Raw genomic sequence first — 144,179 nt, 5'->3', positions numbered from 1 at the left:
TCTCAACTCATTAGATCGATACGAAGCAACCACAACAAAAAAAGAAAAAAGAAAACAATAGTCACAAGGTACAGATCAAAGGAACTCGCAAAAACAGAAAGCGAGATCAAAGCAAATATCGACTTAATGAAAGAAAATCTAGTATCTTAACTTTCATTTAAAACATTATTCAGTACACATTCAACATCCAATGGATATTGCGTAAAGACTGTTTTAAAAGTCAGCGAATAGTATGCCCTTGTGCAATGCCAAAATATATTTATCGAGATATTGTAGTTCTGTGAATGTATATATTTAAATAACAATGCTATCTAATAAAGTTCTAATTAATTGAATACTAAATCATTATTTATACCGACAAAAACAATATTCAAAGATACAATTATAGTGTTGATTTGCTAAACTTTTAAAATATCTTTATATGAAGGATGAAGTTTACCTAGATCGTATCTAAAATTCATGTGCTTAATTAAGATAATGTTTTCATGAGCCGATTTCAAATCTCTCTAAAAATACTCAGACCAAGTGCTAACATTTAAATCAACAATTTAGAAAGAAGTATAGCAAAAGAAAAAACAAGATGGACAAGTTTGTAATAAAGAGCTAATGCCTGTGTTGAAATATGTCATCGCTAGAAAGTATTCATTGTAAAAATGTGTTTTCATGGCAATCAAGACTTAGAATGATTATATACTCAAGTTGCGGTTGACATATATACCATTTCAAATATGCACGCACGGGTGTCTCATTAAAATAAATGAAGTTAAGAATAGAGACAATTCTTCCTATCCAAGCATTCTTTCATGGTACAAATCATAAACAGATGACACGATTTGCACTTATGAATAAGTACAAGTACACCAGAACTCATGTGTCAAAGTCAATGAAGCAGGAAAACTAAAGAAAGGGCTAGAATACCAAAACCATATTACGAACAAACTGCATAGAGGAATACAGTAGATGTGACAGCTTAATTTATTCAACAAAATAATTAACAGAAATGGGGGAACATACAACAACCAAAGACAAATCTGCTACACCCACGCACTGCTCAAACTTGTCATCGGAGTTCAGCATTTTTGTGTTTTTTTTTAGAATTTTCTCGTCAAGAGGTATTCTGACATTTTGAATTCAATAATTAAAAACAAACATATTATAAAGAAGAAGTATTTGAATCGATATTAAAAAACTTGCATAATTGCATAGTTAAAACGGCAAGTAGGAAATGCATGATAACCAATTTACATGTATATAGCTGTCAGCTGACGTTACGACTGTATTTGAGATCTTTTATTATAGTAGACATCAGTTTGATGTACACATTATATATGCACATGTACTTGTGTTATCCATTTTTATATTTGCATGCGTATTTATACATGTAATGTAATATCAACTTCCAATTATCAGTTTTTAATTTTGCTAATCTGAATTAATTTGAAAGCCAATGAATAAATATATTCACCTTTTGTTCCATCAGATAAAAACAATCGTATACTTCTTCATAACTTTAACATACATGCATGTATGCATGTATTTGGTAACTATCATGTTTGACTTATAAACATGTATTTCAGACATGGTTTATGGCCAATATCCTAATTTATTATAATTTATTAAGACTCTTCATATGCTTATTTAATTATTTATCAAAAAAAGGTATTTTAAAGTCTGACCATGTATTAGGCACATATCATATATGTATATTCATATAAAAGAACATTTGAACCATGCATAGATAATTTTAGACAATGTACATGATGACTTTATGTATTTAGTAAATAGTGTTTACATTTGAAATATTTCATGTAATTAGTAAAGGATAAGGTACAAATTGAGAAGTTATTTGTTCAATAGATGTTGGTAGCATACCATTGCATTTTTGGTCAATAGATGTCGATAATAGATATAAGAAGATTTAGTATGGGTGCCAATGAGACAACTCTTCATCCAAGTCACAATTTATAAAAGGAAACCATTATAGGTCAAAGAATGGCCTTCAACACGGAGCCTTGGCATCAAGCTATGAAGGCCCCCAAAATGACTAGTGTAAAAGCATTCCTTGGAAAAGCAACAGTCTAATTTATATAAGAACCGAGAAAGGAGAAACACTTATGAACCACATCAACAAACAACAACTACTGAACATCAGATTTCTGACTTAGGACAGGTGCAAACAAATGCAGCGGATTAATATTTACCAACATTCACCCTTATCTGAAACAATAGTGTAACATCACAACATAGAAAGACATGCTATAAAATATCAATTAAATAGGATTAACTCAATCAAAAGATATATTATTAGTAATAATAGTGAACATACACTGAACGAATAAATTTGGTCTATGATACAATGTAAATACAAAATCAGGGTTGATTAAATAAAAGCAACCGTAGTATACCGCTTTACAATTTAAATGGAGAATGGAAATATTTTTTATACAAAATTAATAATTTTGTCGTTCATAGTACGAAGAAGAGAAAGTTTATAGTACTATCAAACGGTTATCAAAGCTGACATAAAGACGGATATCTAACCCAGAACAAGTAAATTTTAGATGACAAAAAGCATTTGAAATAGTATCAACAAGCCAAATGAACAAGAAAGTACAATTTCAGAGTACTCGCAGTTACTGTCAGCTAGTTAAAAGCCAAAAACAATTAAGGTAGATACATGGTATACCGCCATATTGGATTGTACAATCACAGTTAAAATCGGTCTAGTTATTTGCCTAAATCTGCCAATTTTGAGACAGATTTGCAATTTAAAGGTTAGACTGTTAAATAATATAAAAAAAAGTTGGTAATTTATTGTATAATTCAAAATATTTAAACAAATATCATTTTTTGGTATTTTTAGAATCATTTTTTTCAAATGAGCCATTTAAGGATGTACTTAGGTGAGGTGCACAGTTAGTCCCCATTGGAATTCCGATAACCTGACGATATACGGAATCTCCAAAGCGAACAAAAATGTTATCTAGTAAAAATTCAAGAGTAGATATAGTATCAAAGCATTCCAATTGGCATAGTTTTTTTGTTTATTGCTACTAAAAAATGACCTAAAAGAGTCTGCTATATGTCATTGCTCTTCAACTTCGTACTTTATTTGGCCCTTTTAAACTTTTTTGGATTCGAGCGTCACTGATTATTCTTTTGTAGACGAAACGCGCGTCTGGCGTATATACAAAATTTAGCCCTGGTATCTATGATGAGTTTATCTACATACTACACGAAACAGTTCTTTCGCATTTATATATATATATAACGGAATGGTGTTAAAAAATTAGCAATAATTAATATACACGACAAAAACTGTTTATGTTAATAAAAACAAATTTATATATGTTTTTCGGATTTGGTTTCCGGATTTTTTTTTCTCTCAATCGAGATTTAGGACTTTCGAACACCGGTATACTACTGTTTCCTTTATTTACACTAGCTGTATTTGGCAAAATTTTGTATTTTGCAGTCCTCAATATTCTTTACATTCGTACTATATTGAGTATTCAACTTTTTAGATTCAGTTATCACTAATGATACACAAAAGGCACGTCTGGCTTTACAATTTTTAATCCTGATATCTATGATGCATTTATTCATACTTTGGTGTCAGTACAACAAGAAATGTTGTGATACAAATCTTTAGCAAGGTTTGGTTGTCTGTAAGCAGGATTAATGATCTCGTCCATTGATTTATTATCGGTTAGTAGAATGTATACTAGTAGTATTCACCAAAAATCTCAATTTTCTATTTGTAAAAGCTTGGAAAATTACAATATTTAATTGATAGATAATGATAGATTACGCTATGTGTAATAAAAAGTGATTTCATTAAAGAAAATTTATTAGACATTGAGTTGGCACAATGCCTGTCGACCTGACGTATCTTAAGTTTGCATATGCATGTATGATATCAACACTCAACTATCGATGTAGATTGTGTGTTCATCTTCAGATATATTCTACATAACTTAATATTACTGTATTACATATTAAGAGTTCTGTCACTAAATAATACAAAATTTGGTAACTAGGTTAAACGAATCTATCCAATCGAACTAGAGATAAAGGATATTACAGATACAGTTAAGACTGTGTCATATCTTGACTTACATCTAGAAATTGGTCAGTTGACACAAAAATTTACGACAAAAGAGGTGATTTCAGCTTCCAAATTGTAAACTTTCCATTTCTATGTAGCAGCATTCCAACCGCAGCTGAATACAAAGGAAATATCTCCCAATTGAAACGATATTCCTGGGCTGGTAATTATTATCATTATTTCCTTGATAGATGATTGTTGCTTACAAAGAAGCTATGAATCAAAGAATTCCGAATGGTGAAGTTGAAATCTTCCCTTCGTAAATTTTACGGACGCCATCATGAGTTGGTTGACCGTAATGGAATAACTGTTTCGCAGATGATATCGGATATGTTCCTTATGTCGTAACTACAATACCCTTCCCTTTTCACGAATGTGACCTACCGAATAAGACTATTTACCGGTTTTGTATTATCATAATCAACACGACAGGTGCCACATGTGGAACAAGATCTGCTTACACTTCTGGAGCACCTGAGATCACCCACAGTTTAGTCTTTAGTTTTCTATGAGGTGTCTTTTGTACTATCTTTGTTTGTTTGTCTTTCTATTTTTAGCTATGGCGTTGTCACTTTATTTTCAATCAATGAGTGTGACTGTTCCTATATATGGTATCTTTCGATCCTCTTCTAGTGTCCATTAGTATACCTAATGTCAGATTTATTTGTATCTACTTTCGGGTTTCGATCTACTTTTAGTCTCATTTATTTTTTCTCCTTTTTATGTTTTGGTCTTTCAAATAGGTACATTTAGTAGTAAGTATGTTAAATAAAGGCAACAGTAGTATACCGCTGTTCAAAACTCATAAATCTATGGACAAAAAACAAAATCGGGGTAACAAACCAAAACTGAGGGAAACGCTCAAACACCAGAGGAGAACAACGACACAACACTAAAACGCAACACACACAGCAACGGACCAAGCATCAGACAACATGTTTTTTTTAGCTGTATTTGTGGAATGCTTCTGATCGGCAGCGATTGGGAGGCATCTGGTAGGCAAACGACAGTACTTATTTTCCGTGTGCACTCTACATATTCCGTTTGCGATGATGTTTGATGCATGAAACACTTATGTATAAAATGGTTTACATATCTTTGCATGAATGAAGTATATGTCGTGTGTTTTATCCCTATTGGTGACTCTAATGTTTTTAATATTTATATTTGTTAAAATTTAAATCAGAACACCTGCAGTAAGGAAACAATTTCATCAATTAAAACCACAGTTGCCATTTAAAAGAGTGATACACATACATGCTTGGCTTATGTAGTATATCGTCAGGAAATTATATGAAAACAAACTTGAACATAGATGTACGGCAATTAACCAACATCTCAAACGTCGCAAAAACCCAAAAGACGTCTAGGGAGAATAAGTTTACAATAGAAAGGTGATTATGTAACTTTTGTTAAGTTTAATACATTAGTTAACAAGTAGATATAAGAAGATGTGGTATGAGTGCCAATGAGACAACTCTCCATTCAAGTCACAATTTATTAAAGTAAACCATTATAGGTCAAAGTATAGTCTTCAACAGGAAGCATTGACTCACACCGAACAGCAAGCTATAAAGGGCTCCGAAAATAGACAAATATATTTTCAAAAATAATTCATTGATTCTTTATGGCCTTTCTCTCGTCTGTATCTAATGTATCGACTATTTAAAAAATGTAAAACCTCGTGGACTTGAACAATGTTTATGAATCCTGTGATAACGTGGCCTCACGGATAACATATACTGCTTCGGTGGTTTCGTGGAAGCGTGTTAGCTTCGAGTGCGGGAGGTTGTGGGGTCAAACCCAAGCCAAGTCAAACAAAAAATGCTCTTCAGCTAAAAAAGTGACATTAACGAGTGAGACCAAAGATTATGTTGCAGGTAGTCATAATCATCTGTTCAGTCTTCTTGTAGACTGTTCACTTGTGAACCATCTCATCATCATCATCAACATCCATGCATGTAGTATTCTTATATCCATTAAGACACTCTGCGTACAAATACTTAGGTTTCTGTTTTACTTTATCTAAAAGTTGATACAAAGTATACGAAGTTGACAGGAAAGTCTTCTTACCAAACTAAATGACAAATGAGACGATTTATAAACTTTGCTATTATTTCATTTCCTCCATTGTATTGATCCTTTGATTTCCTCTAGTTGCGGTTAAATGTGTCCGCTGTTCACTTTGTTTATGTTTGCAGTCATATATTAAAAATTATGTGAATAATAAATCTGACTAAACTGTTCATGTGTAGAGATATCGTATTATACTTAGTCTTTTCTAACTAGTTTATATTAGATCCTTGCATTATAATCAGTAGTTAAGGTTTGTTTATGATTATCAACCGTTAATAGATGTGTTTTTGAAATTGCCTCTCTAGCGAAGACACTGGATGGTGTAAAAACTTTTTTTTTAAAAGAGCCGATGATGTAACAGAAATGTAACAGTAACATGAATACCTAACAGATTATGCCAGGGAGAGCTGATAATAATATGACAGCTTATCATATGCTGCCGCAAAGAGCAAACAATAATATCACTACTGAGTAGATGATGCCACAAGGAGGTGATAATAACATGACCACTGAGTCATTTAAGCCATTTACCACACTGAACTAACAATATCATAGCTACGGAGCCGATTATGTCTCTGAGGGCAAACAATAGCATCACTACGAGGCAGAGGATACCACAAATAAATAACATCAGGTGATTTGACCTTATTGTAAAAAATCCAATAAATTGTCCCACTTTATGTTGCTAACTTTGGTGTAAGTTGAAGCTACAATTACCGGAATAAGGAGTTAAAACAATGCTCTTCGGCATATTCAAACAAACTACTGCGCATAAAAACCAATGAACATGAAAACAAGTGTCAAACACATCATCTACTTTTATAATCCTCCAGCTTGGTATCATAATCGAAAATTCAATACCAAATGAAAAATGACGCTTAACATATCATATTATCAAACAAATGGAATATGTGTCCCTATGACAGAATGAAGAACATTTTACGTTTTAGTCATAATTTTTTTTTAAATTTTAATAGATGAGACCTCATATGTCTATCACATGTCACCTTCATATATCAAATTAACTATCTTCACTGTTAAGAACAAGAAATATATTTTCATCCTATAAATCAGCACTGTTTAATAGTCAAAAATTGATAGATTATTCATCATTAATTAAAAAAAATAGTGAAAATTTTAATGATATGCAAAATGAGGTTTCATTTCGTGGTAAATAACCGATCTCAACACACCTAGGTATACGTCAGCCGTTTTTATACATTTAGGAAATGACCTGAAAGATTATAATTTAAAAAGATTGTTTGTTTATTTTCAATTGACATTTGTTGGACTAGATATAAGTTTGAACTTAAGTAAGTTAAAGTTTCTATTAGCTCTAGTGTTATAGCTTAACATTTTTATTTCAAAGAACTTGCATAGTATTACTGTTATAATAGATAGATTTGCATACAAACAATATGCTTATATGATTGTTTTGATTAATTTTTTTTGCACCATATTTTAATTATTTGTATGTTATTTATGTGGTAAATTGGGTTTTGCTTCTATGCACATGTATGTAAATATATTCATCATACCTCATTGAGTTTGGTTAGAAGTAAAATCCTCGGAATAAAACAACATATATCAACGTGTTGTACTTGATTTCATGAATATCTCGGTTGTGAGCTAGTAAGCTTTCGTTAAGTCGAAGCTGACGAATAAAGTCATCAAACGTATTTGCAATAAATCATAGATATATATATATATAATGCGCGTGTGGTCTCTAATTACTCCTAGAAAAACATATTGTTTACATCTTTGATTAAGTATATGTTTTGGATTTAAATTAATATAAACATTTATGATTAAATAATTTGAACATGTATTACCTATGTTAATATGCATGTTGTATTTAACCACCACATCACTTGTTGGATAGAATGTCAAGTAACTATGACTGGTCTATACTAAGTTGACTATCAGGAAGTCCGGAATTTCGTCACACTTGTCTTTATTCGACTCATTCCGTTACAAAACGTGCAATTTCGAATGTTTATGCTCCAAAAGTTACTGTGTTTCATGCCGAGATAAGATTAAAAATTGAAATATCCAGTTATTGATCTGATTGGAGAGAGCTACTTTGTAAGAAATTACGTATATAAGGAATAATATTAATATAATAGTAGTGATAATTCTTTAATGTTGATAAATATCAAGGACTGGAAATTTGGAAACGCAAGGATATAATCAAGGTAACAGTCCATTTTTATAATTTGTACTACATACAGCATGTCTATAGTCATACTTTGTTTTGTAATCGCTAAGTGTATCCAGTAAGTTAAACAACAAGACGTTTTAAATTCATAGCAAGAAATTTGATGTGTCTGCATTTCAGTTGACAAAATCATTATATAGTTAGGTCAAAAGATCAAACTTAAAATAGATATGTACACACACTCATACAGAGACTAAACGTTTTGCATTTTTTATTTGTTTCATTCCGCTCTAATGTCTATTTGGGTTTTTTTTCAGCTAAGAGACAGAAATGTTACATCCATGTCTTGCCATCTTTGTGATACTTGTGAGCTTTGATATCCGAAATGAGTGCGTTACGTTTGGAAAATTAAGTGGTAAGTTAATCTAAATTCATTTGTTATCGTGTAGCTAATAATTGATAAGGGTTTACTGACAAGGAAATTAATCATCTCCTTGTAATCATTTTTATGTGTTTTATTGTGTAAACTGATTCTGCCGTATATGCATTACCATATTACATTTGCTATAATTATTTCTACTGTGTTTTTTTTTATAGAAAAAGGTCATTTGATCTCACTGTATGCAAAATTTCGTGCAAAAAAATTGTAAAAATTTGTCCTTCGCCAAGCTTACACAATTTCGGCATAACTAGAAATATATTTCTCCAATGGTTAGGTTTTCATTGATTTTCAAATTTTTGTAACCCGGATTTGTTTTTTTCTCTATCGATTTATGAATTTTGAACAGTGGTATACTACTGTTGCCTTTATTTATCATGCATTCGGATACAAATTAATTACAAAAATATGCATTTCCTTAAATGAACTAATTACTTTACACGAATTTATTTATTTTGAGAGAGGGGACTTTATCAGTTAAAGTAGACTACAAAAAGGTAGTTAACAATATTCTTGGGGGAAAAAAAGGGGGGGGTGAGTGGGTTCATTGCGTGGTTTTATGTTTTTTCATTTTTTTGGCATCTTTTTTTGATTTAACGTTTTGGTTTTTAGTTTTAGGTTTGTTGTTTTGTCTTTTTGTATTGTTTTTGTCTATGTTTTTGTTTACTTTGTGGTAAATGATTTTAAAAACCCAGTCCAGTCATATAAATGTATAGCGTAGGTAAATTTCTAAACAGTTAACACACATATACATTTTCGTTTACTGAATAACTATGTTATACAAAAATTACGAGTTGTAGCATTATTGCCAATGAGACAACTATCCACCAAAGTTTTAAAATGGATGTAAGCAATTATAGCCAACCGTACGTCTTCAATGATAGGGACAACCTAAACCGTAAAAGGCCCTTGCATGAAATATATGAAAGCAATAAATTGAAAATTGGGAAACCTAACGGCTTGTTTATACGATATAAACCTATTCGATTGTTTGTTTAATGGACCGATTTTTCATGGTTAACCATGAAGTGCATTTATTTTGTAAAGTATTGTAAGGATAGAGGGACAGTATACTTTTTTTTTAAATGGAAACAGTCAGTTCGGTAAATATGCACACACTTTAAATCTTCAATATTCTTTCAGGACCGGGTCAGTACTTAAGTTTCAAATACGTGCGCAGAATCAATGACGAAGTTCATAAAGGATTATCTCATTCAAGGTTACAAAAATCTACTCCACGAAATTTACAAAACTCTAATCCACGAAATTTTCAAATCTCTACAACTCCTTCTACTCCACGAAATTTACAAAGTTCTACTACAATGAATCCACGAAGAAACTTTCCTGCTCGAAATCATGGAAATACACGAAATCATGGACATGCTCGAAATTATGGAAATGCACGGAATAATCATGGCAATGCACGAAATCATGGAAATGCACGAAATCATGGAAATGCTCGAAATCATGGAAATGCTCGAAATCATGGAAATGCACGAAAAATGTTTGTGTTTCCAGCGAATCCGACATACACAAAAGAAGTAAAATCATATTACAAAGACCTGATTTACCCGCAGCAAACACATCAGTCAAAACTGCTTGGTATTTTTATACGTCAGAAGAGTGCGTCATTGCCTGGTAAACAAAATGGAAGTTCATCTACAGCAGAATTATTTGGAAGAAGATTTTCGTCTCCTATGTTATTTGTAGGAAAAGACCCCTTTACGGCTATATCAAATGGAGTACCTATTTCAAATCTTCCAGTAGACGAACCTCCGCAAAAGTCGAATGAAACTGCTCCAACTAGGGAAGAAATTGAACAAATACTAGAATCGTTTGGGCAGTTAGATTTATTACATCAATTTCCAAAGGTTACAAAACATATGTTTAACATCACAACCAAAGGCCAGTTAGATATGATTGGTAGTCTTGCAAGTCATAATAACTTGAAAATTTTAATTGAGCAACCTGCCAGTTTTGTCATCGTTCTAAGAGCTGAAGGTACACCAAGTCAAATATTGACACTAGAGACCTTAATGACAACCAGTTGGATTTCGGAGGTTGCTGAATCACCGGAGGTAATGGAACAAGCACTCAACGCAAGTAGAAATCCTGTAATTGCGGAATTTATACAGAAACTATCCACAACAGATTTATTGGAAGAATTCGTTGATTATCCTGTTGCTTTCAAAATGATTACAGATACAGTGCTGACTGAATTTCAAAAAGACGCTATTGTTACTTTAGGATTAGGTGATATGCTTCAAGATCTTATTGAATCACCACCAATATTTAATCAAGTTTTAGAGTACGTTACAAATGGAAATCGGATACAACTTATCGTTGCTCTATCACATTCGGGCGATATTAATCATTTAATAGCTAGTCCGCACTTAATGACTCTCATTCTAACTAATGCTGTACTGCAACCACAAATAGACGTTCTCGTAACTTTATCGAGAGTAGACTTAATACAGGACCTTCTTCTTGTACCTAAAGTTTTAGAGCAAATTTTACAATATAGTAATACTACTGCAAATGGGAAATTTATTGAAACTTTAGCTCAAACTGGGCAACTAGACCGAGTGTTAACTGACCCAACACTTTTGTCAGTTGTACTGAAACCATAACAAGCGTTTTCAGTGGAAAAGAAAAAATTCAAACTATTACTTTGCATTATCATTGTTAAGTGGTGTGATTTCGATATACATAACAAGGGTTTCACAGTATTACAGTCAAATAAACACACCATTTTGCCTGCGTATTCTATTTATTAATACACAATTTTGTCTGTGTTTTTTTCATTATTACATTTGACTGATTACAATTCGCCTTTTCAGAATTAAATAAAAGGACTATTGGTAATCTTATTGTTACGTCATTGGTTGAGTTTCCAATGTTTAGATTTGTTTTACCAATAACAACATGTTGGTGTACACTGTTGAAAATATTACCGAGAATGCATTAGATTCTGAAACTGCGAATTGTTTTCTACAGTTTTTTCTTTCTTCGTTTCTCATATTGGTTTCTTTAATTTACACAAAAAAATGTTTGAACAAGAAATTGTTTTGACGATTAATGAACAAACTCTGTACATAGAAGTGGAAAGCCAGTTGAAGGAAATAAACAAATAAACAGACAAAGCATAAAAATATGTTTTTTTCTCCAAATACTTAAACAGCGAAATGGAGAAATATAATTTCACTATAATAATAGTTAAATAAAAACTTTGTTTCGTTTTTTTATTGTGTTTTTGTTTCATTTTGTTTCTTGTATCTTTTTTCAAATTATTTTGTTTTTATTTTTACTTTTTTCTACAGTGAGGGAAATGATTTTTTTAAATAAGCAAATTCCCATTCAATCTACATTTCTTAACAATCAACAATCATATACCTTTTTGTATACTGACTTAATTTAAAATGTTAATATTCTTGATTCCTTTTAAACTGGGCCGATATTTTGTTTTCGATATGGCGTACAGTTCTTTTGTAAACTTGTGTATGGCATGATATAAATTATCATGTTTTACAATAGGAAAGGATAGTTTCGTCAAAATTCTCACAATTTAAATCTTCAATATTCTTTCAGGAGAGGGTCAGTTCTTAAGTTTCAAATATGTTCGCAGCATCAATGAAGAGGTTCCTAAAGGATTATCTCATTCAGAGTTACAATTTGCTACTCCACGAAATTTACAAAACTTTCATCCGCGAAATTTACAAAGTTCTACTACACAGAATTTACAAAACTTTCATCCAAGAAATTTACAAAGTTCTACTACACGGAATTTACAAAACTTTCATCCACGAAATTTACAACGTTCTTCTACTCGGAATTTACAAAATTTTCCTGCACGAAATTTACAAAGTTCTTCTACTCGGAATTTACAAAACTTTCCTGCACGAAATTTACAAAGTTCTTCTACACGGAATTTACAAAAATTTCATGCACGAAATTCACAAAGTTTGATTTCACGGAATTTACGAAACTTTCATCCACGAAATATACAAAGTTCTACTTCACGGAATATACAAAACTTTCCTGTACGAAAAACAGTTGTGATTCCAGCACCTCTGACATTGACACAAGAAGTTATATCGTATTACTATGACATGATACATTTAAGGCAAACGAGTCTGTCAAAACTGCGTGGTATTTTTATTCGTCGGAAGAGTACGTCATCGCGTTGTAATCATGGATATTCATCTACAGCAGAATTATTCGGAAGAAGCTTTTCATCTCCTTTATTTGTTGGAAATGGCGATTGTTTTTAAACTAAGTACATAGCAGTGTGAATCAAGCATTCGCTACGAATTAGACACAACATGTAAATATGTTTTTTTTTATACTAACCATTTGAAAAACGCGGAATATAGACATACTATTTCGCTATTAATATAAGTCCTTTGTTTCAATTTTGTCGAATAAGGCTTTTAAAAAAATGCTTGTTTATTTTTTACTGGCATGTCAATAATGAAACCTCACTTAAATCCGTATTCATCCTACTTTTGATATGAGCTTCAATGGAGATAGCTTTGCTGTTGTTCAGCATGTGGTTCGTTTATTTAAAGAAAAGACAATACTGAAAACAAAACAAGACAAAAAACATCAGGATAACCGTTTTGTTTACTGATCAGGCTGAATGAAAAATATTCTCATTCAAAATGCAAGCAAAGCTTATTAAATTTTGCACATTTATTGAAAATCATAGATAAAGCTGAGTGTACTTCTGGATTAATATAGTATGAATCAATCCTTATTTCTGTTGATAAAAAGTCTTGCACTTATTGTATTTTATTGCTTATTGTATATATTGTGCATATGTATTTCTTTATACCTTGTCAAAATGCATAAGACAAATACATACACAGATAAAACGATGATATACATTTATTTTAATCTATAACATGAAGTCAAACAGACCTAGAAAATAATCATTATGCCATTACATGTGCTTTTTGTCTACTTGTATTTGTATCTATTTTTATATTGAGATATACGTCCGATACCAGTCTTCGGAGGTCATCTCGATTGATAATTAGATAGTGTCTAGTCTAAAAATAAACACACAAAATGCTTACACATTATCATTATAACTAGTCCATACATTGTTATTTGTTTCTTTTGGACTTTTTGTAATTTGAATATGCGTTTTAGTATAATATAAATCAAATATGAAAATTTTGATCAAAACGGTGAACATTTATTTGACAGCTTTTTCCCCATTAAAAGATCATTTTCGCACGAGTTTAGTGGTGTACAACTGAAACGTGTTCATTATAATAATGCATGTGCTGTTCTGATATACTCTTCTATTTTTGTTCATAAAAATTATAGTATTGACATAATTAAATTCATTGTGTTACAATAACATTTGTTATTTAATGTATTTCCTATTATTATGTATATGTATCTACATAACATGCAATTGTACTTTTTTGTAATTACATGTATGTGGTTTCTGTAAAATATATTTTCTGAATAGCATCGTTTGATACTGTAAAGACTTTAGTCGTCAGCATAAGATTTATATTAACGTTTAATAATAAACTGTGAATTCGAAACATCATGAAAATAAGACATAAAAGAAAAAATATATTACTGGTCTGTACACCTTATATATGTTGGAGTATTTGCCCTTTCAAAAAAATGGGCTTAACACTTTATCCAGAAACATGTAGCACCGAAATTGAAATTATTTCATCAAGTCAAATACATTCCGGTTTTATCAGATATTAAAACTGATCTATTACACTATGAACATCCTTATGGTAGTAAATGTTCAGTCATGATGGGGAGAAGGATCTTTATGATCCTATTAATTGTCAAAAGTCAATACCTTGTAACACGAAGTGACATTCAAATTAAAACATTAATAACCTGTAATAATTGTCATTGTATTCTAAACGAATATTAAAATTTGATATTTATTGTTATTAAAATAACCTTTGTAACTGTTGAAGAACGTGATATATTGCAGCAGAGTTGAAGTTCAAATAGGTTTATGCTGAGTTGAAGTACGACGTCAATTTCTCGTCTTTGCTGGACCAACTCTCAAAAAATAAATAAATATGTACATGTCATTGAAATTAGATTCTTCCATAATATGTTGCGTCTTGTCAGCAAAGGAGAAAAGAACGTTATTGAGAAAGCTAACAATTACACGTGCAAGACAGCCAAACTTGTTCTTAAAAGGTTAGTTCAAAACAAGTGTTATATATCATAGTTTTTTACGCTTAATGGGATGTAGTCAAATCTTTAGACAGCATTTTATTTCCAAAATTACAAGTAAAACCTGTCATTTATCTTAAAGTACTGAATACTGATAGTGTATAGTACTGTCAAATAAAGAATCAATCTTTTAGTGGTTAAAGGAGGAAGGAACTAAATATAGAAACAAAGGGAACATACCGTTAGCTAATTATCCAATGATTCGATATGATTTAAATGATTTATTTCAGTTGTATTAATGTCATTTAATTTTACTAAAACAAATTATAATTACAAGTACTGACATTAAGTTGAGTTTCTTATTACATTTTTTATGTCATCAGTCACATTCATGATATAACCATACAATTTAGGGGATTTGGAATTGAATACTCTACCTTGGTAAAGGAATAAAAATGCAAATCCGTTAAACTGTCGTTTCATCGCTATAATTTTTTCTTTGCCTCAACCACATGTTATGAAACTAATACACAATGCATATTTTCCCCAAACACAACTAAAGCTCTAATTTTACTGGTGATATATTTACTGTTCTTGAGTTTTGTTCCATAATAAATAATACAAATGTTATAATTTATCGCTTCCTCACTATATTTTTACACATGTTCTAATTCGTTTCACTTAAAAGAACATAAAATATTTATCAAATAAATAACTGGAACTCTCACATGGACCATACACTATGTTTATGTCATAAACAAGAAGCAACGCTTATCGATTACATTTTGCCTCAATCACCTGGTATGAAACGAATACATAATGCTTATTACGACCAAAAGCATATCAAATTCGAATTTGCGTGGTGTCACTTATACCGTTTTTGTGAATCAAGATCGGATTATATTATTTTTCATACAAGGTGAATTGGTTCTTATATATGTATATATAATATATTTTAGGAAGGATTTTTCTTTAAATATTGTAAATATTCAACAGATCCACTTGTCAACAGTTATATGATTGACAGGTCGCGATCGGCAGGTCGATTGTTGGAGCCCAACTATTTAAATTGTCGACCCACTGACTAAATAAGTGGATGCGGCTTTGAAATTGAGATATTTTATCGACCTACTGACCTGTCGATATAAAGACCTGTTGACTCACTTATCCAATCATTGGAGACCAATTATGTATATGCTGACCTGTCGGCCTTGTGGCGTGTCGACCAGTCGCTGTAATGTAAGGTTCGGGTCTATATTTCTAAGTAAGGATACTTTACCCACCTGCTGATTTCTGGACGTTTCGAGCTAAACCATTAAAAAAAGTTGGATCCTGAACATAGCTGATATCATACCAGAATCATCATTTAATGGCTAAGGATATAATAGGGCTCTATTTGTTTTGTTAAATGGGATATAAGAAAATGTGGTATGAGTGCCAATGAGACAACTCTTCATCAAAGTAAAAATTTATAAAAGTAAACCATTATAGGTCAAGGTACGGCCTTCAACACGGAGCATTGGCTCACACCGAACAGCAAGCTATTAAGGGCCCCATTGTTTATAAGATCGAAAGAAAGAAAAAAAATTATAGTGAGAAAATCTATAAAATATAAAAAAAAAACATATATATTAGTGAATAAAAGTCGTTAATTTTTTTCACTTCGTTTGTATTATCCTGTTAATAGTTCTGCCTTATTGAAACGCATACGATCTCCCCGAAAAGTTCGTATGTCTGATTTGAAATAATTTATAGAATCAAACTTTATTTGGACTTCGTTCTCTCTCACAAGTAACAGCTACCTATATGTCAGAAATTTCTGCTTAGTCACCGAAACAACACATTCTTATTTTGCCAAATTATTATATAATTACCTGTTTCTTTTACATATTCTGTCTTATTTGTGGTGTAATGAAATTTTTTTTAGCGATTCCAAATGAAATGATGGATTTCAATATGGTATCTTACTTTGTACTTGTTTTGGCTCTCGAACATTTTTGACCTGAGCCTTACTGATGAGTCTTATGTAGACAATACGCGCGTCTGGTGCATTAAATTGTATGCCTGGTACCTTTTGATAGCTATTATTTGTGTGTTCTTCTGTCCTGTATGATCTCCCATTTTTTGTATGTAATCCTGTCGTGCAATGTTGTCATTTAAAGTTATAGTAAACATTGCCATAAGAGCGGGAGATTTGGCTAGCCACAAAACCAGGTTCAACCCAACATTTTTTCTTAAAATGTTCTGTACCAAGTCAGGAAAATAGCAATTATTATATAATAGTTTGTTTCTGTGTGTGTTGCATTTTAGTGTTTCTGCTGTGTCGTGGTTCTCCTTTTATATTTGATGTGTTTCACTCAGTTGTAGTTGTAACCCGGATTTGTTTTTTGTTTTTTTCCTCAATCAATTGATGAATTTCGAGCAGCGGTATACTGTTGCCTTTATTTGTGGTCATGATTGGTTTATGCAATGTCCAATTTCCAACGCTGATACGCAACAATAATGCCATTTCCAGGTAAAAGTTACGGTAGATAAACTACTTGAAATACTTAAGGAATAAGGAGATAAGTAAATGTAGCTGAGGAAAAAATAAATTTGGGGTAAAATCCATTTAGATTATCTATCATCTATAAACATGCGTGAATAAAGCTTAATTAAATATAAGATTTGAAACTAAAATTTATACAAATGATATATTCTAAGAACGGATAAATTATACTTTGAAACACCATCATTTGTGACTTTCAACAAGTGGCATTCCCTGAAGATACTAAACGAATTTAAATAGTAATAAACTGTGTGTATTGATCTTCTTTTACAGTTTTTACACACACCGCCGGGCATCTTGGGAATTACGGTTTACCTTTTTCAATCTGTACGCACGTCTGAAGTTCCAAAATTAGTTTCCATTGTTTAACGTAAGTTTGCCTCAACCAATTGTCATTAGTCTTATACAAAATGCTTATTACCACCAAACACAAATTAAGCTCGAATTTGATAGACGTCACATTAACTGTTCTTGAGTTTTGTCCCTTACTAAATGAATAAATGCAATTTCGTCGTTTCCTCATTGTAACTTTACTTTGCACCAATTTCATAGGCTTAAGAATGAACATTAACGGAATTAAATAAAAACAAACAAAAACAGGCAAAATGGCATCTTCGCTAGCCAAGGGTTACGATCCACTCCCGCTCTCTCCACCCTTGGCGGATTGAGATAAATTTTCGGAGACACAGGATAAGGATTTTCACTGGTTGCAGTCGAAACTCGTTGCATCCAATCAAAAAGCGTCTATAACATGAGAATGTGTAAATGTAGAAGGTGTTTGAAAACAATTACCACGGGTTTATTGTGCAACAAGTCTTTACATCCCTAAACATACGACTATATTTAGTGACAACTTGAATGTTTTTAATCAACTAATAGAAGTTCCTGTGTTTGTTTCATGTACAAATGCATGAATGTTGATGCATATTTTCGCTTCAAGCTTTACCAAGTGTATAGAATCTAGACGCTACCGTGTGTTTTCCTCGAAATTGAAGAGTTCAAGTGCTACCATTGGTCAAGAATAATGTATTCGGAATGGGCGTGACATTGATTTTTCACAAATGTTGGCTTAATCTGCCAAGGGTGAAGAGAGCGGGAGTGGATCGTAACTCTTGGCTAGCGAAGATGGTAAAATGGATAACATTTCATTTTTTTCCAGGTTTAATATAATCTATATTCTAAATAAAATCTAAAAGTTGTGGTTTACTTTTGTAGACGAAACGCGCATCTCAATTCTGGCATCTATGATCGGTTTATTTACAACAACTGGGTCGATACCACTGCTGGTAGAGTTTTAATTCCCATGGGGTATCACCAGCCCAGTTCTCAGCACTACTGTGAATACATGAATTATCATGGATATGGTCATAATTATAAATGTAATAACTGTTTACAATTTTTTTAATTTTTTAAATAATCAGGCTTTTTACCTCAGGAATAGATTACCTTAGCAAATCGTTAGGAATTTAGGCCCGCATTGCTCTTCAACTTCGTACTTTATTTGGCCTTTTTAACTTTAATATTTTGATTCGTGCGTCACTGGTGAGTCTATTGTAGACGAATCGTGCGTCTCAATTCTGGTATTTATGATGATAAAATTGAGAATGGAAATGGGGAATGTGTCAAAGAGACAACAACCCGACCAAATAAAAAAACAACAGCAGAGGGTCACCAACAGGTCTTCAATGTAGCGAGAAATTCCCGCACCCGGAGGCGTCCTTCAGCTGGCCCCTAAACAAATATATACTAGTCCAGTGATAATGAACGCCATACTAATTTCCAAATTGTACACAAGAAACTAAAATTAAAATAATACAAGATTAACAAAGGCCAGAGGCTCCTGACTTGGGACAGGCGCAAAAATGCGGCGGGGTTAAACATGTTTGTGAGATCTCAACCCTCCCCCTATACCTCTAACCAATGTAGTAAAGTAAACGCATAACAATACGCACATTAAAATTCAGTTCAAGAGAAATCCGAGTCTGATGTCAGAAGATGTAACCAAAGAAAATAAACAAAATGACAATAATACATAAATAACAACAGACTACTAGCAGTTAACTGACATGCCAGCTCCAGACTTCAATTAAACTGACTGAAAGATTATGATTTCATCATATGAACATCAGGCACAATCCTTCCCGTTAGGGATTTAGTATCATACCATCATAACATATATGAGAAGAACATAACCCGTGTCATGCCAACAACTGTTTTTAAAATAATGTGTTTAGTTCCGATGCAAAGACCTTATCAGTGACTCAATATTAACGCCAAAATATGCAATCTTTAATGACTTGACAACAGTATCGTAATTATATCCCTTCTTAATAAGTCTATTCAAAGGTTTTGTAAGTTTCTGAGGTGAATACTGACACCTTTGTGCTTTATAAAGAATATTACCATAAAAAATTGGATGTGAAATACCTGAACGTATTAGAAGTCTGCATGTTAAGCTATATTTACGAATGATGTCTTTATACCGAAGATAAAATTTAGTAAATGTTTACCTAAGACTTATGATAAAGTTACAGTGTATAATTGTGTTAATTCATTGTTGTATTTCGAAAGCGTAGAAACATTTTAGTTTCAGTATGTTAAAATACAAAGTTTTCAAAATCCAAAACTTCAAATATAACTTTAACTATTGACGTTAGAAGGGATATCATTTAAAATGAATTGACCAAAAATGGGTTTCAAATGAAGAACATCAATAAAACAGTGTTCCTTTACTTTTTTAGTTATTGCCATTTAAATGAGAGAGAGAAAAGTTATTCTAAGCCGTGAATCAATACATCATTTTTCTCTTTTTCCAATCTGTATTTATTCAGATTTAAGGAAATAAGACATGTAAATCGAAGTTTGCTCTCTTCGTTTCATAGCGTATAATTCATGTGCTATTAAAGCATTTAGTACCGTATATAGTGTAGTTTAACCTATCCAGTGACACATACATAGTTTATTTCTATTCAAAGGAGAATGGACAGGCGGCCTGTTTTTTATTATGTTGTTTTTGTTCTAATCAAAACTGTCTTCATAAACAAAAATAAGGTTTCGCTAGCTCACACTTTATACCACAATTTCCGTCGGAGAATGCCTGTTCCAAGGCAGAAATATGGCAATTTGTTTTCACTTTTCCGTTGATTGGTAGCATTTGATTTTATCAGATTTTATGACCTTCTTCTTTTTGAATCCTCAGAACTCAGAATTATTTTTTATCTTTTCTTTTTGTCAACCATAGAACAAAAACATTTGAAGTGATAAAATTTTAAGATTTGAACAATCTTATAACACCGAGCATAACAGAAAATTCGAAGAAAAGAAAGAAAAATATCCAAGATGAAAACAAACCCGCTATGACTGGTTTTTATACCGTGCTAACTATTTTGTAGGTTCGGTAATTTTTCTCTTCATTGTTTGATATTCAACAATTGAGAATTTAAGGTTAAAGCATTGAGTTTTTCTGTTCATTGATAATGATTTTAAAGAAAGTTTGATTGCATGTAAAATGAGAATTGTATAGTTAATTAACAGAACTAGTCTTTTTTTTTTATTTTAGCTTTATTTATATTGTTGATCTACTGTCTCATTTATATATATATCATAACTATCTTGATCACTTATAGAGAAAGAGAATTGCTTCCAAGATCGCATTTTGTAATGGACTAATTTTATCAATTCTTACCCTTATTTATCGGTGGACATTCCGCTCCCATTTGAAAATACTAAACCAAAAATAAAACAGGCACGCATATTTCAAGGCTTCATTTACACATTCACGCACACAAACTACAGACTCTTCATCATATTTTTACGAAATCATTTGACAATTCGTTTTTCGAAGATGGATTTATATTAAAATATATTACCCTTACTTAAACAGTTAAAGCATATTTAAAGAGGATTGTAATATGTCGACATGCCCTGCATTTATGTTATTCATCATTTTATGAAGGCGTGTCAAATTGTCACTTTTTTTAGTTTACTTTTCTATCGGCGTACAGTGATGCTTGAAACAATGTAAAATGTCATTGTATCAACATTAAAAAAGTAAAAATATACCTTATGGTCGAAGCTGTGGAATATTAATTCAAACTAATGTTGATTTCGATCAATGAGCTTTATACCCTCGGAGAAAAAAATGATATTATTACTACACGAAATTTAGTGAAACTAACTGTACAATTACATTTAAAAAGTGGTTATGGTTTTTGTTTTCATCAGAAAATTAATTGATTTCAACATCGAAAATATTAATCAACAGCTTAACTAAAATATATTATAAACTCATATAAAAAAATATTATTATTTTGATTATGATAAAAATTCAAAATTCTGATTTTTTTTTTAAAGACAACAACGTTGTGCCAGTGTGTTTGCAATCGAGTCTTTCCTAAAATAAGAGAGGCAGGGAAGACAAACAACAATCGAATTAAAATTAAAAGACGGAAATCATGTTTCCAATTATAAATACAAGGTAGTTGAAATTTATGTAAGGTATGAAAAATCGTTTTTGTCAAATAATAATTGATCGAGACCGCAAAAATGTAATTTTTTATGATATTAAATGTAAAGTTAATTTATTTCTATCCTGCATACGAATAGAACTGGAATATCGATATATACAAGTTATTGTCGTCTTATTAAATAATGTCTCCCCTCAGACAAAAGCCAATGCCCCAAAAAGGGTTGCCTGTGGCGTTCGTTTTGTGTTGCTGGGTGTAACGGTTCGTACTCTTTGCCAGACCCTTCACAACTTTAAAATCTAATCTCAAAAGGGATTCCGGATGAAAACAATCTGAAAGGGGTCCATAGGGAACCTGATGCGAAACTATATTTCTGACAATTTCTAACTTGCTTTCATTTGCCTGTTCCAACTGCAGTCGAAATTTGTCCGATCATCTACTTACCCTTTAGTACCTATCTATTGGACAATATTTTTAAAACAAAATTGAGAAAGGAAATGGTGAATATGTCAAAGCGACAACCACCCGACCATAGAGCAAACAACAGCCGAAGGCAACCAATGGGTCTTCAATGTAGCGAGAATTCCCGCACCCGTAGGTGTCCTTCAGCTGGCCCCTAAAATATGCATAATAGTACAGTGATAATGGACGTCATACTAAACTCCGAATTATACACAAGAAACTAAAATTTAAAATCATACAAGACTAACAAAGGCCAGAGGCTCCTGACTTGGGACAGGCGCAAAATTGCGGCGGGGTTAAACATGTTTATGAGATCTCAACCCTCCCCCTATACCTCTAGCCAATGTAGAAAAGTAAAAGAATAACAATACGCACATTAAAAGTTTCTTGTCCTGAATTTGTATGAAATATAAGTCACTTAATAAGAGCCAAACAACAATCTGTCAATCAGACCTATATCAATTCGACTTTTTACATTGATATATGTCAAAAACTTTTGTTCGACGCCGGTTTGTCATTAATCTTCCAGTACATATCAGAATGATCACCTTATGTCTTTCTCTAACTGTTAATGTAGTCTTTACACTAAATCCATTGGATGTTAAATGTGTGAAGATTGATGTTTTTGCATTCCACAAAATACTGAAAACACCGTTCGTATTGTGTACGTCACTTATTAATTTATGGAGGCGAAGTATACGTCTGGTGTACCAAACTATAAGCCTTGTATCTTTGACGATTAGTTTTTATCTAATGAAAACATGTACATATGAGAAGAAAAAAAAGAACATATCTATTAAATTGTGTTTTTTGTTCTCAGACACTGAACAGTTATATCAGAAAAATCTACTTTGTAAATAACTTCTTTATTTTGCATATGAAAATAAAACAAACACAATGCTAAATCATACTCACATTTAACATTTAGTAGAATACCATCTGATGTAAGTATCATCGACTGTCTTCTTGATATACTCATTTGAAAAAGTGCGTTTAATAGTTTTCATATTGTTTCGGTCCTATAGTCAACTCAGGCAGATTAACATCCAACGCCATGTCGTCTGCTTTCCATTCAAATGTTAATTCTGGATTACCTACTGTAGATGTACACTGCAATTATGTTGTGTTTCTGATGAACCAATGCATTTCAGGTTTCGTACTCAAGTTCCGTTTACCCGTTTGATGGTGTTAATGTGCTTTGTATCACTCTGATGAGTTTGGTCCTTTTCAACTGATTGTTCTCATATCATACTGTTAAACCAATGTTCAGGGTTTTGCGGAAGGATTGGTGCTAACAAACATGTTAAATCCACCACATTATATATTTGTCTTTCCCATACCAGGAGCCTTGTGGTTGTAGTTGGTTGGTATTTATCATATTTGTTTTTCGTTCATTGCATTTTACATAAATCTAGGCCGTTAGTTTTCTTGTTTGAGTTGTTTAACATTTGTCCTTTCGGGACCATGTCTAGATTACTATGCGGTATTGGTTTGGCCGTATGGCGACCTATGACTTTTATGTCATAGTTTCATTTTACATTTGAACCATGTTAAGGGTTCGACTGACTTGAATGTATGAAATCGAATACCTCACTAGACGTGCTAGAAATAAAGGCCAAGATAGGCCAATGAACAGATGGTTCCTAAAACTTGTTAAAAGAAATTTGAAAACGTTTTTGAAAATTAACTTAGAATAGAAAAACTAATAGAGTAATTTATTTGCAATACAATAAGCAAAAAACATGACATAAGCAACGACAAATGTAAAGCTTCCGATGAGATATGTACATACAGTAAAAGGCGGGGTTAATGCCCGCGTCACACTGTGTCGATTTTTATATACGATGGACACCCGAATGCGAAAATTGTAAGTTCGTACGAAGTTGGTCCCGATCTCGTTAAAATACCAAAAAGTGACCGAAGCAAGTACGATGAATAACGAAGTCTATACGATGGTGCCGAAATTATATACGATAGCAAAAGATGGACATACGAAGGTTAACCGAAGACGGGTATTTAAGCTTCATATCTCAGCCGAAGCCTACACGTTGGACCACGAAGGCTACACGATGGATTACGAAGGCGACACGATGGATTACGATGATGGCGCGATGGCCATACGATGTCTAAAAGATACGAACAGAATTTCGACAACATATCGTTTCTGTACAAGTATGCCATGCATGGCGGGAAATCGATCTTTTTGTCTAATTCTTATAAAACTTAGTTTATTATCCCCTCGCCTACTACATGTAAGTTGCGTGTAGATAAAATTGTTATGGACACTCTAGAACCAAAATGCTCAAAACTTGGTATGGTGTTACTCGTTAAGAATATATTAAGCGCTATTGACTTTAAAGTTCAAAGGTCAAGGTCATAGTGGCAGTTGTAATACAAGGCAATATCACCCTTGTGGACACTCTAAAACCAATATGCTTCAAAAGATTTTAACCACATTTGGTATATTGTTCCTCCTTGTAATGATCTGACATTTTTAACGTTCAAGGCCAAAGGGCAAGGTCATACAGATAGAAATTGAAAATTGAAATAGCATAATACACAGGAAATTGGTTGCTCATTTTTTTACCTGCTGGTTCTAAAGACAATATTAAAGGTTTTTCCAGTTACTGAATGCTTTGGTTGATTTCTAAAAAGAGTTTATGTATCAAATATGCATATTCAATTTACCATTTTCTGCATGTGTCATATACACATATAGTGTCCATATATGTCCCCAATATGTTACATACGAGGGGATGCCACGCTCGACATTGCCTTGTTTGAACTGTAAAATGTGTGCACTAGTCTGAATAATCACCCATAATTATGCCCATGTTTACTGATCTATCTTAAAGGTAAGGTAATGGGTTCGTTGATCCCTTTTATTCAAAAAGAGCTCTTTCCAGGAGAATATCATAATAATATAGACAAAAGGAAGGATGTGGGGAAAGCAACAAATGCGGCAAAATATGACATATAAAAAACAAAATGGTTATGGAGTAAACATTCATGCGACAACAAATCAGACGATACATAAAAAATCAGAATAATGAAGAAAAAGTTGGTTTCCCTATATACGTATACCTGCAGTGTTGGTGTACGAGGCGCGTTTATGATTTTCATTATGTTACTTGATATGAAAAATTGACAAAAAATAATATTTTGCTTGTAAAAGTAAATCCTGAGCCTGTAATAGCTGCTCTTCTTGTTCTTTGAATTAATAGAACAACGCTTTCGCCTTTCTTGTTCTCATAGAATTATATGATATGAGCTCCATGTTTTGTGAAAGTCTTTTTAACTGTAGTATTAGACTGACCAGTGCATATCGCGCATGGCACTTCAAATGTGTTTTAGCGCGAAAATTAACTTACATTTAGCTGGATTTATTGCCGTCGTAGTTCCATCTTGTCGCCTTCGTACTTTTATTCGATGGCAACACGACGGGATTACAAGGACTTCACGAAGTCGTGTTGCCATCGTAAGACCTTCGGGTATCTTCGTGATTCATTCGTGTAGACATCGTAATGTCAAAACTGCCCGATGGAAACGATGGAAACACGAATGCAATACGATGTGCAAAGATGCATTCCCGGTGACATTACGATTGTAAGGATGGTGATACGAACTCAATACGAACCCTCAACATCGGACGCACCTTCGGGGATTTTTTAACATGTTAAAAAATTTAGAACCCTTCCCGAAGTTGTCCCCGAAGGTTAGAAAAAGTGGCCGATGGTTCTACGATGGTTAAAGATGGCACTACGAATAGCCCGATCTGGATACGATCAGTCCCGATTATGACAATTTCCATTATCGTGTTGCCATCGGTGTAAAAATCGGGACAGTGTGACGCGGGCATAAACATGTGTGTGAGCGCTCTATCATACCCATAACTCGAAACAGTGGTGAAACGGATCAAAATAAGAACACACTGCAAACGTCAGTTGCAATTACTTAAATATCAATAGATCGATATGAAGCAGTAAAATATAAACTAACATAAAACCATCTGCACGAGTCATCGATATAAGAGTACTCGCAATTAATGATGACTGTATTACAGAAAATTGCAACTATAAAAAACTATGTTTTCCCAGACTATAAGGTTATAGTCAGTACACACTTAACTGATCTAGTCGCAAACAGTCTGTGAAACGCATGACATTGTGCAATGCCAAAATATAAATTAACAATATGTAAGATCGTGAGTATTCAGTTATATATGATGTATAGCAATATATTTCAAGTAAACTTTGAAATAACGTAACCAACATTAATGCTATGACGTCCATAATCACTGAACTTTTCTTGCTGTATTGAAGCCCATTGATGTCCTTCGGCTGTTTTGTAGTCTTTAGTCGGGTTGTTGTTTCTTTGAATTATTCCCAACTTCCATTCTCAATTTTACTAGTCTGGCAATACAATATTTAAAGCATTAACTACAGTGTTAAACTGACAACCTTTAGGAAAAAGTTTATCCAAATGATCAGTTAGTTTACATGGATCGTATTCAATTTAACAGGCGCCATAAACATCATCACTGCAAAAATGAGGGATATCCCGTTTAAAAAGAGATTTATACCGGTAGAGCAAATATTCTAACCATATCTTTATGTATAAAAAAAACTGAACGTTTTGATTTATGTGTGGTAACGAAATCTTTGACTTAATGACTTTTAACATTAAATTAATTCAATGTTATTTAGGCTAACCTTTACAGAGTTGACCATACAATGTGATTCCTTACAAGGAAAAATACTGTTAATAAAGGGGTACAATTGGTGCCCACATGAATGCTTACATCTTGCCGGTACACTTTAATGCTAGTTTAGAATATCTCATTACCGTTAAATATACCTATACTACTTCAGTTTTTCATTACAGAAGAAGACTTTTATATGAAACTGCAGTATTGTAGAAATTCTACAATTGACATTTAGTTAATGTAAACCTATTTCTTGAAGTGAGATGGCGGCATTCTGACGCTATCTTGTTGATCGCTACGCCAAAATGCGTTGATGGTAACGCTTTTCAAGTGCGATGGATTATATCAACTACATTTTCAATGTGTTTGATGTTCCAAGTCAATTAGCGTGTTTGAAACAGTTTTCAGGTTTTTTAGATAAATACTATTAGTAAGAGTATGTAAAACAATCTGAATATGGAATATTCAATATTTGAAAAATTCTTTTGATGTTTAAGATAAATTGCTTGCTTCTGATGTTCCTTTTAATTCGGTTGACAGTTTTTTTATTTCCTCTTCATACTACGCAGACATTTTGTCTTGCAACAGGCTACCTACAGACCTCTCAAGGAGTTGGTGCAATGGTTCTTAACGTGCAAAGAGCGTGGCACTCACTTTACACGAGGCATCGGATTTAACGTCCCCTTTCTGACCGGACGTGGCTGCAAACTTGATACATCCCGCACAGCCAAACTGACGACCCATTTTGTCAAGCGTTTTACTGTCGGTCTGAAGAAGACCAAGTGACCATATTTATATTCCCCAGTCACTCTTTGGGATAGTGTCTTAAAATATTAACTGTATTTGTAGGAGGCTAAGAAACAAGTGAAATGCGAGCTTCAGCGATCTATTACTCCTATTTCGAGCCGAGTACAAATACAGCTGATATTTAAAGACGCTAAACAGTAATTGTCTGTAACCTGCAATTAATTTTGTACATTTTCTCCATCCTAATCGTTGGAATTGTTCTTTGAAAGAAATCGCCATCCCTTTAGCGCGGACCGCAATGAGGACCGCGAATTCAGCTGTGACGTCAACAGTAATTTGACATAACCGTTCTCCCGCAACAGAAGCAGGATAACGGGAGACTATAAAATTCTAGTATACGTATATCGATCGCTTCATGTTGTCTGTATACCTTTATCAGTATAGTATTAAGGTCAATGGCAGAAAAAATATTTGTAATTACATGAAAAATGCAACAATGAGATATTTGCGTTGTAACTTTCGTTTAACCACGATCATGTTTACCTCTAGTACTCTCTGTGAGTTCTCACAGATCTGACCTTTGTGCTTTTTGTGTTTATTTTAGTTTTATTTACTTTTTTCATATCGATATATAGTTTGTTTTTAATTTGAACTGTTACACCACTGTCCAACATGTTTAATCCCACCACATGCTATTATATATTTCCGAAGGCAGGAGCCTGTAATTCAGTGGATGGCGTATGATGCTGTGTATCATATTTGTTTTTCGTAAATTATTTTGTATAATAAATCAGGACGTTATTATTTTATTTTTTTTATAATTTGCTGTATGGTTTGAGTATTGATGATTGTTGAATGTCTTACGGTGGCCTATTGTCGCTTTCTTTTATGTCAATTTGTCTCTGGAAGAGAGCTGTTGTCTTATTGGCAATCACACTATATCTTTTTATTTTTAACATCGTCTCTGCGGCTGGTTTTAACAGAAATCTGATTCTGGAATGCATCAATGAGTATCGAAGACACAGCCTTGTTCAAAGTATATGGTAAACGGTAAATGAGATGTAAAAGATACCAAAGGGACAATCAAACTCATATGTCGAAAATAAACTGCCAAAGCCGTGGCAAAAAGAGAAAGAGACCAAAAGACAAACAATTTATTCAAATTACAACATAGAATACTAAGTACAGGGCAACACGAACCCCACCAAAAACCAAGGGTGATCTGATGTGCATCGGAAAGGTAAGCAGATCCTGAAAAACATGTGACACTGTGGGTTGATCATAAGAGCTATGAGTAATTCTTTAATATATATTAAATGTATTTCAAATTGTTAACATATAACCTACCATAGGAGATTAGATGGTTCCCTTGCATATAGAACTGAGAATTATTACATTCGTAATAGATATTAACATATCCTATACAAAATAAGTTAAAGTTACTAATAGGAAAACTTTTTTTTCTTATTTTTGCTCATTTCTATGCTTGGATGCCGTGATACAAGAAGTCTGAATGCAATAGCCCAGACTATGAATTATACTTTTTAGACACCATATAATTTTAATTTTTTTAAATGAATGCGAAAATAAAAAAAAGGAACAAATATATCTACATGTAGGGAGGCATTAATTTTTTTTTAATTTACATGTATTTTGCTCAGTTTTTTATATCTTGTATGAATACAATAATAGACCTGCAATTTATTCACCAAATACGTAAAACGACATTAACTAAAAGTTGAAACATACAATATCGGAGAGACAGGGGAAACCCTTGAAATTATTATTGTGCACTTTGGCCTTATTTATACAATTATTTGCCTATTGTAGGATATAATTTCATAGAGACCTATACCACGATTTAGACCACTCATCCTCAACACCTTAATTTCTGTTACATTAATAAATATTCATAATCAGTGTTCCAGCTAGGTCGTTTTCAGAGGGCGCGGCGCCCGCCCTTTTCCGAGTGGCGCCCTGTGCCCTTTTTACAGTTTCCAGGGCGCCCTGCCTTTTTTGAAGATCGATTGCATATTAATTTGCGTATTGATATGATACGCTAATTACTAAATTTTACCTGGGGAAAAGATTATGACTTTGTTTACCACCCCAAGCTAATCAATGGTTACAACTGGTGTCATAATCTGTTGTTATAGGTAATCCGTTTATCGGATGGGTCATTAATGATCATCAACATTAATTCGTTCAAATAGAATCGGTCAGTCGGCAATTATCTTTGAAGAAATGTGAAACAACTTGGGCACAATTTGCGATGTTTACCGTAGTATTATGGAAGAAACGTAATGACAGAAAGTTGGAAAACCATTATAAACTCGTTGAAGACATTGTTTTACTTGTTTTCTGTAAAATAAACAGAAAATTCAGACGTATTTGTCATTGACTGCCTTCATTTTTGATACGAAAATAACAAAATCGGACGCCATATTGTGATCATATTTACATCATATTTACGTACTGTTTATAATCCTCCAAAGAAGGAGCACACCCGAATAAAGAAAGATAACTCAATCTGATTTTTTCCCTAGCATTGAGTAACCCATTTACATATTCTAAAATGTGTCTCCATACTTCTTGCTTAAGAATATATATGTTTAGGTATTTATTTTGAGTTATGGGAAAAGTTAAAGAGGGTCTTAGTAGCAGTGTTGGTAGGGTGCCTTGGTCATCTTTTTCTGTATTCTTTATTTTTGATACTATTTTTCACTGTTGCTTTATATCCTAAAATTGTGAATTTACTGAGCACAGCTGTTTTGTGCTGAATTGCCATCAAGCACAGCAGGGGTAGAAAGGTGAAACTGGTAAAATGTGGTAGACCATAGAAACAGTATGAAACAGATCTCCTTTCAAAACATACTGCATATAAAGTTCAACTGTGCCAAGCAATGATAAAAAAACTTGACAAGTTTTTCAGCCTTAAAAGTAGAAAGATAGAGTTCTATATGGGCTAAAGATGTTGTTCTTGTATAACCTGTGATTCAACGAATAAACACAAATGTTTGATTAACATCTTTTATTAAAATATGCCCTTTTCATATTATCATATCGCGCGTTAAATGCCCTTTTTCAGGATTGGCACCCTGCCCTTTTGAAAACCTAGCTGGAACACTGATAATTATTCTCGTGGAGCGTAAATAACTTGAAAATACCTATAAACAGTGTTTTGTATTTGGAGGATATACTAAAGCAGTTTGGAACTTTTTGTGAAAAAATAGATATAAAGACCGGCATTGTAGATCAGAAGCTCCTGACTATATTACTTATAACAGACCTTGAAAACATTTTATGGGATAAACATTTGTTCACCTGTTTTCTATTGAAAGTCAGGTCGTGTGTCAAAAGGTACAGTAAGTACGTGGCATATAAATAATTATGCATGTAGTATAACTACTACTTGCATTGTACTGAATATTTTTACCGCTATTAAGGCTGTGTTTGGACCTCAAAAACTACTCCAGTTACAGACTAACCTGTGCAGTTGGAAAAGTTTTAAGACCTGGCATCCACTAGATATTATATGAGTTAAATGCATTTTGATTTTAGAAAGATGAAATCTTTTTTGGATTTTGATGGGCAATCGTTTTTCCTTTCTGCAGAAGATGTAAAAAAATACCACCTGAATTGCATTTGATACTGTCCACTCAGTTAAACCCTTTAACTCACCTATAGTTGTGTAAATATATATTGTCTGTATATTGTCTATGCCTATCAAGGATGATCAATACAATACAATATAATACCGTTGTTACCTGACAGGGGACATCTCAAAGTTGTATCCCAACTTTGTTTATTTGTACATCTTCTGCAAGAACGGGTAAAAAAATGTTCATGAAAATCCAAAAACAAGATATTATCTTTCTGAAACACAAAATACATTTAACTTGTATATATCTAGTGGATTCTAGGCCTTAACACATTTCCAACTGTATAGGATAGTTTGCACTCAGGGCAGTTTTTATGTTCCACCTACGATAGTAGAGGGGCATTTTGTTTTCTGGTCTGTGCCTCCGTGTGTCCGTCGTACCGTCTACATGCGTTCGTCCGTTCAGGTTAAAGTTTTTGGTCAAGGTAGTTTTTGATGAAGCTGAAGTCCAATCAACTTGAAACTTGAAACTTAATACACTTGTTGCTTATGAAATGATATTTCTAATTTTTAAGTCAAATTAGACTTTTGACCCCAATTCCACGGTCAACTGAACATAGAAATGAAAGTGGGAGTTTCAGGTCCAATCAACCTGAAACTTAGTACATATGTTCCCTATAGTATAATCTTTCTAATTTTAATGCCAAATTGAAAGGTCTTAGTTATTGAAATTAGATTTTTACCCAATTTCACGGTCCATGGAACTTGGAAAAGGATAGCGCGAGTGGGGAATCCGTGTACTTTGGACACATTCTTGTTAGTGTCTAAATACGGACGTTTGCATGCCCTGTTCATGGGCATTATGTTTTCTGGTATGTTCGTCCGTTTGTGTGTTCGTCCGTTCGTTCGTCTGTCCCGCTTCAGGTTAAAGTTTTTGGTGAAGTTGAATTTCAATCAACTTTAAACTTAGTATACATGTTCCTTATGATATGATCTTTTTAATTTTAATGCCATAATAGAGATTTATCCCATTTTCACGGTCCACTGAACATAGAAAATGATAATGCGGATGGGGCATCCTTGTACTAGGGACACATTTTTGTTTACCATTTTAATGATGAACCTTAACTAAAGGTTTAACATCTAGAAAAAAAAATAGTAATGGAAACGTTTTTTTACAGAATCTCAAAAGAAAATTGAAATTATGACAAGTGTGATAAAATTACTACTAGATTGAAAGCTCTGTCTGTATGGTATCATATGTCTTGAATTGAGCTCAGTTCATTGTTATGCAAAAGTTGCAGAAGCATTCTGTATAAATTAAGATTTGAAGAAAACTTAATACATGTATCTACATATGAACTGAAAGGTAGGATGGTTGAAACATATTGCACTTTCTCATTAGTTATTGTTAGTAGCTGTCAGTACACTGTTATTGCTGTAAAGTGCATGCAAAAAATGGTGACCAGATGCTAAATCAAATTACTACACATGGTATGGTAATATTATTATGATATATGGTCATATATAATGACAGGAATATCTATTTTGGTTTTTGATGTCACGTTATAGAAGGAGTGTCAAAGCTGCTAATTTGATAACGGGAAATTGTTGCCGAAAAGTGGTTTCCTGAATTGAATACAATTTTAATCTTGCAACCCTACTTGGACGCATGTTCACATATCAGACGAAGAAGATCCCTATTTTATTTTTAGTCTTTAAGTAAATTGAAAGGTCATAGTTATTGAAAATAGATTTGTACGAAAGCATATTAGCGCCACACACCTTTTTATGCCCCACGTACGATAGTAGAGGGGCATTATGTTTTCTGGTCTGTGCGTCCGTTCGTCCGTTTGTTCGTCCGTCCGTTCGTTCGTCTGTCCGTCTGATCCGCTTCAAGTTAAAGTTTTTGATGAAGTTGAAGTCTAATCAACTTGAAAAGAGGGACAAAAGATACCAAAGGGACGGTCAAACTCATAAATCTAAAACAAACTAACAACGCCATGGCTAAAAATGAAAAAGACAAACAAACAACAGCACACATGACCAACATAGAAAACTAAAGAATAAACAACACGAACCCCACCAAAAAACTATTGGTGATCTCAGGTGCTCCGGAAGGGTAAGCAGATCCTGCTAGACATGTGGCTTATGTGATAAACAAATTCGGTAAATAGTCTAATTCGGTAGGTCACATTCATGAAAGGGAAGGGTTACGACGTAAGGAACATATTCGATATCATTTGTGAAACGGTTATTCCATAACGGTCAACTTACTCGTGATGGCGTCCGTAAACTTAGTACACATGTTCCATATAATATGATCTTTATAATTTTAATGCCAATTTGAATTTCTTCTCCCAATTTCACGGTCCACTGAACATAGAAAATGATAGTGCGAGTGGGGCATCCATGTACTGGGGACACATTCTTGTTTTAATATTTTTTCCTATGTTTGCGTTATAACTTAAACATTTGTTTTATCTTATTTCTTTTTTAAGATTCAAATGAAGCAGCAGTTATAAATGGAGGAGGCTGCGTAAATGTATATATATTTAAATCCCCCCTGTTTGTACTCATCGCAAAGTAAAATGCTTGAATATTTAGAACATATCATTGACTAATAATGAGTAGGATAATAGATATAAGAAGATGTGGTATGAATGTCAATGAGACAACTCCCCATCAAAGTCACAATTCCTAAACGTAAACTATTATAGGTTGACGTACGGTCTTCAACACGGAGCCTTGGCTTACACCGAACAGCAAGCTATAAAAGGCCCCAAAAATTATATACATGATAAAACATGTATACATATTACAAAGAAAATTGAGTAAATTGAAGTTATATTGAAGAATATAAAAAATCAACTCTGCTAATACAGTTATAGCCAAACAAAATATACTTCCAAAGTAAGCTGTCGTTTGAGGATTGTATAAGTTTGGTTAGATCCAAGCAAGCTACCTTTTTGCAATAAAATGAAGATGTTTTATTATTAAAATTATGTTCTCTCCATTCAAATTCTCTTAAAGTTACTTCACTAGATTGCAATTAAAATTCCGTTACTTTCTATCAGAAAACCTTTATTATATTCTGAGATTTAAAAAAAAACGTTTCTTAATTAATATAGATAATTCATTTTAAAGCAGAAAGATTATTTTGTCTATTTAGCTTGAAAGTTTCATAATTGTATGACATTATTTTTGCTCTTTCAATTAAAATATGCCTATACCATATCTATTTTCTTGTTAAATACTTTTCTGATGGACAAATCATTCTTAATTTATGTATAATTGCATTTCAATTGTTCCCTTATTTCGATGCATATACATTATATTGATTTGGTCTTGTATTTATATTTCGCAAAGGTTTGCGTTACAACGCAAACATAGGAAGAAATATATATAAAAAAAAAAAAAGGAAATGTGTAGCGCTAATACGCTTCCGTAGATTTGTGTGCATTTTATTACTGAAAATAATATTCAAATGATTCATATCTTAAAGTAAACAGAACAACTATGTCATCGTCACATTATTAGATATTGCCCTGTATATGAGAGGCCTTGGGTATGTGTGCTTCCTAACTAACGGTTATGTTATTCATCTGCAAAGGAGCCAAATAAAAGTACATGTAAGCATACTACAACTACAACAAATACTACAAGCCATTACTGTTTTAAAACACATTTTAACCACCTGTACAGGGTTCTGAAGTACTTACTTAATTTATGCATGTATCTAAGTCACAAGGCCTATAAAAGTCTTCCAAAATGATCTCAAATTGTTTTACAAATATTGTCCGACTTTTGTCATTATTTGTTAAATCGGTTTTAATCTTTTTTATTGTTATTACAGCACTGTTATTTTTTTATACCACCATTTAAATACTGGATGCTCCTATATTCCATATTTGTTTAAAAAGTTCATTATATGCATGGTATATACCTTTCTCATGGCATCCCAAAAAATGGACGCAAAATTTTACAATACTTTTTCATTTCATATTCAGTAAAATTCTATAAATCATGTTTAAAATTCTGAAAGTATACACAATCAATCATAAAGCTATTATAGTTGTCTTCTACAAAATTATCGATTATGAAAAAACATGTTGTGATCAAAATCTCGTTCATAATCGAGAAAAAAACACGTTTATACCGCTTTAATCAGGCATTGGGAGTATAGACAGAAAACTTTCAAAAAGAAGAATAAATCGTTTGCTACTTGGAAGTTTCTGTTTTCTGACTGAAATAAGAAATGACTACGTGGGAACACTTGATCCATAAAAGTTGTAAATACATACAGCTTCTGAGAAACCCATCTCATTCATTAAAACTAAGTTATGCACACATGCACGTAGAATATTCCTCTAACTACATGTATGAGGTTTTTTTTTAATCTGAAAAAAATATGACCGCTACTTTGTTGAATAGCTTTCAATAGGATTTGATAGAATCATGTTTGAAATCGACACAAATAGATACCTTCTCCTAAAAAAACTGTCCTGAACAGTGTGCTAGTTATCAAATATTGAATAATTGAAACTATACTTTTGATCTTTTGCAACTAATCTGAAAGCTAAGTTTACGCTCACTTCAGCTATTGAACACAGTTTAATATAGAATCTTATGAGAAAGACTTCGAAAAGGCTGAGATAACATCTGTCGGGGGCACTAACATAGATGGAGTTTTATATATAAATATAATACCGATGTATTCAATGGTGACCACTTATTAAACAAATACTATCCACACTGATAAGTGTCCACACTTGAAGAATGAAACAGTCCCATTATTTATTTTCTGTTTTCTGTGTATGGTTTGACACATTCCTCTGCATTGCACTACTTCACTGCCACTTTTCTAAAATGAAAAATTACAAAGATTCATTTAAACTACTTGCACGAATTCAAAACACATAAAAATTTATTCCATTCACAAACGAATATAATTTCACTTGTTATATTGTGAATCTTAATACAGTATAACTGTTGGTAACACTATTTATGTATGCATTTTGCACTTCAAAGACTTTCAATAAATCCAATAATAACTGTTTATAACTGATTTATGTTGTGACACTACTTCTTTCAATGTTTGTTTTGTAGATTCTCTACTCTCTTTTGAATGCTGACTTTATAAGAAGTTGTGATACCTAAAATTAATTAATAATAAATTAAGAATGCTAATGTTAAACATTCCCAAATAATATACATTGTACATGTATTGACATGTTCACTAATAGATAAGTCGGTCGTGAATTAATGGTGAAACTGCAATAGAGTTCATACAACGATCATACAAGAGGCCCCAAGAAGCCTGTATCGCTCACCTGGATTTTTTTTGTTATTCTATATTAAGTTTCTGTATATATTAGATCAAATTTGAGAATCTGAATCAATTCGCTGGGCACACACCTGACAGCTTATGCAAATTATTTCCCTTTAAACATGGAGTCAGGCTATCTGGACTGTGAAATGGTCATTGATTTTTTGTATGTTTTAAAATCGCAGGAGTTGGTTGTTCGTTATCGATATAGTCTGTCAAAGGAGTTGGTTGTTCGTAATCGATATAGTCTGTCAAAGGAGTTGGTTGTTCGTAATCGATATAGTCTGGCAAAGGAGTTGGTTGTTCGTAATCAATATAGTCTGTCAAAGGAGTTGGTTGTTCGTAATCGATGTAGTCTGTCAAAGGAGTTGGTTGTTCGTAATCGATATAGTCTGTCAAAGGAGTTGGTTGTTCGTAATCGATATAGTCTGTCAAAGGAGTTGGTTGTTCGTAATCGATATAGTCTGTTTTGCTGTGTGGCATTTTTATTTTTTGTGTTTCTTGTCTCTATAGTGATGTTCAAAATAATAGCAAAATAAAAGCTAAAAAAAATAATGTTTGATGCTAAACTTTCATTTTCTCTTTACTTCTTTATAAAATTATAACCAATTTTATTTGTAAATGTTAAAATCGTACTTTTAGATCGATGCCACTTACATTTTTAGATCAAAATGACAAAATTTTTAAAAATGCTTGCCTTGTCAGATTTTCTCTTCTGATAAAGTTGTCAAGATATCAGCCGATTATTTTAACGGTAGCATCGGACACATGGAGAAAATAAAATTCTTTATGGATGATTATGAATAATTTTTGTTCAATTTGGCTAAGTAGTTTCAGTTGACCATTTTAGTACAAGTTATAGAATGAAAGACGTCAATTTGTGGCATAAGTTCTCCCCGACCCTTTTTGCCAGGTGAGCTGAACATTTGATCTGTTCATGTCCTCTAAATAAAATCCTCATGTATCAGACCTGCACCTTAATTTGAAAAATGATGTCGTTTTTCTTGTTAACTGAATTAATTAAGTATTCCAGAATAATGAATTTATCTCATTCAATTAAAAGTATGATTTTAATTACCTTATTTTGCTCTTTTGTGGATGAAAATAATATTAAGCAGAGAAATCTGACTCATGACTTGCATAATTTATTAATAAATTTATAAAAAATGCTAATTTAAATATAAACAAAATTAATTGTCAAATCTTATGTTGTTGGCATTTAAATGTGTTATTGATCATAATTTATAAAAATAAAGAGATGTGGTATGATTATCAATTAGTAAGCAATTACCCAGTTAAATATAAATGCCTAACAAATATAACCCCAGACTGATGTGTTTGTAGAAGAAGAATACATTATTGTTTCCTGAACTGTAAGTATACTTTTGTTTATTATTGATATTATACAGAACAAATAGTTTACCTCATTAAGCTTGACATTATCAGTCTTAAATATGACCCTAAAATTTTTATTTTTATTTGGCCTCGTTTTTTTAACAAAAATGTGCTGATTATATCCCTTACTACAGGTAAGAGATGTATTGCTTTTCATTAGACCATCTACAACTTGAATAGAAACTGAAATAAACAGAACAACATAATGGCATGTATTGTTAGTAAACTATTATTGTACTTTGCGAAGATTAATTTGTGGTTTATTTGTTGTAAATTCCTCCTTTTTGGGAGACATTGGAACAACTTGAAGTATAAACGACATTGTTTTAGTAATGCTGTCCTTTGAAGCCAAAAGGAATCATTGTTCCAAAATTAATTTATTTACCTCTTGTTTTCTATTTTGTTTACAGATATATGTATCCTATTTCTTAAGTTATCATGTCTTAGTTATCGAAATGACAAACTTTTATGGATAGTTGTCACATTGACAATGGTACCACATCTTCTTTTTTTATGATTTATGATACAAGGATAAGTAATTTTGCTTTATGATTTTATCAACATCTTATAATCTTACATTCCTCTATAATTGGTAACTTGGTATTATGCTAGTTACAATCTTATGGTGCCATAACATATACCCTAAATAGTTATGCAATCTTCTGTCCCTTACATTCAAGGTCAATAACAATATTTCTTGCAAAATTAACAAGATATCATTTTACCATTTTGAAGTCTGAATCTAACTTCCCAATTTATTTCCTCAACAGTTAAACTTCGGGATAATCTGAACATGACAGTTCGAAATATAGACTTATGTGATATCAAAGTTCATGAAAGAATTTAGAAGACCACAACATTCGAAATTAAAATACATCTCGATATAATTTTTAATGGTCATAGAAAACAAAATATAATAGGTGTTTTCCTTGATTGTCCTTTCAATTCAAACGAAAGAGCTATTCTGTTTAATGGCATCGGCGGCCTTCCAGAAAGATGCAATATGGCATAACATTGGTTACATTCATATCTTACAGCGAATTCTACAGGGTTTAGGTTACTAAAGTAGTTCCAGCAACTTGGTCCATTGATTTGAAAGTAACAAATTCTTATAAAACTAATCACATTTAAGCATTTGTAAATTTTAAGGAAATCATATAAGAATTATATGTGTATCCATAAATCGTTTGGGAAGCACTTAATAGAACAAGAAAATCTTAAAGTTACTAAGCACGCAATAGAACAAGAATAAATTAAAGTTATATTGAGCAAACTTGAAATTATCATTGTTAACACTACTTCTACTACTACTACTTCTACTGCAAATACCACAACTGTTTGTACTAGTTTTATGAAAATTAGAATAATAAATATAAATAACATTAGTTCAATGTTTTCTTCTTTAGATCATGGTAAAGTGAAAACCTCTGAACACCATGTTTAAACAGACGTACCAATTGTGCCTCGTGTTTCTGTTGTTCGTATGTTTCTATCAGAGTGTAAAAGGCGACAGCTATGATAAACAATCGAAAAATCATAAACGCAAAGGTAGGTTATCTTTGTAGAACTAACAAAATGTTAAATAATCTTTTTCCATACCAAATAAAGAATCATTATGCACCAGTTGTGCAAAAAGGAAACTCTCTATATGACCTATGTGAAACACATATTAAAAATGTAGACATCCTAATGTAGGGGGTTACCAACTCAGCATGTAGATTAGAAAGTCTATGTAAAGCTTTTTATCAATAAAGACTTTGATCTTCACACCTTAATCATTTCTATGTCATAGTTTTGATAGAACATATTTCCAGAAACAGATATGTTTTAGGTTAAAATACCTTTGCACAAGCAAATAAACTCATCAAAGATACCAGGATTAAAATTTGTATTAACGCAAGACGCGCGTTTCGTCTAAAAAAGACTCATCAATGACGCTCGAATCCCAAAAGGTTACAATGAAAGGCCAAATAAAGTACGAAGTTGAAGAGCATTGAGAACCAAAATTCCTAAAAGTTTTGCCAAATACAGCTAAGGTAATCTATTCCTGAGGTAGAAAAGCCTTAGTATTTCAAAAACTCACATGTCATAAGCACCAGTTTTTGGTGAAGTGATTTGAGTGTTAGCCATAGTCTTTTTGATCATCAATGTAAGTGATAATTACGCAAATTCAAAAAACTATTTTATAAAATTGCGCCCAAAAAGTAGGAAGTTTTAGAGGACTCTTCTGCCTTAAACCTTGAAGTTAAAATCAAGGTCTGGATAAATTTGAAAACAAATAGAATTAGTTACAGATTTCATTATTTGTTATACATTTTTTTTAGGATCAAATCCAAACTATAGCAATCGATATCATCTTGGTAGGAGACAAAATGGTCGAGTTCGCCCCTTTAAGCGGGATTCTTCGACATTTCAGAAAATTGTCCAAACTATTAATAATGGACCCGGTTCACAAATAGATGGCAGAGATAAACAATCAGGCACTTTCAAAATACTTCATAGTCTATTGTCACAACGTGGTGGCGCAGATAATGATCGTACCAGAAAGAGCAAAAACGCATTAAATATTCTTCAGGGTCTTCTTGAAAATGTTGGAAAATTTAAACGAAATATTGACAAATTGTATAGGTCTAACATTATTCCAAGAAGAACGGCAGGATCAAATGATGGATCAAATGATGGATCAAAAGATACATCAAATAATCGGTCGAATAATCGATCAAATAATCGATCAAATAATCGATCAAATAATCGATCAAATAATCGATCAAATGATCGATCGAATGATGGACCCAATGATCGAGCAACGACAAGACTAAACAGTCAGGCAACTGTAAGAGTAAATAGTCAGGCAAGAGCAAATAGTCGAGCAAGAGCAAATAGTCGGGCAAGAGCAAACAGTCGGGCAACGACAAGGGCAAATGTCCAGGCTACAGCAGGATCAAATGATGGACCCATTGATCGAGCAGTGACAAGACTAAATAATCTGGCAACTATAAGAGTAAATAGTCGGGCAAGAGCAATTAGTCGGGCAAGAGCAAGAGTAAATGTCCAGGCTGCTACGGCAGCAGCAAATGCTCAGGCAACGGCAGCAGCAAATAGACTAGCAAGGATTGCCAGTGTTAATCGTGGTAACGCAGTTAATTTCGCAAATACAAACAGTCAGAGAAGAACATTCAACACACTGAGGGAAACGGGGTGGTTTCAGCAAGTTTCCGAAAATCCATTGATCATGCAACAAATACTACGAGCAAGTCTAAATGACAGAATTGCTCGATGGATTGAAAGATTAGCCAGATTAAATCTTTTGGAAGAATTTATAGACTATCCAGTACCCTTTGCAATTATTACAAATAACGTTTTATCTTCAGCTCAAATGGAACTCATTCTTGCTCTAGGAGGAAACGATCAAATCCAAGAACTTTTGGAAAATACTCGAGCATTTACTCTGGTATTAAACTATTGTCAAACTCGGGACCGAGTACAAATGATCGTTACTATAAGTGAAACTGGAAACATGGAGAACTTAATTTCTAATATAGGTGTGTTGAACCGGTTTCTGTTTAATGCTAGTACTCCAGGCCAAACTGCTGCCATACGGAATCTAGCAGAGAATGGAAATCTGCAACAATTCATTGACAACCAACGAGGGTGAACACGTGTACGTGTTTATCATATCAAGTATAATAAAATGTATATAAAATGGGTCATAAGTCTTCATCCTTTCATCAAACATCATTGATTTTCAGGATTAGACATTTACTATGATAAATTATAAGAAAACTCTGGTAAGTGTTGTTGTTGCAATGACCATAATTATGGTTATTCTTTAAGATATACGTTGAACTTTAAGTTAATGGGAATAAAACTATTAGATTGTTCTGGTAAAGAGCGGTAGGGTGCTTTGGGACTAGGTTAACTAATGTTTTCTAAGCTGGACAGAAATTTCAAATATAACTAAACAGAAGGCAACGATAAAAATTGAAAACCTTAACCTACATATTTTGTTGGTACAATCTTATAACAGTCATTTTGAGTAAATTCACTCTTTGAAAAACATAAAATATTTGCTGATGTTGTTTTTAAAGTCCAGTTTCCAATCAGAGACTGAGAACGGTATTTATCAAGATTATAGAATGCCTTTTGTAACTCTGCTACCGACACTTAAAAAGTACGACATCGGCGTTCCAACGAAAAAAACAGCTTTTGAATACAAATAACGAAAAGCAAGTAATGTATTAGTCGGAACATTTCTTTTACGTCAATAATTTAACCGCAAGGTTGCAATTATATTCAAAATATCAACAAAAGTCGTGAATACATGAAAACGTATTACACAAATCTTCAAATTTAAGTTTCAGAAAGTCGAAATTAATGTCGGCTAGTGTTAGCATAAAAACTAAATCATATAGGGTGAGCATAACCACTAAATCATCTAGGGCGTGCATAACAACTAATTTTTTTGGTGTGAGCATAACACATAAATCATCTAGGGTGCGCAAAATAACTAAATCGTCTAGGGTGAGAATAACAACTAAATCGTCTAGGGTGGGCATAACACCAAAATCATCATGGTTGACCATAATAACTAAATCATCTAGGATGAGCATAACAACTAAATCGTCTAGGGTGAGCATAACAGTTAAGTCCTCTATGGTGAGCATTACAACTTAATCGTCTAGAGTGAACATACAACTTAATCGTCAAGGCTGTACATAACAACTAAATTGTCTAGGGGGAGCATTACAACTTAATCCTCTAGGGTGAGCATAACAATTAAATCGTCCAGGGTGAGCATAACAATTAAATCGAGCATAAAAACTATCGTCTAGGATGAGCATTACAACAAAATCATTTAGGGTTGACATACCAACTGAATCGTCTAGGGTGAGAATAACAACTAAATCCTCTAGGATGGGCATAGCACTTAAACCATCTAGAGTGAGCATAGAAACTTAATCCTCTAGGGTTAAATTCACAACTAAATCATCTAGTGTGAGCACAAAAACTAATTTGTCTAGAGTAAGCATAACAACTAAATCTTTGAGGGTGAGCATTACAACTAAATCGAAAAGGGTGAGCACAACAACTAAATTCTCTGGGGTGATAATAACAAAAACAATTAACTAGCGTGAGCAAAAAAACAAAATTCTCTGGGGTGATAATAACAAAAACAATTAACTAGCGTGAGCAAAAAAGCAAAATCCTCTAAGGTGAGCATAGCAACTGAATTGTGAAGGGTGAGCATTACAACTAAATCGTCAAGGGTGAGTATAACAGTTTAATCATCAAGGATGAGCATAAAAAATAAATTGTGTAGGATAAGCATAACAACTTAATCGTCTAGGGTAAGCATAACAGCTATATCGTCCAGGGTAGGTATAACAACAAAATTGTCTAGGGTTAGCATGGCAAATTTATCCTTTAGGGTGAGCATAAATACTTAAACCTTTAGGGTCAGCATACAAATTAAATCCTCTAGGGTGATCATAACAATTAAATCCTCTAGGGTGAGCATAACAACTTAATCCTCTAGGATGAGCATAAAAACCTAAACATCTAGGGTGAACATAACAATTAAATCCTCAAGGATGAGCATAAAAACTAAATCGTCTAGAGTGAGCATAACAACTTCGTTGCCAAGGTAAGCATAACAACGATGGGTAAGCATAACAACTAAATGTCTAAGGTAAGCATAAAAACTTAACCCACTAGGAAAAGCATAAGCATAACAACTAAATTTACTAGGGTGAGCACAACTTTATTATTAGGAGTTACAATTTATGACTAAAATTAGCAAAGACCCATCGAAACAACATCTGATAAAAACATTTAATAGTACTTTTAGATATTTGGATGACATATTGGCTCTCAATAATGACGACGTTGCAATCATTCACTTTTAGATGGTAATGTTTTCTTGTAACCATCTTATGGTGTTTATATATCTCGACTTGAAAGATTGGCTCGTGTTTGTAACAACGTATTAGATTTAAGCGGAATAAATCTATTTATTACTAAAAAATTATTACACCAGTGTTTTCGATATCACAAACTGGTCAAAACATTTATTAAATTTTGTCATCGGTACAAGGACATCATTCGTAAATATAAATCAATATGCAGACATCTTATACGTTCAGATATTTCGCATCTAATTTTTTATGGTAATATTCTATACAAAGCATATTAACATTATCCTCTAAGTGAATCAATATTAAAGCAAAAATGTGCCATCTTTAATCATATATTCCTTTTTGATAAATCTGTTTTTTGTTGGCTTTTGAGGTGAATTCCCAATTTTATTTGTAGACACATCTATTCTGGCTATCCTCTTATGTCTTTTAGTGTCAACTAGAATGAAAGTATTTTACTATTGCCTTCAAAGTGGACACTCACAATTATAATTCATCAAATAAAGATATGTCCATAGATAGTCATAAGAGGATCATAAGACATGTCCTAAGATATATCTTATGACAGGTCTTAGGAATGCTTCGTAATACCGACCCCTGGACATTAACTGTATCAAAAAAGGACAAAACACACTAACATGAAGGAATAATAAAAAAAGTTATGAAAATGTTGTTGAGGTCAATATCATCTGTTGCGATAATAGAAACATATCCTTATTTTTCGATTTTGTAAAAGTTAAAACCATTTTTAAGCAATATTTTGTACAGGTTATAACATGTATGAGGTACTTTTGTACATGTTATAACTTGTATTTTTGCATTATACAAGTTATAACATGTACAAAATATTTGTACATGTTATAACCTGTACAAAATCGCAACTTGTACACGACATATATAAACTAATGTGATCTAATGAATCAAGGTAAATCCAGGTAATTCTAGCAGAAAATACAGAAAAAAGAATAATTTATATCACAATCTTTTATTTCATTTAATAATTTCATAGCACAGTTTATGAACTAACATTCAAAAGTACAATATGAATTTATAGCTATAATGGCATGCACAAGTAATTCCAATTATTTACAATAATATATGAAACCTAATATATACAAGTAAATAATATCATTTGAAATATCAATGTTAAATCAATTGAAATATCACTGTTAAATCATTTGAAATATCATTGTTAAATCATTTGAAATATCAATGTTAAATCATTCTTTAAATCAAAGCACTAAATTTTGAGTTACACTAAACAAAGCACCAAAAGTATGCTAAATTGACATTATTCATAGCACTCACATAGTAATACATTCCACATGATTGAACATATAAAAGAATATAAAGTCTTAATCAATGTGCAGGAAATGAGAAGCAGCATCTCCATACTCGACTAGAGTAAGTTCAGCATTCTGTAACCTTATTTTCAGTGTTTGGAGTCTTTCCATGTACTTCCTCTTTCTTGGGATACGTTTCCCGCAAGCTCTGTACTGGATCAATGTGAGAGCATGGAAAGCTTCTTCTTGTCTCAACAAACTAATCATACTGAAAATGTTTGAGTGAGCTGCCTCTACCAACTTCTTTAGCTTACTATGCCAACCTTCTAAACTGTTTTTTGTTCTAGGACCTTCTATTGCATAGTGATTCCACAGAATTTGGCTGTTCTCTACCCTGTACTTTTGATATTATATTCATTTTTTAAAATCGTAATTTGTTAAAAAAATTAAATTAATAAATTCTTCGAGGCTGAAGTGTGGGTAACTATTAATTTTCTTTTTTCAGACTTTTCAGACTTTTAAATGCTTTTACTACTTTTTCTTTCATTTTGTTTTTATTTTCCCAATGCTTTCACTTCCTTTTCTTTTAATTAGTTTTATTTTTTAGAAATTCCATGGTATTAAAATACTTAAAATTATTACTTTATCCATGTTGTCAGACAAAAAAGTCTCATTTTTTACATATAAATAATAATTTTTATTTAATTTCGACAGGTAAATTTACCTTTGACCAAATTAGACACTAATGACTAGATCAACATATTTTGCAATAACAACATGTATTGTTCTTCCACTAATCCCCCAGGAATAGCCAGAATATATATATATATATGTTACAGGCATTTTGCTAAATTTAGGCATTTTGTAAAATGACTGAAGTTTCAGGCAGTTTACAAAATGCCTAATCTTGACAGGCATTATACAAAATGACTAAAATTACCTAGTCATTTTGTAAAATGACTGAAATTTTTAAACAAATTTCAACAAATTTCCTGTCCAGTTTTAGGCAATTTGTAGAAAAAAGATTTCATTGAGATGCAATAAAAAAAAGGACAAAAACACAACATCTCGGAAATAAAATAACCATGATAACTAATGATTCGAGAATTAATTCATTTTGCAAAAAACAGATTGGAAGGTTTGTATGTCATATAATATGTCCTTTTAGTGAAATGTGTTTCTTTTTACTGACATCTCTGTGCACATCATAGTGGCACCCATAACAACTATGTTGTCAATTACTTGGTTTATATCAGGTTAATTAGTGTAAATGTGTATTCATGTGGGTTTTTTTTTGTTTTTTTTTTGTTTAAATGTACTTTAATCATTCTAATCATTTTCTGTGCTTTATTTTGTAATTCATTTGATTGTATAGCTCAAATTTTGGGCACCATGATTGGTAAATAAAATTATCTTATCTTATCATAATATAATGATACTCATCTCCAAGATCTTTAGAGTTACATAATTTACAGTTTTGTCTATCTCTCTGAATATTTGTCCATCTCCCTATCTCAATGGGTAATTTGTGGTTGATGGTTCTAAATTTGGATAAAGTATAAATATCACGAAATTCTAAAATATAAAAATAGTTCTCAAAGCTAAAAGTATCCTTAAAAATTCGATAATTTAATGTCTTCGAACATGCTTGCACATTTGAAAACCATGTTTGTTGATTCTGATCTTGGAGTGATGTTCTGATTGTATTTTTTAACCAAATGTCACTAATACATGTTTGAGACAACCACACAAAACATAATCCCGTTTCATTAAAAATGGATTCAACATGGTTTAACCAACTAAACTTTACATCATTTTTTATTTGACAGCTTAAACAGTAGTTTATAAATGGTTGCTGATAATTTAGTCGGTTTACCACATACTAATTTCAACCAAAATGATACCATACGGACTTTAATATCTAAATTGATGGGATATCGTCCAAGTTCACCATATATTACACAATTTGGGGTAAAAGACATTAGGTGCAGAAGAAGCTTACAGAATTTTAATTGAACTCTCTCCAAAATGTCGTTATTCACAAACCCCCAAATTTCACAACCGTACAATAAGACCGGTTTCACTAATTTGTCAAATAAATCTAATTGACAACTAATAGATAACCCATGTTTTCTCCCCTTTTTGATCACCTCATAAATTGCCTTTGTAGCTTTTTCTGCTATGTGTTTTCTACAATATTTAAATGTGCCATTTCGTGAAAAATAGACCCCAAGATAGTTGAATTCTTGAACGATATCTATGACAGAGTTATCATAAGTAAAACTGAGATTTTTGGGTTGCCTTCCTTTACTAAAAATTACGATTTTTATTTTTTCTACATTAACTTTCATTTTCCAGACATAACAGTACGAGTGGAATTTATCTAGCAACAATTCGAGATTTTTTGCCGATTCCGCCATTAGCACAGTATCATTTGCATAAAGAATTGCAAACAGTTTTACATAAATATCTAAGTCTTCTCGTTGATAAAAAAGTTTTCCAAATCATGAAAGAAAAGTGAGAACAGAAAAGGAGATAAGTGTTCCCCTTGACGTAGGCCAATGTTGCCAGAAAAATAATCTGATATACATGTATTGCCATTATAAGATAAATATGACTTAATATTATCATACATCTTATGAATTATGTTATACATATGACCATTAATGTTATTCAATAACATCTTATACCATAAAGCGTCTCTTCTGACTGTGTCAAACGCTTTTTTCAAAATCTACAAATGCACAAAACATTTTTTTCTTTTTTAATTTCAAAATTTCAAAGAAAGAGTGCAGTATAAATATGCAATCGACTGATGAATATCCATTTCTAAATCCAAACTGATTTTCATTAATTAATAAAAATTCTTCGGAAAAATTTAATAATCTATGACATAAAATCGAAGTGAATAATTTCCCAACACAACTGACAATTGTGATAGGTCTACAGTTTTTTGGATCAAATTTGTTCCCATTATTCTTATAAAATGGCTTGATCGTGTCAATTACCCACGATTCTGGTATAATCCCAGTTCTAAAAACTAAGTTAAACAATTCAACATATACATCAATTAAAAAATCACTAGAAGATTTAATATATTCATTTATAATCATATCGTTGCCACAGGCTTTGTTACTTTTTAGTTTCTTAATACAATTCATAATCTCGTCCTTTGTAATTGGACCATTAAGTGTACCATTTAAATCATTTAAAGCATCTTGGTCTACATTTGAGTAACTCAATAGGATCGGGGGTGCCTGAATTTATATCTCTGAAATTAAGCAAATTATCAAAATTGATGTCCGGTTGTTTCGTGTGTTCCCGCTTATTTAAAATATTCCAATACTCTTTTGAATTTTGAGATCTGAGGTTTTTAATTTTTTAGCCATATCACGTCTATGAGATTTTATGGCTTTGTCCATAACTTTTTTATATTTCCTCTCAGAATCTTTAACTTCGTTATATAATGAAAGCGAAGGTGAAAATTTGAGCCTGCGCTAAAGCTTTCTAAAGTTTTGCCTCGCAAATTTGCAGTCATAATTAAACCATGGCTTGTCTCCCTTCTTTTTAGGGGCTCGCTTTTTGGGTTTTTCAGTTCGTGTTCCAAACGTTGTCTTAGCAGACTCTAAAACAACCTGTCTAATCTATCAACATTGATATTAGCTCTAAATTCAGGTACCATTTTATGATCCCATTTATTAATCTTTTGTCTTGACTGATCATTATGACTGTCCTGTTCATAACAATCTATGATCAATGAGTTGCTTTCTAAGCGTAAATACAATGGACAATGAACATCTGAATGCATAGAGGTTAACATTGCACCTTAATCTTCAACGGTTAAAATAGCACCTTCATCCATTACAACTAAATTGTCTAGGGTAAACATTAGAACTAAATCGTTTAGGGAAAACATTTTCCACAAAATCGTCTATGGAAAACATTACAACTAATTCAAGTGTGAACATTACAACTAAAATTGTTTAGGGTGGACATTGCACCTTAATCTTCAACGGTTAAAATATCACCTACAACCATTCGTCTAGGGTAAAAATTAGAACTAAATCGTCTAGGGAAAACAATTTTCCACAAAATCGTCTATGGAAAACATTACAACTAAATCTAATGTGAACATTACAACTAAAATTGTTTAGGGTGACCATTGGAACTAAATCTTCTAGGGTGTACATTACAAATTGATCGTCTATGGGGAAATTTACCATTAAATCATTTAAGGTGAACATTACTATTGACTCGTCTATAGGATGAACATTACTATTAACTCGTCTATAGGATGAACATTACTATTGGCTCGTCTATAGGATGAACATTACAACTAAATCTTCTAGGGTGAACATTACAACAAAAATCGTCTAGGGTTGACATTACAACAAAACATTTCTACGTTAACATTACAAAGATTATCTCGGGTGAACTTAAAACTAAATCTTCTAGGGTGAACATTGCAACTTAAATATGAGTTATTTCTGAATAAAAAATGTATAAATTTTTAGAATACTTACAAAATACACAAAAAACAAATTATTTAACAAAAAACAATTTGTGTTTATCTTTTAAAACAAAAATATTATGTCTTTCTTTCGAAAGAGAAAATACGGCCATAAATCCGAATTTTGAGCAAATATACAAAATTTCGACCTCATTTTACTCAAAAAATAGCACATGAAGGTATCTTTTTTTATTACATATTTGATTTAATCAGGTAAACAATAGTCTATAAGGAAATTTTTTAGCAAAATGTAAATACGGGATCAAAACTGTATCGTATGCCCTTAAAACTAAATCTTCTAGGGTGAACATTGCAACTTAATCTTCTCGGGTGATGATCATTCAATTTACATGAGGGGAAAACTAAATCGTCTGAGGTCAACATATTTAAGGAATTCGTAATCTAAAAATGTTTTTACATCTAACTTACCTTAACAATCAGGTTGTTTGATAAATATGTTATTATCGTTTTCCCTACATTTGTATTATGAATCGAATCTTTCATTTCACTCTGTGGATGTAACTAATCTAAAAGAGTGGTTTATAGCTTTTATATTGAGGGCTCTCGATTACATCGCTATTTAGTCCAATCCGGGAAAAACAGTCATTTATACAACTTCCTGTTTGGGCCAGGCCGCCGGGAATAGAGGTCATCAGTAGTGAGCTGAGGGAGGAAACACCTTAGAAAGCGATCATCAAGAAACTTTTATAGAGTATGATCCACTTTTTCGAAATTAAAATTGAAGTAAAAAAATATTTTGTTTGAAGTATTTACGGTAGTTTAAACAGGTCTCAATAAAAAGTATCATGCATGGTGAATAATAATTGTTTGAACAGGGTCCCAGATAGCTTCAACTGGATGAAAAAGTTGTGTAATTTTAGAACTTATCCCAGAATGGAATAAAAAGCGATTAGGTGTATTATAAATTAACTGTTTACAAAATTTAGAATTTTTGAAATACTAAGGCTTTTCTACCTCAGGAATAGATTACCTTAGCTGGATTTGGCAAACTTTTAGGAATTTTGGTCCTCAATGCTCTTCAACTTCGTACTTTATAAGCCTTTTTAACTTTTTTGGATTCAAGCGTCACTAATGAGTCTTTTGTAGACGAAACGCGCGTCTGGCGTATATACAAAATTTAGTCCTGGTATCTATGATGAGTTTATTTAGCACTTTGTCTTTTGGTATGACTCATCCTCAGTTCAGAAAAACTTCAAGCCAGGTAACATTTATTGCGTTTACCTTTGCACTTTCCTAAAAAAAACTTACAGTATCGACTTCATGGACTTTCCAAACTACTTTAAATCTATCCGCACTAATGAAAGTTTATGATGTTTCCCGTTTAGAGCACTGTTTCCCGTTGTTTATATTAAGATATTTAGTATGTTTGAAAACTTAATGCAGATGCATTGGGAAGATATTGAGTATGTTTGAAAACTTAATGCAGATGCATTGGAAGTCTTGATGAGCCGTATTTTTTGTGCTCACAATATATTTTTACCAGTAAGAGAATATAGTAATTAAGTTCATGTTGTTAAGGAGGATAATATCAGAAAATTTCAGATAGTTTTAAAAATTCTAATTTTTTACTCACTTTTAATCGACAAACCTAAAAGAAATAATATAATTGTTATAACCTCGTTTTTCATGAAAGCAACAGAAAACGGCCTAAAGGTTGGATGAAATTCAAACGATAGATACACATCATTATGTTTGTTCAATTTGTCAACGCAAAACATAATAACAAACCTACCGAAATCTAACGCATTTTCAAAAGGAGGAAGTGCAGTAAACGGACAAAATCAAACGTTATCGACCACCAGAACGAGCATCTTCACTAACAGATAAGTCATTTACAATTTTCTAAAATTACAATTATTCTTTGATTCCTTCATTTTTGTGAAACCTGTTCGTCCAAAATGACTGAAGTTAAACCATAAGTCATATTTTAATAGACTGTTTGTTTTCTCATTTGAATTGTTTTACTTTTGTCATTTCGGTGTCTTTTATAGCTGACTTTGAAGTATGAGCTCTGCTCATTGTTGAAGGCCATACAATGAACTAAAGTTGTTAATTTCTGTGTCATTTGGTCTCTTGTGGAGAGTTGTCTCACTGGTAGTCATACCACATATTTTTTTATAAACAAAATCAATGTTGTATGATATATATAGTCAGACGGACCAGGCCTTACAATCTTTCCAAACACTAAATACAATTGACCTGTTGCTTATAGTATCAAATATAATCTAACGAACAGTCAAATTTAACAAAAAAATTCAATGACCAATGAACCATGAAAATGAGTTCAAGTCAGATAATACTTTACAGACAGACATGTACACCTTACAATATTAATTGTTCCATACACTAAAAACAGCTGACTTATTGCTTTAAGTATTTGGAAAAACGACCAAAGCACAACAATCTAACAATGATTGAATGAATAATGAAACATAAAAACAAGGTCAAGGACAGATGATATTAGATGTAAGACATTTAGTCTAAAATTAACCTTCACAAAAAATATAATACATGGAATTCTATCTAAGAATAATCCTTACCTTTCTTAATGCATCATAGTTTAGTTGCTCAGTGAGGATAGATAAGACCTGTCGTCTGAACATCCATGTATCAGCCTTAGTGTATATTTCTAGAAGTGTCTTCATGGTATTGTCTTTCAATAATTCTGGATAAAGTTCAGCTTCTAGAAATGGTGCCTCACCTGGACAAATGGTTTCAAAAACAGAGTTAAGGCACTGCCTAACCTTGAGTTTATATCTCTGAATGGTTCTTGTACTAGCACTCTCTAAAGGTCCCTGGATCTTTTTATCAGTTTATCTAATTTTTCAATTACACAAACTGACGCTTCAGAAACCTGATTACCCCCTGCAAGTGACTGGTCTGTTTCCTGACTGAGGACTAAATCATCTAAACACTCTTTCGCCTGCAATTTACAATGTACATTAATTGAAATTGATCACTGTAGTGTAAAATAAGGTTGAGTGACTAATAAACTGATCTTTTTATAAAAAAAATCCCAACAAGAATGTATCCATAGTACATGGATGCCCCATTTGCACTGTCATTTTCTATGTTCAATGGACAGTGAAAACGGGATAAAAACTCCAATTTGGCATAAAAATTATAATGATCATATCATAGGGAACATGAGTACTGAGTTTGTACCAGTGGCAAATAGGACGTTAAGCAACCAACAATCAGTCCGAAGCGGTCTCATTGATTTAACTTGGCGAGGGACGATCAAGACAGTATGTTTGGAAGTCAAAGATCCAATACAGTTAGAAAGCAATATGACAAAAAAAAAAACGTCAAAAAATAAGAGACACATTCACTTCACAGACCGCTTCGGAAAAATGAAATTAAATAATATAACGATTTCATCTTTTAAAGCACTGGAACAATCCGCTGCTGGTGGACTCCAAGTCACTGACAATATCACCAGCTCAGTAGTCAGTACCTACGTACTAACATGATTTATAATAAACCATCTACTTTAGTATTGAATAATGTTTTCCTTTCTACTTTAAATGGTCTGTTTTGAAAAATCTTCGTGGTAAACATTTTAGTATCTCCGTCGTGAACGTTTTGAAAGATCTACTCGGTGTCTAAATTCAAAATTTAACATGTGTCCAATTTAAACCAAACGCAACCTGATCAATTTGCTGAGGAGTATGTTGGAATTGGCTGTTGCACTGTCTAATACGTTGGACTATTCATGTTATCCTTTGTATGGTCTTTCAATTATATGTTGGTCCATTAACCAATATTGTCGCCATTCTAAAATTAGAAAATTGTTATGTTCTGACTGTATTTGATCATATTTGTGTGTAAATTAACAACAAGCAAATGAACTTTCAAAATATTTTGATATGAGATTAACTTCAGCAACAAATTATTGCTAAGTTTCATATGTATACGTGCAGAGCGCTACTTTCACAAGACAGTTCAGTACATCGATATATATTCGACATCCCTAATCAGTCTGACTGTGGTTGAGTATTTCAACATCTCACTCAACGGAGGACGTCTTAGTATAATATCATACAAAATATCGTTCTGCAGAACGGAAAAGTTAAATAATGCATACGTTTAAATACTCGAAGTGTGTGACCTAAACATTGAATTGTTATACATGGCTAGTACAAATCAAATAGATATTCTGGGTCCTAGAGGTCAGAAAATAAAACTAACAGACACATAACTAATATATACAATATATGTGAAATATAAACAACGCATTATTATTCATACATATTTTTTTTACACAACAACAAAATATCTGAATATTATTTGCATATTTACTGCCTTTTCCCCGTTTTTTTTTATCTAACGAAGTCAATACAACAAAGGTGAACCAACAAACTTCAAACATATTTAACGAAGGATGAACTTTCCTTTTACATGTACATACAGAGGATGGGACAACGTATGAACTTTCCTTTTACATGTACATACAGAGGCTGGGACAACGTATTAACTTTCCTTTTACATGTACATACTGAGGCTGGGACAACGTATGAACTTTCCTTTTACATGTACATACAGAGGCTGGGACAACGTATTAACTTTCCTTTTACATGTACATACAGAGGCTGGGACAACGTATGAACTTTCCTTTTACATGTACATACAGAGGCTGGGACAACGTATTAACTTTCCTTTTACATGTACATACAGAGGCTGGGACAACGTATGAACTTTCCTTTTACATGTACATACAGAGGCTGGGACAACGTTTGAACTTTCCTTTTACATGTACATACAGAGGCTGGGACAACGTATGAACTTTCCTTTTACATGTACATACTGAGGCTGGGACAACGTATTAACTTTCCTTTTACATGTACATACAGAGGCTGGGACAACGTATGAACTTTCCTTTTACATGTACATACAGAGGCTGGGACAACGTATGAACTTTCCTTTTACATGTACATACAGAGGCTGGGACAACGTATGAACTTTCCTTTTACATGTACATACAGAGGCTGGGACAACGTATGAACTTTCCTTTTACATGTACATACAGAGGCTGGGACAACGTATGAACTTTCCTTTTACATGTACATACAGAGGCTGGGAAAACGTATTAACTTTCCTTTTACATGTACATACTGAGGCTGTATCCTTTCTCAATCCTTTTTGGTAAAAACACACTACTCAAGAATATGAGTTCTATTTTTTGTAATGTATATTTCTTATCGAAAGTCGCGAGTAAAATCGAAATCTGTATAATTTCATTTTTGTTGGACAAATTAATTCAAGATTCCATGTAATTCGCCAATTTCTTCTGGTGTTTTTAAATGTGTATTGCTAATACGCTTCCGTGCATTTTAATATGGGTAGGTGTTATATATATGTATCAATGTTTTAATAACGAGCTCAAATGCATGTGTTTATGAACTTTCCGGTAAAATAATGTCGAGCAAACATATTTGACATAATATGTTCTACCGTTTATGTTAAACAAGTTTTTGCATTTAAAAAAAACAATTCGTATTAACTTTCCTTTTACATGTACATACAGAGGCTGGGACAACGTATGAACTTTCCTTTTACATGTACATACAGAGGCTGGGACAACGTATGAACTTTCCTTTTACATGTACATACAGAGGCTGGGACAACGTATGAACTTTCCTTTTACATGTACATACAGAGGCTGGGACAACGTATGAACTTTCCTTTTACATGTACATACAGAGGCTGGGACAACGTATGAACTTTCCTTTTACATGTACATACAGAGGCTGGGACAACGTATGAACTTTCCTTTTACATGTACATACAGAGGCTGGGAAAACGTATTAACTTTCCTTTTACATGTACATACTGAGGCTGGGACAACGTATTAACTTTCCTTTTACATGTACATACAGAGGCTGGGACAACGTATGAACTTTCCTTTTACATGTACATACAGAGGCTGGGACAACGTATGAACTTTCCTTTTACATGTACATACAGAGGCTGGGACAACGTATGAACTTTCCTTTTACATGTACATACAGAGGCTGGGACAACGTATTAACTTTCCTTTTACATGTACATACAGAGGCTGGGACAACGTATGAACTTTCCTTTTACATGTACATACTGAGGCTGGGACAACGTATGAACTTTCCTTTTACATGTACATACAGAGGCTGGGACAACGTATGAACTTTCCTTTTACATGTACATACAGAGGCTGGGACAACGTATGAACTTTCCTTTTACATGTACATACAGAGGCTGGGACAACGTATGAACTTTCCTTTTACATGTACATACAGAGGCTGGGACAACGTATAAACTTTCTTTGTTGATTGACTTTTCTCAAAATAGCAGAATAACATAACGTCTTATATAAAATATTTTGTGACAAAATTCATATGTTACTCAGCCCCCATGTTATAGCTTGTATCAAGAAATGTCTTCAATTTTAATGACTTTCATGTTGGGTTATTATCTGTCTGTCAAAATGTTTACGTTCTTTAATTTTGACATTTTACTAAAGATGTTTCAACCCCGCCGCATTTTTGCGCCTGTCCCAAGCCAGGAGCCTCTGTCCTTAGTTAGTCTTGTATGTATTTTTAATTTTAGTTCATTTATATGTTTAAAGGGTAAGTGTGACGTCCATTTTCACTGATCTCGTGCACATTTATATAGACACTCTTTAGACAAAGACTAAGCAAAAAGCAAAGACAAGACAAGAATACAAAAATGACCATTGCACAATTGTGTAATGTATAAAAATTAAAATCACCAAAATACCAAACTCCGAGGAAAATTCAAAACGGAAAGTTCCTAATCAAATGGCAAAATCAAAAGATCAAACATCAGCTTTCTGCTCAATGTCTGGTGATGGTTCATTCATTCTGAGTAGCAGCTACAAGGTCTTGAATACGGGATGAGTTACGAAAACCTTTGCGTACCTAACTAGAGATTTGGATCCCTAAAAGGTGTCAGACCACCAATTACTCCCTCCAATTTAGAACGTATGTAAAAGTAGCCCTACTCTGACACAAATTAGTGCTTTTGATGTTCTTGTTTACTTAAACTAACCAACAAATTTGCAGAAATGAAACTTTTGGTGAAAGAGAAATATATCTAGATCATTTTGAGCCAAAATTTACTTGTATATGAGTTTGCATTAAAATTGAGGATGAATGCGCTCCATAGTATACTAATTTTAGATTTCCAGAAAACCAGTTTTTTTTGTGGAGTACCTCTGTTTGAAGGTCAGTTATTTTGTTATAAGGCTTTAAAGGTGTGGTAAAAATTGCCATGTAGAAAGCTGATACATGTACAATTAAGGATATTCCTGGTTTATATGAAGTTAAACTTAAGGTAAAATATTTAGAAAGCTGTGAAAATTGCAAAATTTGGTTGAACAGATAGGGATTTTTAATTGGTGGTCTGACACCTTTAAGATTTTGATATACCCGAATGTTTATTTTTTTATTTCATTAGTAATCACGTGTTTTTGGTGTACATGTATTACTATATTGGTCCTTAACATTCCAGATTTATGAATTGATCTATATGTTTGAAGAAGTGTGAATATGGCTATAAACATTTCGGACAACGTGTACATAAAATCATTGTTGATTGACAGGTTTACAATAAAGCATTAAAACATAAGTAGTACATGACCTACCTTAATCTACTATTAATGACCACCTACTCGTTCAATTTAGGATTTAACAATAGCATAGTGTTTACAGTGTTTCGTGCAGTGACTGACATGCAATCTAAAATTACACTTATACATGTACATGCTCTGTAGAAAAATAAGACAATTACACATTGTTCGCATAAACGCTTCCTTAAAGAAATGCACTATTGAATTGAATTGTAAATTAGTTTCAACATTCGGTAATACAAAAGTGAACGTACAAACAGTTATTAATTAAATTAATATGATATAATAAATGTCTGACAGCTGATATTTTTTTTAAGATAACTTTGTCTCATTTTTTGTCTCCTTTCTCAATCCTTTTTGGTAAAAACACACTACTCAAGAATATGAGTTCTATTTTTTGTAATGTATATTTCTTATCGAAAGTCGCGAGTAAAATCGAAATCTGTATAATTTCATTTTTGTTGGACAAATTAATTCAAGATTCCATGTAATTCGCCAATTTCTTCTGGTGTTTTTAAATGTGTATTGCTAATACGCTTCCGTGCATTTTAATATGGGTAGGTGTTATATATATGTATCAATGTTTTAATAACGAGCTCAAATGCATGTGTTTATGAACTTTCCGGTAAAATAATGTCGAGCAAACATATTTGACATAATATGTTCTACCGTTTATGTTAAACAAGTTTTTGCATTTAAAAAAAACAATTCGTGTATTTCCTTAATACAATTATTATAAATGGGATTTTGTACTACGACAAAGTGTGTCACCACTCGGAAATTCCTATATATATATTACACATTTTTCAAAGATTGTCAAAACTTATATAATGTTTGATGTTAATGAAATTTGTACTGTTAAACTCCTAAAAAAATTACAGTATCTAAGTGTTAATATGAAATATCTTAATGGCATCCCAGTACTGTCCTGAGCTAAATATATAAAAATAATAAAATTAATTGTAATTTCGCCTATATATCCGTTTATCCTTTTCGTGCAGCAACTTGCTTAATAATTGTCTTTTTTGAAACGATGACAATTCAGTAAAAACTCATACATTATTTATTTTTAAATTCTTGCAAGAAATTGCAAACATTTCTGTGTTTTGTGATACAGGTTTTATGTGATTCGGACAATGAATAACTCTAGAGGATTATTTTTTTATTATTAAAATGGGATTTTGTATGAAGTATGCATAGGAATTTTCAAATAGTGATACAGTCTTTACTTCTAACTGTATGTATTACAAATTATAACATGCAGTATCTATCGAAATTTGATTGCATTTCACAAATATTTCTTTCTGTCTAAAACACAAACTGGACAATGAATCAACACACTACAATGTTTTATTGTCATTTCCCCCGGCCTTGTCATTGTCATTGATATATATCTATATATTGGTTTTATTGGTTACTTACCAGAATAACAATGGCATATTAAATGTTAAGGTCTGGAATTTTTAATTCTTTTCAGGTACGTAATTTGAATACTTATCTCTTTATTATATTAATTTTTGACTTCATTATGATTTGTAAAAACGAATAATTAAATGATTTATTTCAAATTTGAATTTCTTTGAATGTTTCAATTCAAAGTTCGTGACAAAAATGGTAAGCTGGTATGTTGTTCGTCAAACTGACGAGTACCATATGAAACGAAGTTAAATAAATCTTTAGTTAATTCAAAGGATGACCATAATCATTTTTATGATTATGTACAGTAAACACGATAATGGCATACCTAAATATAATCCCATATAAACAAGCTTCATTTAGACACATCTTTTAACACGCACTATAAAACAAGCAATAAAAAACAAGACATTAAGGAAAGATAAAGATGCAAAATATACATTCAACAATTATTGTACTAGTCTAGTGGGACTAAATATGTCAATGTACTACCGGTATGTGTTTAGAATATTATTATATAGCCTAGTATAGAATCCGTTCATGACATTACATAGAGTTTTCAATATTTAATACATTCTGCTAATTCTAGATCGCTTGTTAAAAGTTTTATACATGTGTATTTATAAATGAGCCTTTGTATAAGCTTTTGGAAAATCTATCATACTTTATTACTCTAATAATTATCAAATATTTCGTTATACCAAATGTTTCGCCGCACATGTCACGCGTTTCTGGTTAAAACTTTTTATCACGTGTGCGATTCCAAAGTTATGAAAAGCATTTACACTAAATAAATATTTATTTACTTTTTGTTGTTGTTGATAAAATTAAATCAACATGGCTGTACCGGTTGCTCGTTCATGTGTCTATTGCTTCAGATTCTATTCTTCTTTTTAATGAGTGGCTATTCGTCATATCTGTGAGCTTAAATACATATTTTATGTTCGTAAAATGCTATGCAAACTATATAACTATCTACGACCAAAGTGAAATGGTCATGGTGGAGACATTTGTTATCTCAGAATTCTCGTTTACATCATTTTTTTTCAGTTATCGATAATAACTGTTGGTTTACATCTTAATGTCCTTTTGTACTTCGTTAAACCTTGACTTATACACCTAGAAATCTTGAGAATAATGCCAGTATTTAGTTGATTATTTATATATTTAACCTACATTTTGTACATGTTTATTTATTTTTACAAGAGAAAATAAGTTATGTTTCTCGAGCTATTTTACTGTGACACACTTATAAACGTAAATTTTATTTCCTGTTTGAAAAAACTATTAAATTGCACACATGATGAGCACGTATAACTCAAAGGCTTGTGTCTTTGGACTAGACAACATACTGTGGATTCCTTTATTTTCGTGGGTACCAATTTTCGTGGATTAAGAAAAACTTGCATATTCGTGAATATTTAATTTCGTGGTTTTGCTGAAGTCTGAATACAAACCTATAGAAAAATTATCATTCGTTGAATATTTAATTTCGTGGTTTGACTGTGCCCACGAAATCCACGAAAATTGGTATCCAACGAATAATAATGATCCACAGTAAATAAGTCATCAAAAATATACTATTTTTTCCAGTAAAAGAACAGCCTTTCTGAGCGATTTTAAATATATTTGATCACTAATTACGTGCAAACAGGCAGAAACACTAGGTTTTAATGGTTAAAAATTGAATAATGTGATAGAGCCGAACATACAGAATTCCAAAATATATGTTAACTGGAAGTGACTTTTAAAACCGCAAATTCGTTTTTTTCCTGAATCCAACCACATATCTATGCTCGTCTCGAGTTCGGGTTGATGATTGTTGGTTTGATCCTAGGCCGGGTCAAACCAGACATTTTTTGTAATTGCTGCTTGAGCAAAGACTAGTCGATGTGGAGTTCATATTATGTGTCCGGGTAAGGTGATTGTTTTATTCTGTTACCTTGTGAACTAGTACGTTTAAAAATCGACTTCGTCTGTCGTTCTTGTACAAAGCAAGGAACGTATTCGTATCACATTAATATGTTCTAGTAAATAGAATGATTGCATTATTTGTCACTTGACGAAAATCACGGATTCGTCGATCATCCTCCTAAACCAACAAATCTAGTGTTGTTAGGTACATTGCTGTTGATGAAAACAGTACTTTCTGTTTGACTAAGATGACATTGACCTTTGCTTTTTTTTATATCTTTATTTATTAAGGTCCCATGTGTAGGAGTCAAATGGTTAATAAGTACGAGTTGTGGCTACTTCAGACATTTCGGAACCTATACGATCGGGATTATATCGGTCGTAGTTTTCCTGTCAAATCTTAGGAATCTGATGCACAGTAGTTGTCGTCTGTTTATGTAGTTCATACGTGTTTCTCTTTTTTATATGGATTAGACCGTTGGTTTTCCCGTTTGAATGGTTTTACACTAGTAGATTTTGGGGCCCTTTATAGCTTGTTGTTCGGTGTGAGCCAAGGCTCCGTGTTGAAGGTCGTACCTTGAGCTATAATAGTTTACTTTTATAAATTGTTATTTGGATGGAGAATTGTCACATTGGCACTCATACCACATCTTTCTATATCTACTCATCACTGTTTGATGTCGCACAAACTTTTTATCATTTACCTTTTCTGTATATCTTGTTGTTTCCGACATATTTGCATTAGCATATCTATACAATGAAAACTTTATTTAACTGGACTTTTATCGAAATCAAGATCCCATATTGATGAGTCCAATTGTGAAGAATTTAGGCCCTTACGAATAATAGTTTTTGATTTATTGACATTTACAATAATTTTACAACCTCCGATGGTGATTTTTAATCTTACGGAGTGGAGAAGTCATATTTTTTTTTTATACATTCATAACTAAGTTTCGGTTGAATTTCTCAATCATTTCGAATCCATCGTTTACGTTTTCTTGTTCTATAACGGTTCCTGGGTTCATCTGATAACAAGGTCTTAGTTGGAAAAGTGACGAGGTTCTTGCTAAATTTACATTTTTTTTCGTGGTCACACGTCCAGATTGTAATGTGAAGACATTAGATTCTTACGAGTTCCTGAATTTTGGTCCTTTGTGGGTTTTTTTTTTCTAGAACCGTTGATATGTTTTATCCCCCCAAGGATGAGTTATATTATTTCGGTCAAATCATAATTGAAAGAAGTTGTGACTTGATGATAGAAATATTTTCCACCCATTACCCTTTTTCTTTTACTGTTACGTCTTATGTGTTCATCCCATAACATGGTCTTATGATAAGATGAATAGTTGATCTGTTAGGATCGAATCATATAGTTTGGCTCTGTCCGATAATTGAAACCGAAGATCCTTTTGATATGATGCAACCTTTTTTTCATTAAGATATTTAAGAAAACATTGATCATACGAAATACAACAAGTATACTTCTCTCTTTCTTCCAAAACAATTTTTCGTTTCTATAATGATAAATAGCTCCAAATAGAAACAAACCCTGTATATTAACATTCAATTCGGTTTCCAAGCCAAGCATAATGTTCACCATTAGCAATGTTTGAATTTAAATATCTATCGGATCTACAATATACATTATTTGAAACAAATTCCTAATGATTTCTATATTTATGATGTGGTATATCTATTTCCAATACATGTAACACATTTATATTAATCATGTTCGTGCTCGATTAATCAATTTTAATATCCTGAATGAAATCATGTGACAAAAAGGAAAAATGTATAAATGTCATGTCTTCTGTTAGTTTCTTATTGGTATTTGTACCATTCTCCAAGAACTCTATGTACATGTGAAGTAAAATTGGGAGGAGTACAACAATTCATGTTCAGTGGAAATGGACTTCACACAAAACTACAAAACATATAATTGAACTAAAATTTCAAAACATACAAGACTAACTAAGGCCAGATAATCCTGACTTTTGACAGGCGCAAAAATGCGGCGGGTTAAATATGTTGTGTGAGATCTCAACCCTCCCCCTATACATGTACATCTAGCCAGTTTAGAATCAACAAACACACATCAATACGCATGTAGACAAGCCTGATGTCAGAATAGGTTAGAAAAGAAACGAAGAAAAATGAGAATGATACAAATTAACAAAAGACTACTAGCATTTAACGACATGCCAGTTCCAGACCTCAGTTAAACTGATTGAAGGGTTATATTCATTCAGCATATGAAAATAAATCATAATCCCTCCCGTTAGAGAATTAGTATCATGCCATCACAACACAACACAAGAAGAACATAATCCATATCAAGCCGAATTGGTTTTAGAATAAATGTGTTTATTTTCGATGGAAAGACCCTATGCATGAATCAATATTTTAAAAATAAGCAATCTTTGATAACCTGACAACAGTATCGTAGCTACATGTATATCCCTTCGGAATAAGTCTGGTTTAAGGATTGGTAAGTGTTTAAGGTGAATGTTGATATTTTTGTGCTTTGTATAGAATATTGCCATAAAGGATTGGATATGAAATACCTGAACGTGTAACATGACTGCATGTTGATTGATAATTACGAATGATATCCTTGTAACGATGATCAAATTTAGTAAACGTTTTTACTAGTTTGTGATATCGAAAACCCTAGTATTTTTTTTTCTCCAAATAAACAGAAATTTCATTCGTTAAAATCTAATACGTTGTTACATACACGGGTAAATTGAACAAGTTGGGATATATGAAAACAATAAGATGGTGACAAGGGAACGCCACCATCTAAATTTTGGATAATTAATAATAGGAAATGAAAAAAAACTTAACTTTATCATAACTTTTGGTATTAGGCTGGCAGTAATTATAGATATAAATAGCAAGATCCAAAAAAGGGCAGTGTTCATTGTTAGTATTAGCTTTATTTAAAGTCACGGTTCAGGAGGATACATCTCTTTAGTGACATACTGAAGTCGTCGTTATACGGAGCCGATATATCATCCAAATCTCTAAAAGTGTTATTAAATGTTTGAATCAGATGTTGTTTCGATGGGTCTTTGTTGATTTTATTCATAAATTGTAACTCACCGATGGACTGCATACATGTTTTGATAAATATGCAGACGGAAAGAAAAAAAGATGTCGTTGCTGTAAATGTTTAGGAATTAAATAATTCTTTTCAGTTATTTTGATGGAGTGTATAAGAGTTGACCGAAGCAAATTTTGTAGTCTCAGGTCACAAGCCACTCGCCAAAAGTTTCCTTATTACATTTCATATAAAAACACGTTTTTAAACATTGTCAAAACTAATTTGAGGTTCGATTTAGATGATATTTCTTATGTTATACTCACAAATGTAGACAGTTTTTATGGTTAATGTGAAATATTTTCATGACATGCCATTACTGAGAAATCATTATTTGTATACAAATATTGAAATTAAATGTCAGTTTTTCCTATATAGCTTTATGATTTTGTCTTGCATTAATTTATATTTGTTTTCAAATTGTGATTTCCCTAAAAGTATGAATCATAAATATGTTTCATAAGTATTACAAGACATTACATACATTTCTGTATTTAATTAAAAAAAATTATTCAATTTAGACAACAAATATATCTTAAGAAGAATTTTTATTAAAAATATGTTTTTATATGAAATAATAGGGGAATTTCCGATAGGTGAAACATTTTTTACCTGAATCGCTTCATACTGAAAATGTGCTGTCGTTCAATGCCTTTACGACCTTATAATATTTCAAAAAAGAAGCACTCATTTCTTATGATTATATTATTTAGCTACTAGCCTTGAAATAACAAGTTAAATTAACTCAACTGTTTTTTGTTTTTGTTTTCTTTTAAAAGATTTGAATGTTTCTTTTACAATTGTATTGAGGTGTAAAAGCGTTATCAGCACATTTTGATTTGAATTATAGTAAGCACGATCAACGCAATTACAATCCTAATTATTTTTTTAAAGCATCATCCCTCAAATTTACAATTTTATACTACAACCATAAAGTTAAGTTTTACATCATCATTTTTGTTTGTTTTTTCTGTGTATTGTTTTAAATTTGACCCGGAACACACGCGCAATCATATATCCACTTCATTTGAAATTTGGAGGGTAGTTGTTTCATTGGCAATCATGCTACATTTCCATATTTTCCTATAGCTGTTTCATTGGCAATCATGCTACATTTCCATATTTTCCTATAGCTGTTTCATTGGCAATCATGCTACATTTCCATATTTTCCTATAGCTGTTTCATTGGCAATCATGCTACATTTCCATATTTTCCTATAGCTGTTTCATTGGCAATCATGCTACATTTCCATATTTTCCTATAGCTGTTTTATTGGCAATCATGCTACATTTCCATATTTTCCTATAGCTGTTTCATTGGCAATCATGCTACATTTCCATATTTTCCTATAGCTGTTTCATTGGCAATCATGCTACATTTCCATATTTTCATATAGCTGTTGTATAATATACAAAAATAGAACAATATATAAGAGTGTCACACAGTTGTGGTCAGGCAATCAAAATTGCGGATTTAAATGAAACATACTGTCATGTAATGTCGTTATAATGCAGTTTTTATCTTGTAATAGAAAACACGTGCAATATATGTTGCATTCTATAAGTTCGGCCAATCAAATTTACGCACAAATGCAAAATCTTTGAACGATGAAAAAAGAAGACATTCTTGTATAAATATTCTGACTGAATTCTATATCGCTTGTTTCATTTGAAGAAAAAACTAAATTTTCTGTAATTGAAGTTTATATTTTTCTCACAGATCCAATATTTTTTACTGTCTAAACTGTGCATTCCGTACCTTTACCTTTTTCAAGGAAAATTTAATGTGTAAAACATATGTTTTTTTCCAAAGGAGTAGGTTCAGGAAGACCCCTTTATGGCCCAAAAATATAGCAGTTTTACAAAATTATGAAAACGTAATCGTTTACCTATTTACGCTTCTGCTACATAACTATGGTCTGTTTTTTGACAAAACAATGCACATATATCGGGTACTAGCATCATTAAGTCATGCTAAAATACTGAAATCTTCACAATTTTAGCATTCTAGTTAAATTTTAGACGGTTTTCGTCTGAAATGAAAGTGGCCGCATTCGTGTTCATTCATAATATTGAAATGTAAGTTGTATTTGATGATATTACATAACATATATAAAGATTTAGAATGAACACGGATGCGGCCACTTTAAATTTTGACAGAAACCATCTGAAAAGTGACGTTTTTTGGCATATTCACATAAACTAATTGAATCAATTGAAATAGACACTTAAGTGTTTAAAAAATGTCCAAAATCTTTTGTTAGACGAACCTGAAATTTGAGGCCAAAATCGGCCTTTACCGGACCTACACCTTTGTTACAAGGCAATTTGATGCATACGTCAATGGGACCGCAACCCAATCACAGAAAAGTCCGAACGGCATCGAGTAAATTCGAACATTTGGTTTTCAACATTAAATAAGCACTTATACAAATGTGAAGGTATATTATATAAATCCCCTTATGTATAGACTTATACGTCAGTGAAGGTATATTTTATAAATCTCTCATGTATAGAATGAGTATGAATACCTTTAACAGTGACAATCCAAGATACACATTCAATTTGATTTTTCAAGAGCACAAATGTATATTAATTATTACTTTTTTTGAAAGGAAGAACACGATATCATTTCAAATCACAAGAAATCATTTCAAATCTTTAGCGCATAGTTTTGTTTTGTTTTTTGAGACAGACAAGCGTATGATGTTGTTGTGACTTGTTATTTATACATCCTTAAGGTTATTTGGCAAGACCAAATGTTTTATGTAATGTCTTGTAATACATATCAATTTTTATGGTATGATGTGTTTTACAACAGTTGATGACAGTCCGAATTACGTGAAAAGTGATCATTTATGGACATAAAAATATAATGTATATATGTGACAACTTGATAAAATTCACAGTTCAAGTGCACACAAACAATTTCCATTCGCACAATTTTTGTGTAATATCATTCTTTTTGAACTGTATTACGTTATATGGAAAGTGGCAGGGGAAAATTATCATAATTGATGGGGAGGAAAAAACTATACTTTGTTTGAGTAAGTAATAATGTATGGATGAACTGTAAAATATTATGGGTTCTTAATCCCACAAAACTATACATGTAATTACTTGCATGTCCTAAACTATTCCAAGCATTTTTTTCTCATTTTGTAAATACTAATAGTTTTTTTCTTATTTACTTCCCAAGAAATAATGACTTCTGTCTTTTAAAATATCAGACGTATTAATTCATAAGATTTATGGTTTAACCACTTATTTACAGTGGTAAGTCAAAAAGGTCATGGTATTATTTATAATTTCGCCTGAATGTGATTAACCAAGAAGTGAAAAAAAATCTGACAAGTATATATACTAAAAGAAAATAAACAAGTCTAAATTTTAAACAACGTTCAAACCTATGATTGCGTTGTATGGAACGCCAACACTGTCTTATTATGACCATTTTCATTATATGATGTGCATTTACCTTTATATGATGTGCACTTGTCATTATATGATGTGTAAACACCTGTATATGATGTGCAAATATCCTTATATGATGTGCAAATATCCTTATATGATGTGCAAATATCCTTATATGATGTGCAAATATCCTTATATGATGTGCAAATATCATTATATTATGTGCAAACATACTTATATGATGTGCATATATACTTATATGATATGCAAATATACTTATATGATGTGCAAATATACTTATATGATGTGCAAACATTCTTATATGATGTGCAAATGTACTTATATTATGTTGAAAGATCATTATATGCTGTGCACATATACTTATATGCTGTGCACATATACTTATATGCTGTGCAAGTATACTTATATGGTGTGTACATATCCTTATATTACGTGCAAACATCTTTATATGATGTGGTTGTGTCATTATATTATGTGCTTGTAATCTTATATTATGTGGTTAGGTTTACTTCATTATATGATGTCGAAACGTCATTATATGATGTGCTTTCATCGTCGTTATGGTCAATGAACATGATTACGATTAGAATGATTACTGTCTACGTCATAACTGATTCCGATCTGCTTCTGTAAACTATTAACCCGGCTTAAATATGTGTCTATCGCTAACGAAAGTGCAATTTATGGGGAAAATGAGACAAAGCAATTTAACAAAATCAACGTTTCAAAAATTTCGGTTGAAGATTAAGATTAGTCAGTTAAATGTTGACAGTGTAGGAGCTAATTGAAGAAATTCCCGGCTGTGGAGAAAATCATACCTGTCAACAGTGAACTGACCCGTATTCTGCGGGTGTCACCCGAGATTTTCACAATTCTGAGGAATCACCCGGGACACCCGCCGGGTCATTAAAATAACCCGGGAATTAAGAAAATGACCCGATTTCACCCGTATTTCTTAGCCTTGAGATTGATTTCATAAGTAATATTTCTTTGAAATACCGGCAAATTCGTAATTCTTCAATGAACAGGAAGATCATCTAGCTATTTAAACTGTCAAATTAAGTGACCCATTAAGTGCATGGCTTCACTCGACAGCTTTGGTGTCAAACACACTGTTAATTAACACCAATTACCTTTAAGTTAGCTTTAGGTCGTAAATAAATTGCACTATTCAGTCTCAGTATTCAGTATTCGTTTACAAACATATTTCAACTAGACAGTTACTTCCCCTTATTTGTCACCATTCAAAATTCTTCCTTATATTAACGTTTTATGGGTGAAAAAGGTAAAATCATAAAAATATAAAATTCAAATACATATTGAAAAATAACTTTTTATTATTTTTATACCTTTATACAATTTTAAAAAAAAAATTGAAAATTATTTTTTGCATTTATACTTCCTTTAACCATATTAATTGTATTAGTATATTTTATCATATTCTAATTCTCTTGGCCGACCGTGCAAGGGCTGTGTAGCCAGTCAAGGTCGTTAAAAACTTCCATTTGTTGTTCTCTGTTGCTTTTAAAGATGGTATGTTTAAAGGCTACATAGCCAGTATCTCACACAATTAAAAATAAATTGTAGTATTAACAAAAGGAAACATTTAAATATTACCTTTCAAAAATAAATTCTTATATTAATGAAAAGTAAGGAACATAAGACTGTGTTACACAAATTTATAAAAATCCTTAAAAGTGCAATGAAATAATAATTAATAGGATTTAAAATGACTTAACCAAGTGAACATGCATTGAATGATGTTTTGGTATCTCTGATATACATTATAAGAAAATGTACCATAAATACTGAAATTCAGCTAAAAAAAGTTCGTACGCGTTATGACCGGAGATTTGATTCTTCAATGCAGAATATGGCCTGCATTTTCATCGTCACAGGTTGACAGGTATGGAATATTATAACAAATTTAAGAGCCTTTTATAGCTTGCTTTTCGGTTTAAGCATAGGATCCGTGTTGAAGGTCGTACAATGACCTTTAATTGTTTCCTCTTACAAATTATGACTTGGATGGAGAGTTGTCTCAGTGGCTGTCATACCACATCTGCTTATTTCTATTCATTGCAAAAGACACCATTGAAATCCCAGTCTGTTTCAAAAATATTTCATAACAATAGCTATAAAATTATCTACTGATGCATAATATGGCGAGATGATTTGTTTTATAAAATGTTATTGAATAATATATTAATCTGTAAATGGTAAGATGTATAATGAAGTATTGAATATGTACAATGATATTAAATCTAGAATATCATATTATCTATGCTTCTAAAGGAAGAGACCGATTTCATTGAGCCGCAACTCCTCTAAAACCATACCAAGTCGGAAATATTTGTGATATGACGTTTACATGTAGTTTTTTTACTTTTAATTTGTCTTTGAACCAACCTTTTTTCCACAGAAAACGCCAATTATGTGAGGAAGTACCCAAGCAAGCTTAGTCGACGTAGTGCCCGCGAAATATGAAATGCCTATGTGGGTAATTATAGAAAAAGAAAAAGTGGTATCTGTGCTAATGAGACAACTCTCCACAACAGACCAAATGACACAGAAATAAATACCTATAGGTCACCATACGGTCTTCAACAATGAGCACATATTGACATATACAGATTGTTTATTTTCAACTTATTTTAATGGAGATTTTTTTAATTGCTAATAAAATTCTGAAACATGAGTACTAGTATCTCAACAGATTTGGAGTAGCGTCAACGATTTCTGAGATACAAGGGGTTGATTCCTGATGAAGTGTTTAAGACTTACTTTTTCGTCCGATTAGATCGGATTTTCCCTTTGTGGTACTTATTTTGATCCTTTTCGGTAATGACATCGGAATTTACGTAGACGATACAGTTATTCAGTGAAAAGGGGGAAAAGAACCACTGAAAACACACTTTGCCACACTTTTTCCAATTCAGGGTATTTGATATTTTTATTTTCCAACCGAGATGAATGGGGTGACGCCCGTCTGTTGCATTTTGTTCCTCTTTTTCGTCTCTTTAAAAAAAGAGAATAAAAAGCATTAACTTTGTCATTACTATGTCACCACTCTTTGTTTCAACTCTTGTCCATTCGTTGGACAACTCCGTGAATCATCGGTATAGCGGATATAGGTTCTAACCAAGGGGTCGTGATCGATTTTTCTTCTGACAAGGTACGAAAATCTTTGTTTTGTTTACATTATATCAATGTTTACTTCAATCTAAACATATTTGTAGTTTTAAGAAATGATTTGGTCGTGGGTTGGTGATTAGAGAAGTCTCACTATTTGCCCAAAACAAGAATCCTTCCTAAAAACATGTGCAAATACTTGCCAAAGAAGTTGGCGTTCGTCTCATCCGATATGATTCTATATTCATTGCAACTCTGTTTCTGATAGAAGGCCACTGTTTGTGTTTAATAAGTATAGCTGTTTCAAAATTTGGCATTGAAATATTTTGTACATATGTTATTTTTCGATATTTTATTTCGACAAGAAACGTTGTGTATAGCTGACCACATGAATCCTTCTGTACGGTGCATAGTTAAATGAATGTACGGTATATAGTTTTTCACGCTTCGAAGTACCTATAAAGCTATATCCACTGTACCGATGATACACGGTAGTAATTATAATTCGGAATACTTTGCTTGCTTGTGACAATGGTGTTCGACAAGGAGAAAACTTATCACCTTTCCTATTTTATTTACTTTGTTTGACTAAAATAATTTCTTTGTGACTAGAAATATCACAGAACTTAACAGAACTATACCAGAAGATCTTGAAAGAGAATTAGAAATATATCTTAAGTGTTTTGTTATATTGTTTGCAGATGACACGGTGTTGTTCGATGGAACAGCACAGGACCTGCAGACTCACCTCAATGCTTTCCATGATTATTGTAAGGCTTGGAACTTGAAAGGAAAGTTGACAAAATTAAAGTCTTAGTGGGGTTTTTTTTATGGACGGAAGCCAAAAAATCTCCAATTTTCTTACAATGATACTAACATTGAGATGATAAAACAATATAACTATTTGGAAATTGTTGTTACTAAAACGGGAAATTTTAATATAACAAAAAACATTTATCCGATAAGGCTTTAAGCCCTGTACGAAAACTTGAAAACAGGAAGGATGTTTTTTTCTGTTTAATCCCAAAAATGTTTAATCCCAAATTTAATCCCAAAGATTTCTATAAAATGTCAACTTCAGCTTGTTCGCTTATATAAAAAAAATATAGTCACGTGCGTTTGTCCTCCAGCTGGCTTAGTAATTTTGAAACCTCTCTCTCTTGTTTTGTATATACTGTAAATAGTTATCATTTTTATCTCTGTATACTGATGTCATACATTGACTTTGTGAGACTTAATATATAGATTTAGAGGCCATAAGGGAGCTACCATTTGATTTTTATGGGGGGGGGGGGGGCTAGGATGAAATTTGAAAGAAATAGGCAGGACAGGAGTTTTGATTAAAAAAAAGGCAGGATGAGACACTTGCAAAAAAAAAGTCAGGATGACAATTTAGGTAAAAAAAGTCAGGATAAACTAAAAAAAAAAAAGGCAGGACCGAACAGAGTGAAAAATAAAAAGGCAGGACAGAGATTACAGCTAAAAAAAAATGCAGGACAAAATTTTTCATCCTAGCCCCCCCCCCCCCCCCCCATAAAAATCAAATGGTAGCTCCCTAAGTATACCGGTATGGATGATTGATTAACTGTTATTTAGCGCCACTTTCAACACTTTCGTGCTATTTCGTGGCGGTGAGTTTTTATTGGTGGAGAAATCAGAAGTGCCCGGAGAGACCCCACTGACCTTCGTTTGGAAAACAGACAATTCTGGTCAATTAAGATTGGAATCGAGCTTACCTGCCACGTGCGGGATTTGAAATCGCACATCTAAGTGTTGACATGCTAGTGATACAGCAGTTCGACTACTTATAAAAAAGAAGATGTGGTATGACTGCTAAAGAGACAACTTTCCACATGAGGTCAAAATGACACAGAAATTGACAATTATAGGTCACTGTACGGCCTTCAACAATGATCAAAGCCCATACCGCATATTCAGCTATAAAAGGCCCCGAAATGACAATGTAACCACTCGACCACCTAGCGCCCATCACTTTCAACCGAATTGGATTAAAGGAGATATGGAATGAACCTGAACTCAGTGCATTATATTTACGTGCAGCTTTTTATCATGGTTTTGTGCATGCATATATTTCACAGTTTCAACTATAGATGATTATGGGTGGATTCTTGACATCCAGCGGCAAATTGATATATGCATATTCGTACAAGAACATGTTAATGTGATATGATTATTAACACTGTTTTGTACTAGACCGACACCCTGAGCCGGATTTTTTAACATGCTAATTGAAAAGGTAGCATTCCGAAGGAAGACATTTATATCACCCTACTCAGACACATTTTTCTGAATCCGAGCCGACCAGCTTTTGCTCTTAATCCTTAATCCCGCGTGCTTATATAATTAGCCGGGAAGCAGCATGTAAATATGAATTTTAAAGTCTTTGGTTTTGACCCGACCTCCCTTACTCAAGGCGAACATGCTACGACGAAAGTACCACCACTAGACATGCAGTAACCCGCAATATAAAAGGTTTCGTGGGAAGCCGCTTATATACTAGTATACACCTCTAGACTCATATTTTTATCATGTGAGTGGGGTTGGGGGCAAGTTGTTTTGTAAATGTTTGAATCTAAATTTCTTGAAAGAGATTTTATGTTTTTCAGAAGGGAAGCGAAATAGTTTGTTTTCATTTAAAATGAGGAAAAAATGAAACAATGAGGAAATTAAAAAAAAAAAACATTTTTTTTTTTTTTATTATTATTAATTTCGTACAAGAAAATACACGCTCTCCTTCCCTCAAACTAGAGTCGGTGTCTAACACATTTATTTATTAATATATAATGTACAGATTATCTGTTTAAGCTTTGGATACAAGGTTCTTACAACACGTCATTTTATTTTCCTTCCTTGTGTATATTATATCAGCCAATGAAATTTCAGCCTACAAATTTTTGAAGGTGTGTATCAATCCAACAAAAGCAGAGAATTGAGCGTTTTTAATCTGGTGTCTAAATGAACTTAAATACTGCATTTATTTATTTTTTACTGAGACCTGTTGTTATCTTACAGATAGAGAGTGATGTTTTGAATTTTTCAAAGTGAAGATTTACGGCAGCGGCCTTTCAATATTTTGCGTTTATCCTGGAAACATAATAGATTTTAAAAAAAATAGTGCAGTGTGTCTGAATTATACTCTATAGTAAAGGTACCTTTTGGGCACTTTTGGCTTTTCAGATATGTGTTGTTTTATTTGCTATTATCTTTAAAACTAATAATAGAGAAACCTTTTCTTGCAAGGTATAGACAAGAACATTTATAATCAAAATACTGAAGTATGAAAGCTGTTTGCGACTTCAGGGAACTTCGTTTGGATTTTCCGTTTGTGGTTTCATTAATAATTACCACACCTTCATTCAATAATTGCATCAGATGAAAAATTCTCTGCTAGAAGAAATTGTTGAAACTAATTTTTCAGGTTATAACAATTCAGATGAGCGAAACGAGGCGTAAAGATTGATGCCTACGGTTGACGAAGAATTCGCCATAACATTATACCGCGGCAAATTTATAACTATATAAAATTGAATGCCACTTTTTCATTCCAAAAATGGTAAAATGAAAGGCCCCCTTATTTCTTCCTATCCCCCTCTTTTTTTTTTGGGTAACAAATGACCGGTTCCTTATATGAGCCATTACACCATCAGAGTCGGATTTTTTTCCCAATTGTTTGTGTCTATCTTGAGAATATATAAAGAGAAACTCGAACAGCTAAAATGATCAGAAAGGCAATGTTTACATAAATGACAATACTAAACTTCGTGTATTTCTAATAGAAAAAATGCTAACGTTAGGTATACCGAAATTGACAAATATAATGCCTTCCCTCGTTAAAACGATCATAAAGCATGACATAAAAGTATTATTTTTTAAATTTAATAACCTTAACCGTATTGTAGACTTCGTATGTTTATTATTAAAGACCCGTCGATTTAAACAAAAATTTGCAATTCATATATATTTTTACAATTTTCCAACAATATCAGATGTTATTTTTTGCATCTTAAAACGAGGTACTAACATGCCAAGGTTTATCTCAAGTCTCAACAATTTTCCAAACGGTAGCTACAGATTTGATCCTAATTACTAGTAGAAGTAACGGCCATTTCACAGAAGCAGATCGGAATCGGTTATGACGTAGAAGTAAACATTCTAATCGTAATCATGTTCATTGACCATAACGACGATGAAAGCACATAATTTAATGACGTTTCGACTTCATATAATGAAGTAAATAAAACCACATAATATAAGATTACAAGCACATAATATAATGACACAAACACATCATATAAAGATGTTTGCACATAATATAAAGGAAACTGCACACCATATAATGATATGTACACATCATATAAGTATATTTGCACAGCATATAAGTATATTTGCACATCATATAAGTATATTTGCACAGCATATAAGTATATTTGCACATCATATAAGGATCTTTCAACATAATATAAGTATATTTTCACATCATATAAGAATGTTTGCACATCATATAAGAACATTTGCACATCATATAAGTATATTTGCACATCACATAAGTATGTTTGCACATCATATAATGATGTTTGAACATCATATAATGATGTTTGCACATCATATAATGATGTTTGTACATCATATAATGATGTTTGTACATCATATAAGGATATTTGCACATCATATAAAGGTGTTTGCACATCATATGATGACAAGTGCACATCATATAAAGGTAAATGCACATCAAATAAAGGTAAATGCACAACATATAATGAAAAATGGGCATAATAAGACAGTGTTGGCGTTCCATAGCGTTGGATTAAAACCGCATTTTTATACTTGTGCATGTAAAAATTATTTCGTGGTGGAGGGGTCTAAATAGCACGAACAACATTTTCCAAAAGACAAAAAAAAAAGGAAAAAAAGTATATTCTAACAAAACGCATTTGACTAACACGTCGAACAATCGATGTGTTTAAACCTAGCTGACTGCCATTGACGATTGCCAAATAAATTGATCACAAGTTGTAACAAAATGGATCTTTATATTAATTTAATACCAAACAGAAAACAATAAAATAGCGGGAAGGATGGTATACCACAAACATGAGGTGCAAAAATTTGTACACCATATCCGGTTTCGACAATTAATTTCTCTTCAGTGATGTTAGGGATCGAAACGGTATTCGGAAGGCCATATAATTTACCTCAATTTAGGATAGACTCTCAAAAAGAAAATGATATATAGAAGTTTTACCATGAATCATGTGTTTATATTTAATTGTTCATTAATGAGAATAACTACTTTAAGTTCAACATACTAACAAACCCTTTCCTTTACATAGCTAGCCCTTTTCTTGTCCTATATATTTTGTCGTTACCCCCTATCAATAACAAATTGTATCATTAAACCTAATTTGAATTATCCAGAACTACTACAACAAATTCAATCAACGTAACCGATATTTTCCGATTCCATGCACAAAATATTTATAGAAATAAGAATAATTGTCTTCTCTCTATTAGTTTTCACAGAGACAGTATCGAGTGGAATTATATATCAAGGTATCTATCTCAAATTCTTAACATATTTTTACACATATCCGTTGTTCTTTGATAAAGTTGTGCACTTTCGAAATCAAAACGAATTTGCATGTGAAAAACAATACATATGTTTACTTCTTTTTGGAGGCCTAAACATGTGTTTAATTCTTTTTGGAGGCCTCTTTGGTCGAGTGGTCTTAGTTAATCATCTTCCGTGTTTACTAACCTGTGAGATCTTTGAGGCTTGTGATTTCGTACCACAATCAATTTGTAAAGATTTTAAATTCCCCTAGCAGGTCTTCCTGGTTAGCCCTTGTCTTATATATGAATAAAAAGATGTGGTATGATTGCTAACTAGACAACCCACCACAAGAGATAGAATGACACAGAAATTAACTAATATAGGTCACTGTACAGATTTCAACAATGAGTAAAACCATACAGCATAATCAGCTGTAAAAGTCCCCGAAATAAAAAAATGTAAAACAAATGTAAAACAATTCAAACGGGAAAACTAACGGACTGAATTATGTCAGAAATTATGAACGAAAAAACCAAAATGATAAACAGCAACAATTACAGGCTCCTGACTTGGGACAGAATGTAGCAGGGTTAAACTAGTTTGAAGGTGCCAACCCTCATCTAACCTGGGACAATGGTGATACAGTACAACATGTGAAAAAACGATAATAATAAATTGAATCGGTCTTAACTCATCATAAAGATACTAACTTCGGAAGAAATATATTACAAAAACACAAAGTGGACGTGACAGGGTACTTATACATCCCCACAATAAAAACACACAGATCTGAGAATACTCACAGTTACTGACAACTAGTTTAAAGCAAATAACAACTTATAACACAAATATGCATCTTGGACTAAAATATCAACCAGTACAAATCAAACATCCAGTGGATTTAGTGTAAAGACGTCATAAACAGTCAGTGAAAACATGACCTTGTGCTATGCTAAGATAAGGTATTGACAGATTGTAGAGCAATGAATGTAAATGGTTATTATGACCACAAAAAAAATAGTTAGTTTGATTTGATAACAAAATCAGTACTGATATCAATAAAACATTATTAAAAGATCTAACAAAGTATATAGTGTTTAATTGGTAACATTTATGGATAAGTTTATTTAAAGTTTACCCGGATAGTATCTTAATTTCCGGGCTCGGTAAACAACATCTGCTTAAAAGGTTAGGTTGTGCTATCATGTTTAAAAAAAAGTTTTCAAAAGTTACTACCAAACTTCCAAACCAAATCCATCTTTATATATATGGAAGAATTAAGCAAAGGTCTATTTGTCTGTTATCATATCTAAATGATTCATGAGTAAAGCATTAATGAATCGTCTTGTCTTAGAAAAAAAAGGAATCATAATCTGGAAATCGGTAAGTGTTTCCGGTTTTTTATTCACCCTTGATTTTTTCATGACGTTAGCTACACGAAATTTCTCTCTGGTAAATACTGTGCTACGCTTTGTTTAAGAGCACAAGAATTCCTCCCGATGTTAAAGGGTTTTGTATCGTTAAATCTTTAGTCTTCCATCGCTATTCTTTTATTATTTTTACATCGCGATGACCTTTAGTTCATTTCGATGTATTGCTATCGCATAGATTTCCATTATGTAAATTAGTTTTAGGTTTTTAACTGATCTTTAAACATGATAAATACGCGCACATAAACGAGTGCAAAATAATATTCCTTATCGTTTGATATAAATGAATACTGATTAAAAAACATTTTTGTTTACAACATAAATTAATGATATGAAAATGTTTTGTAGTTAGATGTATATATATAAGTAAAAAAAATCATTGATAATTTCAATGCACACGTACCGAAAAATTGGGCTAAAGCATGCGGAAGAATATCTCAAAGAACGTTTTGCGACAATACCGACAAGGACCGGTAACTCTGTAATTGTTTTTGTGGGGAAAATATGAATGCCTTCTCGTATCCAATCTTTTAGGAAAATCGAATGTTTACAGAAAAGTGTCCACCATGCACTTGCATTGCACTATTATTAGAATAGTAGAATATAATGATATATTCAAATAGATTTTTTTTCTGAGACAAGTGCTTTTGACCATCCTCAAGAACTTATATTCACCCGATGTTCAGTAATTCAGTACTTTGATTAATCTATCCACGGTATCGTCTGTTAAGCTTTATAACTTATAATTACTTATTGCCTTAATAACTTTGTCATGTACATGTATGTATGGCCTTATATGAGACAGGATATTGACAAATTTGACATTTATGACCGAAATTGCGATTCCGACATCAAACTCAAACTTTTGAATTCGTTTAAAAGTATATAACTATGAATTAAAAAAAGGTATATATACTTCCAGATATGAATATAACCACCGTTTTTTTTTTCAGTTTGGTTCAAGTATTCGTCTTTAATGTTCAAAGGATAAGCAGTACTTATTATTTTATTCAATAGTCTAGTATTCTTTTAAATTTAGGCTAATCTTACAAAAACAAGTTGATTTAGTTTTTCCGCCAGGGTTTAAGGATATGAACATTAGGGCAACTATTTGACAAGTGTCATGTTTTAACTAATGGGAGACTTAAATTGAATGTCAACTTCAGTAATGTAAAATATGAGGACAACGAGCTTTTCTGAATATATGTACCGTGTTATTACCCAGAACAGTATATTATAATATTGTACGAGCTTAAGGGTGACATATAATATCCATTAAAAAACAATTGTCCAGAGTACAATTGAAGCAGGTCTTTCCATACCAATTTTCTAAATTATTGATTAGAAGCTACTTCCAGTTTACTCAAAGTCACTATTGACGCCCAAGCATATGTATCTTCATACTGATTCAATAAATAAATGTTATTTTTTTATATATTTTGCCTGACATAAAGAGAGATAATTGTCAATTTCCGCTTTAAAAATGTCACTTCCGGTCTCACATGATCGTTTATTTACACTGATTCCCAAAATATATGGTTTCTATATACTTTTGCCTGTAATATGGGAGATATTAGGTACTTCCGGTTTAGTTAAATTCACTTCCGGTCTCGAATTATAGGTTTATGTATTATTTTAATTTTAGTTTCTTGTGTACAATTTGGAAATTAGTATGGCGTTCATTATCACTGAACTAGTATATATTTGTTTAGGGGCCAGTTAAAGGACGCCTCCGGGTGCGGGAATTTCTCGCTACATTGAAGACCTGTTGGTGACCTTCTGCTGTTGTTTTTTATTTGGTCGGGTTGTTGTCTCTTTGACACATTCCCCATTTCCATTCTCAATTTTATTATGTGTGCATATTTAAAAATAAATTAGTTTCTAGGTACTTTACCATGCAATAAGTGCAAAAAAAGCTACTTTCAGTTTACTCAAAGTCCCTTCCGGTTGATATTTTTTAAGGTCACATGTCAACCAACAGTTTGCAAAAGACCCTACGGCTTTATCATGTACCAAGTTGGCGTAATAATCAATTAACCTTAAATTTAATCTTTTCAGGTCCAATTACTCTTATAAGATGTCATTGGATTGTTTCAGACCAAATGTATCAGATCTAAGTCACAATAAGGCTAACATTTTGCACAACTTCTTTTATATATATATATATATCTTTAAAAGTGACAGAGGAGATCAAGGAAAAAGAAAAAGTCAAAATTTAAAATTTGACCTTGACTATTGACCTTGATCTAGTTTTCAACGTTTCTAACAAAGGATCTCAAACAAATTACCATAGGTCTCTATCACTTATTGTTTACAAGTTACAAATGCTTATCACTTATTTCAAATGCATTAGGGGAAATAAGTCTCAGATAGAGTCTTCGTATCGCTTCCGTCAAAACTAGAGAAAAAAAATCCTGAGGATATAGCGAGCAATTTGGTAAAACAAATTTGTCGGTTTTTTTTTTACTGTTATGGTGGGAGATCGTATCACAAAGAAAACAGAGTTCGGGTAGATAACTCTTACAATAAAAAGTCTTCGACTAAACAGGGTCAGTCTCAAAAGCGCAATAACTGTTCGATATCATATGTAAAAAATCTAAGCGACATCTTGCGAAACCACAAAACAGGACACGTTACAAATTTGGCGGAAGAAAAAAAAATCAATCAGAACAAATACAAAATATCTTTCCACAGAATAGTGGAAAGACCGAATAAGAGACAATCTTTCCTAACTGGTTCTTCAGCAAGGATTTAATCATATAGAAGAGAAACTGTGTCTGTTGTTTCGCATGTCTGTACTATGTATACACAACTCCTTCTCCATAAAATTTCACATAGTGTTCTTCTAGGGGGTTAACGCAGCATTACATAAACTTCACAAAATCGTACAAAGGGTTGCATAAAATCCCGAATTTGTAAGCTTTGTTCTATAATGAAACGATATCGTTAAATTGCATAGGACTCATTACGCACCAGTCATTCAGTACGGTGCCCATTAGGTACATATTTACATGGTCAGATTTAAGTTATATTAGATTTGTGTGTGATTACCCGAATAACTAAGACACTAGACTGTTGTTGAATGTTGAATCATCTATATTTAACTGTTCAGAAGCTGTATTTGTAAGTGTTGATTGCTGTTTGAACATTTATAATTTTATTTTAGTTGGTGATATTGTCTTCTTGTTCTGTTATGGTGTTGCGTTGATAGCTGCTTCATGCTGTAGTACTTTATGATACAAGTAAAAATTTCCGTTTTTGGTAACTGATCATGTGATCTGCTGTTTTGATGGACTGATCATATTTGCACCAATTATCTTTTAATGAAAATTTCCTGATATGAATCTCATGCACTAATTGTGCTTCAACATTTGGTCATACAAAAGCTTGGTATATCATGATCTTACTAGAGCTTTGAGCGAAAAGATCTTGCTATAGCTTGTACGCTATGTAATTACTACAGTTTGGTGTGCCATGGTGTTACTATAGCTTGGGTATGCCACTGTCTTCCTAAAGTTTGTTTAGTCTTGGTATTACTATAGCTAAGTGGATCAAGGTCTTTCTATAGCTTGATATGTAATGGTTTTACTTTAGCTTGGTATGCAAAGGTCTTACTATAGTTTGGTATGCTATAGCCGTACTATATATTGGTTTGCAAAGGTCTTACGGTGCCATGGTCTAACTGTGACACGATTTAGCTATAGCTCTGTGTTTAATAGTCTTTCTATGTCATGGTCTAACTATAGATTTGTGTGCCATTGTCTAACTTTAGCTGGATGTGCAATGTTCTTTCAGTGTCATGGTCTTACTATAGATTTGTATACAATAGTTGTACTACATATTGGTCTTCAATGGTCTTACTATAGCTTGCATTGGTGTGCAATGATCTTACTGTGCCCGGGGCCTCGGTGGCCGAGTGGTCTAAGAAGTTACTACTGTAATCACTAGACAGTCAACACTGAGGTTGTGAGTTTGAACCCTCCTCGTGCGGGTGCACTCGACTCCAGTCTTAATTGACTAGGTATGTCAGTTTTCCTATCGAAGGTCGGTGGTTTTCGACGGGCACTCCGGCTTCCACCACCAATAAAAACTGGCCGCCACGAAATAGCCCAAATGCGGTGCCTAACAGTGGCAGTAAAACACAACAAATCAATCAATCTTACTGTGCAATGGTATACGTTTAACTTGTTGTCTTTCTGTATCATGGTCTAACTAAATCTTGGTGTGCAATGGTCTTTATGTGCCATTGTCTAATTATATATTTTTTTCATGTGCTTGTATATATAATATATAGCTTGGTGTGCACTGGTCTTTCTATGTCATGGTCTAACTACTATAGTATATCTTGGTGTGCAATTGTCTTTCTGCACATGGTCTAACTGTCATAGCTGGATGTGCAACGGTCTCTCTGTGCCATGGTCTTACTATAGATTGGTATGCAATAGTCTTCCTGTATCTTAGTATAACTTTAGCTTGGTATGTAATGGTCTTTCTGTGCCATAGTCTAACTATAGATTGGTAAACAAATTGCCATGATATATGTTAGTATGCAATGATCTTACTACAGCTTGGTGTGCTAAGGTTTAATTTAGCTTGGTTTGCAATGGTCTTTCTGTGTCATGGTCTAAGTATAGCTTGGTGTGCAATGGTCTTTCTGTGCAATGGTCGACCTATATTAGATTAGTTTGCAATAGTCCTTCTGTGCCATGGTCTAAGTTTAAATTGGTTTGCAATAGTCTTCCTGTGCCTTAGTCTAACTTTAGCTTGATATGCAATGGTGTTGCTGTGCCATGGTCTAACTATCATAGATTGGTGTGCAATGATCTTACTGTGCCATCTCCCTTTTCAAAAGTGCTTTGGTGAATGCTATTGCCCAATTGTCTAGTACCAGACCTTCTTCGTATATTTTTTTCATACTAGTATATCATTGTAATGCACATTCCGTAATAACTATGTTTTTGGTGCTCTCTGTGTCATTGATTTTGGATGATTTACATTGCTTTAAAGTTTTTTCTGATTTGATAAGGTTAAGGCAATGTTTTTTATCGACTGAAATACAAAAAAGATTTAAATTCAAATGATTATCAAATTGATATTTTATGTAAATACGTTTCATTTTTCATGTCAAATATGAGAACCTATATTTAGGAGCATCATTAATAAACTATTGACTAAATAATGACTAACAACATTAATTGACATTGTAAACATGTCAATACATATTCATACAACTTCTGTCCAACACTAGTGGTATAGATATATAATTATTGTTTATGGTTAAAAATAACTCATAAAGATGATTAAGATGTATGCATTTAAACAACATACACAAAAAATTCTATTTATTAGTTAATTCTAACTTAAACTCGCCAGCTATTTTAAATCGTACTTGCCCAAGGCTAGAATGTATTGATTGCTGCATTTTATACTGTTAATGGTTGTTGTATTCTGTGGGTTTTTCGGTGGGGTAGATATTATTTATTTATTCTATGAAGCCATGTATGACATGGGGTATTTGGGTGGAAACTCTCACTAGGAAAACATTTAAACAATTTTTTAATCTATGTATTTTTGTTATCTTCAGATCTCACCTGTGAAAGTGACAATGGAATATATACAACTGCTCATATTAGGATATTTAATAACAGTTTGCTCTTCTGCACGTTTTGGCACACAAAAACATTCAAATAGAAATGAAAATAATGCTTCATTTAGTGCTAGTTCAAATAGACCAAATCAAATATATAGAAGCGAAAGATCAAATGTGCCAAGACAAATTTCTGGGAATGTTGGTTCAAATATACCACAAAGAATAGTTATTGGTTCAAAACCGGGAATGAAGAGTTTTTCTTTCAAATCTGCAACTAAAAATGGAGCAAATTTTCAGTCGCAAATGTCACATAAAAACAATATACCATCACAGCCAAACGAAGTTAATCAACAACCTCAGCCTAGGCAGAAGAAACCATCACATTCTAACAGTATGAATCAAAACCAACAGCCACGGCCCAGGCAGACGAAAACATCACATTCTAACAGTATGAATCAAAACCAACAACCACGACCAAGGCAGACGAAACAACCACAGCCTAACAGTATGAATCAAAATCAAAATCCGAGGCCAAGGCAGGCGGAATTATCCCATACTAAAAGTATCAACCAAAATCAAAAACAGAGTCCGTCGCAAACGGAACCTTCACATTCTAACAGAATAAACCAAAATCAAAAACCAAAGCCCAGGAAGACGGTACCATCACATTCTTTTAGTATGAACCGAAATCAACAACCAAAGCATATGCAGGCGGTACCATTACATTCCTACAGTATAAATCAGCGTCAACAGCAACAAAAAAGGCGACAAACGAATCAACAGTTTCAAAGGACATCTTCGAAACCACTGCCAAATAGAAACATTCCTATGTCACGTTCTAATGTAAACCAACCACAGCCACCTTCAAATATGAACCAACCACAGCCACCTCCAAATTTCAACCAACCACGACCACCTCCAAATTTGTACCAACAACAACCTCAACCACCATTGAATGTAAAGCAACCATATTCCAAACCAAATCAACCACAACCACCACCAAATGTGTATCAACCACAACCACCACCAAATGTGAACCAACGACAGCCACAGCCCAAACCAAATGTGAATCAACGACAGCCACCACCAAATGTGAATCAGCCACAGTCCCAACAAAATCTGAATCAACGACAGCCACCACCAAATGTGAATCAACCACAGCCCCAACAAAATCTGAATCAACGACAGCCACAGCACCAACAAAATCTGAATCAACGACAGCCACAGCCCCAACAAAATCTAAATCAACGACAGCCACAGCCCCAACAAAATCTAAATCAACGACAGACACCACCAAATGGGAATAAACCACAGCCCCTACAAAATCTAAATCAACGACAGCCACCACCAAATGGGAATCAACCACAGCCCCAACAAAATCTAAATCAACGACAGCCACCTCTAAATGGGAATCAACCACATCCTCAACAAAATCTAAATCAACGACAGCCACCACCAAATGGGAATCAACCACTTAATCAAGGTTCTGATTTTCAATATCATACAGTAGTGTCTTCTAACAATCCTAACAATGCGCAAAAATTTGTGTTTACGGCTACACATTCTCAGGCGTTCCCACAAGGTAATAAGAATGCTGATATAGACAAGCGTAACACTATTACTGATACCTCGGTGATGGGAACAAGTAGAATAGATATACAAAGTAGTATTAATCATACTGGCATGGTCAGTTATAACGGTCAAACTTTTTTTAGATCAAACTCTGTGCATGCGTCAACGCAAGCGCCTAGCATAAATTCTAACATTCATAGAATAAATCCATTATCTCCTACTCCTTCGCCTAACAATAGAGAAATGAAGCTGTCCAAATTGCACAATTCAAAAAACATTTCTAAAAATCTAGTTTCAACAGCTAATAGTTTCGATAATCCCAATACCATATCAGATGCGACTTCAATCAATGCGCATAGAAAAGTAGTAATCGAACAGCTTAATAAACTGTTTGAAAATATGCCAATATTTAGTTTTAGACACAATGGTAAAAATGATGCACCAAAAGGCAAAGATAATCAACAAAAGGATATTAAGAACAATTACATAAACCTCATGAATCAGAATGTCAACCGCTTGGATAAAATTCAACAACCATTTATTCATAAATCATTTTCATCTGTTGATTTTACTACACCTTATAATAGTGAGACATATGTAGTGAATAGCAAACCGTTCAATACTTACGGTCAACAGATAAAACATGACGTGGTACACACGCCAATATATCAGCCAATTAAGCACATGGTCAATCTCAACGGTAAAGAGCTGACACAAAAGACAAATTTATTTACAGTTTCCCGGAAAGAGCCTTATAATCCCAAGAAAGGGTCATATAATAGTGGTATTGGTAGACAAATGAACGTTCTGTCAATGTTAGAAAATAGTTTGTTACATTCTGAAGGACAAAAAGGTAAAAACGATGAATTGAGGACTAAGAATCAACCAAGTTGGTTCGTTTTATCACCTCTAATAATACGTAATAACACAAACGATACGTTACAACCGAAAAACCAAACAAATTCAGAAAAACAATTGAAAATGAATACAACACAGAGCGTTCCATTAAAGCATTTTGATACTGGAAATGAAATTTCACTTCTTCATGTTGTTGTAGCAAATGTCACTGAAATTCAGGATGTGTTTTTCAACAATAATACAGATGACATTAAATTACGACTTCAAAAGTCAGATACAATCACACTCCGTGATAAATTACTAATGGATGGAGACAAAACAAATGTTTTAATAACAGGACCAATGTTAACTACAACTGACAGTTCCGTGAACATTACCAAATTTGAAAATCAAATGCCTCCGTATTTGAACAATATCAAAATAAGTGAGACTGGTAACAATTTAGCAAGAATAAACACTACTATGTTATCTTCATTAAACAAATCTGTAGCCACATTGTCGCAACAACATAATGAGTCTAATATTAGTCACCTGTCAATCTTAAACGATAGTTCATTGTTATCAAACTCTACAATGAATGACATTACCAAACTCTCACAGCGAATGAACCCATTATCAAAGGAAGATAATCTTACTACTAATCCGACTGTTCAAAGTCAAACCACAGTCAATGACTCTTTTCAACCTTTGATAACAGTAACAACAGAAACTAATAGTGTAACAAATGCTCCATCCGTTTATCAGACTATTGGTAATGTCATTCCAAAATTTGATACTTCGAAAGCAATTATATCACATGGAATATCGGATACAGCTACAGTTAAGAGTCAAGAAGTTAAATCAAGCATAATTACAGGCAATAAGAATAAGTTATCAAAGATGAATATACCAAATAGATGGAATTCAATTATCAAAGAACATAATTCTGCCGGTGTACACGCGATTAACAATGAAAATAGTACAATTCTACATTTATTAGTTGAAAATATGACAAACTATGAACCTAAATTGAAGGACCACATGAATGCTAGTCGTCTAGAAACGAATAAAGAAAATTTACCTAAAACGTTTTTTGAAATGAACCATTCAAAACCAAACTTGCTGAACTCGAGTATTGTCTTCACGAACGAAACGAGAACCGAGAATATAGCAAGCGGTATGAATACATCACAGAGGTTACAAGTAAAGATGAAAGATATATATACAACTGCTACGAAAACAAAAGCGGTTCATGCAAATATTGCAAATTTGTACAGCAACATTATGGCTAGAATAAAAAGTATTTATTCTAATGCTAAGACATTAGATGCTCATGCTAGTCATGGTGAATGGTATCCACATGACGTTAGCAGATCTTCAAATCCTGTAATTATCATACCTAATGAAGCGATGTTAACATATTTGGCTCCGGGTTTTATTAAAAGCTTTAGTACAAAAGACAGCAAGTAAAATAGACACAGGTTATTACAAGCTTATTCACAGACGTATCTAGAAATCACTATATTTGTAATTTTTTATAAAAATAAGATAATCGATTTGTTTTTTTTAATCTGTAAAAGAATGAAGGGACATTCAAATGACTTCTGATTTGTACGTTTTGCATATTTATAAATGATGGCTTCAATGTTATCAGTCTTACCTTACACAAATGAGGAATATTTTTCAGAGGTATTTTGTAAAAACATTTTTCTTCAATGTCATATAGACCACATATACAGATAATTAATGTGTGTAGGGTTATCTCTGTCAGCTTTATTTATTTCTGGTGTGTTAAAGTAGTAAACAGGTTATTTATCTTTAAAACACATCGCACGTGTAAAAAGAAATTGATACATTTAGTGAAATAGTTTGAATTCCGTTTTCAATTGAATGTTGCGAGACATCATTTTCAGTAAACATGTGTATGTCATTAATATGTGAACCATTGTATAACTAAAGAATATTTTATGTTACGACTCAAGTATTGATCGATTGAAAATGTCTCAATTACACATCATTTCGTATTTGTTTTTTATTTCCTTCTTGCGCATTTAAATTAATATTATTTTTATCCCATCGTGCCAAACTTGCAGTATAAACTTAAAGTTCTATTGTGTAAGGTGTGGATTATTACATATCATATTTGTAACTTTTGACAATCTGATGTTTTTTTACGTTATTTGTATTTGTACGTTTTGACAATCTATGACTATGTTAATATTCATACATTTGTATTTCCGTCATGTAAAATAGATCACAATGCGTTAATGTAACGACTCTATTAATTTTGTCATTACTTTAAAACATGTCTTATATGAACAAAATATTACTGCATTTTTACATGTATGTTATAATGATATTATTTTATCTTATTTCTATTTCTATTTGAGATTTTATTTTATATATAATTATATTGTTGGTATTAAAGTGTTTATATTTATATTAATTAAAATAATTTCTGATATATTGTGTACAAATGATTATATATTAAAGGCGCACTAGCTGTCAAATTCATGGTCACCGATTTGACTCAAATTCTCATATTTGATTTATAACAATGTAAAACATTTATCCAAACTATCAAAAGTCTAAAATAAACAGTTTACAGAGCATGGGGTAGATAATATATAGGTTCGTTTCGTGTGTATTTAAGTCCAGACGCCATCTAATTACCTACCGATTTGACCTCAGATGACCATATAAGCGATGTAAACATAAATAAAGATATGAATAGATTAAACCAACACGTGCAATTGGATTTTTATAGGTCTGTTTGATTTTATTTTATAGATTAAAAATAGATGTTTCTCATTGTTTTTAACCGTATAAGAATGATTTTATGTGCATCGAATTAGTAATCAAATGATTTACCATAGTTTCACTTTCACTGTTGACATTCTTTTTCTTTAAATAACCAGTACACGTACAATGCATGCGTTGTCAGTCTCTAGATAGGGGTTAAATTGAAGTTCACATGAATACGGATTTAAAGAGGTCGACTCATTCACTTGCAAGTGAATTACTAATTATCAATGTTTCTTAGCGTAATTTGACAAAATTGAACCTTTTTGGCTGCAAAAAGCGAATTTTTATTTCACTATTTCACTTTCATTATTGATTGAACAGAAAAAAATCAAACTTTAGATTTTTTATATATCTCGTAGCTAGTGTCCCTTTAATACTCCTCCACTTAACATTATTTCATTAGTCAAGTCTGTGTAAAACTTAGTGTATGCCTTCGTGCCAATCGTGCAGCTTTACAAAGAAAACGTCACTCGATGAAATATAAAGAGCAAAAAGCGAGCTTAATTTTATAATGTAAGAATGGAACAAATACAATACAAATCAAACACCTGTTTTTGTTAAAAACATGAAAAAAGCATAGCTGATTATTTTCTTCTCATGTAATAATATCACAAACATTTGCTAACACATGACAAAAATGTTATGATTGAACGTTATAACTTCAATCGTTAAGAATCATTCTGATACAATAAGTTCAGTATTAATACAATTATGTATTTAAATGGTTTAACGTAAGTTGAATGATGAGAACAAGCTGCATAGGTATGTCTATATTTACCACCTTCTTTGTGTATTACTTACTCTCTTTACGTTTATATAGGTCCTCTTTATAATGTTTGTTGCTAAAAGCAATTTGTAATGACGATTGGTAAAATTAAAAACTTTCAACCTTTGAAAAATAAATTCAAAATAATGTTCAAAAATGCCAATATCTTCTGATTACCAAACCCACTGATTTTGCTTTAAGCAGTTGATTAGCGATCATTCTTCATTTTTGTATTTGAGATCAGGTTCGCGATCATAAAGTTCCTTTTGAGCTGCTTGTTAATGCTTTGTCAACTAACAGTATCATCCTAAAACCATCATTCCCTACAGATTAACAAAATGTTTCACAAATGATATTAACCTTCTACAACTTATAGCTTAGAGTTAGATATTAAGATGATCATGTTCATTCTTTTCTGATGTCTATTCTTTATTCACAATTAATCACAAATTTTCAAGGGAATCTAGGGATTTGTTTTCAAATAATGTTTATTTTTATTTTAATTGCATATATGACCTTGAACTGATTTTTAAATTTGAAATAAAAACTCCGCCCATTTTCATGCTGAGAAGCTTCCGAGCTCACAAAGTATACTGAATAGGACAATGTTCTCAATATAATTACTTAACTTTTATGATTTCGCGCAGTTACTACTTGGGAACGATGATATACTACAATTATTCCATTGAAAACGTTATTCTTAATGTATTGTTTTGTAATTCCAGGTCCACCAAGACATTACCAAACTCCACCTTCAGGACAGGCCCCACCACAAGCCCCACCTGCAGCCCCACCTGCAAACCAACAAGTATACAAAAGACCTCCAATACCACCTCACATGATAAATCAGCCGCAAATGGTACCACAAGGACCAGTGACCGGTAATGCTCTTTCAGCAAGTAATCCGTTCCAGGTTGTTCCTGGTTCTAATCAACAAATTCCGGCAAACGCAAGGCCTGAAATAGTCCAACAACCAGTGCAGGATTTTACTGTTCAAAGTTCACTTACTAATAACGTAAATTTGTTACCCCAACTGCAACAGGCCGTTCAACCACAACAAATCTTACTTCAACCACAAGGACAACAAGCACCTGTTCAAATTAACCCGGCGCAACAAGTTGTTCAACCACAACAAACAGTAAACCAATCAGTACAACCGGCTCAAGCAAATCAAATTCAACAAGTCAATCAACCATTGTTTCCTGTTAATCAACCCATTCAATCCATTACTCAAACACAATTCTCTCCAAATAAAACCGTACAAACGATGGTTTCTACTCAGCAACAGCAACTATTTATGCAGCAGCAGCAACAACCAATTCCTATTCAAACACAACCCGTCAATCTGCAGCAACAGCAACAACCAATGCCTATTCAAACACAACCCGTCAATCTGCAGCAACAACAACAACCAATGCCTATTCAAACACAACCCGTCAATCTGCAGCAACAACAACAACTAATTCCTATTCAAACACAACCCGTCAATCTGCAGCAACAACAACAAGCAATGCCTATTCAAACACAACCCGCCAATCTTCAGCAACAACAGCCACATCAAGTGGGATTTTCGCCTGTTCCTCAATACCCGCATCAACAACAGAGATATATATATCAACCTCAATACCATCGAGGTGTCTATCAACCACCAGTCTATCAACCTCCAGTTTACTACACTAGACCTGTTACACCAAAACCCACTCCTAAACCAACTACTACAACAACTACAACAACAACACCGAAACCTCCTCCACAAACTGAAGCTCCCGAATATGAAGGAATAGAGGTTGAAGGATCAACCTATGCTCCGCCTCAAAGATATCAACCTGGGTCAACTCAGCATCAGCAACATCCCTACTATCCACCGACTAGAACACCAATGCAGGACTTTTTTATGATGTATCCTTTAATTGACTACTACTTCACGTGATAATTAACATTTGATACCTTAAAAAGTGGTAAAATGAAAGGCAATCAAAAAAAAAGATTAATGCTCAATGGGCCTTTTATCGATAAGTTGCGTATAACGCAAATATTTCGAATGGTTTGGATCTTTTCGTTTATAGAAGAGTTCTATATTTCTTGTTGAATACTTTCTACGACGTGGCTGATGGAAGTCGTCAGTTCGTAGTTTGTTTTTACAAAATAAACTACCTGCAGAAAGTATACGATAACGACAAAGTTATTGAGCGTTTTGAAAATACTACATCTAATATTTGTCAAACTGTGTATTGTTATAACGTTGGTATTTATCTAATTGTATCTAAATTGTTTGTGAATAATAAAATATAATTTGATGTTGCGTGATTGGAATTGATCTTAAAAAGGTTGAGAAAAACCTCTCTTAGCATTTGCATTGTATGTATTTCTGATATTGTTGTAATTCGTTTTGTATAGTGGTTTGACTGTCTTCATGATTCAAAATAACTGAAATGATGGTACTTTAAATGGAAAAAGTAATAGTTGGATATAAACATTAAATTGTAACTGAGATGGCCTTATGCGTATCGCAAAGTATACAGTTTTAGTTACATTAAAATGATTATAGCGTACAAAGTATTTTGCTCTTTATATCTAACTCTGGAAAGAGTCGCATGTCTTGCGTTGTCGATCTGAAAAGTTACAGAACAGCCTTATTGATAAGTTCAATTAAACAATTTAGAATTATTGAAGGCAGCTTAGGTAATACGGTGATGCGTAATGTATTTTTCTTTTTAACATTGCCATAAAAGCGCGAGGTTTGGCTAGCCACACGACCACGTTCAACTCACCATTGTTTCTGAAAATGTCAGGAAAATGACAGTTGATATGTTAAAGTTCGTTTCTGATGTGTTGCATTGTCTTTTGGTTTTCTGTTTTTTCATTGTTTTCCTCTTAAAATTCATGTGTTTCTCTCAGTTTTAGTTTGTTCCCCGGATTTGTTTTCTCTCAATTATAACTTTCGAACAGCGGTATACTACTATTGCCTTTATTTATTGAGGACTTTTCAGAAAATACAAGAATTCAATATCATCCAACTGACAGAAGAAAGACAACTCATTATATTACTTACACGACTTATTTTACAAATCTTAGGTTACAGTTGACAAGAATATTTATTGATTCAAATTAACTTATTATAATATAAAATAAAAATCAATTCAGCGCTTAATCTAATGTAAATTTACAGCTTCTTTCCAAGTTCCCAAATGGCATCGTCCTTTTGTTTCTGGTGGAAAGTTGTCTCACAGGCAATGAAACCATGTCTTCTTTTCTAAAAAGATTGAACTTTGGGTGTCATTCAAGTATAAAGATATTATATTTTATTATACCTCCGGTCAAAAGGAGGTAATATTCTGTTTATATCCATCCTACCATGAGTGTTGCGTCCGTCCATATTATTAAATGTTAATCGGATCTAAGAACTACATATCAGACTTCAGTGATTCCTGAAACTTGGCACTTAACGGCGAAGTATGACCAAACCGTATTTTTATCAACTCGTACTTTCACCAATTCAAACCCATTTTTTGTACCACTTTATGAATCATTTAGTCAGAAAAATCTTTATAGCTATTTCGTATTTTATATCTGATTTTGTCTGAGAGGTCACATATTTAGTATAAATGTATCTGGTCTACTGTAGCGATGAAAAAAATAATGCGTATTTATACCGCAGTCCCATTAGGCCACGATCGCACTACGATCTGTAAAGAAAATGCAAATTTTGATGATCGTAGCACGATCGTGTAGATCGCAGTAAGGTCTTCAAGATCGTGATGAGCTTAGCCAACTTTTAACATGTTCAAAACAATCGGGGTGTCGGTCGTGGTGAAATCAGGTCGCAGTAGAGCGCACTAAGATCGTAGTAAGATCGTAAAGGTCGCTGTACCATCGTAGCGAGAGCGTGATTCTATTCGGAGAGACTGCGCTACGATCTCACAGCTACGTTATTACGACCTCACTACGACCATCACATTCTCACTGCAACCAAACTACGCTTCCACTACAACTATACCACGCTGTTCACGACCATAGTACAATTCTAGCACGCCTTTTCCGTCCTCATCACGCTCTTCTTACGACCTGACTATGTCCATACTACGACCATCATTCTCATTGTCATTTTCACATAAAATATATTAAATCTCTCCAGGTTTTGTTTGTTTGTAGGTAATAAGGACTTCTTGTTTATTTCCTCTAACGACTCAACCAAGCGTTAGTTTTCCCGTTTGAATGGTTTTACACTAGTAATTATTGGGCCCTTTATAGCTTGCTGTTCGGTGTGAGCCAAGGCTCCGTGTTGAAAGTCGTACCTTAGCCTATAATAGTTTACTTTTATTAATTGTTACTTGGATGGAGAGTTGTCTCATTGGCACTCATACCACATCTTCCTATATCTATTGAAATCTATTGACAAATCTGTGTCATCTCTGCTATCGTTCACTGAAATATCGTCATTTGAGCTTCATGGACCAGCAATAGGTTGTAATTTAGGTAGGATTGCTCGGTCTGACATCTCTGCTTGATTCGGTTTCATTACTATCAGAGCTCCCTCTACCTTTACATCAACTCCTTCCACTACGCCCACGTGCTCTAGTAGATTTTGGTGTTATGACTGTATTGTTTCCGAAAAATCTACGTATTAATCAGAAATAGAAGGAAATGGAACTGTTTTGATATGGAACACGATACTGACGTTATTGCTGAGAACGTAGTATAATCGTGGTATGAACGTAGTATAATCGTAGTAAGAACGTGCTATAATCGCAGTAGAAGCGTGGTAAGATCGTGTTGCAATCGGATAACTTGTTGTATGATCGTAGTGAGAACGTGATGAGCGTAGAAAGATCTTGATAAGCGTAGTGAGGTCGCAGAAAAAGCGCGGTGAGAACGTGGTATAATCGCAGCCGTAGCGTTGTAGAAGCGTAATGAGGACGTAGTAGTATCGTGAAAGCAACGAAAATTTACATTTTCATGCCGCTCACACCGCGACCTCACCACGATCTGAATTTATTTTAGATCGCGGTGAGCCTGAGGCTTAACAAATATGTCTGTTTAGAATGAAGCTTAAATATCTTGCATTGTAAAGTAAAACATGCTTGTGTTGTTAGTAAATGAGGACATATACCACTTCATCTCAGTTTGAAATCTACATAGAATTTGAGAAACATAATATTTTGACAATTGTTTTCCGTTTGAATAAGATTTTTTGTTTGTGCATCTCGAAAGTTTTCAACGACCTTTTTTATATCATAAAGCTACCATGCACATTAATCAAATTCAGATACCTATTCATATAAAAATGATTAGGTATCCATTATATTTGTGGGAGGTACCGGTATTGAAATTATTTTTACAACAAGCTCAACGATAATCCTTATTAACTAATGTGCCTATATTTAAATTTAGAAGGAATTTTCCTATAACAATTCTACTATTTAAGCTTTTGGTCTGAATGTATATAGGCTCATACGACTACACATACAGCAAAAGCTCTAAATTGATAAGTAGATTTGAGCATTCCCACTTAAGTGAAATCCAGGAAAATGCTTCTGACTAACAAAATTTATGATATGAAGTTTTTATTCACATCTGTTTTCATGTTAAACTATGCCTGTTGGTACTTTGTGAACACGCCGGTTAGCGTACATGTATGACGCATAGTTATTATAAAGGTCATTTGGAATTGATTTAATTTCCAATCCAAATTATTATCCACTACCTTACCTGAAAAAATTTAAAGTTCTATCAAACATCTCGATTTTTTAAAAACTATTTTTGCGTTGAAAGTCTGAGAAATTATAAACCAAATACTAATTCACTGTTAATTATTCTAAGCATATTCAATATGACAGGTATTCTGAATCTTTTCCTTACAACATAAGTGTTGTGAGAGTGAGTTGATATCAAACGGGCAATCAACAATATCTAGCCGAAAACAAACAACAATACTACAAAATGAATCACAAACATACAATCAGGTATACAGAAAAAGCTAAACAGAAAATTATTAATTGTACAAAACACGAAACTACCAAGACTGATAGCTTCGTTGATATATCATATTCATCAAAATTGTATTATAATGATAGTTAAAATTACATTATCCGTCTTTAAACTGAATAACTTCTTCAGTCAAGTTATGAGGTATATTGGTTGAAAGTAACAAATGATAAATCTTGTATTGGTTGATTGTTACTTTGTCTCGATGTGTAAATTTGCTGGCAACATTTTTCGTTCTTCTAAAGTTACCATAGGTTTATTTGCTGCCATCTCATTGTTCGATTCTCGCCAGTGGATATTAGTCTCAAATGTAGTGATTCATACACGACAGCATTCCCCGTCGACTCACCTTTTCTTATTGTATTTATTAACTATCGATAGCACATGGGTTTGTTGCTATATTGGGAACATGTGTTTATGTTTACAATCTATTCAAATTATTTTAGCATAACAATAAGTCACATTAACAAAGTTAAGAGTTTAAAGTTCTTTGTATGATAGCACGGACTGGTCATTCGCGGTAAAAGTTAACATTGAAAATACATTTTCATAGCTTGACCATTCGAAGCTCCGTCTTAGTGCAGTGAAGTACCCTTGTGTGCTGGCAAAGTGATATGAGGACAGTCGAATTATTTGATAATAAAACTTTGCTGCACTCGTCTAGGCGAGCTGTTTCCCTTAGATATGTGTTTGAGTTTTTGTTCATAAATACTTTATTTGCGTTTGAGGGCACGAATAAGATAATAATTGTTTTCATATTTAAGCGATGCAATATCCGTGTTTATAGATTTAAGAAGATGTGGTATGAGTGCCAATCAGACAACTCTCCATCCAAGTCATAATTTGTAAAATTAAACCATTATAGGTCGAAATACGGTCTTCAATTGTTCATATCAGATAGGTATGTAGTAGCAACACACTCGACATTCTATTGATAGATTAAATCAAACGAAGTCAATTTTGTTTACCAGATTTTAGACATTGTTTACAAGAAGGGTGACTTTTTTAGGAAATATTTATCTAAACCTAGTGTTACTGTCATATCAAATTTACATCTCACAAATTAGTCATTTATTACAGATCTACTGTCTGAAAGACCATTACATTGTTTTAATAACATCGGATTGGCAAAGCTCGCATTGAAACCCTTAATTGGTCTGAAGTTAGACAAAAAGCGAAAAGATTCAACAAAATCGATCAAATATACGAGATCGAAACATTAAAATTAACTTGAAAAAAGAAATTGTAAAGATCACTGACCATCACTAACTAGTGTTAAGACTAATTTATATATTAGAACTACTCGCTTGTCACACCCTTATCCGTGGAGTGTGGAAATTTACCGTATTCAGTTACCCTTAAAGGAAAATAAAGCAAACAGTTTATTTCAAATTTGTTGAGTAAGGTTAAATATGTGATAGGTTTACAGAAGTATGATAGAGAGATGCTAGGGGACGTAGAATAAGCGGTGGCAAAAATTTATATTTACCCTATAAACAAAAGTTTGTTTTTGTTGGACTGTTAGTTCATGAGGAAATCATATCAACTCAGTAATCAATGTTTTAGTACTGGCATGATTTAAAAAAAAAATAGTAAATTCTTCGTAGATAGATTAATAAATTCAAATGAAAAAAGGTAAACACAACAATACTGAACTCCGAGGAAATTTCAAAAAGTAAAGTCCCTAATCAAATGGCAAAATCAAACGCCATTGTATATTTTCAAAATGTTATAAGCAAATTATCTAAATATAAGCATCTCCAAGGTTTCAACTAAGGTTTCAACTTTTCAGGAAAAATCGTCCTCGGATGAATTTTGTTATCTTCTATATACCTTTTAATCATTAAACTCTTCTACGGTTTTGGTCTTATAAATTCTTTGCTTTCATAGTTTTGGGTTTCAGCTTTCTAATGAAGGTAAATCCAAAAAAGGTGTTTTCGGATGCACCAAAGTAATTAAGTGTTATTTTCATTTTCTTATTTGATTAACAGCAAAAAACCTTTCAGGTAAACTATTGGTTTTTAGAAAGAATAATAAAGAAGAACATTTGGTATTTTATGTCTTTATGCTTTATTATTTACTCGACCAATTGCTTATGATGTCAATGTTTTCATTTTAAACGCTTTATTTTTTATTGCAGAACACTTTTGTTTTTTTTCAAAAAGAAACCGACGCTTTCGAAGGACTGGTAGATGCTAATATTTAGACGGTTTGCTTATTACTTTTTTTGAGAATATACAAATACAGAGACAAATTAATATTATTAACTTATTGTTACAAACTGAATTGTTGTTTTTATGAAATAATTGTCTTAAATCTAGCCATTTACGCCACAGATATAGTGTAATAACTGTAAATACCACACATGTCATTTGTTAACATAGAATACCAATTTTCTGTAAAACAATCTTCGTGTTCCATAGGCTATTATATGTAGTATTGTTTTTACCAACATTAGCACTGAAATGTGTTATTTTCACAATAAAGATAGGTAAACATGGATGAACAAGTGTAATTTATTAAAGGAAATAACTTTATATGAATTTGAAAAATGAAATTAAGGTAAGTTTAAAAAAATCATTTGTTTTGTAATTTATTTTAAGAGGGGTGTTTTTACATTGATTAAATTAGAAAATGAAACAGTTAAACAAACAAAGGAGGGACGGAAGATACCAAAGGGACAGTCAAACTCATAAATCTAAAACAAACTGACAACGCCATGGCTAAAAATGAAAAAGACACACAGAAAAACAATAGTACACATGATACAACATAGAAAACTAAAGAATAAACAACACGAACCCTAGCAAAACACATCTGGTATGACTGCCAATGAGACACTTAACCAATAAAGTCCAAGCATGAAAGGACAATGATGTTTATAACTATAGGTCGCCGTACATTCTTCAATAATGAGCCAAAGCTTATTCCATAAAGAAAGCGATAAAAGGCCCCAGGATAACAAAATTTGAAACAATTCTAAAAATAGAAAAACAAATTGCGTTTTTGAAATAATCTTATTAATGGTAAAACGATTATGGCAGACAAATAGAAAAAAAAACAGACAACTAACGACCACTATGGAATGACAGGCTCATTTTATACAGCAAACAACTTTTTCCGTAACGAAAATAAATACAGTAATATCAAAATGTTAAAGACTTGCATTTAATGTTGATATATTTGTTTACATCTACTTCATTTGAACTTTAATGGATATTTATCTCATTGGCAATCATACGCATCTTCTTATTTATATATATCACAAAGAATATACTTGATAACAATATAATAATTTTATGATAGATATGTGTGTTTGCAGATAATACTGTATATAACCATGGTAGCAGTACTGATTACCTGTATTCTAATGTTTGGTTTGAATGAGGTTTGGTCTTTTCATGACGCTGTGGTTACATCAAATAATAGAACAAGTGAAGATATTCACCCATCTGATACAGCTAAACTGCTTTCGAATTTTCCTTCACATGATAGAAAAGACAACATTATAACTGAGTTACACAGTGAACCAGAAAATACACTATCATCCATTACACAGTTACTTTTGAAAAATCCTGGAGTCATTCCAGGCGGAGCAATCGATTTAGAGGCTAACGCCATCAACAATATCATCCACCCAAAGGATTCTCTAAACACTTATAATAAAACCGCAACTGCAAAAGGATATGTGATAAATTCGCCTCGGAAGACCACATCGCCTTCAGTTAACAGTGCCTTATCTTTAAATATTGTTGACGAAGGCATCGATTTAAAACAAGGAAATGACAATACTCTTAGGAAAACACAACGATCAGATGGGTCCGTTAATCATTTTCGAAGTGACCCAACACATAACGTAATAGCAACGGAGAGGAACAATTTTTATATAGGTAATGCAAAAGAAACTGATTTCCATAATTTGTTAAAAACTGGTAAAACTGACCAAGGTTTTAGATCAACAAAACGTGCATTAAAAGATGACAAAATACAGTTTAAGGTCAGAACAGCAAAAATAACGCCTATACCTAATCAAGTTCGTTTAATGACAACACAAACACGGTATGAAATAACGACTAAATCTACACAGAACAACAGTGAAATTGACGGAATTGTAGAACATGCGATCACAAATTCATTCCACAGGACTGATATTGGAGATAAAGATGATACAATTTCTGACAAATCTGTTATTGATACCCACCATTTAAATATAGATGACTTATTGAAATACCGAAAATTAACAAGTGCTGTACCACTGAATGTTGCACGCTTACTTAGATTAACAAGAGTTGATTCACGGAATTTAACGCAATATAATAAACTAACAAGTAGCATTCCAGTAATTAGTACAGTTACGAAAACTTTTCCACGACGGGAAATTAAACAGGAGCATAGTTATTCAGATGGTCACAAACATAATAAAAACAACAGTAGCACACTGAAGGAAACCCGCGATAATTATAATATAACAGGAAAAGAAAAAATTGAGTCTTCAAAATTGTCAACACGTAAACATAAAAATCATACGGAAGTCAGTCATATTCAAAACAAGGTAATGAACAGGAAAATCATAAAAGATAGCCGTATGAATAAGACAATTATGTTACCTCAAGGATCAGAAAGCAAAAACAGCATTTTGGATAAGATAGAAACGAATGTATCTAAAATACAAAGATTATCCCCATCATTAAAAACGGAAAAAAGTAAAACAAACAAAGCCTTATTGGATACAAGTGTTGTTACCTCTAAAAAGCGAAAACGCAGGAGAAGAAAATATAAAAATGGAACACGACAAAACTACTTAAAAAATGATAATTATAAGGCGAGCAACAAAACTGATCATGTGACAAAGGAAAACACAACGTCAGAGTACAATTTGACAAGCGAAACAACTCACAAACACATTAGCAAACCCAAATTATTAAGTAGTGATCATAGTAATCGAAATTTTACTACAATGTTTGAATTGGAAAAGAAACCAATAAAACGACAAAAAGTAAATATTTCAAAAGGAAGTAAAATCGATAAAGAAAATGTTACGAGAAAACCCGTACCAGTTTCTAAGAGAATCGGAAAAATTGTTTCATTGCATTTCAATCAGCCTAAACTAGAAGTAACAAGTAAAAATTCCGACAACAAGACTGTAATTATCAGTACAACTCATCAACCCATGATCATTGGGTCAACCAATAAACAAACAGATATGGCCAATAAACGTTTAAATGTTAAGACAGAACAAGCAAAGGTTCAAAAGCATGACTTGGAAAACAAAGACGTGAACGGAAATGAAAACAAAGACATGAACAGAAATGAAAACAAAGACATAAACAGAAATGCAACAGCTATTCGCATTAATCAGTCTAAACTAGAAATAACTAGTCAAAATTCCGATAACAAGACTATAATTATCAGTACAACTCAACAACCCATGATCATTGGGTCAACCCATAAACAAACAGATATGGCCAATAAAAGTTTTAATGTTACGACCGAACAAGCAAGGGTTCAAAAGCATGACTTGAAAAACAAAGACGTGAACGGAAACAAGAACAAAGACATGAACGGAAATGAAAACATAGAAATAAATGAATATGGAAACAAAGACATGAACGGAAATAAAAACAAAGACATGAACGGAAATATAAACAAAGACATGAACGAAAATGAAAACAAAAACATGAACGGAAATGCAACAGCTATTCGCATTACTAAACGCAATATGAATGATACAAAAAGAAACAATCATAATGATACATCTTATGATTCCAATAAAACAAACATACTTGCCAAACATTTCGAAGTTCAAGTAACTGGTATTCCAATCCCTTTCAGGAGATACTCAAAATTAACTACGCCGAGTTATAGGACGACAACAGTATTCACCGCTGAAGAAACAAATAAGGAACCTGTTTCGATGAGTAAATCAGTATTTTCGACGCCATTTCCAACTGCCGCGAGTAATTACGATATAAATGAACGTAATAAAACTGCGAATTTAGAAAACATTGAAATTCATGACAATAAAAATGACAATATGCCGACAGGAGATCAGCGTGACTGGGACAACATTAGGGACGATAATTTTAACCGCCTTGAACTATTATCTACCAACACAACAGTGAAAGCTCATGCACAAGATATTCTCCAGAGCAATGGTCCAAATTCAACTCATTCAAACGATTCATCGAAAATTATTGATAAGGAATTGTTTTTTGTAGACAACACTGATCAGGGTAATCCGTGGGATCGATGGTTGGGTTCTTTGGCGACAAATGATAAATATCCACTTCAAATAGAACCTAAATTTGAAAATAAAACAGAAATAGTTATTCCAGTCCAAAACACTACAGTCATTCATAACAAACGGGAATCAAATTTGACTTTCACCTCGAACACTCCTGACTTCACAAGTTCACCCGAAATGCATAGTGAAGTGTCAAACAAATATGAGACAACAACAGAAGAAAATATAGATACTTTTAACAACTTGGATTATCATTCATTTGTTGGTAAGTCAGAGGTTGTTGCCGATAAACAGTCTACAAACGTTTCAAAGATATCTGATTCAACCTCAAAATCACAAGAAAATTTACTCACCAAGTGGAATGCATTATTACAGCAGTTTAGAAAAGATAATGCCAGGAAAAAGTCCAAGCTAGTCCAACTTCTTCAAAACAAATCAAAAAGTAAAAATTTGAAAGAAAGACACGATGTCCGTTTCCAAAAGAAACCTACATCTAAAAGTAAATATGTTAAACCTACAGTTGAATGGCTTGGAATATATAAGGATTTGATTAAAAAGCAAGAAAATGTCATTCCTGCATCGAATAAACAGCTTCACCATTCAAGCCATTCGTCACTTCATGACGGAAATGTGCATTCACAATTTGTTGAAGAGCAACTAAAGACAAGTTGTAAAGAAGATCAAAGTTATAAACTAGCATTGAACGTTTTACAAACAATACTGATGAATATGAACAATATAAAACCACCGGTACCAAAGAAAGCACATAAACGTAGATATTTATTGATTCCTCTTGGACCGGAAAACCCCGAACCTACACAAAGGTGGACTGAAAATGAATATACTAAACCTCGTCCAAATAATCTGAGGGAAGAGCGAAAGATTTATCCTTCAGATGGGCGGATTCCCTATCGTATACGTCCAAAACATCCATCTGTTCATATGTCTGTACATTCATCGTTTTGATTTTAGTGTAGAAATTATTATTTTATTGGTATAAAAACATAACGACTATGACACTGATCAAGGTTAACAGGATATTGAAAAATGTTATTTGCTCGGTTCGTAAAACTGTGATGTAATATTTTGTATCAATGAAAAAGCTTAACTATAGGATTAACCACCTTTTTAATGGAATTTATAGGTGTATACACTTGACCAATTCACTAACAAACAAGTAAAAGTCCGAGTTATCAAGTTGGCCTCCTTGCACATGAATATATTTGTTGGTTAACGCAAAAATATGTATGAAATTTCTTATTTGATAAAAAATATAACTTTTATCATTCAAAAGATTTTTTTGTATTCAATATGATTTAAACGAAGCGAAGCGAAAAATATATATTTTTAAACATCGAACCGGATTGGGTTATAATCGCCGCCATTTTGTTTTCATTGGTTACAAAAAAAAGTAGTTCGGTCAAACTATTACATGTATATTTGTTTTTTTGTTTTTGGTTGCAATATTTGTTGTTCTACCTCAAAAATGTGTTCCTTTTTGAAAGTTTAAAAAGGAAATGTATGAAAAAGAGCAGCAACCCAACAAAAAAGTACTTTATATTTAGTTGTTCGTCTGATAAATGGTGTTCATACGGCTTGCTGTTTATCTAGTCTAGTTTTCCAAAACATATATTTACAGCAATACAAAATCCACCAACAATGTTAGCATTTAGCATAATCATGAGGTATATTATTTTCAAAACGTCTCATAAAGGTACGTAATTTTTATAAAACTGCTGCAATTTCTTTCAAAAATGATAATAAGAGATAAGGGATTCATATAAAAAAAAGAAGATGTGGTATGATTGCAAATGAGACAACTCTCCAAAAAAGACCAAAATGACAAACAAATTAACAACTATAGGTCACTGTGCGGCCTTCACCAAGACAGCTGCCTCTGGACAAAAATAAATAGGAAGACAATGTTAAGTTAACATGAAACATCAAAAAAGACAACCCTAAATTACAGGCTCCTGACTTGAGACAGACATATAAAGAATGTGGCATGTTTTGATATGATTGTGAACGCTCAGCCCTCCTTCTAACATGGGACAGCGGTATAACAGCACAACATAAGACCACACTATAGAAATAAGTTAAAAAGGCTTAACTTATTCGATCGATACCAAGCAGAAAATATCAAACAAAATACAGATCGGACGTGGCAGGTTATCCATCCCTCATCCCTAACAACAACAAAAAAATAACTACAGATCTGAGAATACTTGTACTTACTGACAGCTGGTTCAAGTTAATAACAATTTGAACTAAAATATCCACCAATACATATAAAACATTCATTGAATCATATAAAGACGTAATTAACAGTCACAGAAAAAAATATGATCTTGTGCAATGACAAAACATAGGTATCGGCAGATTATAGTACCGTGAAACTGCATGTGTGTTCACCAATAATATTCAGTATAATTTTAATCTACTGATTACAAATATTATACCAATAAAACAATATTCAATGATAAAATTACAGTGTGGTATTGGTAACTTTTTAGAATATGTGTATTTAAAGGATTGATAAGTTTACGATGATTGTATCTAAATTTCCAGCCTCGGTAAACAACATCACCGTAAAATTCAAAGAAATCATCATTTAATTTTCAAATTATTCGGTTGCGCCGTTCCAGAGTAATGGTTTATTAATTTTGGAAATATATAATTTATCGTTCCACAGTTATTGGACTTTGACTGTCAGATTGGTAATATATATTGCACTCGATCTTGCATGTTTGATCAATTTACTAAACACTTTCCTGTGTGGTTGGTATAGAAAATAGAATTGTTTTGTATTTTGAAATTAAAGGATTATCGTGCATGAGTTATTGGAGTTTAAACAGTTGAGTCTCACCCCAAATCTATTTTCTGACTGTTCATGACGTTTGTTTATAAATCCATGGGATGTTGGGTGTGAACTGCTTGATATTTTAGTCTTATTATTTGTTAATAGGCTTTAACCAGCTGTCAGTAACTGCTAGTACTATCAAATGATTATATATAATTTCTGTATTTATTGTATAAATTCCCTGCCATGCCCTGTGTGTGTTTTTGTAAGATGATATTATTCAGCTTTGTATCGATCCGGTAAGTTAAGACGACTCTAGATATGGATTTGTCTCATTGTTAAAGGCTGTACGATTGTCTATATTTGCGTACATCTACTTCACTTGCACTTCGGTGGATACTTGTCTTATTGGCAATCATACCAAATTTCCTTTATTCTATATTCTCTCAATTGTAATGTTCCGTTTCAGTTTGTGAGAATGAGAAATATTAATGGATGAACTACTGTACACTATAAAACATCCCATCTAAGACGTGCGTGTAATACCTAAACGTAAGAGTATATACACCAAGGAGATGACGAACACTGTTCCCATACACTCCATCTTACTTAAAACTATGATACATTTTTTTCCTTCGTCGTAACGATTTTGTCTTGGCCACTTTTTCGTAAAAAAATTTAATATTCCGATCTTTTTCATATTGTTCTGTAAGCTCCTTTCTAGCATGCCACTTGTTTCATTTTTTAATGTTTCGTTTTGTTTGATATGTAACTTTTATAAACTGTTTCAACTTGAAAGTTTCTTCTATTATGTTTTATGGATATAGTATAATTATACTGAGAGATAATTATATTCTGTTTCAAATCTCTCGGAAAGGAGAACATCTTTCCAATTTTATAATAAGAAATAACATCGAAAAATCGAAATTTCATGCATTCCTTTTTTTTAGGTAGCACAATACAAAGATTTTATACCTCCAATTCTACAGTGTTAAAATGCTGTATCTTTCTTTATAAAGCTTGGAAACTTATAAAAGTGGTATTTATGGATAGCTAACAGATTTCTCTTTCAAATAAATGCAAATGTTAGTATTATACAACAATTATGTAATCCATTATAATGTTAATTGTGTCTACAAAATTTTACAAAACATTTCCACTTTCAATTGAACATAGCTTCTTCATGGTTGCTTCGAGAGGGTTGATTTTATTATATAAAATTGAGAATGGAAATGGGGAATGTGTCAAAGAGACAACAACCCGACCAAATAAAAAACAACAGCAGAGGGTCACCAACAGGTCTTCAATGTAGCGAGAAATTCCCTCACCCGGAGGCGTCCTTCAGCTGGCCCCTAAACAAATATATACTAGTCCAGTGATAATGAACGCCATACTAATTTCCAAATTGTACACAAGAAACTAAAATTAAAATAATACAAGACTAACAAAGGCCAGAGGATCCTGACTTGGGACAGGCACAAAAATGCGGCGGGGTTAAACATGTTTGTGAGATCTCAACCCTCCCCCTATACCTCTAACCAATGTAGTAAAGTAAACGCATAACAATATATGTTGTTTCAAGAGCCATTACCTACAAAAGGGTGTCTCAGATTTCGGATAGAATGTATAGATCAAATTTTACACATAATCAAACATTATCTACTTTTATGTGGTAAAGATGTTCACACTAATTACAGATTTATGAGAGAATGGAATACGATAGCGATAATTTGAGACACTTTTTGCAGCTCCTGTTGTGTTGATAAAGATTTCGTTAAAATTTCCTGTAAAGTCATAGAGATGAAAGAGCTAAATTCATTCAAGTGAACTGGCCAAAATTTTGCCATTAATTGCATAATAATTGATTACATAATGATTGCATAACATAGATAATGCATTCATTTTAAAGATTAATCTTTTATCTATCTATATATACCTCTTTTATTAATTTGTATGCATTTTTAAGAAAGTAACGGCATTTTAAAGGTTGTAGATTGGAAGTAAAAAAATCTTTGTATTGTGCTACCTGATCCTACCTTAATTCCTCGACTGTTTTCTTTATTTTCGAATTATAACCTTTTGTTGACAACTTTTCAGATAGAGTTCTTGTAGATCTATATATAAGATTATTGCCATCTGGTCCAGAATCGAAACTATTCCTGTAGTTATATCTAGCTTGCGTTAACATTTCCCTTTGATATTTTGATTGATTTGACTTTGATTGGTTTAAAACACTTTGTCTAATTTGAAAAGGTGCAGTTCTTTTTATCACCGGAATGCATTGTTTTCGTTAAAGGAAGTAAAATGTTAATAATTGCATTTGAATCAAACAATAGGACATTATTCAAAGCTTTTCAACAGAAAGAGTGACACCTTCAGCTAGCCGCGTCCTTCCATTCAAGATACTGTGTGTTACATTTTAGCGTTGTGTTTCCGTTGTGTCGTTTGTTTTCTCTTATTTTTGAGTGTGAACTCACATTACTATAAGACGTGTCACGGTACTTATCTATCCCAAATTCATGTATTTGGTTTTGATGTTATATTTGTTATTCTCATAGGATTTTGTCTTAATGCTTAGTCCGTTTCTCTGTGTGTTACATTTTAATGGTGTGTCGTTGTTCTCCTCTTTTATTTAATGCGTTTCCCTCAGTTTTAGTTTGTTACCCCGATTTTGTTTTTTGTCCATGGATTTATGAGTTTTGAACAGCGGTATACTACTGTTGCCTTTATTTACGTATTTTGATCGCTTTTTAAAACCTAAAGACCTATGCAAACCATTCACATTATGACAAGAGTGGAAGACTATATGCTTCCATTCAGATAGATTTCTTTAGGTAATCGAGTTTATTATTCATATACTGTCCCAACCAACACCAAATGTGCAAACTTTCATTATTTTTGGAGGCATGATAACTTTCTGTTTGGTTAATATAATTGTGTGTCTATGCTTTATTTCTCAAAATATATTATTAAGTAGAATTATCTAGTTTTAAAGTGAACCTCTCTGTAGGATTAGGTACGGATTATTGATCAATTACGAAGCGTAGCTTTGAGAACTACTCACATGATAGAACAATTCCTCGTTCCGATCTAGATTGTTTAGCAAATATGTTACAACATTTATGTATTCAATAAAATTGAGAATGGAAGTGGGAAATGTGCAAAAGAGACTACAACCCGGACCAAAGAGTAGAAAAAGCCCACGGCCATTTTCAGCTGGCCTCTAAACAAAAATGTGTATTTGTTCAGTAAAAATTTACATCACACTAAACTCTGAAATATGAACCGACATACCAACTCAAGCCATATTATACTGATTGGAAGATTGTGTCTTCATCAAGCACAATCTTTACCTTTAGGGGTTTAGTATCATACCATCATAAAAAAAATGAGTAAAACATAACAGCTTACTTATAGATTTAAATTTGAAAAAAAAGAACAAGGAAATAGACAGACGATCCGAACCTAAGATAATGAAGAAAACCTAAGACATTTCTTTATTGACTAGGATCACCAGTTTTCTTCCCGCTGGTCGGTGGTTCTCTACGGGTTCTATCATGCTTCCTTTGCCAATAAAATTGACCTCAACGGTAAAGCCAAGATTGCTGAAAGTGGCATTAAACAACAATCAATCAAACATTCACTAGGTTCCAAATGGCTTTGACTCGCGCAATTTATGTCACCGTACAGCCTTAAACAATAAGCAAAACCCTGTGACTGGCTTGAACATAGAAAATATATTCTGTGTTGTTATTGAAATATGATATTGCTCATTTGACAATTTTCATCTCATCATTTCAAAATAAAATATTGATTGCAAATAGTTTCAAACAAATACTAGTACAAGCAGTGTACTAAATTCGTTGTTTTCTTTTTTTTATCAATTTTCTTAACATACTCCACTGTATTCGTTGGTTCTGTCCCTGAAATTTTTCGCTGTATTCGCATTTAATTAACATATCGGAATATTTTTTTTATAATCTGGTGACTTAAATCAGAAGCACATCTCTTTGCCGCAAATCAATCGATTTTGTTGACATTTTTTCCCGTGATGACTCTGGTCTAGCTCCATATGTATATACGGAAAATTGTCGTGTTTCAGTTACATAAACACTAAACGGTTGAAGTATACCAAACAAATATGTTGTTCATAAGCAAGACCTTTGGTTTTATCATGTTGGTTTATTTATAATAATCATTGTGGTTGCTACGAAAGATATTTTTGTTTTACAGAAATCTGGCATTTGAATTCAACCTTCTGATAAGGAAAACGTGGTTGGAGGGTTTATAATACTTTTAATACATTGGAACATAAAGCGTCAAGTAAATTCAAGTCGACGGTTGTGATATAGTTGATATCTTGTTGTACATGAAAACATCCAAGTAAATTAAATCTTAAATAATCAACACTGATGATGGCATATACAACTCTTAGAAATAAGTTTAAAACAAAATTGTGATGAGACGATGAAAGTATGACTCTTTGTTATGTTTTTAACTGTAATTATGTGAAATTTAGTTTTCCGGTATTACGCAAAAATATTGAAGTCGTTTTCTTTGATATTTATATTCATGGATAAGATAGAAAGAAAGAAAATAACTAATATCGTTTAAATGTTTTCCTCTTGTTACTTTATTGTTACTTTAACTAGATTTACATATTCGGGTCATTATAAAAAAGTGCAAATTTCGACGAGGTATTATTTTGAAAAATGAAGTCATTGTTTAAAACATTTGAATGCTCTATTCTATAGTATGGTACCAACGATATTCAGAAATATGCAATGGGGAAAATGAAGAGTTCCTTCAATTCTAACAATTTTAGGTCATCCTTTGATAGAATCGTGTCAATGGAGTTACCAATTTAAAACATACATTTAGGTACTACATATTATTGTTAAACATCAAACAACTGTTCCAATTTGTTGTTTAGGTTTAAATTACGACTTATAGACAATATTCATATAGCTGTGCATTCTATTCAAACACAAAGCCAAGAACACTGAGCAAAAGAAAAAAAATGAAAAAATACTTCTTAGGCTAAAAAATCTCAAATTATATAACATAACATCCATTACTAAAAATGTCAATAGTGTTACTAAATAGTGTCATTGGTGTTAAGCTGGGGTCACACATTCACGATTTTTACTGCCGTCCTTGACAGGACCATTCCCGATTAAAATTTATTAAAAGTCTGATCAAGATCCTATGAATCGTGGATGGAAATTCAAACTTTAATTAAAATTTGTAAACAAAAAATTAATCACGACAACAATCAGATATTGTTCAGGAAGCGTCGATATTCAACCGTTTCCAAGCGAATTTATTCATAATCCCGTTCTAAATCCGCTTCTAATCCGATATGTATCTTTCGCCAGGTAAAATTCGACCGAGTCTGTCACGACTGCGTCCCGATTCTACCGAATGAAATCCGACAGAGATCAGATAGTGACAAGACAGTGAACCGACGCTGACGGAAGTTGTCCGTTCGAAAACTGTCGGCATAGTCGGGATGATCAGGTACTGTCGGAACTTAATCCTATCACGGTCCGCTCTATCGCATTGCAAACGGCTTTGTCTGGTCTCAGTCGTATTGTATTCTGTAATTGTCGGGACTCTGACGTGGGTATCATTGACGAATTTAAAATTAATAACGGGACTGTTTCGGAACGGTTTCGGTAAAAACGGTTCGCAATTGACAAGATCTGGATTCAATCTGGACTCAATCGGCTAAACAGCAATGAAAAATTTCTCCAGATCATTCCCGTTCCACAGGACACCATCCCGAATACACAGAACATTGTTAGGAATTCGATTCGATACAGCAGAATCTGTCACGACATAGGCACGATTGTAATCCGACTAGACAAAATCGGCTGAGTTTCCCCGAATGTTACGGGACGCACCTAACTGCCAAACTATTCGGACCCTTCCCGACCAGTAGGAATCTGTTACGAACTAAAACGACTGCGTTCAGACAATAATAGGACATTCCAGATAATTGAGGATAATTGTCGTATCGCTGTCTGATCTCAAACGGGAACAATAATCCGCAATGTGTGAACCCCGCATTACCAGCATACATCAGTTTGTGAAAACTTTGTATATGTAATACATGATATTGTTAAAACATTGTTAAATAAGTATTGTTTTTCATAAGTAATATGATGTTTCGCTTGTTTAACATGAAAGAAACACAAAACAATGCTGATTGTCATGATATATTCAGTGGTGTTACTAAACTGGTCAATGCTGTTATTTTATCAAAATGGTCTCACCATTGACAGTAAGACCAATGATTTAAGGTGTATTTTAAGATTCAGTTACGAAATAAGTGCTCCATTCCCCTATTCTATATAATGTTACTGGTGCATGTTTCTATAATCAGTATATTTCATAATTCAAAGTTAAGGAAATGTTTTCAAAAAATGATTATTACAAGGGTACACCATGGACACTATTTTCATTTATGATATAGCTTTTACTTACTTTTAAGATTTTTTCACTAAATTTCAACATAATTGTTTGTTTTCTTTTGCTAACATGCTTACATGTAACATTGCTAAGGGAGAAACTGTTGTAAATGCCAAAATCTTGCGAAAGATAACTCTTATCCTACTAATTTGTCCATTGACTTAAAAAATGTAATATTTCCTTTTGGTGAAATTTTTTATTATAAAACCAACATACACCTCCTAAATCATTAAACAATGTTTGTATGAATGAATGAAATGAATGAATGAATCTTTATTTCCTCCATGTATATGAAGATTTTGCATACAAACAGAAATTAATAATTATTTACACAATAAACAAAATTTCATACATTTTGAGATAAATACCCAATGAAAAAGAAACCAACATATTTAGATAAACACACAATACACATATTCCAGTATACACAACAAAAACACAATGTTTTTCAATCAAAGTCTATTTAAAATTCAAAATTAAACCTGATTTCAAATAATACATGTCTGATTTTTTTAAACATGGGGTAAACAGTTATCAAAGGTACCAGGATTATAATTTAGTACGCCAGACGCGCGTTTCGTCTACTTAAGACTCATCAGTGACGCTCATATCAAAACATTTATAAAGCCAAACAAGTACAAAGGTTGAAGAGCATTGAGGATCAAAAATTCCAAAAAGTTGTGCCAAATACGGCTAAGGTAATCTATGCCTGGGATAAGAAAATCCTTATTTTATTCGAAAAATTCAGAGTTTTGTAAACAGGAAATTCATAAAAATGACCACTTTATTTTTAATTCATGTCAACACCGAAGTGTTGACTACTGGGCTGGTGATACCCTCGGGGACGAAACGTCCACCAGCAGTGGCATCGACCCAGTGGTGTAAATAGTTATCAAAGGTACCAGGATTATAATTTAGTACGCCAGACGCGCGTTTCGTCTACATAAGACTCATTAGTGACGCACATATCAAAACATTTATAAAGCCAAACAAGTACAAAGGTTGAAGAGCATTGAGGATACAAAATTCCAAAAAGTTGTGCCATGTTAGGCTATGTAATACATCATTCTAGACCAATCAATGCCAAAATCTTGCGAAAGATAACTCTTATCCTACTAATATGTCCATTGACTTAAGAAATGTAATATTTCCTTTTGGTGAAATTTTTTATTATAAAACCTACATACACCTCCTAAATCATTAAAAAATGTTTGTATGTATCAAAATGCAATAAAAAGTGATAAATCATAATAACAAATGATATGAATAGTCCTATTTCAAGCTTGAAAAGGATTTATAGTAAAAAAATAACAGTTAATTCTAGCTATCTCCAAGGGTTCAAGAAAGCATTAAGGATGTTTTTATAACATTTCATACTGTAAACTGTATATTGTGTATCACAAAACATTCATATCTAACATATTCAAGTGTTATTTTGATATATTTTCATGTCTGTGACTTACAAAGACCCAATAAAATTGAGAATGGAAATAGGGAATGTGTCAAAGAAACAACAACCCGACCAATAACATAGTTTTGCATGTCTTTTTTTTTTATAATGACCCATTATATATTGTTTAAAGTAAGAGTGGTTTTGCATATAGGATAAGTATTGTCTTCGGCTCAACTCTGCTTGTTGATATTCTTCAGATTCGTGTTAGTTAGATAGCTAGTTCACTAGTTATTGCGTGATTGGACATGTCTTTGTAATTTATTGAAGTGTAACTCAAAACGACAATAAAACAAAACAACTCTGCTGAAGAATCACTGAGGGGTGGTAAGGACACGACGTTTTCACCCCTAAACTCCCAAAGAAGTATATATCCATCGAATTCTATTTGAAAACTAAAACGATTGCCATCAAAGCCAGAAGAACTATAAAAATTGAAAAAAAATTAGAATAATCAGCTTTGTAATTTGTAAACACTCATAACAAAACAAAATACAAGCTATTGGATTTTAACGTACATAAGAAAAACCTATTTTGTGACCTATCGAATAAGACATTACAACAGGTGTTTACTTACATGAACAACACCAGTGGTGCAACATGCGGAGAAAATTCTATTTACCCTTCTAAAGTACCAGGTTTTTGATTGGGTTCAGGTTAGTCAGTCTTTAGTTTTCTATATTGCGTTTTATACTGTTATTTGTCTTTAGATCGTTTTTCTTCTCTTATCTTGTCATGGCATTGTCAGTTGTATATTTTCGACTTATGCGTTTAAACATTCATTTAACTCTCTTCTGAACATAACTTACATCGCAGACACGACCCTGACTTGATGGAACAATAGTAGTTCGAAAGGTAAATGTAGAAAGAACGTTTTTTTTAATTAGAAACACCAGACTCCGTACAGAAGAAATGTTATCAAAACAACTGTTAACCACACAAATTATGTCCTTCGCCAATATCGTGTTTTGTCAAGTAGAAATTCCTGTATTTCAGTTTGCATGTATCTATTGAACCTTGTTCAATCACAAAATAACAATAAAACAATATAATAAAACCAATAGTATGTTAATATAAAACGCCATCATTTAATCTTTTACAATAAATTTATGAAATGAAAGGACACGTTTTCAAAATAACAATTTTATCTACTATTATACACTAATATTCTGATATATTAAGTAATTTAATACAGCAAACATTATGCGACGACGAAGAAATCAATATAATTTATCTATATACATGTGCTGAATGTTTGCGTCTATACATTCTGGTTCAAAAATAAATTATTTAATCTGGCTCTAAAATAAATTATTTAATCTGGCTCTAAAATAAATTATTTCCTAAAACACTATGGACAAAATGTATAGATCTGGAAGTCCCTGTCATTCTACCTTTTCATTATCATTACTATGAAAAGGACACTATTCAGACAAGGAGATTTATATTTTACACAGCGTTGTTTGTCATACAACATGATACATAAAAAGTGTACACGATTTGTACAAAAGATGTTGTTATTGCTACAAACTGGTATTATATTTAATATTCGAAATTCAAAACACGAAAAAATAGCGATAACTTCTATATCTATAACAAATTCGACTTATCATTTTCGTCTCAGTTTTTATCATAGTTTTTTTTATGTTGTTTTGTTTAAAGAAATATTAACGTTCAATTAATTTTGATCATTTATTAATGATACGGTTCCATTGATATCGACAAAGGTCGTCTACAACATCATCTTCATGTTTGATTAAAGTCATTAAAATGTTATGTATGTACGTTGATTGCATCTACGTATTCTATTGAAAGCCAATCTAATTAAAAACCAATCTCTCATCGCTCCCGTTTTCTGATATGTCGCGTGGGAGATCTAACGAAACCCGTTTTGAGGTCACATGTGAGTGACCTCGTAGATGTGTCTTTTTCGACCAATGAAAATGAGTCTTCCACGATTTTGGAAGTTTATCGTGAGGTAAAGGGATGTAACTCATTTTATTTACGAAGAAATCGTCAGTCAAAAGCATTCATAAACTTTTTTGATTGGCTTATTGATAGGTCGTCAACTCATTTGCATATCATTATAAATTCATAACTTCTAGTTCACTCACATGTGACCTCAAAGCGGGTTTCGTTAGATCTCCCACGCGACATATCAGAAAACGGGAGCGATGAGAGATCGGTTTTTAATTAGATTGATTGAAAGCGTCATTCACCCGTTTTGAAAATCGAGACCCATTCTTGTAAACATCCCGATTTTCCCAAACATAAAATGAACATTTTTTTCCAAGATGAAATTCGATGAAACTTGATTATAATAAGATAGCATGGATACTGTGTAATCGCACAATGTCATGACAAGCAGACAAAATCAGTAATACTTTATAACAAAGTTTGATTGCATGACATCACTACAATACTGTTACAATATGTACAAAAATTGATATAACGCAAAATATGTACATTCAAACTTTAGGATAACATTCTTTGCATAATATTACTTTTCTGGATTGTATCAAGATTTGCTTGATTGAAATCTTAACCCTTCTGTAATATTTCCTATAGTTTGGCATAAATTATAACGACACAACATGGTGTTATCATCAAATGGCTATACAACTGTTTTAAAACAGCTTTGGAGATTGAAACGTTTTAACAGAGTTCTCCGAAAATTGACCAATTCACCACTAATTGTTTTGCCACCGGTGTTGTGGACAGTAATATCTGAACATTCAGTATTTCGTAATGAAACGTTTATATACTTTATGTCCTATAAATACGAAGTATATGTCTATTACGCCAAACTGTTTTTTTCCAAGAGATAGTTAAAGCACTTTATTGTAGAAAGACACATTCCCACAACTATTTGGCTTAGAATTCGAATAATGGTGAAAACATTGGAGTCTGTCCAGTGAGTGCTGAAGCAGCATATCCAGTTCTAAGCATTGTCTCAAATGATTGTGCCATCGAAAAGAACGGATCTTGTGTAGGCACAGTAGGTGTTGGTGCCGTTGTTCTTGCAAATCCTTGATTATTTAATCCAAATAAATCCATGAACGGATTGATAGTCGTTGGCGGTTTTGTTACTCCAAATACTTTGTTAAATGAATTTTTACTTTTGGTCTGCTGTGTGCCTGCTAGTTTAGGTGCAACAGATATAGGCGCACTAAACATATCTTTACTTGCTTGTTTATCGGGGATCAATTGATTTTGCTGGCTAGGTTGTTGAAATTCCCGTCGTATAGGCTTGACAACGACATTTTGTTGTTGGATTGATTGTTGTTGTGCCGTTAATGCGGTATATGGAGGGTTAGAAGGTTTAATATTATTCATTTGAGCTTGTAGTTTCTGTATTGCCTGAACGTATTGGTTCATTAAATTTGCATTTAAAGGAACTTGTCTTTGCACCGCTGCCTGTTGTGTAGTAATCGGCACCTGCTGTGCTTGTTGTATGGGTGTTAATTGTTGTCTTTGTTGTTCAACTGCATTTGGTACATATGTGTTTTGTTGTACTTGTCCTTGTTGGTTTAGGTGTTGCGCTGAATTTGTTGGGATTGACCCTTGCATTGGTTGGTTTTTTATATTTTGCATTGTGGAGATCTGAGTCTGAATTGGCTGAGTTTGCTGCTGATAAACATTGATGGGTGCTTGCGGACCATTGCCCCATCCTTGTTGTCTTGTCACACTTGCAGGTGATATTTTGCCAGTCAAAGAAAGTTCAGGTTTTTTGTTAGTTGCCGTATGACCCCAGTCTTGTACATTATTATGAAACACCTGGTGGTTATTCGGTAACATCTGCTGTCGTGGTTTGTTCGGTGGAGGCGTAGGAATACTGTTTGATCGATGCTGGTTACGTTGCATGCTTGGTTGTTGATTATAATAATGTTGTTGATTTTGTTGTCTTTGTTGTTGATTTTGTCCTGCTTGATATCCATGAAGATACTTTTGTTGATACTGTTGATAACTCATTGTAGTTTGCTGATATTGGTTGTGGTTCTGCTTTTGCTGATTACTCAATGCATTTGGATTGTATCCTGTGTGTTGATCATACGGCTGTTGATTAGATGCTTGTTGATTATGTGGCTGTTGTTTAAACTTTTGTTGATTATGTGGCTGTTGGTAATGTGGCTGTTGATTATTTGCTTGTTTATAATATGGATGTTGGTTTTGTTGATTATGTGGCTGTTGGTTTTGTTGATTATATGGATGTTGACTTTGTTGTTTGGTATGTGTTTGTTGATTGTAAGGTTGTTGTTGTTGTCCATGTTGATAAGTATGTGGATAAGTACCACCGTGCGCGTTATGATAACTATATGGATAACTGCCACCTTGGACGTGCTGCGCATTATACGGCGGTTGTCGATAATGCTGATTGTAATTATACGGTGGATATTGATAATAAGGATGAGGTGCTTTTTTAGTTGTCGTTTTGACCGTCGGTTTAGCTGTCGTTGTTGTCGATGTAACTCCTTCCATTTCAGGGGGCTCATACTCCCCTGCAGCTGTTGTGGTTGTTGTGGAAGTTGTTGTTGGTTTGGGTTTTGGTGTTGATGGTCGTGGTGGCATATTATATGGATAACGCCTATAATAGCTCCCTGATAAATGGTTCGCAGAGCATTGCAATAATACTGATAAAGTTACTATACATAAAAACAAAATTGTATCCATACTGGCGACCTAAAAAGAGAAAAGAAGAAATGTTAAGAATGGTATGTGTTGATACATGTACTTGTATATATAGATATTACATTATAAGGTTATTTTTTTTTTAAAGTTAAATCATGTTTTATTAATAGTTTTTCACATTTGTTAGTGGATACATCAAATACCGGTACCTTATCCCGGCCTCGTTAACCGTTAGTAGTATATAATAAATTTTGTTAGTACTTGTTAGTTTAATTTGTCTTCAAAAAATACATTTATAAATTATGATATAATCCAACTAATTGTCTAGTCAGTTACAAATAGAAAAAAAATACAATATAAGCATATATAGTTGCAAATCATTCACATTTATAATTACGTTACATTATAAGGTTATACAGTGCAAATAAATGTTAGTTTTTATGCAGCCTATTACTTTGTTTGTATCACGAAAACACTTTCTTATGTTTTACTTTTCTGTTGTTCACAATAAATTATCCATATTCGGTCTATGCCCACCCCATGGTCACCTACCCGATGTGAACACAAGAAGATGTGATAAATAGTAAATGTATCCAACTATAGTAAATCAAAAAACAAAAGACCACTAAGAAATACATTGACTATCTAAATTGCATTGTAAAGACCGTAAAGTTTAACACTTACAAAGGAAACAAGTCATTCAAAAAGGTTTGATCTAGGTAAATAACTAGAAAGATGAACTAATATGATCAAAACTGTACTGAGCAATGGACTCATTACAAGTTTCCCATAAAAGCCAATGAAATAAAAGTGTATCAAACACAGAATAACTTTGGTATGTTTGACTTTACTGAAAGTGCTTATTATCGATGGTTTTAAATAGCTATGAACTATACATCTGTTGTCAAATATAAGAAAATACAGTTATTATAGCAACTTTAGAATGTAACTAGTGGAACAGAACTGTTGACCCTTGAACCTGAGTTCATCTCAACCTTGGTGCTAAATCTGTTGTTTTCTGTGTAATATTTTTTTTTAATTATTCACTACCGTTCCCAAAAGCTAGTTGGTTAAGATTAAATGTTTACAAGATCGATTAGAGTTTCCATATCAGAAGATTTCAGTAAAATTTTCTCTAATTACAGAAGTTTGAAAAAATATCAAGTTGTGAAATGGTATGTCATTGTGAATTATATAGTGTAGAAAAACCCTCTGACACGAATACGCCGCAAAAATTGTGATTTAAATACGCCAGCTGATACTTAAAGACAATGATTTTAATAAACGAAAAAAAAACCCACATCACATACATGTGAACAGGAAGGTTAAGCTGTATTATGTAAATTACTTTTTGCTTTTATAAATCTTTATCTATAAATCTTTATCCTATAAACAGATATTTAGTACAAAAAAGAGTAAAAGATCTTGCAAAAGCTTTTAAAGAAACTCATTTAACAATCTTAGTAAATAGTATGAATCAAATGATCATACAGATTACTCAATACCTAATTTCTCTTTGGAATCTATTGTTAAGGATGTACTTAGGTGAGGTTTTGGAATTCGTGTCAAATGTTCGGACTCCTTGGTGTTTTTCCATACAATTCAAAGTAAAATATTTTGCCCCATAACACTTAATTATTTTTTCATATAAGACTTAATAGCACATGAAAGGTCATTTACCAAAATTTTAAAAGATTCTTGATTTTCTTTCCTCTTTTTTGAGACCCAAATAATACCAATGCAAATATAAGGTAAAAGTCCGAGTCAGCCTTTTCCCGTCATATTTTAAATCTCAAATATCTCGAAAAGGAGGTCCATGACCTCTCAATATTTTTAGCTTATTTTTATCCTTAAAGAATGCTCTACCAGATTAAAGTATCAATTTTAAATTCTTAATTTATTAATTATCACCTAACCTCACCTTAGTACATCCTTAAATGGTATTAACATTATTTGTTACAGTGAATTTGTAAAATCAGGGACATTACAAAATTACAGTAACTGTTACCGATTTTATAAATTCACTGGAACATTTATATAGCATACGCTTTGTTTTGAAATATGCCAAGTCATTATAATAGAGAACAAGCATAATTTATAAGCTATCCTCGGTTCAATATCACATGGATAAGAGCAAGTTTATATCAATGGAGTAAAAAGTTGTTAAAATATGCGTTTTTAACATGGGAATTTTTTGGGGCCCTATATAACTTACTGTTCGGTGTGAGCCAAGGTTCCGTGTTGAAGACCCGGCACTTTGACCTATAAAGTGTTTTCTTTTACAAATTGTGACTTGGGTGGAGAGTTGTCTCATTGGCATTCATACCACATCTTCTTATATTTATCCGAACAACGTTTGAAGTGTTAAATATGTATTCGCTTTATATGAAGGATAGATATTAAGTAAAAGTAAGTCGCAATGTTATATGTATAATTGTGAAGATTTGACGCATTTATTAGTTTCGCATAACAAAACTTCGACACATTTATGCCATAAAATGTAGTATAAAACAATTTATGAATAAAAATTACTTATTTATGAAAAAATGATACAATAATTACCCTATTTATTCTATTCATTATGATAATTTATTTCATTAATAACTTATTAATAAGCCGATCTTTGACTATTTCAGAAGTCTTACTCAGCAATGGAAGATATAATGAAAACAGTGTTTAGATTTGTTATCATTGTTTACATTCGAACAATTTGGATGAAATGGTGACGCACATGACTAACTACTGACTTTATTCGTTTTATTCCCCCTTTAAAATGAGGTATATGTGTTTTGAAACGACATAAATAATGTATTCAATTATGTGTATATGATAATGGGAGTATTCCGACTCAATCATACATCCATATATAAATTATTTTTTTGCAGTACTCTTCGAACTTACTCATAACTAAAAAATTCTTAAATCATATATTTACAAAAAAAACGGGTTCACAAAAAAAAATATATAGATATTTTTGTAGACTATAATATTGACTGCTAGATTGCGACGATTTATACATTGAAATGAGATATGTAGCATTCAATACTGCATTTGTATGTTTCATTATAATACGTTATTCTGATTGGCTAACTGCACATCACGTGTTATTCTGTAAGCAATTTCATTACACAATAAAACTTATCATTCATGATAACACTATGGTAAAAGCGTTGACCGTGCGCACATTTTTAGAATGAAGCGCTTCCGCGCTTCATACACAATGTACTTCGGTCAACGCTTTAACACCCCAATGAAGATACAAAAAGAAGCATTCAATTCTTAAATGCTAAATAATAATTACATATACACTACGGTATGTATATTCTTTCTCAATACCAATAACATTACTCGTATAAATTTTATCACACAAAAAGATGAAATAAAATTCAATATTATAAAGGAACTGCCTTAAACCGGGTACGAATCGTTCAACTGGTTACCACTGCTTCGAGTGCGATACGATACATTTCCAGGAAAGACAATTAAATACAAGAGAGCGGAGAAATACGTCACCATAGCAAAATCCACAAAATCATAGGAAACCATGAATATGTGGTCATTTGCTTTATAAACTAGAATACAAAAGAAAAATATTTCTGTCACATAACTATGCAGGTACACAATGTAATCTATGCTTGTCTATTTTGTCCAGTACAAGATACATTTCTAATAGGATTTGTATCTGTACTTTATACATGGTGGTACTCTCTTGATAGTATGAAATATGTGATATGTTTCGTCATCGCAATATAAACGACAAAATAACACCACGGTTATGGCGTGATCATACCTTTTATGTTGACAGTAAATGCGTAATAAAACTGATCAAGTATTTGGAAGTATGGTACATCAAATGTCATTTAAAGATAGGATAGGTATTTTTTTATAGTTACTATTAAAACCAAGAAGATATACATGTATTACGCAATTAACTTAAAAATAAATATATTTAGAGATTCTCTGAAATAAAACACAGCTTTAAGTCAAAACTTTACTATGTATCATGCTTGTTCATTGTGAAATAATTAATCTCATGGTTACAAAAAAAAGTAAAATCACAAATTTACTGAAATCCGAGGAAAATGGAAAGTCCCTTATCAAATGGCAAAATCAAAAGATAAAATACATCAAACGAACTGTCATATTCCGGACTTGGTACAAATGGTGGATTGAAACTGGTTTTATAGCGCTAAATTTCTCATTATATTGACAATGATGCGTGAACAAAATGTCACAAATAGGGGTACAAAAACAACACGGACCTAACTTAAAACTATGGGAGATTTCAGGTGCTCCGAAAAGAGGAGCAGATCCTGCTCAACATGTGGGGGCGCACTACATTTGCGCGCATTTGGGGATTTAAATGTTTTACGTTTGCGCGCAGCTTTTGATTACATTTGCGCGCATTTATCTTACAGGTAAACTCAGGTAAAAAGGGGTATATAATAAAATATTAATGATGTACAAATTCATTAAATTTGAAAATATACTTCAATCATATATTGTTCATGTCGTATTCTAAGACAACTTGATATAAAGTGTGCATGCTAAATTCTGTTACATCAAACGAACTGTCATGTTCCGGACTTGGTACAGGCATTTTCAAATATAGAAAATGGTGGATTGAAACTGGTTTTTTAGCGCTTAATCTCTCATTATATTGACAATGATGCGTGAACAAAATGTCACAAATAGGGGTACAAAAACAACACGGACCTAACTTAAAACTATGGGAGATTTCAGGTGCTCCGAAAAGAGGAGCAGATCCTGATCAACATGTGGCACCCGTCGTGCTGCTCATGTTGTTACAAAGCCGGTAAATAGTGAAATAGTCTAATAATGTATAATGCTTTCTGATGCTTCTTATATATTTTATTTGTCTATATTTTCGTCTGTTTAACTTCTAGTGTCGGAATTCAACTTATTTTTACTTTTAGGGAAAGAATCTAATTATACGTATGAATGCACACAAAGACCTTTACAATTTTAGCTAAAAACAAAAGCCGTTGTCTCTTCTTGCATTTTCTAATTTTTTTATATTAAAGTCAATATACACATGCATTTGTAGGTTCAAACTCAAAATGATATTGAAATGTGACTTTTTTCATTATGAGGTGTGAGTATTACCGTAATTTGTCGGAACCAGAGAAAGAGCACCGGAGAGCATGGCTATAAAGAAAAAATCACATTGTCTCTCCCGAGATCAAATCCGGGACCTCTGTGATACACGTTGGCGCTCTAACTGACTAAGCTAAAGAAGTTCTTCCCTAGCACACTCGCTTACGGTCGTCTGAGTATCTACAAATCTAAAGAAGCAATCCGGCCACACCTCCCCACCCCAAGTCTACACTTGTTCGATTCGCGATAAGAATTACATTATAAATATGTCAGCTATTCAGAATCCAGACAACAGAACAAACATGGGTGATTTGTTTACAGAACGTGTTTAGAATTGTCCAAATAAAGGACTAGTTGTTGCTTAAATTTTAAAATATCAGCTAAAGCTGTCGTCAGAGATCATACATGTAAAATGTTAAATAAAAAAAACTAAACTGTTTTGCAAACCAAATGCCTGGTTGTTTGCCTGCGATTGAAAGAAAACAGCCGTCTTTTACTGTTTTAAAAAAAAATCATTTGTATAAGATACTCAATGAAGTAGAAGTTAAAGTTCAGCATATTTTTTTGGCGTTCCAACAATAAAACAAAATGACGACGAGTTCATTAGGAAAATAGTTGATATTTCAAATACTTTACATAATGAATTTGTGTAAAAAATATAAGGAATGTTTAGAAGTCATATCAATGGAAAGTCTGGAATGACATCGTTATTTTCAGATAGGAAATTTAACTTTATCATTACAAATGGAACATGAAATAAAACCTCATGTATCTCTATCTATACTATTAAACGAGAAGACCTCATTTTTGGTGTCGCTTCTCTCCTTTCCACAATAAATTAATCAACACGCCTCTGTGTCCTATAGGTACAGTGCATAGTTGCATTTGTCATCCATTCATATGATTATTCAGATTGAGTTATTTTGGGAGAAAAACGAGAAAAAAGGCATCCGGATATTGTCCCGTCATTGGACAAAATTTTAAGTCATATTAGACTTCCGGTTTACGTTTTTCTGTATACTTTAAACATACATATACAAAGAATAAAGTGTATTTTCAGAATTCTATCTGCTATCATTTTCAAGATAACTATCCACGGCGGTCACAGAGTTTATTAAATAAAGAGGGTCTGTATACTATATCAATGACCACCATGGATCGATTAGTAAACTTAGAATTGAAAGTAAATACACTATATTTATATAGTAATGAATGTTCATAATATACAGATAAGCGCTAAAAATATTCATGTGAACTTTTGATACCTTTTCTGAAATTCTCCAGTCATTAAATCTTTTACAAAATTCATTGATTACAAAAAAAAGAAGATGTGGTATGATTGCCATGTTGAGACAACTCTCTACAAGAGACCAATATGACACAAAAATTAACAACTACAGGTCACCGTACGACCTTCAACAACGAGCAAAGCCCATGCCGCATACTCAGCTTCAAAAGGCCCCGAACTGACAATGTAAAACAATTCAAACCAGAAAACTAGCGACCTTAAAATATGTACAAAAAGTGAACGAAAAACAAATATGTAACACATAAACAAACGACAGCCACTGAATTACAGGCTCCTTACTTAAATGTTCATAACATACTAAATGAAAACTATGTTCATATTGAAATTGATAGAAAACCAAAAATTGGGAATTTTGGAAATAAAGGAGGAGGGATAAAAAAAAAAAAGAAGCATTTTCCTGTCCCAAATAACCTATATATGACTTAAGATACTTTTGCTGAAATTCTCCAGTCATTCAATATTTTACAAAATTCTTCCAACAACACTTTACATACTTTAAACTACGCTCTGCAGGATGCCCGCGATTTCGCGGGTGTGTTCTAGTATTAATTATAGCATAATGACAAAATAATGCAGCAAAACAATCAAAAAGCATGTTAACTTTTACATAATATTTTTGTAATTAGCAACAACAACAGTAATGTTTTTATTTAGTAATTAAAAGTTGAAAAGTTTGCCTTGACATGCAAATAAAGCACTTCAAAGCTGTTTAATAAAGTAAACAAAACTATTAATTGAATCTTATTTAAATTCTAGCCACGTGTAAATAAAAAGCTACTAGCTATGTGGCGGGACAACAACTGTATGGGTTATAAATGTTAAGATTTGTTTTTTTATCGACAATGCAACATTGTCATGCTTTGTAATAAATGGATGAAAGCTGGACATTTCATCTAATATATAAACAGAAATTACCATTGATTAAATAAAGAAAGAAACCGTAATCATGGTGGTTTTTTTTATTGAAGGAAGTATAAATCTACGAAAAACTCAATAACTGTTCGTCTGATTAAGTAGTAACAGGACATTTTATTTGATAGTTACCAATCCAATGGTAAAAAAAATAATCAATTAGTAATTAACAAGACAAAAATTAACAAAAACACAAGAATGACAAATACCAAAGCTGTAAGTTTAGACGTTGTCATCAAATCGGTTATTTGTTTACTTACAATCTCAAAAGAAACACACAACACGACGAACTAGACATTATGGAGTCGACATATTATTTTGTGATATCATGAAGAATTTTAACAATCAATCCTTAACTTTTTAATGAGAATTTTATTGGAGCGTTATAATTAATCAATATGTTCGTTTACAACTATTTCGTAATGCTGCTCTTTTCATTATTACCACACAATAAAGAATACAATATTTTCAAAAAGATATCACATTGGAATAACTTGACATGATGGTAGTCCATAGTAACAGGACGAAAATCTAGATTTCTGGGGGATCTTGTAGATTTGGGAGGCGATTATCCTGGCTTGATAAGAACTGGAGAATACCGTCTATGTAAGGACATGTAAATGAAATGTGCCGCAAACAAAATCCAGGAAACGTTTGTGTGCAAAACAGAAATTAGATGTGCTGACCTAGCCAGATTCAATCCACAGTTACAGTTCAAATGGACGTCCTCATTGTTTAACTGCTATATGTTCAAATCGTCTTATGAACTTCAATTAAATTAAGATGTGTTATGATTGACAATGAGACAAGTATTCAGCAGAGTCAAAATGAAGAGCGAATTTAAGCAACTGTAGATCACCGTTTGGACTTCGACAATGATCAAAACCAATACCTTATAGCTAGTCATAAAAGTCCTCGACATGTTAATGTGCAACAATCCAAATGAGAAAAAAAACCTACCTGATTAAAAAACAAATAAACGAAAAAACAAATATCATAGACGAATAATCACTGAATTACATGCTCCTGACTCGAGAAATGCATTCGATTATGTATTCATTGACCAAAAGGCAAAACACTTGTATACGAAATCCCCAACATCAACTTCAATTGTAACATGACCTTGCAAATCTAGAAAACACAAATTGTTATATTACCGTTGAGCAACGATCACTGTTAAATGCTGCATATACTGATGGTACCGTAACATTAAGTGAAAGTACGATTAATTTCTCGTTATTAAAATGTTGTATGATATAACTGTCATTATGAGATAAAAACAAGTTTCTGTTCTGACCAAACCACGTCATCATTCTGCTTTAGATAGATTCAAATTAACTTATTTTGAGTTTGGGTTATTTTCATTTACCGACATGTTGGGATGCAACATTCGTAAATCCCTTCGTAAATAGTCATGATAAAGCATTTCATTGTGAATGCTATACACGTTAGAAAAAAAGTGTTTTTCTATACAATTTTAATTTGCAAGACTCTTTGTTTTGTTCGCCACTACGAACTACCGTGAATCTTCAAGCAGACCTTCTTGAACAATGTTTAAATTTAAGATTGGTAAGTTATGTAAGAAGATGAATAAACCATTTTTAGCCCTCTAGCATATCCATCAAGAACAATAACTGCTCAAATTCAAATTACATTAATTACATCAATTAACAACTATCTATATCATCATAATGACGATTTTTTTTTTTATCAAAATAACAATTGCTTTTCGATTTTAATTGGGAACAGTATATAACAAAAGATAGGTTCCTTGTTCTACGAAACGAATTTGACATTCATACGATCTTTAAAATGAAAAAAAAAACATTTGTCGAATCACTTTTCTCTTTTTGCACCACTTGTTTGACACAGAATAGCACAAACATTCACGTTTTTTTAGATTTCCTCATAATTGTTGACCTAAATGAACAGTATCTTCGTTTGCTTCAAATGTCAAAAGTGTCAACAAATGTCAGTAAATTAAGTTGTAAAAGACGTTTACGGATATTTTTTGACAGATACAATAAATAACTAAAAACGAAAATAAACCACACAGATAAATTGTATTGTTTCTATATCTAATTTCCCCGTGTATATTATAAGTATGCTTTGTGTATTTAATTGTATACATACTCGAGTTCTTATATATAAACAGTTACACCGTCAAAACTAAAGCAGTGTGCCTGTTTGAACAGAATTTCTTCAATTCGATTGTTAAACTTTAAAATGTTACCTATATTTTGTCATTTATTGTTTTTGAATTTGGGAATTTGAAGAAAAAAAAATGCTATCATAAGTAGAACATGTTTCACTGTGTTATAGTCATATAACAGTTACACTAGATTATAGTCATATTACAGTTACACTAGATTATAGTCATATTACAGTTACACTAGATTATAGTCATATTACAGTTACACTAGATTATAGTCATATTACAGTTACACTAGATTATAGTCATATTACAGTTACACTAGATTACAGTCATACATTTACTAGTTCAATGAACATGTGTTCGTGCTTTCTAGAGACTCATTCGTACTCTAATACCCTACACATACCCAATTGATGGTAAAAACTTGTTTTTTCTGTTTTTTTTATAAATTCTCATTCCTTAGACAGAAGTATTGATGGCAATTTACTTTTCCTTCTGAAATCTTTAAAAACAAATCTCCCCTCGTAATTATATCTTATTAGTATACTTAATGATACTTAATGATGTTTTCCGGTACAGGATCCTCACGGTTCCTCTTCACCAGACTCATATGATTGATTATTGTCTCCATTATTTCTGATGCTGCTTCCGGTTATTTCAGCTCGATAATCAGAATAATAGATTTCTTCGTATTCCCAGTACTTATCTAATCTATTTTTAAATGCGTTTGTAGATAGCGCTTTTGTTACTTTTAGTATCTGGTAACTTGTTCCATAATTTGGCAATTCTTACAGAAAAACTGTTTTTCCCCAGACTTGTTTTGAATCGTTGGTGAATGATTTTATTACTATTTACTCTTGTGCTATGCCTATTTTCGGTGTTTGAAATTAATTTAAGGAATGAACTCGTTTCTGGATCGTATTAACCGTTAAGTATCTTGTATGTCTCAATCATGTCCCCTCGGACCCTTCTATATGACAATGTTGGCAGCTTAAGTTTTTTTAGTCTTTCCGGGTAGCTCAATTTATTGAATCCTGGTATCTTTATTGTTAGTTATGCCGTCTTTTCTGCTGTATAAACTGACAACAATAAAGGACAATATTCGTTTCCCTCAGTTTTAGTTTGTTACCCCGATTTTGTTTTTTGTCCATGGATTTATGAGTTTTGAACAGCGGTATACTACTGTTGCCTTTATTTATTTAATCAGTCAATGACACAACACACCTGCTATTTGTCTTGGGCAAAAAATGTATAATAATAAATGAACATTCAGGGAAACGTAAAATACCATCAACAATTAATTGTCTACCGTGAAACAAAACGTATTTTTCATTTTTTTATACATTTTTTTACATAACTAATTTAATTTGCTATATCTAAATCATCTAGATGAATGTGGAAACCCTTTTCTCCGGTAATTAATATGTATTTTTATATTATAGGGTTATTGCATGAATATTGGGGAATATTGTCCCGAGTAGAATTTTATATTGCACGAGCTTGCGAGTGCAATATATGTTCTACGAGGGACAATATTCCCCAATATTCATGCAATAACCCTTTTATTGTATAGCAATATAATATTTAAAAAGAAAAATTGGTTTTAACTAAGATTTTGTCGTTGATGACGTCATGAATTTTGAAGATTTATTGCACTAGTGCAATATTGGAATTTATTGCACGCTAACTTTTGGTTACTTTCTGTGGGAAATATTATATTGCTATACAATAATAGTAATTTATGCGTCTTATTTTGAAAGTATGACTTTGTTTATTCAGGTGAGAAAAAGGGCTAACTTTTCAAAGAATTTTTATTGATTCTATCAGAAACATGAAATTGGTTAGTTACAAAAAAGAACTCATACAACGCACTGGACGAGTCTATGATTGGCTTAGGAGTAGAAGCGGATACAAATGTCTAATGTGGAATACACATACAACAAAATCCAACATAAACCACACAATAACTAGACGTACGGTGAACTAAGCTCACATAATGATACCCCGCCCCTACATACATAAATGACAGAGGCTATGATGTGCTTAATGTGTTATGCAATATAAGTATCCAGTTGTAACAAAGGTCATGTCATGTCATGCCAACAACGAATGCTAAATGCCTAGCTATATCGATGCAGATCGCATGTTGACCACACAAGTTATTTTGTTATTGGTGTTTCTGTCTCATTGATGTATACCACGACATGGCATGACATGGATTTCGTGTGTTTCTATGATTGATTCTGTTTTGTTATTATATATCAGTCGGTTCATGTTCTGAGTTGAATGTATATATGATAACTTTATATAAATATGTTTTACTTATTTGCTTTCTTACTATCTCCTTTTATTTACAGAAAATGTTTTGTGAAACATCATTGCTCTTTTTGAAAAAAAAAACTTCATTGCTTTTTTGGGGGAAACATCATTGCATTTTTTGTGGGAAATGTCATTGTCCGTTAGTGTAAAAAGAACCAACCAGACAAACTATGTTATAATAGCTGTAATTTAGTCTCTTAAACGAAATTAAGAGATTTATAATGAATTTTTTTGCAGATATCATTGAGTCTCTACTATTTACAGTACATAATACTATTTGTGACTTGACGAATTATTCACATATAAATAAGAGAAGGTAGAAGATGTGGTATGGATACATGAATGGATATGACTTATTTTATGAAAACAAGAAACTGTTTCAATCGTTAATTGTTTATGATGTAGTTATGTCAATTTTGAGAATTCATTTATACAATTAATAGTAAGGAGGTAATTCAAATCAAAAACTACAAGTTTCACTTATAACCACAAGTGGTATACAAACACGAACTAAAGTATACACTTCATATTGTTTTATAGGTTTTTATGTTTGGTGGTTTTTTTTTGCAGTTTTTGGAGAGTTTATGTAGACGTTGAGTATTCAACACCAAAAACTCAAAAAACGTTTTGTTAATGCAATCCATTATTGAAAGTGACATTTCCTTTACTACGGGGTCATCGTTCAATACTTTTATCGTCGCAAAGCAGTCTATGGGATTGCCTACTTTTTTTTATCAAGGGGGTGTTGTTTTATTGCCTCGCCAATGGGACAATTACCCAACAGATTCCACAAAACGTGAATTTAGCAATAATGCGTCACCGTAAAGCCTTCAATTATGACTATATATACACACCAAAGTATTGGCGTAATTTATGACAAAACAATGAAAAAACCCAGATATTATAGAGAGCAACAACTACAACCACTATATATATAATCCTGACTTCATACAGATTGAGGCGCCCAACCATTAACCTGGTACAATGGTGAACAGCAGGTCCGGCATAAGAACAAAACAGACAAAAATGAGACAACTATCTACCAGAGTTCAAATAAAGTGAACAATGATGAAACCCCCCATACAGTATAGGGGGGGCAAGGGGGGTCCTAATAACAGCAAAACAGCAAATTGATTTGGCTTTTAATAGATAACAAGGAATTAAAATGGACAAAAACAGATAACAGTAAATGAAATATTTAAATAAGTAGAGTCGACTTGACAAATCCAGTATTTCTTATTACGGGTATAATCCTTTGTAATGAATTCCATTTTCTATGAACATGTTTTTTAGAATTATGTATCTAGATATGAATTTGGCATATTCTTGTCCGTCTGTCGTCAACATGTCGGACATTAACTCAATCACTCTTTAACCAATTTACTTAAAACTTTGGGAACTTGTTTAATCTATTGACGTGAGCTCCCTATCGTTTTTAATAAATTTTAGATTTTAAGTTTATGAGTAATGGGGTTTTATTCAATAAAAATGGTGTTTTTTTTTTTCTTTCAGTTTTCTGATAATATCTCAAAAATCCTTTCACAAATTTGCAAGGAATTTTGGTGAATTGTTTATATCTATTGACATGAGCTCCCTTTCAATTGTTATAAATTTTAGATTTTACGTTTCCGAGGTAAGGGGTTTTATTTATTAAAAAGGGGGGATTTTCTAATTTTCGGACATTAACACAATAACGTTTTCAGCAATTCTCATGAAACTTTGCTGAATTGTTTATATCTGTTGTTGTAAACAACCTTTCGATTTTTATTTTTTTTTCGATTTTATGTTATTCGGTTAATGGGTTGATTCATTAAAAAAGATGGTATTTTCCAGTTTTCGGACAATAACTCAAAAATGTTTTCAGCAGTTCTCATGAAACTTCGGTGTATTGTTTATATACATGATATATATTGACTTTTATGAATATCTGATATGGCATTGAGAAGTTATTGAATATTTCAAAAAGGTGACGGGCGTATCATGAGCTCATGGCGTAGCTGTTTATTTGTTATAGTATACTTTTTTCAGCATTTTTTTTTTGGTACAGTTATAGAAACTCACCCATGCTTGTAATTTAAATAGTGAATAATCATGGTAATGAAATTGAGAATGAAAATGAGGAATATGTCAAAGAGACAAAAAAGATATCTAGTAAAAATTCAAGGGCAGTTATGGTATCAAAGTAGGTCCAATTGACATAGTTCTTGTGTTTGTTGCTACTAAAAAATGACCTAAAAGAGTTTGAATATATATATTTGCATTCTGAATTTTTTAAATGCCCATTTAATGAGGTGTGTGATTTTTTCTGAATAAGACTATGAGGCAAAGTTGTATATAGGGTAGAAAAATCAAAAGCCCCAATTTTAAGCATGCAATTTATCAAGTACCTCAAGCCAATTTTGACACTCCAAAAGTAACTTAATCCACTATTTTCAAATGCCTTATTTGAACAATTTTTATCAGGTTTTTGATTGTACCAAGTCTACTAATAAGTAGAATACATAATTTAGTAGTGGAACGATGGCTTGAAGACGAAATAAATCTTTGTTTGTAATGAGTTATGTGCAGCTTCGGAACCCAGTACATGGTGGGAACTTTCATTGTACAATGTATTTGGTTCTGTTATGAAAAGAGCTAAGTCTATGTACCATATAATATAATAGGTTAACTGGTTGTAAGGACCTAGTCCTTAATTGAGATCCTTGTCAGATATTCCTGGCCATATATATGTTTCCTTTTTGTCATATTAAGAATTGTTCTTATTTCATATGTTCGTTCGTGGCTCTCAAAAACTTGATGCTAACATTCCAATTTTCGATAACAGTTAACAGCAAACACATTATCACAATAACAGATAACAAAAAAACTAAAAGCCCAATAACAGCTAACAAAGAATAAGACAATAACAGCTAACAGCAAATATATTTTCAGAATAACAGATAACAAAGAATTAAAATGCACCATACGGGCATAACAGCTAAACCCCTTGCCCCCCTCAGTATAGTCGGCTGTAAAGGGCCCCGATATGATAAATATGAGACAATCCAAACGAGAAAAATAACGGCTCAATTTATAACAAAACAATATACGAAAAACATATATGACAGACATGGACCAACGATAACTACATAAAAATGTAGTGTTTATTTGCAATATAGACTTGATTATGCATATGAATTATTCAGACTGCCACTTTTGAAGTATATGGAAGCCATAGTGACATATTACCTTTTTCGTATATTTCATTGCTACATATAAATGTCCTATACATTTGGCTACGACTTTCCATAGTCTAGATAAAACTTTTCTTTTTAAATCTTAATACTTTAATTCTGTATTATTGCAAGATTAATGTTAATATACAGACTTCTTTTGATCGTTAATTTACTGTTATATTCATTTTTCGTCAGAAACCAAATATTTAAAGCTCAAAATAACCAAAAATATTAAAACTTGGTAAAGTCTAGTCCACCAGCAGTGGTCAAGTTTAGCAGCATAGACCCACTTATAGTACTCATACAAATGTATAATATACATTTTTTAATATAGAAATGAATGCTATTTGAGTTGTGTGAACTATTGCGACACTAGCTTATAAATGAAAAATGTCTACATATTTTTATTTATTTATTTTGCTACTCCGGTATCGTACCAGTGACCGGTTGCTTCATTCCTCTACAGAGGAACTACTGTTCATGAAAATACGAATACATATCGTCTTCTTTAGCAGTTTGGTTTCGGTTTAATTCATATGTTTGACAAAAAGCGAAAGGCCAGTGTAGGAATAGAAATACACATCTGAGGATAATTAAACAAATACTAAAAATTGGCTTCGTATAGAGAAACCTTTACTATTTGAATACAGATGTAAAATTGAAGAAAGTATTGTTATCACGTTCCGTACTAAAAATGACTTATACATTGAAAATTATAACGATGCTCTATATTTGTACGATGCTAAGTTTAAGATCAGTCATTTGCATAGTCCTATAATTGTACTCATGATGACTTAATGGGGTTTTCAAAATAGAGAATAAAGGACCAATGTTACAAAAAAAATTGGCCCTAAAAATAATGAATAGAGAAAATATGCCAGAAAATAAAGAATAGGAATAATGGGATGTTGAAATATTAGAATTGAGAAAAAATAGACAATGTTTTTTTATATAAAGAATATAAAAAAATAAGGTTTAAACATATGAGAATACAGAATTCCAACCGTCCAGACCCTCATTCATCACTTAATTTTGTCCAATTTTTCGGAGACAATTACTTAGTAATGCATGTGCTTTGTGTAATATTATGGGGATACAAACAACAAAAACATGCATCTATGTCATAAGATTAATTAACTAAGTTGTAATGGAATGTAATGTTTTACTTTATCACATGCTCCATGTAATGGAATCACGTACATTTCACATCATTTTATAGTGGGAGTGTATATCAACTATGCATACAAAATACATTGTGTATTTCAAATCAAAATTAAACACAAAACCGTTGGTATACAAATAATCGTTCAACATTCAAGCCATTGTCGCGCGATTTCGATGTATGTTGACGGCTCATATTCTCTAAACATTTGTCGGCTCTGTTCGTCTTAAAGCAAATTTTTAACATATTGTAATCCAAATTATTATCTCTTGTGGATCTATTCAGTCCAATATTCTAAATATTACAACGTGCTAAAAAATAAACCAAACATGATCAATCGAGTAAACAAATAAAATTAGTCGCACTTAGTTTTAAAATACTCTATATTGTCCTCATAGAGCACGAAATTAAATTCATCAATTACATTTCTTTCTTCATATTTTTAGAAAGGTAGAAGGCTCAGCAGTTATTGTCTTTTGTGGTTAAGGAACGACGCCTGAATGAAATCTTTGGTTCGGTGCTTTACACGATATCTCATAAAATTAATTCCATTTGCGCGCATTCATTGCACAGGTAAATAAAACGATATTTCCTAATGAATAAGTCAAATAGTTTTAGATTTGAATAAAGCACAAACGGTGCTTCATATTTTTTATAACAGTCATAAATCCCGATTATTTTGTCAATTATTTGAAATAATCCTTAAAAACTCACGTAAACGCTTCAATTAAATTGCATGCAAATAGTTTTTGTTTCGTTAGATACTGATATTGATTGATTGTTGGTTGCTTAACGTCCAGTGGCAAATATGTCATGCATGTTCAAGACGACTAGATACTGATAAGTTATCTGACCTAAATAAACTATTCGAAAAATTTGAATGATTTGCTAAGGGGAACCCCAAAATAATTCGGAGCAAAAAACTCAAATAGGAGGTGCGGTAAAATGGCATTATATGGTCAAGAAGGAGAAACGAATACCAATGTGACCTATAATCTTCATTGGGTGCAAAGAAAATCACGAGAGAAAAATTCTATGACATTTTTACAAAATTCTGTCAACTGGTCCGAAAGCAGTTGATGATACCAACGTTAAACGGATAGACGATAGGACTCCCTCATCACAATATATTGACGCCCGCTTTAGAAAGTGTGGGGTTTCATAAATAAAGCCACATTGGAAACTCGTCAAAAACAAACATCAGCAGTTATACGAAGAAGTGAGGAAGAACTCAGCTAAATTCAAATCGACATTGTGATCTGGATCAGCCATGACCGAATATGGTAGTCTATAGAAGTGAAAATTAACTTCCGTTGAAACCATAGATACTACGGCTTCAAAAATTTGACTTTGATTGCATGCATTCAATAGTTTAGCACGCATATAAGTCAAAAGTTACATAGATTTATCTAACTGTTTGAATAGACAGAAAATATACTTACTATTTTTGTCATTTTACGCACAAAAACTTTTTACATCCGTTATTCCACTAAGCTGAAAATTGGAAATTATGACATTTTTCAAATATCATAAAACAGTATCTATCTGATAATGGACTCCTGCTTCTCCATATTAATATTACAGGTAATATAATAGCCTGCGTTGACTGTTCAGGTGTACTCGGTATATAAGTAATAAAAAAGATGTTAATTTGTCATATTTTACCTGGACATTCTTACAACGAGATGTATTTTGATGATCTGAATTTGGCATTTTGTATTATTAATACATAGATAAAGATGTTTTAGGATAGTACCTTCATCTATTATGAGATAATATGTCAAATAAGATAATGCACCTGTATCATAAACAAATAATTTATTAATCATTGTAGTATGATTCTTAATATTTTATACTAAAAGAAAGAAATTCCGTTTTAAAATTGACCTTTACGTGTAATAAAATAATCACTTCTGTTGAATAAGTATATCAACTTACTACTACGATACTTGTTCCTTACAATTTGGTGACTCTCATAGATACCAAAAACTAAAAGAAACTTTCAAACAATGAAAGGAGATAAAGTATCGGTATGTTAAGTGCATTGTTGCATGAACTATTCAATTTGCTCCATATCCTTTAATTTTGACTTTTACACAGTCTCCCTTTTGTTTCACAAGCCAGTGTGCGGTGAGATAAATAGGCTGACAATCGCACACCCGAATATTTCGCAAGATTGATTAGGTTGCCAAATATTTAGAGTGAATAATTAACTAAACTACTTCTAGGGGGTGTTTAACGACATTGACTAACCATGAGACAACTCTCCACAAGAGACCAAATGACACAGAAATTAACATTTGATAATTTATACAATTACGTCTTTTGCTCGATTATGGCATCACCGAATGAGACTTATAACTGAATGCTCTGCTACCGCTACAGGTGTTAATTATGGAGCTTGATCTGTTTACTGTTATGGAACACCTATTCTCATCCCGGTTTTGTTAAAAAAAAATATCTTTGATATGAGTCGTAGTTCCTTTAGACATTTGCAAAAAAAAGAAAATCAAAGACCATTTAATTTTCACATTCAAATATATTAACGATGTTCTTTCCATTAACAATCCGAACTTTTCTGATTGGGTTCCATTAATATATCTTGCAGAACTAGAAATTAAAGAAACAGAAGACACGGCTTCCTATGCCTCAATTTAGACTTATACCTCTTATTTGACATCAGTGGTCATCACAATATGTATAGGAAGATGTACAGTGGTATGAGTGCCAATGAGACAACTCTCCATCCAAATAACAATTTATGAAAGTAAACAATTATAGGTCAAGGTACAATACCATAATCTATGACAAGAAGCCGGACGGTTTTAATTTTTAATGTATACATTTTCTTCAAATACTGGGAATGGTGCGAAACAAGGTTGTCCTTTCTTACCTTGGTTTTTAATCAAAAATGAATAAAATGTGAAACTAATATATCAATGATGAAATATTTTGTCTTTACATTAAATGCAGATAAATACAAAATGAGATCAATGTCGGTAATATTATCTTTTTCTATGAGGCGTAGAAAATAAAGGAGGGCGAACGACATATCATAATACATATACATGTTCAAAATATCTGTAAATGTTACTATATTTAGGAATGTACGTTCTATTGAAATGATTTGAATTTGAATTCTTTCGCTTGTCCACCATTTTAGATAAGAAGAAAAAATGGCAAGTATGAACTATTAAAGTTTAAAAAAAATGAAAATTATACAGAATTCGTTAAGATTGCTTCCTTTTCGCTTAATCTATTTTCTGAAGATAATCTATTTGCTAATTCTTAGAAAGTATAAAAAGTCACATGTCATTCCCTAGATGCATGTATATAAATTTCATTGCAAAAATATACAAGGTTGCCCTTTTAAGTACCAGTTCCCTTTAAAGCTTATTTAAAACGTTCAGACAAAACTGAACCAATTATGCTAGTAAATGACTTTCCAATACAAAGTTTTATTAACCACAGAAAAAATGCATTGTAAGCATATCAATCTCTCGTCTGCTTGTGGTTTCTGTAGGAAATATTTTTAGATTAATAAATCCGTGTATCAACCAAGGTAAAATATTGTACTTTATTGATTGTGACGTATTTACGCTAAATCTGTTCATGCTTGTATTGTAGCCTTGTTCTTACTATATTTAGATAGCTGGGAGTATATCGTCGACCTTTTCATCCCATTGATATTGATCACAAACGCCGCGAGTCCCGGACAGATAAAATTGACAAGCAAGTGTTATAAATAATATGGCCGCGTGGTCATTCTAATGCAAAAGTCATGTCATTGACCACCTCAGTGAACCTATCATTATATCTTGTGATGTTTCATGACGGGGAATATGACCTCTACAAATGATTTGATTTCTTAAAAGCATCAAAGAAATTTCAGGTACCTGTAATTCTGTGGTTGTTGTTGGCCACTGTTTTTCATTGATGTTTTCGTTTATTTGAAGAAAAAATATTTCGGTTTTGGTGTTCTCGTTTATTTTATTTTTTTTACCTTTTGTTTTGTCGCGGCCTTCTATAGATTATTATATATTTTGCCATTTGATTACGGACTTTCCGTTTTGAATTTTCCTCGGAGTTCGGTAAATGTTAATTTACTTTTGCTGAACGTCCAGTGTCAAATATTACTGTTATGTTCAGTACAAGCAAACAAATCACAATAAATGCAATAAGTAAGTTTTGCAAGGTAGGGATCACCTGGATGAAATGCGGAACATTTGGATTGTCACTGGAAAATGATGGTATGTTGTTTAAAGATAGACGTTTTGGAAGCCACCTCACTCTTTCAATCATTGTATATTTTCACATTTTTTGTATGCTTCTCTGTATCAAGGTTTTACAGAATAAGCTATCAATTATATTGTATGTATAACATGGCAAGTGTATCTAGTTATTTCACTTGTAGCAGTTGAAAAGAAATAAAAACTGATATAAATGTGTCCATTTTATTACTTGTTCGTAGCATGTCGACAAATCACACATTAATGTTAAGGAAATGGGATAAAAGATATTACATGCAAGTCCGTTAATTATACATAACTACATGTAATTCAGATTAAAAAATACAAATTTACGAAGTTAATATTTTTTATCATCTTTTGCTATCATATGCTGTACCTTTTATAGCTCCCATATGGTGTGCCTTTTCAAAGTTAAAAAAAAAATAGAAACATTTGGACAATAGTTGAACGGATTTTGTGTTTGTATGTTTTATCTCTCTGACTTTTTCTTTACCGCAAATGTATTTTAAAAATAACCTTTTTTGAGCTATTGAAGTATAAACGACAAAAAGGGTATTTGAAACAATAATAATAACGTTATTTTTTCCAGATTTTCGGAGTTATCAAGTGAATTGAAGACCAAGTCAAACAGAAAGTTCAAACTATATCAATATTAACTGCACTTTATCGAATGAGATAATAATAATACAGTGTAGAAATAAGAAGACTGCCACAAAACACAAAGTTTTTCATAATCTTCAGTACAGCTTTACCGTTAATAAAATTGAGACTGGAAATGGGGGATGTGTCAAAGAGACAACAACCCGACCAAATAAAAAACAACAGCAAAGGGTCACCAACAGGTCTTCAATGTAGCGAGAAATTCCCGCACCCGGAGGCGTCCTTCAACTGGCCCCTAAACAAATATATACTAGTCCAGTGATAATGAACGCCATACTAATTTCCAAATTGTGCACAAGAAACTAAAATTAAAATAATACAAGACTAACAAAGGCCAGAGGCTCCTGACTTGGGACAGGCGCAAAAATGCGGCGGGGTTAAACATGTTTGTGAGATCTCAACGCTCCCCCTATACCTCTAACCGATGTAGAAAAGTAAACTGTTTTTCTGCGATATACTTCGTCTTTAAAAGAAAAAATGTCAATATAGAAATAAAACAACATTCAAAACTGAGGAGAATTCAGGCCCAAGTGATTCTACGTATTTGCTGTAGTTGAAATGCGCAAAATTATTTTTTCAGAAAAAGGGAGACACTTTATGAATCAACATTAACAGATTTTAATTTTGTTCATATATGTTTATATATTTTGGGGTTAAGTGTAATGTCCATTTACACCGAACAAGTACACACTTAGTTCAGGGGCCAGCTGAAACCCGTCTCCGGTGGTGTTTTTTTTTATTGCAGTATTGAATACCTATTCGTGGCATTCACCGGGCTGGTTTCTCCGCCTTTTGGACGGGTTGTTGTCTCTTTGACACATTCCCCATTTCCATTCTTAATTTTATTAAATGGATTAAGATGTGTTGTAAATCTGTTGTAAATCTTGATTTACATATATAATTAATTCAAGAGTAAGAGTTATATTATGTTTATCGACCGAAGTGACACAGACTTAATTGCTCTAACTCAGTGTGTGTTTAGTAAGCACTAAGCAGTAACTAGATAATATAGTACTTAAACGTTGTGCACGATGTTCCTACAACACGACGTTACACTAAAAATGCGGCGTCAAAGAGGGTTTTTGACTTTGATTAATTTTTGCAAGTTTTATTCGGGTTTTTTATATGTTGTTGGTTGATTTCTGGTTCTGTTCTTTTTGTGATATCATTTTATCATAAATTACCTCAAGTTGTGGAAATCGATTTAATAATGTTAACCTTTTAAGTTATTTCACCTAAAATGCAGTGCTTACTGTCGCAAGTAATGTAGATATGAAAAATTGGACGGAAGTACTCTACATGTGTATATACGGTTTCCATAAATAATGTGCAAAACTTTTATCATAGGATGTTTAACTTTCATGGTGCATATCATCTGTTATTGTAAAATTTCTATATCTTAATTCAACCCCAATACAAATATATATCTGACACTTTGCAAGTAAATCGAAACTTTTTTTAACCTTGATTAATTTGAATAGAATTGTATTTTTCTTGGCACATAATTTGTCGAAATACACCCCTTCAATTTCTTGAATCTTGGCTTGAGAATTATTTTCCATGTCTTCTAAAGTTGCTTGCTTAAATTGTTTAACTTCTGATATACATCTTAAAATATAGTAATCTACTCCTGAATTGTCCGTAAAAACGGCTAATATAATCTCGGGTTTTATTAATTCAATGAAACGGTTTTCGTCGCTGTTTTGGATTTGTCTTTTAATTACCTCAATTTCATGCACAAGTAAATATTGACGAAAAGTTCCGGCTTCGCTAGTACACGTAGTATAGGAATTACTTTCAGTTATAACATGAATAGCAGGACAAATTGCGAAGTAAAACATTCCGTGGACTAGTATTAAGTCTTTTAATATAATTGGTGAATGCACCTTACTAAAGTGACGACTTTAAATGATCTATTTCGTAGTCCTTCCGCAACATAAATTAAAATTCGCATTTTACATTTAGAGGATTGTCTTGGTGTTTCCAATTTGTCTTTGCAAAAGTTGAACGAAGTTCATGTAATGAGATTTAATTTCCCTTTTCACGATACTTTTAAATAAATCGATAAAAGCTATAAACGATCAATAAAAATTGCAAAATTTAACCTGTGTCGAATCTATGTCCCGGCCGGAGTCTATACATGTAGCAACATGCACTATTCTTTTTTTTCGGCAGCCATCAACATCTTTTTTCCAAATTTCACCAAACGATTTGTTTTAATTATTATGAACATTTAATTGAAACTTTAGGACATGTAACGTCTGAAATTAGCGTTTTTCGGATTTTTCGACGTTTTTAGACGTTTGGACAAAATGGCTACCGTTTTGTAATGTGTTGAAAAAATGTATTCCTTTAAGACCCAAATATGTAGTAAATAAGAAAAGAATTTTGTCATTTTGTACTCTTCCTGTATCTAACTTTTGTTTTGATCAATTATAAATAACTTATTAAAATATCAGTTAAAAAATACGCGTTAACTGCTTTGAAAAATGAAATATCAACTTGGACAAAATGGCTACCGCTTGAAAAACGACTGTGTAGAGAAGATTTTATAAAATCTGCAATATTTGAACTCACGAACAATGAGGCAAATATTTGTACTTTTGGTAGATGTTATTATTGTCTTACTCTTTTTATTCGTTTTCCGCTATATCTACTTATAAAATTAACTTTTAGTCGTTAAGTTACCGAAAAACGTCGTTGGACATTTTTCTTATTCCAGCTTAATATGCGGCCACCGAGTCAAATAAAATTTGGCAAAATAACGGCTTTAACGCCACAAAGAACCGACACATGCCGTTGTTCCTGTCAAGTTTCCAAAAGATCAGAGAATAAGAAATATGATCACTATACATAAGAGTCAAAACAGTTTTTCATAAATGTAACGTTGAACATCCATTTTGTTCACATAGCTTTCTTATTTTAATCCTCAAATATACTAGATATTACTTAGTATGTGATCAAGAGCTATAAAAACATAATCATAAACATATATTGAATTTGTTTTAATAGTGGTTCGTGTTTGCTAACATTTTTATTTTGTTTTGCGGAGGAAATTTCGAAGATTGTGTTACAAATCGTAGGGGTTGTAGGAACAGCGTGCGTAACGTTTTAACGATCAGCTATGTTTATGAAATAAATGAAATGCCTACATTATTTTCGATACATTTTGCTACAGTCAGCCGCTATTATTAGCATAAATGGTAATACTATTAAAATGATAGCAGACACTCCCATTCCTGTGGAAGATGTCCGTTTGTCGTTGTTTATTGATATAAGGGAGCGTATTGCAGCAGATGTACTGTTCTTTTGGATTCTTATACTATCGCGTAGTTTCTGCAGTTCCTGTTTGAGCTCCTCTTTAATCTGTTCTGTTGTAAGATGTTTTCCTTTTAAGTGGCTTATATTAGCGCAAGAACACAGACATCTTTTAGATGGGTTCCATTGACTGGTTGTCACGAGATTTGATGTTACAGATTGTATAGTTGAAAATACGGACGATTGACTGGTTGTCACGATGTTTGATGTAACAGGTTGTACAGCAGAAAATACAGAAGATCGACTGGTTATCACGTGATTTGATATAATTGGTTGTGTGGTTAAAAATACAGAGGATCGACTGGTGGTCATGAGATTTGATGTTACGGGATGTATGGTTGAAAATACAGACGATCGACTGGTTGTCACGTGATTTGATTTAACGGGTTGTATAGTTGGAAATAAAGTAAATTGACTGGTTGTCGCGTGTTTTGATGTAATTGGTTGTATAGTTGGAAATACTGAGGTTCGGCTGGTTGTCGTGTGATTTGATGTAGTCGGTTGTATAGTTGTTAATACCGAGAATTGACTGGATGTCACAGGCTTGGTTGACTGTTTTGTTGCAGGTCTTACATTTTGTGATGTAGCAGGGATAGGATTATCTGTAAAAAAAATCGGATAACTTTTAATGATTTGTTAATGACATGTGCTAGATGTCCAAATCAAAAGTTTTAAAGTAAACCAATATCAAAGAAGACTTAGTCTGTTACCATGTAATGTTAATCAATGCAGCATAATTCTACAGACAAAGAGTAAAATGTCTTTATCGTAATGTTGATTGGAACGACAATTTTGTTTTTTATATAACAGGGATTTTTCTTATTTCAGAAGTAAATATGCAAAACTATCAATTGGAACCGTTCTGGCAGAACTTTGAATTTGAAATAACTGCAGAGATTTTGAGATAAAAAGGTTTTTCATAAAGAGTCAACTATATTTTTTTTAAATTCAAAACTGACTATCAGGTGACATTTATAAAAAGAGTAAGTAAACTTTTTTTCTTATTTTGACCATTTGATTTTCTGGGGTAATCATTTGGTAATGGTTTATGAATAGAATATACTAGCAAATGAGACCAGAAAAATAAATAATCCCGTCCAAGACGGATAAAAACTGATATTTTGCACCACAAAATACAGGTTATATATGTATGTATAAAATCGACATCAAAATTTTCATGTCCCCATCCGATAATCAAATGGTCACCCCCTTGAAATAAATGTGCTATTTCTACTTACTAAAGGGAATGCCTACAGCTGCCAACGAACCATTGAAACTTCGTCGAGGCGAACCTAATCCACCACAGCGGCCTCCCATGTGCATTATAAATGGAAAATAATAATAACCAGGCATGTAATGAATATTATGTAATTTAACAGAGGTGTCTTTCCAACCTGTTGTGAAATTATTTTGCATCCAACCGGGGTATGGATCACTGTGTAAGTTAAAATAAAAAGCAAAATAACTATTTGGTGTACGGTCACAATTTTGAAATGTAAAATCCTTGCCATTGGCACTATATCCTTGTGTGTTGTTATTTCTAGCCATAGAAACGGGCAAAAGTCCTAGATAAATAAAATGAACGTTAGGACCTACTCTCTTCGGTTGATTATAACCAGGGTAGCTGTCATAAAAATATCCCAGAGATTGATTTTTGTAACTCGACAATTGTTCCAACCTGGTTTCCCATTGCGAACCATCAATATTTAGGTGTCGCAGTAACGCAAATGATCTGTTCGGATTCAATCTACTCATATCAATACCAATAAAACTTGCTGTATTCCGAATAAACGTGTAGCCATTTTCTTTACCAAAAGCACAGTAGGCTTTGAAAGTGTTTTGTCTGTCATTTTTTAAAAAGTAAGTTCCATTTGTAGGGTGGCCATGACTTTTTTGTGTTAAATACACATCTAAGCAAGAGTCTACAAAACAAAAGTTTTATATTTTATACAAATGACTAATATTCTATACAAATGACTTATATTTTATTCAAATGACTAAAATTCTACCGGTTGGGTATTGTATCATATTCCTTATAGTATCATATTTCCCTTTCGTCACACTTTCGGGGTCTATATTTGTACTTTGAAAGATAAAAACGCACCGGGTATCACGATCCGAAACCGCGTGTGGATAATTCAACCGTGGAAATTGAAATTCATTCTAGCATAAAGAAATAACATACTTTCATTACTTTTCCGTAATTTTCTGATTTAAAATGAAAATGTCAGCCAAGCAGATAATTGATTAACTATACGATATATACTAGTAATTCCTTGATGTAAGTCATGATTCGTCTGTTTTAAAATACAGATCTTTGCAGTCTGTTGCAACGTTTGTCGTCCAAGTCTATACAGACATATACTTGTCTTGGTTGCAGTGTCTTGCAAATCTTGAATTCAGTATAAGAAACTATATGAAAAAATGTTTACTTACCATAAGCTAAACAGTCTATTCCAGTAAATAATACTACAGGAAGCAATAAATGTATTTGAAACAACATATTGTGAAAAAAGAAATCCAAAAAAGAGATATTTTTACTATTAGAACATATCTATGCATATACAATGTTTATATTCGACAAGTAAATGAAAATGTCACTGGTTTGCCTTTATTTTCAAACGGATAGGCTGGACAGATGGACAAATCTCTTATGTCAATAAAATCTTTAAAAAAAAAATATTCTTGTATTTTGATAAAACTTTAACCTATGTACACAGAATTTTCTTGCATCTGTCTGATCCCTTTAAGCTTTTAATTTCCGTTTAAGATTGATTATCATACAAGACTTGGACACAACAAATATGTTACAACAAATTATATGCCGGCATCCAGATATCTATTAAGGAGGTTTCACGTAATGTCTCCATAGATAAACACATCCAAAACGAAAAATAAAGTAAACGTTTATAAAAATATGCTGTTTATAATTGAGCGCACCCTATAGACAGGACTTCTTTGTGTTGACATAAATTATCTTTGACATGGTGTTCAAATTTTTTATTTTTAAAAATATTAAGGATGTTCTACCCCAGTAATAGAATAC

General features: G+C 32.5%; 6 protein-coding genes across 8 annotated transcripts; 4 read left to right on the top strand and 2 right to left on the bottom strand.

Moving 5' to 3' along the window:
* Nucleotides 1-7,343: 7,343 nt before the first annotated feature.
* Nucleotides 7,344-11,576, top strand: LOC139513327 (uncharacterized). Of its 3 annotated transcripts, none has more exons than XM_071301719.1 (3): nucleotides 7,344-7,497; nucleotides 8,660-8,757; nucleotides 9,925-11,576. In XM_071301719.1, exons 2-3 carry the CDS (start codon nucleotides 8,673-8,675, stop codon nucleotides 11,409-11,411), a joined length of 1,572 nt encoding a protein of 523 aa, XP_071157820.1. In that variant the 5' UTR covers nucleotides 7,344-7,497; nucleotides 8,660-8,672; the 3' UTR covers nucleotides 11,412-11,576. The 3 variants fall into 3 exon arrangements, with proteins under 3 accessions (XP_071157820.1, XP_071157821.1, XP_071157819.1); XM_071301720.1 differs by lacking the exon at nucleotides 7,344-7,497 and adding an exon at nucleotides 7,993-8,269; XM_071301718.1 differs by lacking the exon at nucleotides 7,344-7,497 and adding an exon at nucleotides 7,994-8,379.
* A 26,476-nt stretch (nucleotides 11,577-38,052) lies between these two features.
* LOC139513328 (mytilin-2-like) lies at nucleotides 38,053-41,909 on the top strand. The gene is made up of 3 exons (XM_071301721.1): nucleotides 38,053-38,180; nucleotides 39,609-39,750; nucleotides 40,527-41,909. The coding sequence occupies exons 2-3, from the start codon at nucleotides 39,639-39,641 to the stop codon at nucleotides 41,855-41,857; spliced, it is 1,443 nt and encodes a 480-aa protein (XP_071157822.1). The 5' UTR covers nucleotides 38,053-38,180; nucleotides 39,609-39,638; the 3' UTR covers nucleotides 41,858-41,909.
* A 41,228-nt stretch (nucleotides 41,910-83,137) lies between these two features.
* LOC139513326 (transcription factor SPT20 homolog) lies at nucleotides 83,138-91,431 on the top strand. Its single transcript, XM_071301716.1, has 2 exons — nucleotides 83,138-84,636; nucleotides 89,859-91,431. The coding sequence occupies exons 1-2, from the start codon at nucleotides 83,169-83,171 to the stop codon at nucleotides 91,061-91,063; spliced, it is 2,673 nt and encodes an 890-aa protein (XP_071157817.1). The 5' UTR covers nucleotides 83,138-83,168; the 3' UTR covers nucleotides 91,064-91,431.
* Nucleotides 91,432-98,458: 7,027 nt separating this feature from the next.
* On the top strand, nucleotides 98,459-102,328 carry LOC139511073 (GATA zinc finger domain-containing protein 14-like). Its single transcript, XM_071297644.1, has one exon. The coding sequence runs from the start codon at nucleotides 98,459-98,461 to the stop codon at nucleotides 102,326-102,328; it is 3,870 nt and encodes a 1,289-aa protein (XP_071153745.1).
* A 12,128-nt stretch (nucleotides 102,329-114,456) lies between these two features.
* Nucleotides 114,457-134,541, bottom strand: LOC139513325 (transcription factor SPT20 homolog). Its single transcript, XM_071301715.1, has 2 exons — nucleotides 134,348-134,541; nucleotides 114,457-116,766 (listed from the first exon to the last, which is right to left on the bottom strand). The coding sequence occupies exons 1-2, from the start codon at nucleotides 134,357-134,359 to the stop codon at nucleotides 114,961-114,963; spliced, it is 1,818 nt and encodes a 605-aa protein (XP_071157816.1). The 5' UTR covers nucleotides 134,360-134,541; the 3' UTR covers nucleotides 114,457-114,960.
* Nucleotides 134,542-140,942: 6,401 nt separating this feature from the next.
* On the bottom strand, nucleotides 140,943-143,295 carry LOC139513324 (uncharacterized). The gene is made up of 2 exons (XM_071301714.1): nucleotides 142,372-143,295; nucleotides 140,943-141,735 (listed from the first exon to the last, which is right to left on the bottom strand). Exons 1-2 carry the CDS (start codon nucleotides 142,886-142,888, stop codon nucleotides 140,969-140,971), a joined length of 1,284 nt encoding a protein of 427 aa, XP_071157815.1. The 5' UTR covers nucleotides 142,889-143,295; the 3' UTR covers nucleotides 140,943-140,968.
* Between the last annotated feature and the right edge of the window lie 884 nt (nucleotides 143,296-144,179).

The sequence above is a fragment of the Mytilus edulis genome, chromosome 2, assembly GCF_963676685.1.
Source record: "Mytilus edulis chromosome 2, xbMytEdul2.2, whole genome shotgun sequence".
Lineage (NCBI taxonomy): Eukaryota > Metazoa > Mollusca > Bivalvia > Mytilida > Mytilidae > Mytilus > Mytilus edulis.
The sequence above is the reverse complement of the archived record's forward strand: the minus strand, read 5'-3'. Positions and strand labels throughout refer to the sequence as shown.

What these genes read in the sequence shown, in the direction of transcription:
- LOC139513327 (XM_071301719.1), top strand. Translation starts at nt 8,673, where the DNA reads ATGTTACATCCATGTCTTGCCATCTTTGTGATACTTGTGAGCTTTGAT. An exon ending in TACGTTTGGAAAATTAAGTG is followed by an intron (nt 8,758 to 9,924) that starts GTAAGTTAATCT and finishes ATATTCTTTCAG; the next exon opens with GACCGGGTCAGTACTTAAGT.
- LOC139513324 (XM_071301714.1), bottom strand. Translation starts at nt 142,888, where the DNA reads ATGAGTAGATTGAATCCGAACAGATCATTTGCGTTACTGCGACACCTA. An exon ending in AGCTGTAGGCATTCCCTTTA is followed by an intron (nt 141,736 to 142,371) that starts GTAAGTAGAAAT and finishes TTTTTTTTACAG; the next exon opens with ATAATCCTATCCCTGCTACA.
- LOC139513326 (XM_071301716.1), top strand. Translation starts at nt 83,169, where the DNA reads ATGGAATATATACAACTGCTCATATTAGGATATTTAATAACAGTTTGC. An exon ending in GAATCAACCACTTAATCAAG is followed by an intron (nt 84,637 to 89,858) that starts GTTCTGATTTTC and finishes TTGTAATTCCAG; the next exon opens with GTCCACCAAGACATTACCAA.
- LOC139513328 (XM_071301721.1), top strand. Translation starts at nt 39,639, where the DNA reads ATGTTTAAACAGACGTACCAATTGTGCCTCGTGTTTCTGTTGTTCGTA. An exon ending in GAAAAATCATAAACGCAAAG is followed by an intron (nt 39,751 to 40,526) that starts GTAGGTTATCTT and finishes CATTTTTTTTAG; the next exon opens with GATCAAATCCAAACTATAGC.
- LOC139511073 (XM_071297644.1), top strand. Translation starts at nt 98,459, where the DNA reads ATGGTAGCAGTACTGATTACCTGTATTCTAATGTTTGGTTTGAATGAG.